The 143,314-nt window shown below is 45.6% G+C and overlaps 4 protein-coding genes, 4 long non-coding RNA genes and 1 pseudogene across 12 annotated transcripts in view; 4 read left to right on the forward strand and 5 right to left on the reverse strand.

The window, feature by feature from the left end:
- The first annotated feature begins 19,903 nt into the window (after window positions 1-19,903).
- On the forward strand, window positions 19,904-23,031 carry LOC136191121 (uncharacterized). Of its 3 annotated transcripts, XR_010670748.1 has the most exons (9): window positions 19,904-20,259; window positions 20,314-20,391; window positions 20,449-20,603; window positions 20,665-21,644; window positions 21,697-21,749; window positions 21,809-21,904; window positions 21,959-22,100; window positions 22,148-22,213; window positions 22,259-23,031. It is a non-coding gene; the product is annotated as an uncharacterized lncRNA (long non-coding RNA). The 3 variants fall into 3 exon arrangements; XR_010670747.1 differs by having other exon boundaries at window positions 21,697-21,904; XR_010670749.1 differs by having other exon boundaries at window positions 21,525-21,644; window positions 21,697-21,904.
- A 46-nt stretch (window positions 23,032-23,077) lies between these two features.
- On the forward strand, window positions 23,078-25,166 carry LOC136191122 (uncharacterized). 3 transcript variants are annotated; one of them, XR_010670751.1, is made up of 3 exons: window positions 23,078-24,172; window positions 24,226-24,624; window positions 24,683-25,166. It is a non-coding gene; the product is annotated as an uncharacterized lncRNA (long non-coding RNA). The 3 variants fall into 3 exon arrangements; XR_010670752.1 differs by having other exon boundaries at window positions 23,078-23,688; window positions 23,744-24,624; XR_010670750.1 differs by having other exon boundaries at window positions 23,078-24,624.
- A 3,404-nt stretch (window positions 25,167-28,570) lies between these two features.
- LOC136191668 (uncharacterized) lies at window positions 28,571-30,935 on the reverse strand. Its single transcript, XM_065980056.1, has 7 exons — window positions 30,850-30,935; window positions 30,712-30,792; window positions 30,577-30,657; window positions 30,427-30,495; window positions 30,279-30,371; window positions 30,117-30,218; window positions 28,571-30,067 (listed from the first exon to the last, which is right to left on the reverse strand). Exons 6-7 carry the CDS (start codon window positions 30,196-30,198, stop codon window positions 28,722-28,724), a joined length of 1,428 nt encoding a protein of 475 aa, XP_065836128.1. The 5' UTR covers window positions 30,199-30,218; window positions 30,279-30,371; window positions 30,427-30,495; window positions 30,577-30,657; window positions 30,712-30,792; window positions 30,850-30,935; the 3' UTR covers window positions 28,571-28,721.
- Window positions 30,936-43,907: 12,972 nt separating this feature from the next.
- Window positions 43,908-44,268, reverse strand: LOC136190927 (uncharacterized). The gene is made up of 3 exons (XR_010670670.1): window positions 44,155-44,268; window positions 44,046-44,100; window positions 43,908-43,988 (listed from the first exon to the last, which is right to left on the reverse strand). It is a non-coding gene; the product is annotated as an uncharacterized lncRNA (long non-coding RNA).
- A 14,185-nt stretch (window positions 44,269-58,453) lies between these two features.
- Window positions 58,454-60,605, reverse strand: LOC136191374 (uncharacterized; annotated as a pseudogene).
- A 663-nt stretch (window positions 60,606-61,268) lies between these two features.
- Window positions 61,269-61,850, forward strand: LOC136190972 (uncharacterized). The gene is made up of 3 exons (XR_010670696.1): window positions 61,269-61,567; window positions 61,619-61,670; window positions 61,719-61,850. It is a non-coding gene; the product is annotated as an uncharacterized lncRNA (long non-coding RNA).
- Window positions 61,851-81,818: 19,968 nt separating this feature from the next.
- On the forward strand, window positions 81,819-82,348 carry LOC136191386 (uncharacterized). Its single transcript, XM_065979712.1, has 2 exons — window positions 81,819-82,066; window positions 82,117-82,348. The coding sequence occupies exons 1-2, from the start codon at window positions 81,819-81,821 to the stop codon at window positions 82,346-82,348; spliced, it is 480 nt and encodes a 159-aa protein (XP_065835784.1).
- A 45,238-nt stretch (window positions 82,349-127,586) lies between these two features.
- On the reverse strand, window positions 127,587-128,370 carry LOC136191387 (ATP-dependent DNA helicase PIF1-like). Its single transcript, XM_065979713.1, has 3 exons — window positions 127,834-128,370; window positions 127,708-127,779; window positions 127,587-127,610 (listed from the first exon to the last, which is right to left on the reverse strand). The coding sequence occupies exons 1-3, from the start codon at window positions 128,368-128,370 to the stop codon at window positions 127,587-127,589; spliced, it is 633 nt and encodes a 210-aa protein (XP_065835785.1).
- Window positions 128,371-142,637: 14,267 nt separating this feature from the next.
- The window catches only part of LOC136191581 (uncharacterized), a 2,807-nt gene continuing 2,130 nt past the window's right edge, over window positions 142,638-143,314 (reverse strand). Inside the window, exon 7 of the mRNA XM_065979946.1 lies at window positions 142,638-143,314. This exon is cut by the window's right edge and continues 1,153 nt beyond it. Coding sequence (XP_065836018.1) covers window positions 143,107-143,314 — 208 coding nt within the window. The 3' untranslated portion in view covers window positions 142,638-143,106.

Here is a 143,314-nt window from a genome sequence, read left to right on the forward strand (position 1 = left end):
GTACAACATTGTTCGCAGCCACAACGAGTTGACAAAAAGCGGCTTCGAATGCAAGCCGCTCCGAATGATTGTTTGCGGTTCCGCTGGAACCGGAAAGTCGTATCTAATAAATTGCATAAAGGAAATGCTCGGAAGCGAATGCATACTGGCAGCACCTACTGGTGTTGCAGCATTTAATATTGGTGGACAAACGCTCCACTCGCTTCTACGCATTCCTTTGCAGAAGACGTCATTTTCCGACGTTCAAGGACCTTCTCTTAGAGACCTGCAGGAGAGGTTCGAAGACGTACGATATTTGATCATCGACGAAATGTCGATGGTCGGACGGCATCAGCTGTCACTCATCCACCGGCGCCTCTGCCAAGCGCTGCCGCAGGGAGCTTGCGAGTCGTTCGGTGGAATATCTCTAATTTTCTTCGGAGACATGGGACAGTTGCCACCGGTTGGTGACTCTCCTTTGTACCGAAGCGCGGCAACCGAAGGATCCGCGACTAATCAAGGTCGTCAGCTGTATATGACGTTTTAAGTTGTCGTACAGCTGACGAAAATCATTCGCCAGTCCGGTAATGACGAGCTACAGATAAAGTTTCGCGACGCCCTGCAAAGGCTTCGCGACGGTTGCCCGTCGTACGAGGACTGGCACCAACTGTATATGTCACGTAACTTTGCACGGCACGATCAGCTGGGGGACGTAAAGACGTCTTTCCGCGATGCTGTTCGGCTATTTGCGTGCAGAGAGAATGTAGCCGAGTTCAACTTCAATTGCTTGAAGAATTCCAACAAGCCGGTGGCTGTGATTAACGCCGATCACAACTGCACCGAGGCCAAAAATTCCAATGAAGAAGACGCCGGCGGACTTTACGCACGCGTTCGTCTTTGCGAAGGCGCGCGTGTTATGCTCTCATCGAATCTCTGGACCGAGATGGGCTTGGTCAACGGATCGATGGGATACGTAGTGGCAATTTTGTACCAACCCGGTGCAAAACCGCCAGCACTTCCAACAGCTGTCGTTGTTCAAATGGACAAATACGACGGCCCAACTTGGGGCGGAGAACGCTGCGTTCCCATATGCCCCATCGAGCGCTCATGGCCCAGTTCAACGGGCAATAGAAAGAGTTCATGCAAGCGGCGACAGCTACCCATTCAATTGGCATGGGCTGTCACCGTGCACAAATCGCAAGGTCTCACACTAGATCGTGCGGTTATTGACATAGGCAAGCGCGAATTTGCACCTGGAATAACCTACGTGGGATTTTCCAGAGTGCGGCATATTAATCATTGCCTAATTCAAAGCTTTGATTACGCTCGAATTGCTAATTTGAGCAAATCAAAAAGCTATAAACAGCGATTGAGCGAAGACAAGCGCCTAGACGGTCTAGCTAGGCGTACTGAAAAAACATTTCAGTCGTTGGCCTTGCGTACCAACGATGATACTGCTCCAGATGATATTAAAGAGTTTTTTAAACATGTGGAAAATGAATCAGAATCAGTGATTGACAAAGAGGAGCATAGCGATCATACATACAGCAAAAAAAGGATCGTTGACAATGACAATGCCACGGACAAAATTGATGATAATAATACCGTCAAAGCGACTAAGACAGCGGCTAAAAAGCCCCGGCTGAAAAACCTAAAGGGAAACGCGCGAGTCGTGCCCGCACAAGTGTGCCGTTACCACCGGCTGCAAAGAAACGCCGGACCACTACTCCACCGTCTCCGAATCCGTTTCTGCTTCAAATGGGGCGCAAGCGCGAATCGATAGTAGGAGACGGAAACTGCAACTTTCGAACAGTGTCAAAAGCAGCATTTGGAACCGAAGATCGCCATTTGGCACTTCGGTTACAGATTGTTAATTTCATGGCAGAATACCAGTCTGTCTTTGAAATGTTCTGCTGCAACACGGACTATGAAGCTCACATTTCAAAGCTACGACAAGAAGGAGCTTGGGCAACCCAAGCTGAAATCCACGCAACTGCAACACTTTTTCAAATTGACGTCAGTATATTTACATGGATGGGTAAAGAGTGGACGTGGAATACATACAAACCGAGGTTTGATATAACTGTTTCGGCGCTAATTAGGCTGCCCGTGAACAGAATAGAGATACAACATTATAGAAACCACTTTGATCTGATTGTACCCATCGATCAAAGTGAGTTGGCTTTGGCTTCTCCACGCAAAAGTGCAAAAGCGTGCGACAAGCCAAAGCTGTTGTGCTCTTCCTTAGCAGCTAATGAAGCTGACCTGCTGATGGCCAAAGAACAATAGCTACGTCGGCAGGTAAGAGAAGGCATTCCAATGAAATGCCTTCTTGGAGGCATTCCAATGGAATGTCTCCTATAATAACACATAGTTTTGGAACATTTCTCATACCTCAAAAAATTAAACAAATCTTTGCGGCCAATGAAATACAAAAAGAATAGTCAAAGTCAATGACTAAAACTTTTTTAAAACTGCAAATCAAGGTTAGTAAAATATATAAAATACGTAGTAATATGAGACATATTCTTTACAGTAAATAAATCAATCAAAAAATCAATCAAAAAATCAATCGATTAATCAATCAATCAGTCAAAAAATCAATCAATCAATCAGTCAAAAAATCAATCAATCAATCAATGTAACAGCTGCGTTGTCGGGCCTTCGACCTTGTGGGCAGCCACCGGCATACCCAACGCTTCGCACGTCGTCAGAGCAACGCTCTTGTTTGCGGCGCCCTCGCGCGATCTGGGCCGTCCAAAGAACAGGTAGTCGTCGAGATAGTGTAGTCCCGATGAAATTCCCCGCTGGTACATCACCCATAGTAACGCATCCGCCACCGCCGAAAAGATAATAGGTGCCGACCGCAGCCCGAACGGTAGAGCCGTGTCCGCGAACGCTTGTCCTTGCCACCGAACGCCCAAGAAGTGGCGATCCGCCGGGTGCACAGGCACTACCCGGTAGGCGCTTTGAATATCCAGCTTGACCAACTGCGCCCCTTCGCCTAGCAACGCGCAGCGTTGAGTCGCCTCGGCGACGCGCACGTACTCGGTGGAGCAGCTCTCGTTTGCAATAAAGTCGTTCACGCTCCGACCTCTGGGCGCTGAGAGGTTGACGATGAGCCTCCACTTCTGTGGCTGGCCGGGCGGTGTATTCTTTGGAATTACCTCAAAAGGGCTTATCCACAACGCCTCCACCGCGTCGTCCGGTAGCGGGCCCAACACGCGTCCTGCGGCCATTTCGGCTGACAGAAATTCGTCGACTGCCGCAGGATGTAAAGCGGCTGAGCGAAGGATGCGACGGGGTGCTCGACTCCTTTTGGTCGCAGCGCAACCGATCCGGAAGCCGCTAGATAGTCCCCTGATCAGCCACGCCGCGAAGCGGGAGTCAGGGAATCCCGCGACCGCCTGCTGCCAGGCGGAGAGGCGCAACGGGGAGGAAGACGCTCTTGCCCACGCATTGTGACGCACCACCGGTGGTCCACTAGCATCATCCAGAGCCGCGAGCGACGGCCACAGCCGGTATTTGGCACCCTTAAGGCCGCAATCCCCTACGCCAAGAACAAGAGTGTAGTTTAGTCCCTAATTTTTTTTAAATGCCCGTTTGCGGAACTCTGGACGGCCTGCCACTGCTGCTGGAGGGAAGTCCACCGCCGCTTCCCCACACAAAGGAACAGGACAAGACAAAAAACACACTGACCACGCTACATCGACAACTCAACCCTCTCCAACACGCATGCGAAGTGTGCAACACGAGCACCAGCCGTACATACTGTCTCGTCCGCTACCTTACGCTACCATGGTCTTCACTTGTTAAGCTACCGCTGAACGAGCGACCTGCAGGGTGGTCGGCGCCTGTCCCTGCGCCGGTCCCAGCTTGCATTCGCGCGCTCGGTGTCCTTTTCCGCAGCGCGCGCAGCTGTGCTTGTAGGCGCATGGCTGATAGTGGCAGCCTTTTTCGGCGTAATTGTACAAGCGGCACGTTGACGTCTTCCCATTGCTGCCCGCATTTTCGCTATCTGTCGCTCGCCACGACGCCCAACGGTCTTCTGCCGTGCGCAACGCGCACTGCGATGTGACGTGGTCGCCATCTGAGTTGACGCAGAGCATGCATCTTTTAGGATTTGCGCCGTATAAAAACGTCCAGCTATGAATCCAGGAGTTGAGAGTTGACCACACGATGTTCGGGTCTGCGGCCGCCTGCTGCCGAAATTGGGTGTCATATTGGCGCCACCCCTCAGTGCCGCAGCGCATGGTTTCGCGGACAAGAAGACGCAGGTAGGCCTTTAGCTCCACCGCTAGTTCGGGCCTAAGCTGAAGTTCCACAGCTGCGAAGGATGCGAAGGCTTGAACCCAGGCGATGATCGAACCTGTCGAAGCTGTGGGCGTGACCACGCTGACGAACCGTAGTCGCGCTCGCTCTCCCGGCGCAAGAGCTCCGCATTGTCGGCCAGTAGCTCCGCAAAATCGACGAATTGTCGGGCCTTGATTTTTGCGACAACTCGCCGCAGCACCGGTGGCAAGGAGGTGCCCATCATAAAAGCCGTGGGTGTTGGCTTGGCTCGTTTCGCGGGATTTTCTCACAAGTCCCAAACAAAGCCGTCGTCCTGCTGTGGGGCAAACGCCACGCGAGGCGGCAGCGCCAACGTCGCCAGGCCGTTCCACGCACCCGCTGGATGCAAGGCGCCCAGACCCTGCCCTCCATTTGCTGCCGACGGCGTTGCTCCTGCTTGTTGTGTTGGCGGTTGCGCGCCCTGCTGCTGCTGTAGCTGCTGCTGCTGCAGCTGCTGCTGCTGTAGCTGCTGCTGCTGCAGCTGCTGCTGCGGTGCGGGCTGCTGGAGAGTTGCCGCCAGCTGTTGCTGTTGCTGTTGCAGAGGAACCGGCCCGGTTCGCTGAACCTCTTGTAGAGGTGACCGCTGCGTACGCGCTTCAATAAATCAGACTCCGTTTAAGAGCTCTCTCGTGCGAACAGGACAGCGCCAAACCAAAACAACGCGCCGGACCGCCCACCGAAAGCGCACTGGAGTGGTGCCAGAGGCGACTCCTGTGGGAACCGCCACTGGCGCAAAGGGAGACCGCTCGCGGTTCGTGCGATAGGAGGGGAAGGGGGAGGAAGAGCGCGTCGCTTACCTTTTAGGTAGTTGGCCAGCTGTTGCGAGACAATGTTCGACACGATGTCGTGGAGTGCCACCGGACAAAGAACGGGAGTCGTCGCCGTATTTGTGCCTGTCGCCAACGCGGGCGGGGCCACGGTCGCTGCGAGCGCGTGCGTCGCCGACGCGGCGGAGCGTGACGGTGTTTGCGGAGGCCCCATCTCATTCGTCGAGGCGCGGGAGGTCGCCGCCGCGGAGGCGCTCTGTCCGGCCGATTGTATGGTGACCGCGACGGTCGGCGTTGTCGAAGCCGTAGGCTGGGTAGTAGTAGCCGAAGCGGCCGGTTGGGCCGCGGCGTTCTGCATCGTTGCGTTGGCTTGAGACATGACGAGATCGCAGAAAAGGAAAAATCGGAATCGGACAAAGGGAAGCAGCTCGCGTCGTCTGGGAGGCGAATGGGCGCGTGCCTACTCTCCGCCTCCTTTATGCTCACGCGTGCCTAGCGCGCGCTCCGCTCCTTCGGCGTCATCAAATACGTTTCGGCTCTGCGTTTAACCAATAGGGTCAAACTCCACTATATTCCCCACTGGCGGCACATGACGGCGTTTATATTAACGAGCGACTGCAGGTGACGGCGTTTAAATTAATCTGAGTCGTCACGTGACGGCGTTTACATTAACTAGTGACGGCACGTAATGGCGTTTATATTAACAAGTGACGGCACGTGACGGCGTTTACATTAACCACTGGCGGCACATGTAGGGGTTTATATTAAAAGGGGAAAGGAAAGTGACGGCGTTTATATTAATCTGATCCGTCACGTGACGGCGTTTACATAAACCACTGACGGCATTTATATATTATAATATGAGCCGTCACATGCCGGCTTTTACATTAACCTATGACAAAACGTGACGGCGTTTATATTAACCTGTGATGGCACTTGACGGCGTTTATTAATACCAGTGACAACAAGTGAGGGCGTTTATATTAACAACAGGCGGCACATGTTGGCGTGTTATTTACAAGTGACGGAACATGGCGGAGTTTACATTAATCTGAGTCGTCACGTTTATATTTAACCCTGTCGGCACATTGCGGCGTTTATATTAACAAGTGACGGCACGGGACGGCGTTTATATTAATCTGAGCCGTCACGTGACGACGTTTCATTAACAAGTGACAACACGTGAAGGCGTTTACATTAATCTAAGCCGTCAGGTGACGGCTATCTATTTACAATTGACAGAACATGACGGCGTTTATATTAATCTAAGACTTCACGTGACTGCTTTATATTACCAAGTGACGGGGCGTGACGGCGTTTATATTAACCAGTGACGGCACTTGACGGCGTATATATTAATCTGAGCCGTCACGTGACGGCGTTTACGTTGACCAGTGACGGAACGTAACGGCGTTTATATTAAAAATGAGGTCCTTTTAGGAACGGGGCCACGTTAATTTCGTTTATTAAAGGAAAAGGCCGCTAGAAAACCTTTTCTGCATCAATTTGGAGCTATTTTGACTGATTTAAAGCAAAAAACGAGCGAATAATTATATAGATCTAAATGAGGCCCCTTTAGGAACCCGGCTACGAAAAATTCGTTTATTCAAAGGCAAATGCAGGTTTTCTGCATCAGATTATAGCTACTTCAACTGATTTATAGCAAAAAAGAGTTATTAGTTTTATAGACGAAAAGGGGCCTCAATAGAAACCGGGCTGCAAAAATTTATTTTATTTAAAGGAAAAGACAGAAATTTCTGCATTTAATAAGAGCTACTTTGACTCATTTATAGCGTAAAATGTGAGATTAATTGTTTAGATAAAAATGAGGCCCCATTAGGAACCTGGCCACAAAGATTTCGTTTATTTAAAGGAAAAGGAAGCAATAAAAACGTTTATTTGCATAAATTAACGCTTTTGCGACTGATTTAGGCAAAAACGAGCGATTAGTTATATAAATGAATTTCATCAAATTATAATTGCATATTTTTAAGCTATAAATCAGACGTAGAAGCTCTTAATTAATAGAGAAATTTCTGCCTTTTCCTTGAAATGAACGAAATTTTCGTGGCCCGTTTCCTAAAGGGGCCTCACTTTTATCAAAAAGTTTATCGCATATTTTACTCTCTAAATCAGTCAAAATAGATCTAAATGGATGCAGAAATTGCTGCCTTCACCTTTAAATAAAAGAAATTTTTGCAGCCCGGCTCCTATTGAGTCCCCATTTTTCTATATAAAAGTAATTGCTGGTTTTTTCTATAAATCACTCAAAGTAGCTCCAAATTGATGCAGAAAAACGGTTTCAATACCGCCGTTGCTTTTAAATAAACGAAATTTTTGCGGTCCAGTTCCTAATGGGGCCTCACCTTTATCCAAAAAATTAATTGAATAATTTACGCAATAAATCAGTCAAAGTAGCTCTTAACTAAAGAAAATGCTGATTTTGCCTTTGAATAAAAGAAATTTTCGTGGTCCGGTTCCTAAAGGGGGCCTCAATTCATCCAAACATATTAATTGCATATTTTACGCTATAAATAAGTCAAAGTAGCTCTAATTTGATGCAGAAACGTTTTCATTGCTGCTTTTGCCTTTGAATAAACGAATTTTTCGTAGCTGCGTTCCTAAAGGGGCCTAATTTCATTTATAACTAATCGTTCGTTTTTGCCATAAATCAGTTGTGGTAGCGTTAATTTTATGCAGAAAAACGTTTTTATTGCTTAAATTTCCGTCAAATAAAGGAAATTTTTGTGGCCCGGTTTATAATGGGACCTCATTTTTATCCAAACAATTAATTAATCTCATATTTTATGCTACAAATGAGTCAAAGTAGCTCTTATTAAATGCAGAAATTCTGCCTTTGCCTTTAAATATAAGAAATTTTTGCAGCCCGGTTCCTATTGTGGCCCCTTTTTCGTCTATAAAAGTAATCGCTCTTTTTTGCTATAAATCAGTTGAAGTAGCTCTAATTTGATGCAGAAAAACGTTTTCATTGCTGCATTTGCCTTTGAATAAGCGAATGTTCGTAGCCGGGATCTTAAAGGGGGCCTCATTTAAATCTACATAATTAATCGCTCGTCTTTTGGTATAAATCAGTCAAAATAGCTACGAATTGAGGCAGAAAAATGGTTTCTATCTAACTTTGCCTTTAGTAAACGAAATTATCGTGGCCCGGTTCCTAAAGGGGCCTCAATTTATAGGCAAAGGAAGAAATGAAACTGTTTTTATGATTCAAATTGGAGCTACTTTGACTGATGTACAGCAAAAAACGAGCGATTAATTTATGGATAAAACTGAGGCCCCAATAGAAACCGGGTAGCAAAAATTTTGATTATTCAAGGCAAAGGCAGCAAAACGTTTTTCTGCATCAAATTACAAAAAATTTGACTGATTTATAGCAAAAAACGAGCGACTAGTTTCATAGATAAAAATGTGGCCCAATAGGAACCGGGCCGCCAAAATTTCTTTTATTTAAAGATAAAGGCAGCAATTTCTGCGTCAAACTAGGGCTTTATTGACTTATTTATAGCGTAAAATATGCAATTAATATGTTTGGATAAATTGAGGCCCCTTTAGGAACCGGACCACGAAAATTTCTTTTATTCAAAGGCAAAGGCAGCATTTTCTTCATTAGGTAAGAGCTACTTTGACTGATTTATTGCGTAAAATATTCGATTAACTTTTTGGATAAAGGTGAGGCCCATTAGGAACTGGACCACGAAAATTTCGTTTATTTAAAAGCAAAGGCAGCATTGAAACCGTTTTTCTGCATCAATTTGGAGCTACTTTGACTGATTTATAGCAAAAAACGAGCAATTACTTTATATAGAAAAATGGGGATCCAATAGGAACCGGGCTGAAAAAATTTCTTTTATTTAAAGGTAAAGGCATCAATTTCTGCATCAATTTAGAGCTACTTCGACTGATTTATAGCGTCAAATATGCGATTAATTTTTTGGATATTCTCCCTCGACCACGATTCCTTCCTCAGCGACGCCAACTTCGGTTCCAGCAGAGATCACGACGGTTTCGCTACCGGAATTCAGCAACAGGATCGGTACGTGCTTCTCGTCGTCCGGAGTGACCAGCGCATCCGCCATCGCCCAATTCAACGCGTCGCGCTTTTTCTCATCTGGGCCGACCATCACGGGACCGTCAAAAATACCGTCCATGTCCAACTGCCCAACGGAAACCATTTCTTTCCCCGGAGCCAAACGCACTGCAGTGAGTAGCCGGACGACGGCTTGGTCCGTCTTCTTCGCCTTGGTCTTTCCCTGCTTCTTCTGGTCAGCATTCTCTTCAGCAGACCGCACGTTGGGAGCAGCTTCCGGAGCGACAGTTTCCGTTTCCTGACGTTGATCCTGTCCTCCCGCCTGTTTCTTCGCTGGTTTCCGCTCTTTACGCTTCTGCCACGTCCGTACGTCGGAGTGATAACGGACAATTCCTAGCTGACTGCACACACCTTCGGACAGCAGCAACTGGTCATGGGCGTCTACCTTAATGTACACCGGCATGATCAGCGATTTTCCGTCGAATTCAATCTCCAAGTCCATTAGACCGTCCAATCTGAATTCCTGCTGTGCGTACGTTCGCGGCACCTTATCAGGCGCCCGACAATCCCGTCGGCGCAATTTTGCGGCGGCAGCCACGCGCTTAAACAGCTCTCCTCCAGTAATGGTCAGGTCGGAACCGGTGTCGATAATTCCATACGCAGGGACTCCTTGGATTTGTACCCGGGCGCACTGACTCGAGCTCCCTTTGTCAGCAACCCGAATAGTTCGGACTTCCGCGTCGGTTGGAAAGAGGGCATCCAGACGAGCCGTAGCCGACTCGGCCGTCACTTGTCGAGTTCCAGCTTTTTTTTCGTCAAAGCCTGCGAAGCACTCCGGCCACTGCTTTCGCTCTCGCGACCACGGTTCGGACAATCTCTGCTGATATGTCCCTCGTCACCGCAGCCATAGCACTTGATAGGCTTTCGCGGCGCTTGTGGGCGGAACGAACCCTCCGACGACTGCTCCGACTGGACGGTAGCGTCGACTTCTCGTCGGTACTGCCTCCTCTTCCTTATCTCGACGAGTCGATTTTCTTCGAATTTCGCGGCTTGACAAAGTTCCGAATACCGCTGGCACCCCGAGACTTGTGGAGCGCGAATTAATTCCTCTCGCAGGCCTTCGCGCATCTGCATAAAAAGCAACGCCTCCCTCGTCTCGGGCGGCACTTCGCCCCTGTGAGCAATCCGGTATGCGCGTTCGACGTGTCGGATGTAGTCGCTCACGCTCTCCGTCTTCGCTTGCATGAGGTGACGGAAATTCCTGCACAGCTACGAAGGGATTGACCGGGTCGATCCGTTCTCGAAGCTTTGCCGTTCCCACTCCCATGTCGCTTTGCTCTTGTTTAGACATTAGCGTCCATTCCTGTAGTGCCTTCCCCTTGAGGTGCCCTTCGAGCTGCATTAGGTGTTCTTCTTCGTTCCACCCGTTCCACTTCGCGGCACGCTCCACGGTCGGCAGCCAGTCGTCTAACAGGATTTCGGGATCCTCGGCCGAGAAATATTCAATCGGGCGGGGCTTTCCGTCTCTTCCTCGGCGCCTCCTGCCCAAGAACGGGTGATGCACACGTCGAACTCGTGCTGTCCAAGGTCGACGGTTCTTCCTTCACCGTGACACTCACGTTCTTCCTCCGCGGAGCGATCACTTTTTCCTTTCGGCGGGGCAACGCCGACATTGGCGTAGGCGTTCGCACCGACGATGTTCCACCTCCGCTTCCCGTAGGCGGGCCCTCACATTTTTGCAGACGCTTTCTTAATTAAGGCGTCCACCTCCGCTTCGTTGCGAAGGTTTTCTTCACACCTCCGCAACTGCAGCTCGTCACACCGCGCTCTCAACCGGGCGTTTTCTTTCTTTAGCCTAGCGAGTTCCTTCGCGCTCCTCGCTTCAGCGACCTTCGTAGCGTCGCGAAGCCGTGTTTCGAGCCGCTTCATCTCCTTCCTCAGAGCCCGTACCTTTTCCCAAAGCGCGTCAACTTCTCCGGGGGTCTTCGGCAATACGCGCGCCATCAACGACGGACTCGCGCCGTCCTCCTCTCTCCTTCTCGCGACGTGATACAGGAAAGGGCCTTGACCATCCTGCAGGTAGATATTCCCGCTCGGGTCGAGTCCCACTTCAACAGCTTGCGGATTCCGACCCAGCGCTCCCAAGCGCTCGCAGAGCCAATTCGTCGTAACCGCCGTCTCTGGAGGAAGACTCGGGGCCTCCAGAGACTCCTATAGCATTGCCGCTACCACTCGCCGATACTGTTCCCGCAGACGCGACAAACGAATACCAACCCACTCCGTCTTTGCGTGGGGGCTTGGGTATTACTCCCTCTTCGTCGCCGTCCGACTCGGACAACAGGGTCAGCTCGCTCGCTTCTTTAGCGGAATCGCGCCGATCGCGCTGATTCCTCTCTCCTTCATCTTCATTCAGATCGAGTCCGGAGAGGCTCGACGGACTCGATCTCGGCGGGACCTCCATTGTAATGGGTGCCGTATACCGTTGAAGGTTGAACGACACCTCTTCATCACTCTCGTCTTCCATCACTTTATTAAGCGCTTACACGTACACTCTCACAGTCACACACCAACTAACTCCAAACATTCTCCTATATAGTCCCAGGTGGACAGACCGGTAGGCGTCTGTCCAACCTACTCGCACGCCTACACTAGCCCTTACAACTCCACTTATCTACTTACTCCTTACGCGAGCTATTCTTAGCTACCCTATTGTGTGATGGCATGCGCTACGGCGCATGCCCATACTCAGTTGTGCTCTACGCGAGGAGCCAAACGGGTCTCCTCGTTACAGTATACTTTTTACGTATCCCACTTGTCATTTTAGCGAGGCAAGGAAAAGAACCGTAAAGAGGCAAGAAAGAAGCAGAGCAGATGGCCTTCCGAGCGTTTAAAACTCCCGGAGTTATCCACTCGAGAATCCCGTATAAAAGCCGCGGCTACAATTCGCGGGCGGCTTATATGCAGAAACATCTAGAAAAATTGCGGCTTTTAATCGAGGGCGGCTTCTAATGGAGGGCGGCTTTTATTTGGGACTTTACGGTATTCACGTTATCTGCTTCAAACCTGTCTATTAGTTCCTCGAGCAACAAGCATGATCGATACTATCATGTTCTAAGTGTGAAGACGCTGAGTTCGATTCTTCAAAATGACGGAAAGAATAAAGACGACAGCTGACAGAGGCATTGTCGCCGTCGCTGGATTCTGAGTATCGCTCAGGAGAAGTAATCAAATTTGAGATCAGGTGGAAAAGCTGTGGTGCTGCAGAGCGCATATAGTTGACAAATGTCAAAAGAACATCGTCGGACAGTGAGGGCCACTTCAGACGAGTCGAGGCTTCAACTTCAGAGACCAAGTGGCCGGTGACGCTCATCCAATCAACGCCTTGGTGAAAGAGTCCAATTTACTATAATCAAAATATGTACCAGTATCTAATGTACCTGCAGAACAAGAACGCTTCTGATCAGTTATGGAGGATTTGGCACACGACTGAGATGCTGGATCTTAAAGTCGGATCAGTACCAAAACTGAATTTCCACCATGCCACGCCTTCTCAACATCATTCGAAAGATCAATGTAATGGTACGATCCCCGTACTCGCTTTCCGCTTGATCGAGGAAAAGCCTTCCGAACTATGAAGCCAATCTCACTGTCCGATAGTGTCTCCCCAAACTGCTTCCGTAAGGCGTCTTGGACGACGAGAAAGGGAACAGTAGAAGACTCTGGCCACTGTGAAAGCCTGGAAATGCCTTTCGTCATCTGCGTGCACGTCTAGTCCCTGCAGAGTGGTTACCATCTCGCGCGTTCCGATCGAAAGTCGCTATCAATCGAAATCGCCGACATCTTTTGGCTGACTGCGAATGCGCACTGGGGATCAAGGACACTGATTAGTTGTAGCCAGTCAATTGATCGTTTGAGCGCAATGGCTCAATCTTCGATATTCTTTTGTGTTCGCGCACGCCGTCTTTCTCGTAGCAAATCTTACACAAGCTAAAAAATTTTCATTGAGGCTAAAGCTACTCGACATTTATAAGCCTAAAAGACAACAACTTACACCCTGAATGGTATTTTCTCCACTCGGCGACGGTCCTGAAGTTGACCTCGTCCCTAAAACTGCAGTCCCAGTCGTCGTTTGTTATAGGTTTTGTCCTAAAGCGCTTCTTCGAACGCTCAGACGTCATTTTCGGCCGGCGCAGCTGAGATGTAAGCGGTATGAATCGTACTCATGGTTTCTTTTACAGGATAGTAAAGTCCCGGGCAAAAATACCTCTCAGCTTCTCGAGCCTTATCTACTAGAATGAGCAAACGTCCCAAGAAGTACAGGCAGTGTAGAGGCATTTCGGAAGCAAAAATTCCGAAGACGACATGCAACTGGAGAAAGGCATTGAACGTTCGTAGCGCGGAACGTTTGGGTGAAGACGACCTCGAAGTTACTGTTATGGAAGGGTATTGGCCGTAGGTTGTATAGCTGTATTGCAGTAATCAGGTATAGGTGGGCGTGTAGAAGCTATATATGTAGTATCTATTCTAGATCACTTTATCAACTCATTAGCAAAATCTTATGATGGTGTATATGTTTAATGTTTAGGTGGCCAATTTCTCGAGCTCAATCCGAACACTGATGCTCTTTATATACGGCTCTGCGCAGGATGGTTGTCTGACGTCACATATTAATTAAATTTTTCTAAGTAGTGTCTGCGCTAAGAATTTCCTTCCGGAAAGGCAAGTGCGCTAAACAAACACTTACAATTGCTTTAAATTAACAAATTTTTTTTCAAAATGTTGGCCAGGTTGGGAGCATTCCAACGGTGCCACACACCGTCATACGATCAATAATAAATAAGATATAAAGGATTAACAAAAATCGCGAACGACGTTTTCACCAACTTTTTCAAAACGCCCATAAATATTTTAAAATGCAAAATTTGTAAAACAAATATAGGTCCATTGGAAAGCTTATTAAATTTCCTATCTAACGGTGCTGGTCTCAGCTCAAAATAATCAATATTTAAGAAGTTATAACGATTCCTAACTTTGGGCATACCTTCTACTAACCCTAACCCTAACCCTTACCCTCTCCACTAACAATAACCCATAACCCGTAATTTTTGTTTCTTTGGGTTCCATCTGCCTATATTAGAGACCTTATCCCGTAATGTTTGTTTCTTTGGGTTCCATCTGCCTATATTAGAGACCTTAGCCCGTAATATTTGTTTCTGGTGGTTCCACCTGCCTATATTAGAGACCCTAGCCCGTAATGTTTGTTTCTGTGGGTTCCATCTGCCTATATTAGAGACCTTAGCCCGTAATGTGGTTCCATCTTCCTAGTACCATACGGCAGATCTTTGAGGTCTCCCTAGTACCTTACGACAGATATTTGAGGTCTCCCTAGTATCATACGGCCGATATTGGAGGTCTCTGGTGGGAGGGGAATTACTGAATTGGATATTTATCCTTGCAGCGAAAACGGAAATTACAAAAAAACAGCGTTTACGTTCGAACTCCGACCAAGAAACACGCCTTCCTCGGTCAAGAGACGACATCCGATATCGTAGAAGATCCCCAACGTTTTATTTCAGTAAGATTATGCTTAATGAAAAACATATTTTAAAGTTAACCGACGTTTTGCAGTTCGACTCTAAATACACCTCTACAAGGAGTCTTTCGCTAGAGTTGGTGGCTAAAGCCGGTGAGAAGCAAAATGGAAAATTTAAAAATCTTATTTTAATTTTTTATGCAGAAATAATCGATCTTTATACGCCCGGCAAGTTTGCAACGCGTAAGAAGCAACGATCTTTTTTGCTTTCAAATAATGACTTTTTGTTAGGAGGAATCCAATCAAAGCGCTTCGACGGTAGGCGGTAATTTGTCGTTAGATTGATATTCGATCTTTTTGTAGAACTCGTTAGAGGTGGCGACCTGTGCAGCAACGTGCCTTTGTCGGCGTCGCCAAGGCGACAAGCCATGTCGTTGCTGAGAAAAAGGTAAAACGGTCACCTTTATTTTTGGCACAAGTTGATGTGTTTTTTAACAGCCCCAAAACGCCGTTGTCGAAGCTGTACGAAGATACGGCTGCAGAATTTGACGTCAAACCCAGCACAATCAAGACGAACAGCAGCCGTTTTTGGAAGGAGGCGGGTTTTCGCAACTTGGCTGGATTCTTTTTAAGGAACGTACTGGGGGTGCGTATACGATTAAAGAGTGATTTTGAAGAGTTTTTTTTCCAATATTTTCGCTAGGTTGAAGAGACGGAAGATTTTTTGAATCTGGTACCGCGCGACGAAAGATTTTATGACGTCTGGCACATTACAAGTTGGTTAAACTGCTTAGGTGAAGGAAGTCCTGGAGTACAAACTTAAAATCGCCACTTACAAGGAAAAGTTCCTGCTGATCGAAAGATCAGAAGATCTTCTGATGAAAACCATGGACTGCCTGAAAATAATCTCGGCGATTAAGCTTTCGCCTTGCTTGAAGGTTTGACCACTTCAAGTGTTTATTTAAGCATAAAATTTAAAAGAATTTCATTATTAGAAAGCATTTCATTATTAAAGTCTTACGCAATTTTTTAAAATGGTCTTTTTCGGCCCGCGTATCACTCTAAAAACAACGCGTTACAAAAATCAAATTCAGGTAATTTTTTCCTACCTTCTTTGGAGTTATTCTCTTCTATAAAAGTGAAACGAAACAAATACTAACATCAAAGCCAAACTAGGAAATATGGTTTACCTTTCGTTGGAGATGTTCCAACCCTTTCCTTTTTCTGACCAGGTTCTCCAATGCCAACTACAAAAAAGGTCAGGATTCTTTAAAAATATCTCTAATCAGTCTTCCCGACGTTCTTCGTTTCTTCTTCCATTTAAATTACTTTTTGTCTTTACCTCTCTATTTTCCTCCACCTCCTTCTCGACTTCTTCTGCTAAAAACAAAAAATAAAATCCAAAAGATACTTTATTGATTGTCGGTACTCTCGCTTGAGCCATGTTCAAATGAAGCTTTGAAAAAATTTACCGATATCTTTCTCAGTTAGATAAAAATCTTACCAATCATTCCCTCTGAAACTAAAGAGAAAATTGGAAATCAAGCAAAGATTATATCAACTGCTACAATTCAAGACGTCGACGTCATCATCCCCTTTCGTGTCTTCTAAGGGCAATAAACAGAATCATCAGAAATTCACACACAAATTATATCAACTGTTACTCTCTTTCTCTCCCATATCTAAAACAGAAATACATACTAGTTCTCAAAAACCAAACAACTAATATTGCTTACCTCTTTGGTTTAGATTCCATAATTCTCCTCCGATTTCCTTTTTAACATTGCATAGTTCTTTAGCTATCGAAGATTTGCCCAATGCCAATTTACCTTGAAGTTGCCCATCATATCTCCCCTTAAGAATAAAATCATTGGTGGAGGAACTACAGTTTAAAGTTTTTTTATGGGAAAGAATTTTAACAGATACGTATTTCGAATTTTAAGCGTTTTGTATTCTTTTGGGGCTTTTAGTTTTAATTGAAGCAAAGGAGACAGAAGATGCAGGCAACTGTAATTCTGTATTGCATGGCTAAGGGCTCAACGTTGACGGAAGGAAGACAAGAGCAAAACAGCAGAAAAAAGTGAATCATTGGAGGACGAACAATAAAGGACATGAACTACAAAGTTCATTTTATGGGAAGCAAAATTTATCAGATACGTACTTTCATTAAGTTTCTAGCTATTTACTTTCCTTGGGCTATTTAGTTTTATGAAGCAAGGGAGACGGAGGGAGCAGGACACTATTTGCTAAAGGGGAACCTTAATGCAGATTTTATTCTGAATAAATGCAGCATTTATTCTGAATAAATGCAGAATTAATCCTGAATTAATGCAGAATAAATGCGGAATTTATTCTGAATTAATGAAGAATTTATTCTGAATAAATGTAGAATCTATTAACAATTCATGAACAACGAATCTCACAGGATGACAAACGCCTTTTTCTAAGGCAGTTGATTCCTTTTTCTGCAAAAACGGGGGACTGCTTGCATTCAAAGACTCGTGCCGATTCACGAAAGAATCAAATAGCTGCGTTATGAAAGCAATGATATTTGGCTGAAGTAAGAGAGACGCTTGTTTCAGGTCGTCGGTAGTTAGCGGCATGGGAAAGCAGAAATAAGGAAACGCTGTTTGACAGGCTTTTTGAATAAGTTGCATATTGGCGTCGACGTTGCTGTCGCTTGGATCTTGACACAAGACCAAATCTAAAAGAGAATCGTCATTGATTTATGATGAGAAAGCGTCTCTCAAATTTCCGCACCTTTCCAATCGAGTAACTCGGGCCTGTAGTAGCTGATAAGGACGCCAAGACTTTGACCGTCACACAAGTCTTTGGCAAGGTCTTCCATTAGCAACATGCCGACCAGCTTATCTACAATGTGATAGTCGCAAATTTTGTTGATCCATACGAGAAGGCTGTCTTCTAAATCAGACGTCAACTTCTTTGAAGCATTAACGCCTATGTTTTGGCCTCGAATAGTTTTAGTATGGTTCGACGACTGGATTGTTAGCTTTCAAAAATCCGTTTGTGAGCTAAACTGCTATCTTTCGTATCGAGTGAAGTCGTCTGACGTTACATGACGTCACTGGCTATCGAAACCATAGAAACAAGTGTGCCAGATGTTGTTTAGGTGAAAAACTGCCGAAAACAGCGATTTTCCTCCTTTTTGCGCAAATATTCTGATTTTTTTACTGTTTGTGTTGTTTCTTTGCGTTTCTATTGCTGCATTTGCGAAATCGATCTAAAATTTCAATAAAACAATTTTTTTAGCGCGCGTTACTGCTTTTGCTTTGAGAGTTCCTTCCGTTTTCTTCTCAATGGACGATCACGCGATCGCCCGCTTTCTCGACGAGACTATGATGCATTTGCCAGATCATTCGGAGGCCGATTTGAGCACCGTTCTGCCGGAATTTATGGCCGATATACGCGATCCGATCGACGTGGCACAGGACGGTAATTGATAGGTAAACAGACCTAATTTGATTACGCAAAAGGCATTGTAGATGTGCTTGATGACATTCTGCCCTTTCCTGGTCCTCCTATTTGTTCAAGTACGCCGATTCCGGTTTGCGGTAAGCACGTGTGAATGAAATGAATTTTGCTGTATTTGTTTTTTGAATAGGAGAATCGCCAGCTAAGCGTGTCAGAAATCACGAAACCATTTCTGAAATTGATGATGGTGTTCTATTTCTAAATAACGCTCAGTAAATAAGAAATTTCAAACATTATTTTCGGCGAGCCTTTATCAAGCGCGACTAGCGAAGCATGCGCAGACAGACTAAAAATGGTGTAGCAAAGGCTTATATACTAGTTCGAGATCACGTGTCTCCGAAAAGTCCCGGCTACTTTAGGCGTGATCAAAGCACGCTAACCTGCGAAAAAAATACAATAAATACGATAAACTTACCTTGCGATGAATTGATTCCGATGTCCGATGTCCGATGTCCTGATTCCGATGTCCATTGAAGTGAAAATTGGTTATTTTAGTCCTCCGGCGAGAGATTTTCGTGAATTGAGTCCATGTGGATAGAATGTATTGAAGAATTGAATAAAATCCGTTTCTGCAGCTTTCATACGGCGTTGGTCAGCTCCAGGTAGATGTTTGATGGAAGAAACTTTTGTCCATTTGTAAAAGCCGCCTTTGTGAGAATTGTTGTGAAAATGATTGTATGGTGCATTTAACCCTTTACCTGTTTTGCTTTACCTGCCAAGGGTTATTGTTAGTGGTTAGCGGGTAGGGTAAGGGGCTAGGGTTCGGGTTTATTGACCCTAATACCTAGTTCCAAACTCCACGAATAAACATATTTATTCGTATGGTCAATTTATACCTCAGCGGGAAGAGGATTGCCAGGTGCGTTAATCCATCAACCAATAATGGGTTTTCTTTGTTTAGACAGTTTTCAGGATAATTTGTTATATTATTTTGGATATTTTTAGCGTGTTTCCGCGTGAATTCCATTGTTTGTAGTAGTATATGTTATTCTTAGCGCGCGCTAAAACAGTCGTTCATTCATTTACGTCATTGTGTTTTTCGCCAGTGATTGCTCGTTTTTGGGGCTGTTTCCCGTGTTCCTGATGTTCGAAAACGTGTTTGCGGGTGAAGATACAATGGTAAGTATCGTTTACGCTTCGTTTTGAGTGCGATTTCGTCGGTTTCATCGAAGTTTTTCTACGATCGATGATTGTTGAATGAAAAGGGTTGTGATTTTGTTTCTTTTTGTCTTAGGCTCTTGTTTTTCGTCGTTTCGCGTCGTTTCGCGTTTGATTGAGGCGTCAGATAAGTTTGAAAATCGTTTTTTCGTATTTTTTGGCTTTTCTTCACTTTTTGCTAGCGTGCGTTGCTTGGTTGTTGGTCAGATCATTTTCTTTGAGTTGTGTTGTCGATTGATTAGTAAGGGTAAGGGTTTGTGTTGGGATTAGGTAGTATTTTTATTTCTTTTTCTTTTTCCGTGTGGGAGGTGGGTAAGGGTAAGGGTTTGTGTTGGGATTAGGTAGTGTTTTTATTTCTTTTTCTTCGTCTTTCTTGTAGGTGTGTAAGGGTAAGGGTTTGTGATAGGATTAGATAGTATTTTTATTTCTTTTTCTTCTTTTTTCTTTGAGGTGTGTAAGGGTAAGGGTTTGTGTTGGGATTAGGTAGTATTTTTATTTCTTTTTCTTTTTTCTTGTTGGAGGTGTGTAAGGGTAAGGGTTTGTGTTGGGATTAGGTAGTATTATTGTTTCTTTTTCTTTTTCCTTGTAGGAGGTGGGTAAGGGTGAGGGTTTGTGTTGGGATTAGGTAGTATTTTTTTATTTCTTTTTCTTTTTTTTTCTTTGAGGTGTAAGGGTAAGGGTTTGTGTTGGGATTAGGTAATGTTTTTGTTTGCTTTCTTTCCTTTTTGGAGGTGGGTAAGGGTAAGGGTTTGTGTTTGGGTTAGGTAGCATTTTCTTGTCTTTTTGGAAGGGTGATGGCGTTCAAGATTGATCAAATTTTTTCTCAAGCTGGGGGGTTGAAGCCTTTAGGATGCAGTGTTTTTAAAGTTCTCATCCAGTATGTTTTTGTTGTTAGGAGATTTTCTTTGTTGACTTGTTGCAGTGGCGTGACAATGATGTCTTCTTCGAAGGTGAGTCCATGGGCTTTCATGTGTTGGTAGATTTTATAATTTTTCACTTTGTAGTGGTTCCGGTGTCTTGTTATTCGTTCTTGGACTGTTTTTGATGTTTGGCCGACGTATTGTTTTTGGCAGTGTTTGCAGGTGAGTACGTAAATTACGTTTTCTGATTTACTGTTCATTTTTTGTTTTATTGGGTAGATTTTTCCCGTTGTTTGACTCTTCAGTGTGTTTGAAGACGTTAATTAAGCACGGACAGCATTTGCAGTTTATGGTCCGGCAAGGAGTGATTCGTCGTCCCACGTTTGGGAGAATTGGAGGAAGTGGTGCTTCGTCTTTTTCCGCGTTCGGCTGAGGTTGGTTAGGGAGTTTTGCGCGAACGAGTTTGCTGTTTATTGATTTTTCGTTTTTGTACAGTGCACCCACGCATGAATGTCCCGCCTGACCCTCCCCGGACATAGCCGCGAAATTCAAAATGAGTAGGATTTACTATCTTTTCGCTAATGCGAAGGGATAGTAGATTCATTTATCTAAGATTTGGTCGACGGATTAGTCAATCGCATGCATAGTGGTCGCGTAATCCTTCAAGTTACGGCAAAAGTAGGTTTTGTCGTTTCCTGGCGAAGTTCTCTCAGCAACTAAGCTACTTCTTTCCTCGAAACGCACCAGTCTAATATTTTATTAGCATTGGTCGAAGCGATATTTAGTTGGTTTTTTCGTTTTTCTGCAATTAGGGTCTGAACCATCGTTGCTAAGAGCGTTTCTCAGAGCCTACGCTACAAATCGCGATTCGCCGCCCTCGCGAAACGAAATAAAACATGATTTAATTGGTATTGGTCGAAGCGATTTCGAATCTTTCGCTTCGTTTAGAAGTTATTCGTTGTCATGGGCGTGGCTAGTGCGCGCGCAAGGTCTCCCCACCCAAAAAGGCAGTAAAACGCTCATTACAATTGACTTTGGTACAGCCCGTTTTTTAGCTAATCCTATACTAAAGAAATCCGCCCGGTAATAGAAGGAAAACGAAAAATCGGTCTCGATCTAGTGGTAACGCGCTAGGGCGTGCCCAAGGAAACCTAACGGTCGCGTACGCTACTAGCCAATGAGAGTACTGCACGTGACCACTATTTACACCCTTCGTCGAAGGCCTACGTGCCCTACATCATTGGAATGCTACGGGATAGAGGATTCCAATGATGTCATTGGCGATGACGCGGGACTAACGATGCGGGAGCTAGCGCGCTCTAAAGACGGTCGCTTTATGCGTGGGTGCACTGTAGGCAAAGGTTATTGGTTCTGGGAATAGATTACCCAGAATTGGGTCTGTTTCGACGTCCTTCCAACATTCCTTTATTTCTTTTCGGAAATGTTGGAACCATGGGTCAAAGGTGGTGACAAAAGTAAAAGGAATTTTCTTCTTGTTGCTGCTTGTTTGATTCTTTGTTTTGTTAGATATTTTGCTAAGGATTTCTTGGCGTTTTGTAAAGGGCATTTGGTCTGCCTCGGTTTGGAGAAGGCGTTCAGGGTATTCTCTATTTTTAGTCTTTCTGTGTTTTTGTTTTAGGTTTTCGTATTCTTCTTCGTTTGAAGTCGTTCTAAGGAATCGGTTTAATTCCTTTTTTATAATGGCCTTTTTGCAATGGTTTGGATGGCATGAATGGTAATTGAGATACGCAAATTTGTTGGTTGGTTTAAAATAGGTTTTTATGTCAAGGATGTTGAATTTTTCATATCTTGGTCCTTTGTACACGGTTGTGTCAAGGAAGATGGATTCTGTATGGCTGATTTCATACGTGAATTTTATGCTGCTGCTGAAGTAGTTTAAAGCTAAGAGGAAGGTGGTCAGTTCCTCTTCGGTATGTGTCCATACCATGAAAATATCATCTATATATCTTTTCCATAGATGAGGCTTTTTTGATTGGGTGGCCATGAATTGTTGTTCAAAGTCCCCCATGAAGATGTTTGCAAGGCAAGGAGCTGTTTTGGTGCCCATTGCTGTTCCATGTTTTTGCAGGTGTTTGCCCGTTGAAGGTGAAGCAGTTTCCTTTGAGTATGAAGTTGAGAAATGTTTCTACAATGACTGGTGCGTCATCGTCATTTTTATAGAATTTTTCTGTCGCTTTTTTGCAGGCAAATATCGCCTCTTCTTGAGGAATGCTCGGGTAGAGAGATTTTACGTCCAACGCCACAAGTATTGCGTCGTCAGGAATGAGAGTTTCTTCGATGATTTTGCAAAAGTGTCCGCTATCCTTTACAAAGCTAGGTAAGGTAGGGACTATGGGTTGTAGTATAGTGTCTACAATTTTGGAGAGGCCTTCGGTGGGACCGGATGAGGCGCTGCAGATGGGGCGCACTCCCATGGGGTTTTCGTGAATTTTCTTCAGAAAGTACATTAAATCGTGAGAGCACTCAGAAGTGTAGACATAGGTGCTCTCCTTGGTGTCTTTTCGATTCAACGAGGCAAGTCACGCCCTCTCTCGTTTTGGGCTGAGATCAAGTACGGCGTCGCCGCGATTATGCCTAATGGCAGGCAAACAGAAGAACCTTGTACTTCTATCTCTGTCCGCACGGTTAGAACAAGCGACGACGTCACATTTGAGAGGCATTGTTTTGAAGGCAACCCGGATGGCCTGCAGCACGTGAAGGTAATTATGTGACCACGCCAAGTGCAACCTCTCTATATGGTATACTAGCAGGCCACCCGGCTTCGCCCGGGTAGTAGTTTTAGGAACGGCGTATGTGTTAGCGTTATCCATGTCACACCACGGGGAGGTCCATACGCATCGTGACCCGGGGGGGGGGGGGGGGGGGAAAGGGTGAGGGAAGAAGTGGGAGTGAAAGAGTTACATTTTGATATGGCGTAAACATAACTTTTAAAATCTAAAGGATTTCGTTGTATACGACGTTAGCAGTTTTCTGTGTTTCGGACAATATGTAGAGGTTTCGGGGAGAACTGACGCGCGAACATGCGACGTAAAATTGGCCGTGGGAGAAACATCGAGTGAGAAGGGAAAGACCGACGACTTTTATAGTTTGACCTTGGGACTTGTTTATTGTCATGGCAAAGGCGAGTTTGAGAGGAAACTGGAGACGTTTAAAAGGAACTGTGGTATCTGAGGTATTCTAGGAATATAGACGGTTTCTCCGGCGTAGTGCCCTTGCGAGATTGTTGCTTCGATAACATTGGGAAGCTGTTTGACGGTCAATTTAGTACCGTTACACAGCTTTGGTGCGTCTATATTTCTAAGGAGCATAACTGGTGATCCTAATTTTAGTTGAAGGTAATGGGGAGGTAGGCCGGGAGGATTGAGCGAGTTTAGGAGTTCCACTGGAAAGTTGACGGCATCGTCGGCATCTACGGTAGTGTCGAAAGAGGTATAAACAATTTGGCGAGTCGGAATGTGTGTTAGGAGGGTGTCGTTTATTTCGTTGACGGCTTCATTGGTAGGTGCTAATATGGCTCGTTCGCAAAGCCATTTTGTGTCTGAGTACTTTGTAGAGAGATCGGGAAAGACTGCCGACATGAGGTCGTGAAGGGAGGAAAGGTGTTGACCGCACGGGATTTCAATGAGTCCATCAGTAGGATCGGTAGCAATTGTGCCACTTCCGATGTCGAGGAGGAGATTAGAATATGCACCAGAGTCAGAGTCGCCAAATAGATGAACGCGCATGTTGGTGCGAAGACGGAGGGTGGTAACGTGTGGCCATAGTTTGGCGGATGACTTGCGGCATGCTTGGATTTCGTCCGCTTTTGTTCCCTTTGGAACGATAGGCAAAGTTTGCCGAAAATCTCCTGCGAGAATGAAAGATAGGCCGCCCATGAGACGATCGTCTCCGCGAATATCGCGCAGTGTCCGATCGACGGCTTCAAAAGCTCTCTTATTCGACATCGTGCATTCGTCCCATACGACAACTTTTGCTAAGCGAAGTAAGGCTGCTCTATCGGTGTTCTTTCCAATTTGGCAGGAGGGATTTTCGTAGCGTGTTATGTTGAGAGGAAGTTTGAATACGGAATGAGCAGTTTTTCAACCTGTCAATAGTGTCGCAGCAATTCCCGAAGAGGCAACGGCGAGTGCAACATGTCCGTGGGATCTGACTTTTGCTAGAATAAGATTAATAAGGTAGGTTTTTCCTGTGCCTCCTGGTGCGTCTAAAAAAATGACAGAGGCTTCTGGGGACTCTATCGAGTGTAGAATTGCGTCGTATGCTCTGTGTTGATCTTCGGTAAGCGTAGTCTCGTCGCGTGTGACTGTCGAACGGAGTAGGTCAACGTCGTAGGCAAATTCTGCTGCAATTTCTCTTGATGAGTGATTGGTATTCGCATTTTCTCTTTCAGGCGTAGGTAAACCGTAATCTTTAAGCGGCAAGCCTCCGGGAAAAGTAAGTAATTTATCTTCTATGTAAATGAGTGCGCGATTGAAAATTGCTTGACTGAAAGGCAAAGTGTTGTTTGATGCAAGTCGTCGCTGAGCATGAAGGTAGTCTTCGGCCATGGATTGCTTGTGAGCGTTCCACAGTGCGAGTGGATCGGAAATTTGACACATGTGTAGCATGATGGCGAACATGTCTCGGATTTTGTATGGGCGGTCTGTCGTTGCGGCTTCTTGAAGGGCACGTTGCCAATGATCGTCGTGTTCAAGCAAGCCCAATTCTTTGCAGGCTTCTCGGTAAGTGGGTAGAAGAACGCCGTTGACTGTCTTGAGGTCTGCAAAACTGGTTGGGCCGCGAACAACGTGAAGGAGAAGGCGGAGGTAGTAGCATTCGGCGTTTCGAGGGTGAACAGCGTAAACTCTTCCTAGTGCAGAACTTTGTCTGATTTCAGGTCTTTCCGGCAGCGGCGTACCTTGTATTCTACGCTTCCACTGCTTGTTTGTCCACGTGTAGTATTTTGGAATTTGGGAATATAGTAAAGTTTTAGCGAAGTCGTCAGTGGAGCACAGTTGAAAAAATTCCGTCAATGTTGGTTTTGGAGGTTGAGCGGCTAAGTCTTCTGCGTTTTCGGGCGTGAAGTATACTCTTTGACCGTTTTCTAAGTGGACTTGAAGATGTTGCACGGTCGGATCGTGATCCTGAATGGGAAACTGAAAGATGCGCCACAGTGCTTCACTTGTGCAGATATATCTGGCAACCTGAAAACGTGTTATTTCGTCGTTTCGGTACTTTCGCTGTAGAGCAACTACAGCTTTATCTTTGCCTTTGTTAATATATTCGCACACGTATTTTATGGCCTTTACAGTGGCGCAATATTCGACATTGGCGTGAGCGTCAAATGTTCGACAAAGAAATGGATTGTGCGGCACAACCCACCTATTGTCAATTTGTTTGCCATTGATTGTAACTGAGACGCCGCCTTCTTCAGGGGATCTTCTGCGGTAGAGAGGGTAGCCGTCACGTGCTGTCACCGTTGCTCTTAGGAATTCTCTGGGGTAATGTTTTGTGCAACGTCCATCCTTCATGCAGGGCGAGTTGGGGTTGATGTGTCCGCAGGGACCGTGGATCATCGTTGTAGAAACGATTCGGAAAAGCTCAGGATCAGTATTGGGATCAGGGAGTTCGGCTGTAATGATTTTGTCAATGTCTTGAGGACGTATTTTGTCGATCATCCAAAGAAGAAGATGAAGGTGCGGCAGTCCGCGCTTTTGCCATTCTATTGTGTAGAGGTGACATCGCTTTCGGCCAAAAAGATGTTTTTTTTCAATAAGGTACATGAACCTTTTCATTTTTAAGTAAAAACCCTTGCTATGATGTCGGGACGATCAACAGCGGTCTGGAGAGGTAAAAGCTCGTTGGTTATTTCGGGCCATTTGGGATTGCATGTGATGGTAATAAAAAGCTCTGGTGGTTCGAAATTTTTGACGTAGGTCATTGCATCTTGGCTTTTTTCGTGCATATAACGGGGGCCGCCCGTAAAGCTTGATGGCAAGATAACTAATTGCCCTAAATTTCGTACGTTGTCGTCCGTTTCGATTGCGTCTCTAAGATGGCAATAGTTCTCGGCCCTAAGCTTTTTTTGTTTTTTTCGGTAAAAGCTGAGGCGCTCCGTTTCAATTTTGACGTACATGTCAACGAAGAACTGGTGAGAAAGTTTACCGGCTCGAAGTAAGATATTGAAATCGTTTGGTCGGAGCATTAATCTAAAAGCGTAAAACTGTAATACTGACATTTTTTTGTCTGTGCGTTGTTTTGTGAGGGGGTCAATGAGGCGTTGCTCCAAATGGTATCCGTCTTCGCCTCGAGGAAAAAGTAGTGGGTACTGCCACGCATCGTAAGCGACATGGACTTCGTTCACTCTTTGCAGAGCGTTGTTCCTGCTTGTGAGGACAACATCGCGATATTGAGCCTCTTCGCTGTTTAGAACTAAGGCTGCTACTTCGTTGCACTGTGGGGTATTAAACGTGCGTGGGTGGTGACCAACGGGAATTCTTTCTGCGCGAATCACAATTCGGTAATGGGCGGCAATTTCTGTTTGTCGATCTAATTGAGTCTTGAACTCTGTTATGTAAGCATTTTCTGAGTGAAGCATGGCCTGCAGTGTTAAAATCAACGAACGGTCTAAATGAGTGCGCCCTTGCCAGGCAAGTCGCCGATCAGCTTCTTCTTCGGGATCTTGCATGAAATAGATCTGCAAAAACGCTGCAGTTTCGTCTGCGGGCGGCCTAAGTGGTCCTATTCTATGATAAATCTGGCCCTGTACTTTAAATGTAGGGTTCCATCCTGGCTCACGTATTATTCTTCCTTCGGTCGCCGTTCCGAAGGACGTCATTTGAAAGCTGGAATTGTATAATCGTATCATAGACCTGAAATTTTTTGATGCAGTGTCGGCCCCAGTTAATAAGGATGATAGTGGTTCTGGTGGGGGGCCAAGTAAAGGTACGTTCACTTTGCCATTAGCGCAGCACATGCCCGGTGGTTCGTCATTCCACTTCATGGCATTGCAATGGGTACACGCTTGTGACATGGAACCTATGTTTCCCAAGTCGTACGTGGCTGAGGGATTGTAGGAAAATGCTGGAAACCGCAAAGTAGGATTTTCATTTTGAGGAGCTGTATGTGCTCGCGATAGGTGTTCTTGAGAGGTAGTGTTAGAGGTAAGTGGTAAGGAACCAGAACCGACATGCAAAGAATTTTGTTGAGGAAGAGGTGAAGTGCGAAGATGTGTAACAGGAGAAAGTGGCCTATTAGTAGAAGTTCGAAGTTGAAGCGGTCGCGATGTCCAACCAAAGGGCAGTGTGGGGAAAAGAGGAAAGATAAACGTTCTGGGAGTGGTTGATGACGATGGAGAGGATGGAAATCGGAAAATGGCGTTTCTGACGGGAGGTCTGATAATGCTGAGCGTTGAACTTTGATCTGATGGGCGTAGATCGACACAGATTGTTTACGGAGAAACAGTGGGCGAACTATTCCTTTCAGTTGGGAGACTGCTATGCGTAGTAGAATACGTATGATCAATTATTTGGGTAATGGGAGACACAGACGGTGGGTCAAGCTTGATGAGTAACTGGTGCAGAGTATGAATGATCTAAGTGACTGGGCTGTGGTTGCTGGGCAGTGACATATGTTTCACCTAGTGTTTGAGAAGTAGAAGAATATGAATGATCGGATTGAGCTAGATTAGGAGGGAGTGACGTTGATGCCGAAGGTTCTGATTCGTCGTGGGACTTTCTTTTCGGAGGGGTGGAGTATCGGTCCTCAGGAAGATTTCGCTTCATCGGATAAGAAGTGAAATAAGCAAATAAGCGGTATGAAGCGTTAAGCAATGAAGCAAGATAAGCGGTAAAGCTTTGTCGAAGTAGACGTACTTCGACGAAGAATCTAATGAAAGACAGTGCATAAGGGGGCCTAATTCGAGCGATACATTAACGTGTACTTGTACGTGAGGGTCGTGAAGTGAGTTTTGACAACGAATAAATGGGCGATTTCTGACAGGCAATCTAGAGAGAAGAGAAAAAATTCGTTGTGAGACTCAACGACCGGGGCCTCTTTCAAGGGAACTGCAAACGTACTTGTGGCTGTAGCGTCGCCCGTGTACGACCCGTTTGCGATTGGTTCAAAAAAAGAGCAAGACGAACTTCGTAAACTCTTGTGGCAGCGGACTCGAGGCGATGGAAAGCTTCGAAATGATCGGACTATTTCTTTCGTTCGCAAGGCTCGAAAGGACTTGGTCACGGAAACAATTTGGAAAAGAAAGGTGACTGGTGTCGAAATAACGATGAATCGAATGGAACGCAAGAGCAAAAGAGGCGAAATAGCGGTACGGCCGAGCAGCGAAAGAAACGGCTAGCGCGCGTGGTATCACGTGTGTATGTTGAGTGATAAATGGATGCATTGCTTCAAGGTTTATTAGATGAGATGAATGACCTAAAGGTCTCCCGATCGTCAACGGGACGATCGAATCACATCATAAGGATCACGCGAAACCACCAACGGGGCGGTATATTAAGAAGTTCGACCAACGGGCCGAAATGAGAAGTATCCGATCATTTGTGTAGAAGTCTTTTCGCACGCGGAGGTTCCTTCGTCTCAGGATCGTCGCAATCCATCGGTTTCGGGGCGTCACCGGAGGCAGAAACGGAAAAACTCTTGGCCAGACGTCGACGCGCAGAAGTGGGATTCGGAATGCCGGATTCAACAGCGCGAACGGCGGCAGCGACTTCAGACGAAGCGCCGACAGTGACATCAGACGAAGCGGCGGCGGCGACTTCAGACGAAGCGGCGGCGACTTCAGACGAAGCGGCGGTAGTGATTCCAAATGTAGTGCCGGCATTGATTCCTGAGGATGTTGAGGAATGGTCGCCGACGTCGTCCTGACATGAATCATGGCGAAAAACAGCGACAATTCGACGATCGGCAGTGTATTTGAGAGTGAATTTCGGAGCACGAAGAAATGTAGATCGTTCGATCAAATCGAGCGGTTTCTGGCAGATCGCTTCCATTTGCTGGGAGTCGGCCGTCAGATGGAGTTTGATTGACTGGCTCTTGATGGTCAGGACGGTTCTCGTTTCCCGGTCGCAGGCTTCTAGCAAACTCAGATCGCCGCAAGACGAACATCGGCAATATTCGGAGTGCGGTTCGACGGGCGAAGTATTGCCTTTATTGCACGACGGGCATTTGTAGACGACGTCGAAGTTCCCAGCAGATATCACTTTGGCGTCCTTCAGCGTAGACGGCTTTTCTCCGAGGGAAAAAGGAACGGTAACGACGTTGTGCAAATTTTCGATAGCGTTAATTTGAGCACCGACGCGAGGAGTAAACAGCTGATGGCCGTCGGATTCGGACATGGCTTTGACGCAAACTCGAAAGTCGTAGCTCGAAAGCAGCCTGACTTTCTCCACCATGTCGCCGCCCCATATCGTGAGGGTGGCGAAACCCGTGCCATCGGCGATGGCGGCTTTAACGACTTCGACTTGCGTTCGGGTGACGTTGACGTCCGTGAGTTCGACGACTTTGGCTTTCACGTCTATGAGTTGTCCGGGTAGAAAGCGGCCGATTTCATTGAGCGTCGCTCGCACGGGAACTTCCGGATTATGGTCAACGTGGGTGGCAACGGCGATCTTCTGTGGCGACTTTCCCAAGCCGGAGTTGTCTTGAATTTCTACTTCCATGTCGCTTCCGATCTTGCTTCTTTTCACGATGACGTTCCGGAAGCAAATAGCTTCGCCCGCGCGGGCGTACTCCGCGAACTTGTCGCGCTTGGCGGGATAGAACGAAACGAAGCGAATTCTTCCCGTTTCGTCGGCCAAGAATCCGTGAAAATACTTCGTTGACCCTTTCGACTTCATCTCCGAAAGAAGATCGATCTTTGCGTGGAATTCAGCACGATAGGCTGCCAGAGAATATGTCGAGAAGCGTTGGAAAACTTGAAAAAATCTTACGCGTTGGCGAGTCGTGAATATCTGCTATTCGCTCGAACGTCTTTGCTGCGGCCCCGCCAAAACTCGATCGAAACACAGCCATGAGAAAACAGTCGAGTAACACTAAGAAAAAGGTGGTTTCAACGTCGCAAAGTAATGGTGTTGTTTGGTTAGCCGAATTACCGTTCTTTTTCAAATCAAAGGATGCCGCAAAAAGCGAAGATAAAGGCAATCGAAAGAGAAAATGAGAGAGGGCGAGTCTCCAATACGACGACACTATACGCAAAAGGTCTTTAGCACGGAGGTACGCGCCGCATGCAGCTGAACATACCGTCGCTTCGAGGTAAGGACGAATGCGCAAAAAGCGAAGACGAAAAGGACGACACCGAGAGCGACGGTGCTGAGCGCGAAGAGTAAACAATAAGTTTTTTGCTACGATGGCGCCCGGGCGCTACGAACAAATTAGCATTGGCCGACTTACCGTTCTTTCTCAACACAATAGCAGATTGCGACGACGAAAAACGGGAAGAGGCGAGCCGCGACGACAACGAAGGCGACGACGCTACGAAAAAATCGATCGAACAGGCGTCTGGCTGCGCAGCATTGGCCGACTTACCGTTCTTTCTCAATACGATAGCAGATTGAGACGACGAAAAATGGAAAGACGCAAGCCGCGACGACGACCAAGGCGACGACGCTACGAAAAATGAATTGAAACAGCCGTCTGGCTGCGAGGAAACGTAATAAACGTTACCGCGCGTTTCAAGACCGGAGCCAAGCGAAAAAAAGGCGAACGCGATTGATACGACGAAGACGAAGATGGAGCGCGACCTGACACCGAAAACCATGGAGGAAAAAATGCGAAGCACGCGTTTGCACGGCACCTCATTGGCTGCCCAAACAGACGGGGCGTGCACGGGGCGTGGAGCGTTTCCATCACGTGACGGTGACGTCGGGTGACGTCGAGCGACGTCGTGCGCGGGATCCCGGGGACCCCGACGAAGGCGCTTCTATAGAAATGTCACGATTTTTGTCGCACGGCGGCGGAAGCGGTTCGCGCACGGCCGCCGCGAGCGCGAACGAAGAAATTTGAAGCGAAGCTTAGAGTTACTCGCGCCGTATTTAACGCGCGGTAGGCCGTGACGTCTTTTTCATCTTAGTAGTGTAGACATCAACTCACATGGTTCCATTATTCGCGGATTATTTCCTAAACCGTTATTGATATCAACTTATTTACTTCTATTTAAAGATGGAAAAGGGCGCCCCAAGCCTAAGAGAAAAGTTTGAAATAAATCCAAACAGTCGTTTAGGAGGTAGACAAGGATATTATCGACTTGAACTTGTCAGTAATTTGGTCTACTGGAAGTCACATTGTTCCATGAACCGCCGATTATCTCCTATACGGCTATTGATATGATCTTATTCACCTCTTTAAAATGAGAGAGAGGGACGCCAAAAACTTAAGAGAAAAGTTTCAATTAATCCTACCAGTCGTTTAGGAGGTAGACAGGGATATTCTCAACTCCCAAATATCAAGAATTTTGTCTAATGGAACTCGCACGGTTTCATGAATCGACAATTAACCTCCTGTACCGCTATTAATATAAACTTATTAACTTCTTTATAATTAGGGGTAGGGGCGCCCTAACCTTAAGAGAAAATTTTCAATTAAATAGAACAGGTCGTTTAGGAGGTAAACCGGGATTTTCTCAACTCGTTAGGAATATTGTCTACTTCAACTCAAATAGTTCCATGATTCGCGGATTATTCCTATAACGTTATTGATATCAACTTATTTACTTCTATATAAAGCCGCATACATGTACCGTAAACTACCGAGTAAACGCTCACACCCGAGCAAGCCCCCTTTTAGCTCTAAAATAGTGTACAGGGTCAGTTACACTCCTCATAAACGCCCTCTCAAACACGGGACATTGCATCGGTTGCGCACCTGCATTGCATCAGTCGCGCATGTACAAATGGCTAAGCGGCATGCATCGTACGACGTTGCATTCAAATGCTCGGCGATTACCTGGCACAGACAGCACGGGAGGAACGTTTTGAAGACAGCAAGAGAGTTCGAAGTCGACCGGAAGCGAATTCGTGAGTGGAATTCAAAATACGAATCTCATGAAGTTGAACCACGGCACTTCAAAAAAGAAGCGAAAAATTCATCTCGGGGCCGCTGTAGCGTCACAGGATCTTGATAGCAGAGTTTTCTCGTACCTAGAAAATCAGCGTTCAGAAGGTTTTTCCGTTTCCAACAAAGAGCTTCGAGCATTCGCGAAAGAAGGTGTCGGAGGTTTGGGATTGTCTCATTTTGCTGCGAGTCCATAAATGGCTATCTCGTTGGAAGAAACGAGTTGGCGTAGGCCTAAGAGTTGGGATCAATTCTTCTCAGTTTGTCCCCACCGATTACGAAGAAAAACTGCACGCTTTCCGCCGGTGAAGCAGTATTTCTATATCATTGACTGCCGCTTTATTTTAACTAAATTTTGTAGGCCAGTGATCTCTCATAGAAGAACTTAACGCCTCGATCGAATTGTTAACATGGACCAAACTATGGTGAGGTTTGACATGCCGTCCAGACGAACCAATGCGTTACGAGGTCAGAAAACAATCCGAATCAAGACGACCAAAGCCGAAAAGAAAGGTTTTACAGTCGCTTTAGCAGCCACAGCAAGTGGCAAAAAATTCCCAGCCTTTTTAATTTTCAAAGAGAGAAACGGCAAGCTATGTGACAGAGTAAGGAAATCTCTTAGGATTCCGGATAATGTTCGTGTCCATGCAAGCAAGAATGGTTGGATGACAAGCGAAATGTTTCATACGTGGCTTAGGACAACGTATGGAAAGAAACCAGAATGCCGTTTACTCATTCTTGACCAATACCGTCCACTAATCGAAAGAGAGCCGGCAGATTATGATCAAAGAATGCAATTCCGATGTAATCTTTATTCCAGGAGGCTGTACTTCAATTGTCCAGCCAATGGATCGTAGCCTCAATAAGCCTTTCAAAGGACATATTCGGGTAACCCATATTCGAGACTCGTGGAGCTCCTGGATGAAAAGACTTCAAATGGCAACTTAAAACAGCCTTCAAGGCAAAACGTCATTGATTGGGTCTCGGCTTCGTGGAGACAAATATCTGATGGCATCATTGTCAAATCTTTTCTTGTTTGCGGAATTTCCAACGCGTTAGACGGCAGTGAAGATGAATACGTCAACGACGTTCTTTTCATTGAAGAAAATGATGAAGAAGATCCGGATGAAGAAGACACGGAACCAGACTCCAGTTCCAATCCTGAAAGTGACGTTGAGGAAGTAGGTTTTTTAGTGACTTAGAAGACTAGCGCCGAAACGGTAAGTTCCATTTCGCGCATAAACGGGTCCCTGAATAAAACAGTTCAACACATGGGCGTTTACTACGTGAAAGGTTTGCACAAACACATAGTAAGCGCCCACCCCCCTCTTCTGGACGAAAGTTCTACAAACGCCCATGGGCGTTTACTCGGTAGTTTACGGTAGGTGAGCGAGAAGTGATGCAACTGCCGGCTTACAGGTTTTAATAGCTTATTCTAAATCACTGAGATATACTATGTCCACTTTACAAACAAACGACTAAAAAGAACATGCAGCTACATTTAAAAATAGATTTGTTTCAATTTCGTCACGTTCAAAAATAATTTGGCATTGTTACGGTGTACGAACTATTGTCTACAGTGCAATGTTAGTGATGGGCCGATACCGAAACTTTGGTACACGATACCGCCGATACTGTGCAGTATCGGTATCGGTTTGGAAAGAAGAAAAAGGTATCGAAACTTCGATACCTCGCGCATGCGCACACGATATTTCTTTAATGTCAATACATTCTCTATTTGCACTACTTACATCCGCCTGCAGTAATGGCGGACGAGTTAACACGAATCGCTGGACCTGTCGCGACGCCTTCAACGGCGGAAAAGACGGTTCAAGAAGTGACGCTCGATGAAGGACACGCCTTTGGGAAAGAAGAAAGCCCCCGATCATCCAAAAAGCGTGGTCGAAGCGCAGCGTGGGAGTATTGCACGGTCACGACGAACGCAACAGCCAAGTGTAGCCTCTGCAATGAGGCAGTAAAACACTCAGGCAACACTAGCAATCTTTTTAAGGTAAAACAAAATCAATCGTTTACAAATAGGAGTGGATTTTCTCCTCTAGCATTTGAAAGCAAAGCATCCTAAAGAATATCAACTGGCGCAGAAAGAAAAGGCTGAAAACGAGTCTTCCAGAAAGAAGATAATTAGAGATTCTTCATCTTTATCTGTACAGCCAACCCTTCTCTCAACTCTGGAAAAAAGCCAAAAATACTTTGATCATTCTTTGAAGAAAAAGGAAATCACAGCCGCCGTAGCAAAGATGATTTGTCAGGACATGCAGCCCATGTCGATTGTCGAAGACAAAGGATTTCAGGCCCTACTGGCAGTTCTAGACCGCAAATATGTCGTACCGAGTAGAAAAAAATAACAGGGGATATTGCCGCACTGTATGAAAAGACAAAAGAACACCTGAAGCAAGAGCTAGCTGAAGTACGTTTTTATCTCTGACGACTGATTTGGACGTCAAATACCACACAGAGCTACCTATCTTTGACATGTCACTATATAACATCATCCTGGCAATTGAAGTCCGTTGTGCTCTGCACAAAATTATTAACGGAAAATCACACAGCTGAAAATATAAGCCATGCTCTCAAGAGCATTGTTGACGAATGGCAAATTGTAGAAAAAGTTGTTGCTATTGTGACTGACAATGCTTCCAATATGTCTGCAGCTATAACAAAATTGGGCTGGACAAGGCTGGGTTGTTTTGCCCATACATTAAATGTCATCGTTTCGAATGCCATCAAAATATCAATAGAAGATATTCAGAGAAAATGCAAGAAGTTGGTGGGACACTTTCACAAAAGCGTAAACGCAGCTGAAAAGCTAAAGCAAATTCAAGATTCCATGAAAGCCCCTAATCATAAATTAATTAATGACGTCGAAACGCGCTGGAACTCAACATATTATATGTTTGAGCGATTAGTAGAGCAGAATGACGCTGTTACAGTAGGCTCGAGGGTCCAGCCTGTTGTTCGGTCTAGCGCGCGCGCCATCCCTGCCAACAGGCTGGAAACATATGACAGCACGTGACTCACGTGCTCAGTGCCAGCCAATCGCTGACAAGCATTACAAGTTCCTACTGCTGGACGGTGATTGGCTCGGCTGGAAACACTTGGACCGCCTTCTTGGGACGGTGACGACGTTCATGACGTCGTTTTGAGCCGGATGACGTCGCCTGGAGCCGGAAGATCTTCAAGAAGTCGGCGAAGAGCGATTCAGATACGTTCGGCGCGTTCGCGAGCTTTAGGTTCACGATACTTTGTGGTTTTTGTCTGTTTCTATAGGCCGGCAAAGATGTGGAGGCCCATTCGTCGCCATCATGACGTCAAATGAGCTTGTACTGTTACCTACATTGGGCAAATCGAGACCATAAACGGTATTTATCGTTAATTGCATCACTCTAAAGATCCTTTTATTCGGAGAAATTGCTCTGCTGCATCTTTTTGTTCTGCAAATGGCCTCTTATTGTGATTCGCGTATTTTATCGTCTGTAAATCGAGTTCTAAGCTGCTATCCAACCTTGCCATCGCGTTTAAAGGACAAACAGCTAGAGGTGCTGCAGAGCGTTTTGGAAGGAAACGACACATTCGCTGTTCTTCCAACCGGATACGGCAAATCGCTGATTTACTATCTATTGCCACTCGTACAAAATGATCTTCACCCTACAGCGGCCGATTCTCCTGCACTTGTAGTTGTGTCTCCGCTGACACAATTGATTGAGTCCCAAATGCAGACATTGCGGAATTTAGGGCTGGGATGCCTATCTCTATCGGCCACGATGATTCCTGACGGGAAGCTTGAGAACAAAGTTTCTCATCTTTTCACAAGTCCAGAGGCGATTCTTTGCTCTGGATGGCGCGACAAAATTCAAAGTTCTGTTGTGTCAGAAGGAATTGTTGCTGCAGTAATCGATGAAGTCCATTGTGTTACCGAATGGTAGATGTGAATATACATTTATTGGAACAATTACTAGCATTTATCTGTATAGGGGCATGAACGAAAAGAAAAGAAGAGAAAACGCTTTTCGAGAATGGTATCGTCGTCTCGGAGAGCTAAGAGCCTTGTTTCCTTCTGGAGTCCCTATCCTTTGTCTTACCGCCACGGCGACATTACAAACACGAAAAAAGATATCAAAGACGTTATTCTTGGCCAATGTAAAAGTGATTGAGCTCAATCCTGATCGACCTGAGATCAGGTACGTTGTCCAGAAAGTGTCAGACGAAGCGGACGAAACTTTCTCTTGGGTTATTAAAAGTTTGAAAGCCTTGGGAGTGCAAGCTGATCGTGTCATAATTACTGCAGAAGCCTTAAAGACTGCGGCATTGTATATGATGCATTTCGTGTTGGTCTCCCTGGTTCTTCATCCTTCCTGTCCTCAAGTTGTGAACGAATACCGCAAAATCGACTTTATGCAATGTACCACAGTGCAACAGAAGACGAGAATAAGAAGTTTGTTTACTCGTCCTTGGCTAAGAGAGATGGCACATGTCGAGTAGTTATTGCCACGATTGCTCTCGGAATGGGACTAGACTTTCCCAACATCAGGTATGTCATAAATTATGGTCCTCCAAACACCATTGAACAATACGTTCAACAATGTGGAAGAGCTGGACGAGATCGTCTCCCATCTGTTGCCCTTTTGTACTACTACAACAAGCAACTGAGAACGGCAGACGAGAAAATGATGAATTACGTTAAGAATGCGTCGCTCTGCCGTCGACTTCTTCTACTACAAGAGTTTGGCTGGAGCATTGATATCGAGATTGATCCCAAGCACAACTGCTGCAATGTATGTGGGCAGTCATGTGCTTGTGACAAAAGAGAATGCTATCTTCAGGAATGGAAAAAATCAACTTCTGATTTTCAAGTCGGTGGTAGTCAGACAATGGATCATTGTGGTTGGAGCAGCAGCTGCGTACAAGAAAGGGCGATAAATAAAGAAGACGCCAAACGACTTACCACCTCATTGCTCGAAATGAAAAGAAGAATGTGTCTGACCCCACGTACGCAACTTCTTCAGTTGCTACAGGAATATCAGACGGACTGCTAAAAGAAGCAAGACAAAACTGCTCAAGAATCTTTTCTCTCTCTGATTGTCGAAGGTTTCTTCCTTCTCTCAGTGGAAGCCTGCAAGCTCGTCTAGTTATGTGCGTTTTTGAAGAGATCTTTGGAGACACAAAGGAAAAACTTAAGTTTTCAGATCGGAACCGAACGAAATCGAAAAAATGGTTCGCCACTCAGGACACGCGGTAATTTACCTGCCAAAGTTCCACTGCGAGCTCAACCCGATTGAGCGTTTCTGGTGTTCTGCTCAGCAGTACACGCGTTCGCACTGTGATTACACAATCAGGGGGCTTCGCTCGACGATTCCCCAGAGTCTCGATCGTATTGAAGCAAGCACTATTTAGGGCCTCTTTAGCGGCGTCCGTGAATACGAAAAGCTCTATCGCAAAGGTTTATCTGGAGAAGCCTTGGAGAAAGCTATACGCGTGTACAAGTCCCACCGGAGAGTTTCCTTTGGAAACTAAGTGGGCACCCCAGGTTTTTCTAAAAACCAACCCCGGCTTTTCTAAAAGACACCAAATTGGAAACAGAGAGAGTTAAACACCTTTATTGCATTCGACCGCTTTTAGGCTGCAAAATCGAGTATGATTAGTCGGAACTATAAACGCCGTCTTCAGTCGATATTGGAGACAATGGCGGAGTTGTGTTTCCTGCACTCTCCGCGGGAAAATCTTCCTCGCTCTCTTCTTCTCTATAGTCGAGGAAATCCGGATTCAGTCCGAGGTCTTCTATTTCCGTGAATAGTCGAAAGCACGTCTCCAATTTTCCATGGTCGACTCGGCCACAGAGACCGTTGTTTTGCATTCCCGAACCCGGTATCTCCAGCTCATTGAGCCTCGTACGTCACTGAAATATGGCTCTCCGATGAGCTTGTTAAAAGCGCAAAAATAATAATTTTGTCAAAATGATTTTATGCAGTTATTTACCTGTCCACAGTTATCCAGCCGTTATCAATCGGCTCAGAGAGCACTCTAGCGACATCGCGATCAACGTGGCCGACTTTGAAGCGAACCAGTCAAGCGCCGAGCGCGTTCCCATTGCGAGAATTCGTCCTTTCGCGTGCCAAAACGACGTTTTGACCGTCGGCGTCTTCGGTGTAGCCGGAGTACAATCGAATTCCTCTAATTTGGCAGTGAAACAAAAAAAGACAGTTCTGCGACGAGCGTACGCTAATAGAGCTACATTTGCTTTTCCACGTGTGTCGACAATTTGAGCTTGTTCAGGAGAAACACTCGAAAGCGAAGGGAAAGAAGCTATCTCTTTATCATGCTGCGGTAGGTCAATAGGCGGAGGTCGTTCCGTTTAGCCACATATTAGCCTAACGTAATTTAACCACTCGCCGCGCAAAAATCGCCCTACGGCCGACCACAGAATGGTTACGGTGAGCCCAAAGAGTTTTCGAAGAACTCAAAGCGATAAAGGTGATGCAATTAGCCGCTGCTAAAGAAATCACTACGCTTGTTTTAATTAAAAATAGCCTAACGTAGGTCGAAGGCAAGCTTAATCGCGTCGCTCAGCTAAAATCTGAAATGAATGATCGTCGAACGAGGCATCTCTGCGGGTAGAGGAAAGACCAAAGAACATATCGAAGTAGGTTAGCACTTTTTTTGCAAAGAAAAGCGATACAAACGGAAGTAAAACAGTAAGTCACGCCCATTTTTGATCGGACGTGGGATGCACTGTCGTTCAACACACACTAGTCTTTCTACAAGGCAGTTAAATTGTGCACAGAAAATTGGCTCTGACGACTGTAGTCCACTATTTGAATTAACACTTTGCATCATAGCATTAATTGAGTCCACGTGAGGCTGTATTTACTCAAAGCTATTTTCTGTCGAAAAAACTGGGTCGCCTGTACGCAGAATTTTATACACGATGCAGCTGAAAAATTTGCCTGAAGAAATTTTAGCCACTGCAAATGTCTGCACTTCCGCTTTCGTTTGCATACCGTCAATTGACAAAACGACGGAGTAATTTTTTATCTTTTTGCAACAGACTTAGTATGCGAACGTGAATAAATAGCTCCTTAAGCACTGTGGTTACTTCTTTTAAAAAAATTTGCAAAACAAATTCCAATCGGCTGAATTGGCGTCGGACAGCAGCAACTGCTAGATCTGGAAACATGACATCTATTTTTGCTCGGGAGCCCCAAGTCCGTACACGCCATCTGCAATGAAATGACGCTTGCAACGTCCATAGCTTAATTAGGAACTTGCATGTAAACAAGAATATGAAAAAAGGTTTAACTACCTCTGTTTTAGTGAAATATTGCTAGTGGCGCTGTGTTCGCCCAAAGAAGCATGTTTTAGAGACGTCAATGATGCCGCCACTTTCAAAGAGAATAAGGCGCTATGCAAGCTGCTGAAGCGCAGGTGACCAAACCCATCCATGCAAGCCTAGGCTCGAAGGTCCAGCCTGTTGTAAGGCCTAGCGCGCGCAGCGCTCTAGTCCTCCCAATAGGCTGGACAACACTAGTTCGCCGGAAGTTGGTCGACCAATCAGAGACCAGTCAGCAGCATTCCAACTGCTCGTCTCTGATTCGCTGACGACCTTAATGTGATTTAGGCGTGACGTTCCCGACCCTAACGAAGTAACAAAGTTACGCTGACTACGCGACGCCCCGAGTCGCTCAGGCGTGCCGAAGGGGCTCTCTTCCTCAGCGAAACAACCGATCGGACGTCAGATAAGTGATATACACACTATTTGTAATGGACGCGATACTTTGCGAGGAATTTTCGGCCTTTCGTAGGAGCCAAGTTCGTCACTTTCCCATGGGTCGACGATCGCCCGAGGGTTTACGTCGCTTAGCACCTTCTTTCGGTTGTAAGTATACGCCAGAAGCCTTTTTGGGCAGTTCTGTCAGTTACGGGACATTGCTTTTGACACCGCGGTGAAGGATCAGACGTATATCGACGCGTATCCATGAGCAGCACGATAATTTTGGATTCCGTTAGAGCTGCGTCTGCGTGCGTCCTCAAGAGATTTCCGCAGCTTCCTCAACTCGTTAAGCCTGAGCAGCTTAAAGCAATTACAAGTGTTTTGAACCGGCAAGATACGTTTGTCGTGCTACCCACGGGATATGGGAAGTCCCTCATATACCACGTCCTTGCTTGACGATGGGATTTGGCCAAAGCATCGTCCGTCTTTAGTACTGGTTATCTCGCCTCTCACACAACTTATCAAGTCTCAAGTGGAGTGGCTAAATTCGGCTGGTATCTCGGCGCTATTCATTCAGAGTCGACTAAGGAAGAGAACCTAGACAAAATTAGTTTGGCTCTTTGCGGTCCGGAGACTGTTTTGAATAGTGCCTTTAGAGAAGTTTTACGATCTAAAGGTATTCAAAGGTATTCAAGATAGGCTTCTGGCAATTGTGATCGACGAGGTTCATTGCGTAATCGAATGGTACGAAAACGATTTGGTCGTACTTTTATTTTAAGCCATATCTATTAGGGGCTTTAACTGCGGTGCGGATTTGGATCAAGCGAAAACGACGTTTAAAGCTTTAGCGGCAGAGTTGACGACGTCTCATTAGTTTGGGACGGCACAGTTTACGACGTATCATTAGTATAGAGCGGCGCATTTGACGACGTCTCATTAGTATAGAGCAGCACAGTTGACGACGTCTTATTAGTATAGAGCGGCACAGTTGACGATGTCTCATTAGTATAGAGCGGAACAGTTGACGACGTCTCATTACTAGCATATCAATGCAGCATTGATTCTGCATCAATGCAGCATTCATTCGGCATCAATGCAGCAATGATTCTGCATTGATTCTGCACCAATGCAGCATTGATTCTGCATCAATGCCGCATTGATTCTGCATCAATGCAGCATTGCAGAATCAATGCAGCATTGATTCCGCATCAATTCAGCATTAATTCCGCATCAATTCAGCATTGATTCTGCATTGGTTCTGCATCAATGCAGCATCGATTCTGCATTAATGCAGAATTTGTTCTCAATCAATGCAGCACTGATTCTGCATTGATTTTTACTAACTTTCGCGTCAGTCGCTCTGCGCTTAAGTTCTGACATTATGCCGAATTCTATACGAGACGAATTTGGCATGAAAAGATTAAACTAATCTAAACAATGAAAGATTATTCAGAATTAATTAAAGCAGCATTTATTCAGAATATTATTCAGAATAAATGTAGCATTTATTCTTCTTATTATGCCGAATTTTATACGAGACAAATTCGGCATCAAATATTTGAATTATTCTAAATAATTCAGCAGTATTGTAAATAATGCAGCATTATTCAGAATTAAGTTATACAGGAAACCTTAGAAAACAAGACGACCCATAGGAACGTGGCGTTTCGACAAAGTCATGTCGCGGTGAAGCGCGTTCCATGTCGTATCTATGATGCGGCCCACGTGACTAGGCTCAAACCTGCGCAAGAGCACCTTTTTAGCAAAAGCAGTCATTTCCGTCTTCAGTTCTTCAACCTGATTTTTCTTTATGTTCGAGAATGCATTTTTGATTGTCTTAAAATTTTCAATATCAAATTCGTAAATTTCATAGGCTTCCTTCGCTTTCTTTTCTTGGCTTTTCAGCAAGGGGCAATATAATCTAAAAATATTGTCATTAAAAATGAATGTATCAAATCAATAATTTACTTTGTACGAAAAAAACTGAGGACTCTGCACATTTCATCGTATTTGGCTCGTCCCCAATCAATTCTTTGCCACAAATCTGAAATACAGCAGACTTACTATCTAATCAATAAATGGTTCAGGAGAGATTTTACATTATGGCGAAATACTACATGTACTAGTAATACTTGTATAAAATATGTAAACACACCTTGTGCCCCGTCGGCGATGTTTTCCTTGAATTTTTTCCCCTTCTCCGAATCGGTTAGGAGATAAAGAGGCACTACACAAGAGAAAATGTGTAAAGTCAAAAATCAGTTATAGCGATTTTACCATCGCCTTCAGCTTCGTTCACTTTAATTAATATAAGCATTAAATTTAAAAGCATTTCATTATTAAAAAGCATTTCATTATTAGAGTCTTACGCAATTCTTCAAAATTGGCCTTTTCGGCCGTCCTATCGCGATGGCTCTAAAGACAACGCGTTACAAAAATCAAATTCAGGTCATTTGTTTCCTACCTTCTTTGGAGTGCTTCCCTATAAAAGTGAAACGAAACAAACGCTAACTAACATCAAAGCCAAACTAGAAAATATGGTTTACCTTTTGCCGGAAACTTATCACTCCCTTCCTTCTCAGCTACGAAAAGTGCTAAAAGTTCAATATCCGGCAGAGAATCGTGCTGGTTCTGATCTTTTCCAATTCATTAGCCTTTACCACCTACGAAAAAGGTCAGAATTCTTCAAAAATATCTCTATTCAGTCTTACCAACGTTCTTCGCTTTTTCTTTTATTTCAAAAGAAAATGTAAAAAATCTGGCATGCATGAAATCTGGTTGTTACCTTTTTCTTGTCGCTCATTGAAGTCTAGAAAAAAACGTGTGAAAAAATCAAAAATAATTTATCAATTTGTACCGTTCTTTTTCGTTTCCTGGCTGGCTTCTAAAAAATTAGACTACTAGAAAATATTTAAATTACTTTTGTCTTTACCACACTCTTTTTCTTCTCCTCCTCCTCTTCCCTATCGCTGCTGACGTCCATTTCTTCTGTTAAAACAAAAAATAAAATCCAAAAAATATTTCATTGATTGTCATTACCCTCGTCCAAGCCATGTTCAAATGAAGCTTTGAAAAAATTTATCAATATCTTTCTCAGTTAGATAAAAACCTTACCAATCATTCCCTCTGAAACTAAAGAGAAAATTAGAAATAAAACACAGATTATATCAACTGCTACAATTGAAATCGCCGACTTCATCCGCATCTTCTATATCTTCTAAGGGCAATAAACAGAATCATCAGAAATTCAAACACAAATCATATCAACTGTTACTCTCTTTCTCTCCCATAGCTAAAACAGAAAAATACATACTAGTTCTCAAAAACCAAACAACTAATATTGCTTAACTCTTCGCAAAGCCTTTTCCAGACGCCCAATTCGTCTTCCATTTTCCTTTTTAACATTGCATAGTTCTTTAGCTATCGAAGATTTGCCCAATGCCTGTTTACTTTGACACTGCCCATCATGTTTGCGATCTTCACTCTCACGCACGATTTTAATTGCTTTACTTCATTTCTCAGAAGTCGTACCTCGCCTTCAAATTATTTAAATATACAAATTCAAAACCATATGGTATCGGCGGGGAGTGGCGTCGAATGCTTTGGCGCGTCGACGACGGTGACGGGGAGTGGCGTCGACGACGGTGACGGGAAGTGGCGTCGACGACGGGTTCGACGGCGGAGGCGGCGTCGTCCGCTCTGACGCGACGGGGAGTGGCGTCGACGACGGGTTCGACGGCGGAGACGGCGTCGTCCGCTCTGACGCGACGGGGAGTGGCGTTGACGACGGGTTCGACGGCGGAGGCGGCGTCGTCCGCTCTGACGCGACGGGGAGTGGCGTCGACGACGGGTTCGACGGCGGAGACGGCGGACAGAGCGTCGAATGCTTTGGCGCGTCGACGACGGTGGCGGGCGGGTTCGACGACGGTGGCGGGCGGGTTCGACGACGGTGGCGGGCGGGTTCGACGACGGTGGCGGGCGGGTTCGACGGCGGAGGCGGCGTCTTCCGCTTTGGCTAAGTCTTTCTCTGCTGCCCCGTAATAACAGCTGCCGTACATGGTCATGAAACAGTTACTAAACGCACCTTTAGCGCTAAAGCTGCGCCTTGCGCCGTTGTCTTCTTGCGCTTCGGGACGACGCTAAATACAAAGGACAAAAAAGTGAATGAACACTCATACCTACAGAAAACGCACCTCCCTTTGCCCCCTAACTTCGGGATGTACGATTTGGGCGATTTCTTCTTCTTCGCTGGTCTTCCTGCCTTTCGCATCGAGTGAAACTATGGTGAAACGAGGTGAAACGAGGTGAAACGAAGAGAGAAATGAGAGAATCTGGAGACAGAGAGAGCGTACGTTAGCGAATGTTAGCGCACGCTTCCCTCAGGACAAGCCGCCAGCAGCACTGCCTCTATTTACCGAACTTCAACTAATGCGGAAATCTAAAGATTTTAATAAATGAAAAATTATTTTGAATAAATGCAGCATTTATTTATTATGCTGCAATTCTTCCGAATAAATGCAGAATAAATTCTGCATTTAATATAAATAAATGCTTCATTTACGCTGCATTTGTTCAAAATAAAAGCACAACAAATGCAGCAGTGAGTGGTCCAAACGTTCATAGTAAATATCAATTTTTTGGAAAATAGATAGTTCATTGTTGCTTGTTTGCTGCATGTTCTTTTTTGTTTTTCAAATTGGGTGGTGATTTGCCAAAGTAAGTATTGCCTGCTAACTTTCTAATAATTGAATATTGCCAAAAGGTTTGCATTTTTTAAGTCAAACAATTTTTAATTTTCAATACTTTGCGTAGGTATTACGTGCCGACACTTCACTTGAGCAACTTCCAATTTTAAATTCTGCGTCTACGTTTTACTTGCCACCGCTCTGCTATAATCTGCTTAGCATTTTGATATTCAAAATTGCTTTTGCACTCTTTGTCGTTGGCAGCAATCAATTTTCAATCAATGCACAAATTGAAAATTGATAATTGCACCTTCGCTGGTTGTTGGCGCCGGCTAGCGGCGTCAAAATTCCTAATCACGCCAGACACGCCTTCTAATCACATCATCTAGATATTCTCAATGTCTTTTTTGGAAGACGAGAATCTCGAAGAATTTGTCCGAGACCGCGTTGCTGTTCGATTCTGCATTAATGTAGCATTGATTCTGCATCAATGCAGCATTGATTCTGCATATATGCAGAATGCAGAATCAATGCTGCATTGATGAATAAACGATGCAGAATCAATGCAGAATCAGTGCTGCATTGATTGAGAACAAATTCTGCATTAATGCAGAATCGATGTAGAATCCATGCAAAATCAATGCTGCATTGATGCAGAATCGATGCTGCATTGATGCAGAATCAATGCATCACTGCAGCATTGATTCTGCATTAATGCAGCATGGTTATTTCTTTATTTGTTAAGTTATTGATTTTTTTGGGCTTTTAGGTTGGGCTTTATTCTCTTCACGCTGAGTGGTTGGCTCGCGTGGACGACAACGAGGCTCTACACTTTTTGGCTCTTTTCCTAATGAATGTGCCTCTTGAAGAAGTGAAATCAACGAGCCTTGTCTTGCTAAAGGATCTCATACAACTCTGGGCGGAAAAATCGATAAAAAGGCATGGTTATTTTTAAGTTTATATTTTATAATTTATTTATTTATTTGTAGGGAAAAGTATTTGTTCCTTTTCAATGTCTTTAGGAAGCGGTCAACGGAGTTAACGAAAGACCAATTTGAGGGAATCATGGTATTGGCGAATTATGAAGTTGACTGCTACAAGACACTTAATTAAGGGGGAGCGTGTAGCATCAGCTCGCTTATCGTTTCTTATATAAGGATGAGAGGGTTGCATTAGCTCGCCGATATTAGAGAGATTGGTTATATAGGTCGCCCCAAAATTAGGTACCATTTAAGAAAGATGCATCCTTGTCCAATAGGAGCCTAGAACAAAATATTTATCTTTCTTTAATATTAATTTTGGTGGTTTTGTTTTCAGTTGGAAGATGCTACTTCTTCTCTTGTCTTACTCCTTAATACGTTGTGCACGGTGAACGACCGTTTCGCGGAAGCGGAGATACTCGGCATTGTCTCTGATTTAATCGGTATCGAGAGCCATTCCAGCGTCCAATCTATTCTCGTCCGTTTTCTTTCACCGAAATTGCGTATCGACGTCGACAACATTGATCCCGTCGGCGTGTTGCGCTACGTCTTCGTTTTGATGTCGCGTTTGCCAGAATTCGACCGCGTTTGGACGTGCCCTCGCGACGAGTGCAAACAGGCGAAACGACGCACTGCGGTGACTGGGTTCGAGTCGCATTATCTTCGTAGATTTACTGAGATGATGGATAAGTGGACAGTCCTGGAAGAGCACTTAATGTCGGATCGCGTCGAGGAGACCCTCGAAAGCGCGTACCTTCTCGTCAGTTACTATCGTTTAGGCGAGTGGTGTAATCGCTTTTCGTCGCAATTTAATTAAACGTCTAACGGACGGAGAGAAAGCGAAACATCTCATGGACGTCGTCGGTGAAAGGAGCCTTCTTTTCTTTCCTTCGGCGAACGAAGAAAGTCCTCTCCTTCAGAGTTATCGCTTCGTTTACGAAATGAGGGATTTGAGGGAGTGCTCCCTGAAAAAGAATATTGTCGATGTTGAACGTGATGCCGTTTCCTTTTCTGAAGGACTTAGCCGCGTTATCTCGATTCCGGTTCAAAAGAAGCACTATGGAAACATAGTGTTTCGAGAGAGTCTGGCCCGTTTATATTCGATATTATGCGACGGTGCTTCGAAGACATTCGTCGAAGTGAAGAAGCTTGCGCGAAAAGGGCTGAGCACTTTGCATCACGAACAATGTCCAAAGAAACAAGTCATTGCCGAATGCCCCTGCCTCTTCGCGTCGCGAATATTGTCCTCTAAGTTATTCTTTTTTTTTATAAAGGCGGGAATTGTAGCAAAGATTCCGCCTAGAGGTAGGCTTTTATTTCACGTCTTTGCATATGTGTCCTATTTTTTTCAGGTATTCGACTACTTTTTTCCTTTCTTCTGCGCCGCCTTTTTGGACGTTGTCCCATTTCTTTTGGGCAAGACGTCTGTAATTTTGTAATGCGTCGAAATCAATCAATAGCAGAGGTAAAGAAATTTTCTTATGAGAAATTCTTTACAAATACAAATAATTCTGTTTTAAGAAACCGGGACGTCGAACATTGTAATCTATGCTGTCGTAAACGTCAAACATTTTTTAAGTTATTTTATTAACAGAAAAAAAAACAATATGTGAAGAACTTGAAAAGTTTTTACACGGAACTGAAAGAATTTGGCGAGAAACTTTATGGAAGAGTTAAAAGATCTTTTCTCATTTTTACTATTTCACACAGGCGTTCTAGTTACAGCGGGTGACGCCGCGAGCGGTGAGACGCAAAAGTAGAAATTCTGATTTAATTAAATGTCTTTTTATTAGAATCAATTCAATACTTAGATTTCAAGGTAAGTTTTACTTTAGTCGAATAGAGATGCATCCTTTTTGAATGGTTTTTCCAAGTGGGCTTGGTTTCATTTTTATGGGTTTTTTTTGTAGCAATGATGGCTGTAGCCATTCAATGCAGCCCGCAAGATCGATATCGAATTGAGCTGGGACTAAAGAGAAAGTAAAAATGTTCACATTTTTTTGCACAAGAACTAATTTCTTTTAAGAATTTGTTGCCCGGAGCTTCCCGCTGAAGCCGTCAACAGGGCAGTTTCGGCTGTTCTGTCGCCTATGTTCAGTCCGAGATCATACAGTGTCATAAGATGTCGTTCCGGTTTGAGGAAAGGAATAACGATCCTGTGGGGATTATTTACAAGGAACCGCCCTCCAATTAGGGTATGATACTGGATTTTGGAGAGCTGTTGCCAATATTAATTAACCTTTGTGACAATATGGAACACTTTATTGTCTGGATTTTGTTAACACTAAAGTGTTCGTAAAGAAGACTCTTTTGTAACTGTTATGGAAACGCAACTGTTTGAGGAAATAAAACTTACCTTGAGACGCTTTTTACATTGGCCAATCAACTAGAAAAGAGAAAGTAATTTATGACGTCATATATTAGAGAATTGGTTCTTTTGCGCTGATTTTTTTTTTCTGACAAACTACAACATCAAGAACACCATTTCAACTGTCAAAGTGATGTTTCCATGAGAGGATCTCTTGAACGATGAGGCATATGATCCTCGAAACTCACCGTTCCATTTTCTTCTTCCAGTTGGAGGTCTTCGGCGTCTCCCGAAACGTCCAAAATAGCAGTTGCGGCTTCTTCTGCGTTCATAGCGATGCGAATAAATGAAAAAAACGCTAGCGATGCTCTCTTTTAGCGCGCGCACCTTTTTCGAAAACGGCGATTTTTCGAGCGAATCGCAACATCAACGTCTAACGCGAGAAAACTGAGCTAAAAAATAGCCTAATACAATCAATCAGAGGGTCAAACATCTAAAACAAGCCAAGAACGACATCGAAAAAATAGCGCGCGCTAAAAAAGAACATTTGAAATATTTTAGTTTGTTTCACTCTAAAAAAATTGTAAATATGCACGAAGTACCCAAAAGCTACAATCTACTTCATCCACGAAAATACAAGTGTTTTCAATCCTTTTCTTCAGTTTTGGCGTTTTTCTGATGACGTAGTGGTGTGTTGACGTCATGTTGGGGAACATAGAAGCCTCTACGCAAAATTTTAACGTCAAACGGTGTTCGAAACGATAAAACGTTCGATTGTTTTAGTTTCGTTTGGAAAATCAGCCGATTTCTGCCGTTTTCGCCGATGTTTTGGTCACGTGACTTTAGTAGCGACGACAACAGAGACCCAGTATACCTTCATGCGTCTAATGCGGCTACACGGGACGTTCGTGACGACGTAGAAAAATGCGCAAGCGCGAAACGCGATTTAGTGTTTTTGTATGTCACATATGATACATGTATTTAGTATTGTCAGAAGGGGTTAATGAAAAAGAACGAAGGAAATTGCCTTTAGACAATGGTATGGTCACTTGTCAGAAATTAGAGCCATTGCAGCGCCTTCTGTTCCTGTGCTCTGTCTCACAGCTACCGCGACTAAAGCAACGGTGACGAAAATTATTAACACATGCAGGCTAAAAAATTGTAAAGTTATTAAAAGAAATCCTGACAGACCAGAAATTAAATACATGGCAAAAGAAGTCAACGACGATCCGTCGTCAACATTCCGTTGGCTGATTAAGGAATTGGAGAGAGGTATTGAAACGCCAAAAACAATTATTTACTGCCGTACTATAAAAGATTGTGGTCTTGTGTACGAAGCTTTCAGAACAAGTCTCACAGGCTCCAAATCCTACCAAACGTCCAGTTGCCCAAAGACTCCTGCATATCGGCTGTACGGAATGTATCACAACGCAACCGAGAAAGAGAACAAAGAAATTATAGCATCAGCATTCAGCAAGGGGTTCATCCTTGCCGAGTTGTGATATCCACCATTGCTCTCGGAATGGGGATGAACTTCCCTGATATTCATTACGTCATCAATTACGGACCGCCTAATACTATTGAACAATTTGTTCAGCAAACTGGACGGGGAGGACGAGATGGGCGACAGGCTCTTTCAGTGTTATATTGGCACAAACGGCAACTACGCACATGTGACGACGTTATGCTAAGCTATGTGCATAACGCAAAACTTTGTCGACGTCAAATTATTCTTTCAGAATTTGGCTGGAGGCCTTATTTTATTCCAACCCCTTTGCATAAATGCTGTGACGTATGTTCTAAAGACTGCTCGTGTTCTGACATTCACCTTATTTCTCTTGAAAAATCAATGATAACTGAATTATATTCTCCAACCTTGGCAGACAATCAGCAGTTGGAATCAATAGCTATAAGTGGCCGTTCGAGACATTGCTCTGAAGAAGATTTAGCACTTGTTAGAGAATTGCTTACTGACGTGAGAATGAATTACTCTCCTTCTTCAACATACACGAGTTATTCAATTACGAGTGGACTAACGGACTTTGTTCTAAGCGAGGTACTCCAAAAGTGTTCGTTTCTGTTTACCGTAGACGATCTGAGTTTGTTGATTCCATCATTGGGAAGTACTCACCTTGCAAAAATAATACTGGCTGTTTTAGAAGAGGTTTTGAAGACACGCCAAACAAATTTTGCATTAGAAATCTTGCAAGTCAGATGCCTACATCAAGTGATTTTTTGGCGACAGTTTGTGAGGCTGACGACGCCGAAGACAGCTCCGTAACCAAATCAGAAACCAGCTCAGAATCAGAGAGCGAAATGGTGGCGAGCAGAAATCCGTTAGTCGCTTCTGTCATCGGTCAACTTCTGGAAGACAGTGATTCCAATTGACTACTTTTGCTTAAATTTCAATCCTGTACTGTACACAGTTAATTAACTTAACTGATAGTCAACGAAGTTCCCGCTTCTTTTAGCAATTTTTTCTTTATGTTCCCTTACCCATTCATAAAACTTTTGAAGGTTAAGAGTTGAAAGAACGTCTTGAGAAAATTTCCCAAATGACGGATGTGCCCTGCCAGATTGCTGTTACACGAGCATTCTTTAGTTCGTCCAATATAACGAGAAAATCCTTTTCAGTTTTCAGCCTTGCATGTTTTCCATATGCTTGTTTTACCCCGGACGATTTTCTAAATTTCGTGCTATCATCTGTGTTAGTCCAGCTGCTTTGCTGCACCTCAGCGCCGCACGTGGTGTTAAATTGGCACCCAATCGTTTAATGTAAGACTTGGTTACATTGTTTAAATGCTCCATGTGAAGATCCAAAGGTATGTTCTTTCCAATCTTTCCAGACGTATTTACAAAGCGATTCCATCGTAGCTGCTCGGCTTTTTGGGGACTTAGAGAGTAAAATTCAATCGCACTATTAATATCAGTGCCTCTAGTGCGTATTTCGTGTGGCAGTATGTGTAGAAATGCAGCAAGAGAAACTTCCACAAAGCGCACACGCGCTCCCCATCGCCTTCTCTAATCGCGTCTTTAAAACTTCGGTATAAGAGCCCAAGCTTTAGAAGTGCAGCACCGTACGCGTGAATTCTATCAAGCATAATGACAGTTACGTTGCTTGCCTCGTTGTCACTTCTATCAAATGTGCAGCCATGCAGTTTAACCTCGTGGTAAATCCTCGCTTTTTCAAACACAAAGTCTCGTTCACAGTGATGATGCCTGCAGCAATATTTGTCTCCTCTTATTCCTTTAGTCTTTTTAAGTTTTTCATATTCAGTAACAACCGGGGCGTCATGAGTCAGAACAAAGTCGTTAACAATTTCCTTCGCAACAGAATGCAAAACCTCGATTCCCTTGTCTCTAATCTGCTTCTGAAGCAACTCAGGTTTGTCAGCAACGGAATTCATGTTGAGGTAAGTCATTGCAACCTGAGTTACATAGGCATCAGTGACAAGTGAGAGAAATTCCTCCGTGGCGGCAACATGCTTTGTTGCCTTTTTGCTAACATACCGTCGATTGATCAGTTTCTGAAGTCGAGACAACGTTCCCGGTTCTCTTTCACTCGACTCCCTGTACAAAATTTGAAAAATTATTTTTAGAAAGTTTATTTTGGCGTGCCAGTCCTCGGCTTTGCAGATGAGGCCATTTAGTCGCTGTTCGTCATTGCCACCATCCTGCATAGCCAATTGAGCATTTCTTGACCTCTCTGATGTCAGTTGGTCTCCTCCAAAGAATATTTGAGAAAGACGATCATTGCATTTTGGAACATATTTTGATGATTCTCTCAAAATATCAATCATTTCACTCGTGACGTTCTCGTTCTTCATTATGAGACCCAACGGAACCTTTAAAGAATTTACATAAAAATGTTAGGTACACCTTTCAATGGCGTACCTGATCAGTTTTCTCTCTTGTATCTTTAGAGTACTTGTGAGGTACGTGACGAATCACCAAAGCTTCAAATTGCTGAAAAACGTGCAGGCGCTGTGTAAGCACTCTCTCTACTAAAATGATCATATTATTATTCAGCCCGAGGTGTTCTTCTATGCTGGGGAGACATAAACTAGCTTCCATTTCCTCAATAGGATGCTGGGGTCCATCATCGTGCAAGTGAAGCGCCAAAATTCTATGCTTGACGGCCATTAAATTGAACCAATGTATTGATTGCTTCTTGTACTGTAGGGAAGCGATGTGAGGATTTATCTCAAAATCGAGATTGTTACCAACGAGCTGATACATTACAGGATGCTCAAGCAGAGATTGCTCTAGGCAAAAGTTTCTTAATTAAAACCACTGGAATTCATCACTAAAACTTACCTCGCAAATAGGTTTCGACAGAGCTTTTCCACCTCAAAACTGCTCCATCACTCTCTTGACTGATTTGTTCTAGTTTCCCAAGAAGTGCTGTTCTCGTAGTACAGAGACCCAATTTTGACATTTGGGTCATGGCTTGTTTTGAAGTTCCGCCTCGGTATAGACAAAGTGAAAGGAGATGATGCAGAGCAGACAAGTCTTTGTCTTGGGATTTAAGTACAATTGCGGCAGAGAGTATTTCTGCAACGTGTTCCTTTCTTTCACAGCTGCTGTGGCTCTGAAGATCTAGCTTTCTCTTCGTTGTTAACGCGAATTCCAAAAATTTCATTAGTGTCGGTGCATGGTGTAACAATTCCGCGTAGAGTTTGTCCAGGGTGAATGAAATAAGCTGCTCCGGTTTGGTCTGGCGCAAAAGTGAAGTAAAGTCTTTTTTCCTTGAGATTGCTTCGCATTCCTTGGCAACGAGAAGGCCGATGTTTTGAATGATACTTTCCCTAATAGAACTGTGAGAAACTGAAGCCCCGGCGATTTTGTCAACGTCTCGGGAACAAGCCAAAGCGTATATCAGCTCAAGAAGACTCTTATGAAGAGTTCGTGATAGGTGAGTGCCGTCAGAAAACTCTAATAAAATCTGTAACAATATAGCGCTGCCAAACTCATGAAAAAGGTAAACTTCTGATCAAATACCTACCGTAGCGGAAGATACGCTTATTTTAGACGACGATGCTTGATTTTCAGCCGATTCAGTCTCTCTCTCATCTGCATTCTTGAGCGCAGCAGCAGTCTCTTCAGAACAAAAAATGGGAGCGATTTCTGGTTCAACGGTGTCAACAATGTGCAAATGATAGTACCAAAGTATAGCTCTTTCACTCACCTGCAACAGGGAGAGCTGGGAATAGACGCCTGCGTTTCCTCGGCTGAATTTCTGCCGTAAAAGCCTGGCTCGAAGGTTCAGGAGAGAAAGACAAGCACCTAATAGTGGAGTCTTTCTGGCAAGATGAGTCAACTCGACTGTGCTTTCCGGACGCATGGCGCCTTGAAGATAAAATGTTCACCGGTGTTTTGGCTAATCGCTTTATCCTCCAGGTTCGTTTGACAGAACTGTATTTCTCAACTATTTCTTCTTCAAGCTTAGCGACTGTCGATATTTTTTCTAGAAGAGTCTTGCAGCGTCGGAAATAAGACCGGACTTGCAGACGATCTCGACAACGTTTTGCAGTATTTTCTGCAATTCAGGGATTCGACTTATCAAGGACCCATCCCACTTTGGAAGACTTTGAGCAGATAATACAATGCCTCAATAGAGGACTATGATCTACTCGCTGACAGCTTTCGTTGAAAAGAGTCGATACACGTCTAATTCTTTCGCAATTAGCACGAGTAGACTTGATCTTCCTGTGGCAGACGGAGCAAACAATTTCTGGGAATCCATCACCGGATGAGAACGATTCTGAAGGCAAAATTCTGCGTAGCGATTCCACGATTTCCTCGGTTTTATAAATGTTGAATTGCTGCGCTGATTTTCCTAAAGCAACACCGCAGAGACGACAGATTCGACTGTCAGCGACCCGTTTCGGTGTAGTTACTGCTGTTTGAGTCATGAGACGTTCGCAGGACGCTAAAAAGCCTATGTATATTCCGCTCCAAAGCTTTTACGCTGTACGCAATGTCCCGTAACTGACAGAACTGCCCAAAAAGGACTGCTTCTGGCGTATACTTACGACCGAAAGAAGTAGCTAAGCGACGTAAACCCTCCGGCGATCGTCGACCCATGGGAAAGTGACGAACTTGGCTCCTACGAAAGGCCGAAAATTTCTCGCAAAGTATCGAGTCCATTACAAATAGTGTGTATATCACTTATCTGACGTCCGATCGGTTGTTTCGCTGAGGAAGAGAGCCCCTTCGGCACGCCTGAGCAACTCGGGGCGTCGCGTAGTCAGCGTAACTTCGTTACTTCGTTAGGGTCGGGAACGTCACGCCTAAATCACATTAAGGACCTCGTCAGCGAATCAGAGACGAGCAGTTGGAATGCTGCTGACTGGTCTCTGATTGGTCGACCAACTTCCGGCGAACTAGTGTTGTCCAGCCTGTTGGGAGGACTAGAGCGCTGCGCGCGCTAGGCCGTACAACAGGCTGGACCTTCGAGCCTAATGAGAGCCTTGTATTTATTATTATACACAGAATAAATATAAATATTTACTAAATGTCATTTTCGTTGACGGTCGAGCTGCAGTCCACAAGTGGCCCTGTCACGGATGATTTCTGACTCCTTAGGCCAGCTGGATATGCGATGGAGAAGGCATCAAAGAAGCGACTCATCAGCCGTCTGACGGCTGCAAAGGAAATCGGTAAGCTGTACAAACCTTTTTGAGTAATTTTCGGAAACTCAAATTTTTAAATTTTTAGAGGCTTAGGATGAGGATAAGTAGCTCTAAAATAATTATAATTTCTTTTGCTTTTTTCACATTTTTACAAATAATTGTTTTAAATAAAGTTATTGGTTTCTAAGTATTTTGCATTTGCAGTGTGCGAAAACATTTTTTCAACTTATCAAACAAATGCTCTCAAAATTTTCAATTCTTTTTCTAAGGTTTTCTTAGATTTACATCGGGGACTTCATTTTTTCATATAAGATAATTCGAGAACGGATTGTCCGATTTGAAAATTGATGCCGCGGGTGAATTTTGCTGCTAATTCTTCATTACGTAACTTAAGCGATCTTCGAAATAAAGATCATTTCTTTTAACGTAACTTAAGCGATCTTTGAAATAAAGATCATTTTTTTTAAAAACAACAACGATCACCTAAACGTTTCTTCAACCTTTTAAACTTTCGCTTCAAGTTTTTATTATATGGGTTACCTAAGAGTGTAAACGTTCTTTTATCAATATTTTCTCGATCTCTTTGTTCTGCGCGAGGGTTATGGTTCGGCAACAACGCCTTTTCCAAGCGACCGCACGTCGAACAAGAAAGCAGTTTTTTAAACAGCTGATGGTGGGACTTGTTGTCTATACGAAATGATAATATGACGTTAGCACAAAAACGATGTTGCTTTTGTCGTTGAGAGGAATATGCAGGACTATATGCACCCAACCCGCCTCAGCAAAATAACTCTCAATGCTTTTGTAATTTTTTATATCTTAACGCGTGTTTACTCCTAGTGATGCATTGCCGTAGGTCATACATGTAACTTCGACGCGCTGTTTTACTGGGAGATTTAACTAGATGGTTATGAATGTCGTAGTAAGCAACTTCTTGCCACTCCGCTGGATCGGTTTTCTGCCAGGCGTCAGCAGGGAGACGGGTGAACGTTTCAACGGTTTAACGGTCCATTTCTCCAACTGGTGAACAGTCCAACTGTCCGACGGTCCAAAAGTTGAACAGCTAAACGGTTTAATGGTCCAATAATGGAGCGACTTAACGGTCCCACAGTTGAATGGTTCAACAGTCAAATCAACGGGTGAACGATTCAAATGGTTCAACGGTTAAACAGATGAACGGTTCAACCGTCCAAGAGGTGAACGTTTAGTACAGTCCAAAAGGTGGATCTTTTCGATATTTCGCGTTTTCACGCATGCAATCTAGAAGTCGACGTTAGAAATCGAATAAGGAGATATTGCGAAGCGTTCTTGCTCGCGATATGGCGCTAATTTCTGCTCGAAGGCTTCGCGTTAGTCTCCACAGGCTGGACCCAACTGACGGCACGTGCCTCACTTGAAGCCGCTGGGCCAATCACCAACGAGCATTGCACATTCCTACTTCTGCTTGTGATTTGTCAGATGCCAATCACGTGGTAGTGTTACTCTGACAACGCGTCCGGGGCGGCGACGTATTGGCTAATCGTAATGGCTAATGGCGCTCCTGATTGTTCCAATCATGTCAGTAAGCTAAAATCTAACTGTCACAGGAATCTGCGATGAGCGTCAACGTCTTCGATCTACGCAGGAAAGAAATCCTGGGTTTCGTGTCCTATGTCTGCGCGATGGACGGCAAGAATGTGAATAAGAAAGGGAACAGGAAAATCATTAATTAAAGAAGCGACCCAAGACTTCCTCGTGAAGTCCCTACACGAGCCTACATGGATTATCGTAAGTCAAAGACATCGGAAAACTAAAGAAAATTCGTCATTTTGAGGTCATAATGATGTGCAACAAAGCGGCGCGAAATGAAATGTCGCCGGAAGATATTCCATTCTTGAACCTTCCCGCGCCGAAGGTGGTCTTATCATACGAAACCGACAACGACAACGACGAAACCGACAACGACGAGTCTTCCGAAGGACCTCCCTCCGCCTCAGTTAACTCTGCTGCCGACGGGGAAAGTCGACGGAGGACCCCCTCCACCGCAGTTAACGCTGCCGCCGACAGGAAAGTCGACTGCCGCCGACGGGAAAGTCCACGAAGGAGCCCCTCCGCTGCAGTTAACACCGATGGGAAAGCCGACAGGGGACCCCCTCCGCCGCAGCTTACGCTGCCGGGAGGGCTCCCGAAAAAGAACACCAGAAAAAGAACACCCTCCCGTCCAGATTACGCTACGTTCGACGACGCTCCAGCGCGCAGAGCACGACGCCAAGCGCGTGAAGTAATTTTCGCAGGCGCCGTAGAGCCCTTTTATCCGGGCGCCGTTGCGCCCTTTTTTCTGGGCGTCGTCGCGCCTTTTTTCAGGGCGCCGTTGCGCCCTTTTTTCTGGGCGCCGTTGCGCATGAGACTTTTCCTCTGCGCATTTGCGCATGAGACTTTTTCCTGGGCGCCGTTACACTACCTCTTTCCTTGTTCGTTCTCTTATTCTGTGATAACATTATACTTTGGGTGGAAATTGTTTTACCTCGGCGATCGCAATCGAGGGCTATTAATTCGCGATTCGAAAGCCGCACGCGCATTCGAAGCAAAACGCCAGCGCCCATGGCAGTTAACTTTCGCCTAAGTTGTGTGGCGAGTTTAGGGCGATTTCGCCTCGAAACAAAGGAAGTTGACGAGCAAAAACTGCTGGATGGATTTGTAAACAAATTACGAAGCGATCGTCATCCATCCTTATCATCATAAATTAATTAGCGCTTTCATAGTCTCTATTTACGGCTCTGAGTCAGAATGTTCATACGAATCTGCGTTTATTGGTCCAGAGGGCAGGGCAGACTTTCGATACGCATGCGCGCGTTGCTACGAGCGAACTTGTTACTTTCGTTGTCGATTTCTCTGTGTTCGTAAGGAATATACACTTGTACGGAAGGTGAGAAACTTCTTATTGACCGATGGTTTATCCACCAAAGTATCAGAGTCGGGGACCCTCTACTTGTGGTACCTAAATTTCAGCCTGTTTTCTTGCCATAGTAGAGTTTGTCAATGCGTCCAATTTACTGTGCGCAAATTATTTAACATATCGCTATTGCTCGGGTGTAGGAACGAGAATCAACTGACGAAAGAGGTATCTAATATCGCATTTTTGGAAAACACGCTTTTCGATGTGAAACTCTGTTAGCGATACGTATGTTTTTTGTTAGGTATGAGGCTAAATATTTTGCACTTTGGGTTTATTATATATAGTTGTGGTCCAGGTATCGATCTCTTTGAGTGGCCGACGCAAATTTCTTTCGTGCTGCTGCGGCAGGTACGGACTCAATTTCCGTCCTTAAATGACTCAGAAACTCGCCTGTCGTGTAGTAGTCATCCGCTTCTTCTCTGTCCTCTTCTCAATCGTCATTGACTTCATGCTGTGCTTGATCATCTGGTTGTTCGATAGTTGAAGTTGCAGGTTGGGCGCTTAGAGACTTGGAAAAGGATTGTCCAAGTTCTTTTACTTTTTTCTGCAGAAATCGCTCACAGAAGACACAGGACGTCGTTGCTGCTAAGCACTCCTGGTGGAACGAGTGGCCACAGCTGAGCAGTATGGCCGTGTCACTCTGGCTGGAGCACGTTTCCAAGTCGCACAGCAAATCGTCAGAGGGTATTTTTGAAGTGGAGAATCCCAGTGGAAACGAGTGTTGATCCAATGTGCAGCCTAGGACGCCTACAGTCTGTCCACGCTCACTTTACCGATCAAAAAAGTGGAATAACTTTGGCCTACTTTGTCCGATCGACGCCGTTTTTTCGCCAATGGGATGCTGACAACGTCGGATTTTTGGTTGCGCCCCCGTTTACTCTCTAGCACGCTAACGGGGTTATTATCTCGTTACTCGGTTAGTGACGTCAGTGACGTCAGCGTAATCCAATTAATTAGCCACGTCACTTAAAGAAGCATCAGCACGAATTCCGTCTAAATCGTCCTTGTCGAGCTCTGTTTCCATGTCGTCGTCGTCGTCGTCGCTTTCGGAGTTGTCGCTCTCGCCGCTTTCCGTGTCGCTAACACCGAATTCAATGATGAAGCGATCTACGGCTTCTTCCTGTAGACCATCGGTCTCCCAGAAGCGATTCTCCTCCTCCTCTGCCTTCCTGCAGCAGTTACGCCATATCTCAGGAGTTACGTGATCGAACGCTTCCGGGACAAGACGTTTGAGGTCTGCCAGTTTGAACGTTTTGTTTCGCTTTTTTTAGGAAATCTTTGACTCTCGCCCAAACCAGCTCGATTGGGTTAAGCTCACAGTGAGCTACGGGTGACCTGAGTACAGTATGTCCTGCGCGTTTGGCGTACTCATTGATCTCAAATCTCTTCTGTGGAGCGGCCAATTTAATTTTCTCCAAAAGATCTTTCTTCAAATCCTTAGGGTCCCACGGAATTCCATGATTAGAAAGCCAATTCTGCATGATTGGCTTCGTCGACGATTTTACAGGCACCTTCTCTATAACCGTGTTATGGTAAGGTGCATTATCTAGCACGATTACGGAATGAGGAGGTAGATTCGGCAAAAGTTGCTTTTGGAACCATTCCACAAAGTGTGGCCCGTTCATCTCGTCGTGGTAGTCACTTGATTTAGTTTTAGAAATAAAGACGAGTTCTGCTCCTTGAATCCAGCCTTCTCTCCAACCTAAAAAGAACAGTAATGGTGACAGCAGCTTTTCATAAGCTGTAGGTTACCTGCATGCAAAATAATTAATCTCTGCCCTTTGCCGCTCGGCCTTTTCCACCCGCCCTTTCCCTCACTATCGAGCCACACTCTTTCAGGCGCCATATGAGCATTTGCCCATGTTTCGTCTAGGAATACTATAGGCCTTCCTTCTTTTCGATATTTCCTAATTTCTCGAAGATACTTATGTCTCGACTCAATGATATCTTGTCGTTCGTAAAAGAAGACCTTGTCGTCACGCTTGGCATACCTAAATTTCAGCTTCCGTAGAACTTTGTGAAGAGTCGATCGTCCGTAAGGAAAATTTCCGTCTGATTTCAATTTAGTCAGAATTTTGTCTAAAGTGGGGTATTCATGACTCTCGTAAAATTGAGACACGGTCCGTCTTATTAATGCCAGGTCGAAATCATCCAGATTAACAACGAGGCGACTTTTACTGTAACGCGTTCTTTTTGATGGTGAGGGATTAATTTTGTTTCCCGATTTCTTGAATTCTTTATGGATAGTGTACAGGGTTTTTCTGCTAAACCCCGTAGCAAGCGACAACCTCTCCTCCACCCGATTGAGGCTCAAACGCTGCCTTTGGGCTCGTTCCTTCTCAAAGAAGAGCCTGAGTTTCTCGACGAGGACTTTCTCGCAGGATCTGACTCGACGAGTTGAGCGAGACATGCTCGAACGATCGAAAACGACGAGAAGACCACCGCAGACAAAAGCAGCAGGGAAACGCGTACGTAGGTGCGCGCGCGAGCCCATTTTTCTCAATGGACCTCGCGGGACAAGATCGAGCACGGCCAGCGGAGTGCGGAATGCAAGCCCGAGCGAAGAACGATAATTGTTGCCATGGCAGTAATTATTCTAAGTCACGTGTCAGATAATCTATTTAGGGTGATCGGTAAAGTGAGCGTGGACAGACTGTAGTTTAAAGAATTTTCTTTTCTTTGATTCCGTCATCTCTCCACTTGTGCTGTTTTGAAAGATGTCGACGAATTTCGCTACCAGATACTCCGCAGACTTTCCCGCCAGGTGTGACACGTTTTGTTTTGCAGGCATTTTTGCTGGAGGCGCCAAAAAGTTTGCCGCGAAAGCTGTGTCGAACTTTTTGGCGCTAAGGACGTGCGCAAACTCTGCAATCTGTTGAGCACTTGCCCAAGACGGACACTGCATTCTCAAGAGGCTGTGGAAAATTTCCACTTTTTTTTCACTAAGGACGTTCAAGTATCTGGAGAAGGTCGGCGTCCATTCAGGTAAGACGGTTTCATAGTGCAGCCAGTCACTTATAGTGGAGAGCATGGCCTTGTTATAATGGTGACGCTGCTGTATGATAAATACTATTGATAGCCGGATCATCGAGTTTTGCCATAGATGGTACAGGCTGCCACGATGGATGGTTGAGTAGAAGAAGAAAACTAGTGGGACAAGCTCATCTAAGAGGTGACGCAGAAGTAGAAATTCTCGATCCTTTCCGATTTCAAATAGAGCCAAGATGTTTTCTCGAATCATCATCCACCCCCCGATCACCGCTGCGATCAAAGTCGTCATCCGTTCGTAACGAGGCTTCTTTGGCAGTACTTTGCGGGTGCCAAAGAGATGCTTAAATAGCCCTATAATATACATATAAGTATATATATATTATATTATATATTAATATGTATCAATAAAATATATAGAATATTTATTAATTTAGTATATGTTTATATAATGTACAGGTATTACCTTCAAAGATCGGATGGTAAAGGGTAAACAGATTTTCTAACGAGTTCAAGTAGATATGAAACGGGCCTAAGACAGGCAGCAGAGAGTTGAAAACTGCATGCTCAGGGTTCTAATAATTAAGTAATGATAAATGAGGGTTAACACGTATTCTATAATAAGTAATGGACTAGTTTACCTGAGCAATAATTTTTTTTGAAAATAGAACGTTGGATAATCGCCTATTGACGGCAAAGCATTTTGCTTCAGGTACCTGAAAAATAATTAAGTAATATTTATTCAAAATCTAATTAGTTTACTGTTTCAGAGACGGGTGAATATCTAAGGCATTTGTCAGCACGCACTTGTAATCTTCCATTGATTTCAGATTTTGATGAAGCTCGTCGATCAGTCGAACACTTCGGAGGAGATCAAGTTCTCTTTGATTGGGTGCCTCGTAGCACCTAGGATAGAGTCTTTACCAGTCGATATTGTTTGGTTTCCGGCACTTACCGTAAATCAACTAAAGTTTTATGAATATCTTTCAAATTGAGATTTCGGAAATTCTCCGGAAGAGAAGACAGCCAGTTTTTTGTGAAGTATTCGGGTAAATACGTGGAAACGTGATCCCAGGTGCGTCCGACGTTAACAGCTCCTTTATTGGTATCAGATGTTGGCTTGTAGTGAATGGACGTCGTTTGAGGAAGAGGGAGAGGAATTCCCCCAATTGTATCTTGTACGTCAACTATGCACGTAGCCATGTGTATGGCAGTTGATGTTACAGATGATGTCGGGCGTTGAATGGTGTGAATGGCGTGGAAGTCGTCGATAATGAGCAAGGTAAGCTGATTCTTATCAACCGCACTTCTAATAAATGTTTCTACCTATTATTTATACATGAATTATAATAAATATATATCTGGGGCATATTCACCTGTTTTTCATTGTCTTTCGCGAGATCCTTTCTGAATCTCAGTATCGTTCGAGGATGGCCACATATTCCGATCGATCTTCCACACTCAAGAGCTGCTTCGGAGCAGCCTGCGAGAGACAAATGCAACCCAACGTCGTTGACAAATGTGGTTAGTTGCTGAAAATCATGATTTCAAAATTTTTAGTTTGAATAATTTACAATTTTTTACCTGGTTGCCAAGGTATGCAAGACGATACAGTTCAGCTACCACTCTCTGGCGCTTTAGGTCGCCTCTTCTGTCCACGTCTAAACTGCTCGAGTATTCGCTGGTGATAACCTTCTTCAGGATGTCGAACAGCCCAGGAGCGTGCACGCTGCAGAATTCTTCCATTTCATCTGCACTGTATAATTTGTTTCCTTCCCTGCCGATATGATGGTCGAAGAGAGCCTTCTGGAAGGATTTCATCAGCCCAGAGAAGTCTATTAGTAGGACATTAATTAAATGCTAAAATGCAGATGGAGACCTGTCTGCTCAATTACCGGGATTCGACCGAGACTCCTCAAGTCTCCTGTTCTCGTCTTCTAAGTCTGATATCCGACGGCGACACCTCGACAACTCACTCTGCATGCGTCCCAGTTCGGCTTTTGTTCTGGCAAGCTCGGTAGTACCCCGAGTTCTTTCCAAATCGGACACTTCCGTGCAGGTAGGCTGCAAAATCAAATTAGCATAATGCTAATACAGGTTACGTAGTACAAACCTGTACGGCAGCAACTCTCTTGGCCGGTGGTTCGTAGCGAGGATGTTCGATGAGCTGCTCGCACGAATCCATCTCCTTGAAGTGGTACCAGCACACGTACGCAGCAGGCTCTCCGGTTATTTCGTCGAGAGGAGCGCAAAGACGAGACGGACACGCGCGCAGGGAGCCTGAACAGCGATCCGCATCGAAGCGAAAAGCGCAACGACGAAATTCGTCGTAGCGAATACGCGAATGGTCAAGGCAAAGGCAAACGTCGTCGTAGAATCCGCGTTCTCTTGCTTCTCTACCGTTGTAGGTTTCGAGGGTGCCGAAGCAAGGCGTTTCAGACGCGCGTCGCGCTCGCGTGATGTGGCCGAGAGTGTAAAAACACTGCGCGAGGCTGTTCATAACTGAAGCAATCCACGAAATCGTCGAAACCGAAGGCGCGCGAACGATCTGTCGATCTGGCAGGATCGGGCTGTAAGTTCGCGCGATTTTTGCACGATTTAGCTACAGAATGGAACATTTCTTCGCTACGTAAGTTTGCTAGTAGCTGTTCTAGAGCGAAACGTCACGACGTTGCGAAGATAAGATCAGCTGAGGATTGGCCCGCCGACTTCAGCGCCGTTTTTCTCGAAACACGTACCCTATTTTTTTATTTACGTATGAGTCAGATGAAAGTGTGATAAATGCTCTTTCGATCGGTGCGTCGTTCGAGCTTATCGTGGGTGACCCCGCCTTATCGTGGCTGATCGAATTCGATTAAGTAATTATCCTATACGTAATTCGCCTAGCAACGCGCGCATGCGTATCGAAAGTCTGCCCTGCCGGTCCAGAATGGTCTCGTGATCCGTTAATTAAAGCCTAGCGTGCGCTCATATCATGGCGAAGGTAAAAATCGTTTCCCCTTCGGTTTGAGCCCTCCGTTCACTCCTAAAGGAGAAAAAACTTAGCATGTTATTGGCATTACATTCCAGTAAGCAATAGAATGCATGCCGTGCACCGACGAATGGTACGCAGATCCTAATGTAAATGAGCTCGAAGAGATCGCTGTCCCGCTGTCCCTGCTACACGACCTTCCCATATATGACATGCGTTCGTCAACAGCTTTGCAAACAAAGCAACATTTATCAGAAGAGCCTGAGCTTGATTCAGATCGCCAAGCTGGGGGCTTTGAAGTGTGATATTCTTGCCTGCAATTTCGCAAACATCATCGGCGGTCGAATCTTTAACGGCAACATCCGCATTGATTTGTGTGAGGGAATTGCCAGAGTCTTGGAGTTTTTCCACATGCTTTCTATTTCTTTCGTCCAATACTCGCTCGCGCTCTCGTATTTTGGTATGTTGCACCGTAGATAGAAGAGAAAGGGGATAGGCAACTCCCGTAGTCACGTGATACTTTCATATAGAGTTCGTATGACCATGGTATGGCGGTAAGCGTGTCCCACTCACGTCCCGTATGCGACCACTCTTCGGTCGAATTGCTACGAGAAGACGTACTTTCATTTGCATCAGACCGCGTGAATCTATTACCTTATCGGCGTTAGTGGTTCTGAGAGTTTCAAATCGGTGCTTTGTGTTATTTCCATGGTCACGCTAAGGCTAGTATCCTTTCGTACCCTCTGCACTCTCGCGGAGTTATCTTTCCTACTGCTTTTTCGCTTATACGATGCACAGAGCCAACTTGTACAGCTCAATGCTGCCAAAAGAAGCCAAAACCACAAGAGACGGCTCGCAGCAGTACATTTCCTATGTTGCGCAGCGCGTCTGATCGTACCGACTGCTCGCAGTAGACTTCGGAAAGGAGAACGATTTGCAGCATAGCATGCACCTTAGTCTTTAGCCTAACGCTTGCGCTACTGGGCGAATGTAAAGACGGTGTAGCAGCTGCTGTACTGTTTACCGCGCGTTCCCATTCATTTCATTGTAAAACAGTGGCAAGTTTATATACGTAAATAGTGTATTTTGGTATCTTTTGCAGAAGTATGCCTAGACAACTTGCATTATATGAAGAAAAGGCGAATATAGTCAGAAATCGAGAAGCAATACAAAGCAAAATGTTCACGACGACGAGGAAATGCCGCTTAATGTCGGAACACAAACCGACTCCCCGTAAGAGCACATTTACAAAATTTTGCGGCGAGAACATCGTTGAGACCCTTGCGGACAGCATCCATTTTCTTGTCCCACGCCTAGCGCATAAAGGTATTACGTGACTACGGGAGTTGCCTATCCCCTTTCTCTTCTATCTATGGTTGCACTCTTAGCAGCTTCAAGAACAGATATGCTAGGAGACCATTTGTAGCAGCAAAATTGTTTTTGAAAAGGTAGGTTTTAGAAATGAGAATCCCTAAGGGAACATCTAAATCACAGACAATTCAAATGGCGTCGATTTTCTGACGTCCTAACACCAAAAAATTATTCATCGTCGTCGTCCAGCTCTTCACTGTAGGTTGCAACGTGCGCCTCAATTGAGGAGGGAGAAGAGTGGAAGGACAAACTGCGGTCCGCAGCGATTGAAGGCATGAAAAGCTCAAAGAACTTTTGTCCTCAGTCTGACGTTGAAACCGACAGCGAAGAAGAAGAGCAGGAGGAAGATCGTCAGCAACAGATAGAGTCCTACTATCATGCTATCTTTGTCGCGCAGGCCCTTCTTCATTTCGCCGACGACAAGGGAAACGAGAAAGTAGATGCTGCATTTTGCCTGTCAACAAGGTTGAATAAAGCTAAACTACAGAGCATGAAGAAGATGAAGCAGGCGACTATACATGATTACTTAAGGAAAAAGTAGCGCCTAACAAACTTGAACAACCTTGTTTCATTTCATTTCAAAGTCATTTATCAAAATAACATGCGTTTTGTTTAAACGGCCACCTGTTTATAGCGGCTCCTTAACTTGAGCAAGTAGGTGACCGCAATAATTACGTTTCACTGTATTTATATCAAATGAAAATTTGTCATTTCTCTCTATTTCATCATCATGTGTCATCATCCATCGTCAGCCGTCATCATCATCTTCAATCATTTTCTGTTATCTGTAATCAACGTCAGCCATTATGTGACGAATCTGTCTTCATCATCACCCGTCACTCAGCCATTATGTGAAATATCCTTCGTCGTTATCACCTTTCACTCAGCCATCATTGGAAACAATATAAATTAACAATTAATTTATGTTTCAGTTATTAACTCTTTATTATTTTGGCAGGCGCCACTGCCAGGAAAGATAGTTGCCTCCACGGAAGACGACAAACAAGCAAAGTTTTCTGTATAGATTTCACTCCTTTTCGCGTAATTTTTTTTCAGGGGGCTAGTTGTGGAAGGCAATGTGCTACTTCTATCGAAGACGTCTAACGAGGTATCTGTATCATTTCCGCGTATTTGTTTTGCTTTCTTCTTTTGAGATTTGAGTCGGATGCAAGGCTAAAGACGACTGGACGACGTGGTAAGTGGAGGGAAGAAGACAGGAGGTATATGAATTTAGTGCCCGCAATTGTACTAGCTGGCTCTTTTAGTACTAGATTTCGACGTGGGATGAAGTAGATGAAAAAGAAGGGGATATTGGATAAGAAGAAGAGTGGAAGGAGAAGGACTGGACGATGACAGGGCAGAGGTATCACTGTGGACTGCTCCTTTATTCTTTTCCTTTTTTTGTTTGAGCTATAGGTAGTAGGTACCGCGAGAAGAAAAAGACCAAGGGACAGTGGATATAGCGTGCTGGTGCTTCGCAAAAACTTCTAAAATGTTTCGTCCATTGGCGACGCCCAAACTTTGGCTGCACGCAAAATCTCTTTGTGAATCTCCTTCTATCTAACTTTCTCCTCCTTTACCGCAGCTAAAACTTGCGACAGCAAAGACACGACGGAGAAGGGATTGTCCTGCTCTTGCGGCGGCCGCATCAAGGGATTGAATTGAGAATGAGTAGCACTGATCTAACTAACTACATACAGTTCACGCCATATTCGGTCGGGAAACCGTTGGAGACGCGAACAACGATCCGAACAAGCAAGCTTGGATGCGAGAGACGACAACGGGCAGGAGCAAGAAGAGCGGCAAAGAGAAAGCAATTTTTTATCTTGAGAAGTAGCTGTCTTGTGGAAGGTCGTCAACGCTCTGTCTGATGAAAAACTAACGCAAGGTCCGGACGTGCGCTGCATCACCAGACGTCTTGAAGCGCGTCAAAAACTACCTCGCTCCTTCAAATCAACAAAAAGCTGACTCGTCTCCTTCAAGACTCTCTAGGAGGAAACAGACTAAGCGTTTAAAAATAAAAGAACGATAGGAAGACAAAGGTTGCTGTACAAAGTCCTACACCAAACTACTCACTCTAGTACCATCGAAGCGTAGATTACCCGGATATATCCGGGAGTGTTCGCGAAGTAAGCTGCCGCAGCGAAACCACCGTGAGGACGCGGACTAGCCACTCCATTGTCAGGTTAACTTTGAACCCTGCAAAACTGCTACTTCCTTTTCTACCAATAGGGCTTCACGGCTGTTTCACTGCGGCAGCGTAATACAGTAGAGAGCCCGGAGAGAACCCGTATTAATTGGGGGTGCGGTTTCCTACGCGACGACGAAACGGGCTCCGATCGTCGCTGCGAAGTGATTCTACCCAGTTTTCTGGGCTTCAGGTAACGTATTTGAGTAAAATGCAATTGCTTGTCCTGCTTTGGGCTTTTTTCAGCGTCTCGGAAAGAAGATTTGGCCACCCCCGGTTGATCTCTGGTTAGCGCTTCCCTACACCTGATGCAGTATTCCTCGTACGATCATCTGCTTTCTTGTAGATCGCCGAAAAGGGCTCGACTGACAGATTTCTTGCACACCTTTTTTTCAGCCAAGAATGGCCACCAAACTCAACCGGAAGTCGAAAGGACGCGTTTAAGCTAAGAGGCGTTTTAGGTGTATAACGCTAGTAAAATTTATTTGTACAAGAGGGGTTAATTGCAGGCAAGGTTAGCGGCCCACCGCAAAGCTGAGGTCGAGGTCAAAGCGTTTATTCTAGCTCGAGGTCAAAGCGTTTATTCTAGCGCACTATGCGAAGGTCTTTTTCTCTAGCATGGATACCCACCGTTCCTGCTTGAAATCTCTCTGTCGCATCTGCGCACGAAGCTCTTCCTCTCGCAAACAACGGTTTTCTGCGTGCAAGAATCACAGAAAAAAGCTTCTCGCCTTCGGAATTGACATTGAAAAAGACTCAGTTGATGTGCATCCGGAAATCATCTGCCAGGCCTGCCAGCAACTCATCATTCGATGCGAGGCCTCTAAAAGAAAGCAACTGCCCTACCGGCCGCTGCAGAAATAATTTCAATGGGCGGAGCACAGTAATGACGAATGCGTCACGTGCTCCATTTTTGCTGAAAATGCGAAGGGCGGGCGAACGGCGACTCAAAGGAAGCGCCAGAAATTGTCGGGCCACGGTCGCCCCAGTCTTCGAGGCCATCTCTGCCTGGAGAGGTATCTCGAACGAATTGCTCTCCCGTCATTTCGTCCACAAGGGGATTTTCGGCTGTACCCTGTCTATGCCAGTGACGACATCAACGCAGCAGACGTGCTTCAAAAGGCGCTGTGCCCTATCTGCAACGACGTCCTAGATAGGCCTGTTGAAGCAATCTGTCGACACCTTGCCTGCATGAAGTGTCTTCTTGAACAGTTGAAAAGTCACCCTCCTGAAGTAGAATGGCAGTGCTCGTCACCTGGCTGCAACGCCCCGTTGCTGCTGTCGTCGGCGGAATTAAAGTCCTTTGGAAAAAGCGAAGAATTTTCTCGCATTCACAAGCTGACCGAGACCGCTCTTCGCAAGATCAAGGCAAAAAATTTTGATATAAAATTTATAAATTATTTAATCTCATATCAATTAATTAAGTATAATTAATTAATTGATTAAATAATTTTGAATTTATTAAATTTATATTTAACAGGAAAATCAAGGAATATATTACCTGATATTTAGATTCACTGCATAAAGGGGTGCCAAGAAAAAATCTCACTGGAAAATCTGAGTGATCACATAGGCAGCTGTCCAGGAGAGTTGCTGGTGCCGAATCCTCATGAAACCCATAAGGCGCTAAAAGAATACTTCCTACCTAGTATACAGTATGTGTATGTATGCATGTATACCCGCTAGCTCGCCGAGTTTCTTCGATGAACTTGAGGGACGTCCTTAGCAAGAGGGCAGGCACACCTTGCACAGTCGAGAAGCGCACTGCAGGAAGAATCATGAAGAGGATGATGAAGTCAAGGAAGGAGGGAAGTGCTAATGAAGTCGTTTTGCCCACTGGCTCTCGGGGAAAGGTAATCTTGGATAAAAGTAATTAGACTACAGTAGTAGACTTGCAACCCTACTATGATCAGCCCACGACGTTTATGAGGATTATGAGACCAACCATTCCGTCCGACGAAGCATCAGGGAGATCTCTGAGGCAGAGAACGACCTTGATGGAAAGTGTTCGTGACGCCGTTAGTGGCGGATCTTCCGGGTCACGTGTGCAGCTCAGGCATGAACTGGCCCACAGGTCCAAAGACGACCGGCTGGCGCTCTTGAGGAAAGCCGGCTTCGCCGTGAAAGAAACGCCTCCTCCTGGAGCGGGTCTCGCTCTGAAGGCCGACCTGACGCTACCCTGGTACAGACTACAAATTCTCCGGAGGTAGAGTGTTTCCATTTCAATTCCCCTACGTACATAAATCATATACATGCAGATGGCTGAAAAAGTGGGGCCTCAGACTACCGGGAGAACGCACGGATCGACGAATAATGAGTGAAATCCTGCCGGACGACATAATCTCAGAAATGGCTATTTTCAATTTCAAATCTGGAAATTCGCGCATTCTGAAGCCATCCCCGTGCGTTCAACTGCTGGACATGTGGAAAAGAATAACGTTCTTGTTAGACCGCCTAAACAGGTAATTTTGTCATTTTATTATTTTAAAATATTCCATTTTATTATCTGCAGTGTTGGAAAATTGACCTGGCACGACGAATGCATTCCTCAGGAAGAAGTCTGGGTCAAGATTGGCGGCGACCACGGAGGTGGCTCATTTAAGTTGTCATTTCAGCTGGCGAACATGGAACATGTCAACTCTATTCGAAATACCCACCCCATCAGCTGCTTTGAAGCTGCTGATTCCATTACAAATCTTCACGTGGGGCTGAAAATTTTTCAGAGTCAAATAATAGAAATGAAAAGATCATCGTCGAGGTCATAAGACGATTTTTTAGAAATTACCTTAGATAATAACATTTGTCTGTAGCAACAAGTCAGTGCGCCTCTTCATGTTCGGGGACTACGAGTTTCTGTGCAAAATGTACGGATTATCTGGAGCAGCAGGTTTCTTACTTACTTTTATAGTTATTTAATTAACTACTTTGTCTGTACTAGCTCGCCATCCTTGCCTGAGGTGCCACTGCACAAAAGAGCAGTTGCAGATACCCCTTCATCTTAGAGGGTTATCCTCACAGCGAACCCTCACTTCCTTGGCCACGAATTACAAGGATTTTCAACTGGCCGGAAATATAAAAAAGCTAAAGAACACAACAACGTGATATCTTCTCACATTTTCGACATCGAAACTGATCACGTTAGTTGCAAAAAACGAACTAATACTATTTTAATTAAAAATACTTTAGGTGGCCGTACCTGCCCTGCATTTGAGCCTTGGAATTTTCTGTCGCCTATTCTTTCTCTTCGAGCAAGAGTGCCAACGTCTTGATGGGGCGTGGGGTCAGAAAAACATCGCTGATCGAGCTGCCCGAATGGCAGCAGCAACGGAAGCAGAAGCCAGCAGAGATTTACTGCTTCAACATGTGACGTGCTCACCTGAATTCTGATCCGAAGAACCAAGATGTCGTTTTACTACGGGGAGCAGTTGTCTATTTTCAAGAGAAGGCAAAATCATTGGTGGGTCAAGCTAAAATATTACATAATAATTAATCGACGATGTGTTAGGGAGAAGCTGTTGGCCCGCCCGCCGAGAGCCGCAACGATTTTATGTTGGCTGTCGACAAAGCTCTTTCGACGTGTGGTGTTGATCGAGAGGCGTATTTTGGAAGCACATTCATTGGAAATCATGTCCACAAAGCTTTAAAGGTAACTTTAATTCCCGTCTTCTAAATAAGTAATTACAAAGGCTATATAACTAGGAACAAAGTATTAAACTTATCGTTGGAGCTGTGAGGAAGGTGCCTTGCGGAGAGGAAATGAAGGGGCTTGCCAATGACGTGGCCGACAAATTTGAATCTGCCTTCACTCTCTTCCGCAAGTGCCATGATATCTACTCCCTCTGCAGAAAGGTCTCTGATGAAGAAATAAAAAAGCTCGGTATGTAGTATGATAATATTAATTTTTGGTTATTGACTTTACGTAGAAAAATCCATTAACAATTTTATGAAATTTTATCGGTCAAACTTTTCATCGTCGTCAATCTCACCGAAACTTCATTTCCTTGAAGACCACGTCGTCAGCTGGATTCAGCACTGGAAGTTGGGCCTCTCTTTCCACGAAGAACAGGCAGCAGAGTCCATTCATGCTGCATTCAATGAACTCCAGCAAAAACATGCTAGCATCCGGAATCCAGTTGATCGACTGATGACGTCGTTCAAGTATCACCATCTCAATAACTGCTCCGCCATTCTGTAACTTGTTTGTATCCCTGTCTCCCTCTACATCTTGTGTCTGTGTACGTGTGTGTCTGTGTACATCTAGATATGTGCCTTTTGTCTGTCCGTCTGTCCAGTCTGTCTGTCTGTGTAACTGTTGGTGCCTTGAGTAGTGCCTCCGCGTGGCAGGGACTGGAAACGTCTGTTATGGACGGCTAAACTACTTACAGAAGGCAGGAATTACGAGGGCGTGCAGACGGTCAAATAAAGGTGTGCAAAACTAAGCTAATGCATACCTTTAGATTATTCTTCCCTCTTTCATGTAGCTTTGACCGTTTTTGCCCAGCACGTGTACGAATCCAGGAATCGACCTCAGAAGACCACTCTCTAGATCGACGCGATACGACGCCTACCGGCAGGTACACAGTTTTTACCCCTTCGAACCCGTAAATTGATCCACTCTCACCTGTTCCGAGCATAAACCTATGTTGAGACAATGAGAAAAAGAGCGGAAACCGCTGGCTTCATCGCACTAATAGCCATTACCGGCTAAGAAATAGGACGCATGCGTACAATTTAATATGCCACAACGTGACCTATTGATACAGCCGTGCCCTTGGGTTATGGCAGTCCAGGCGTGAACGCCCTTTAAAAGCCAAGGTTGAGAAGGTCTTAGAATCGTTTTAGCAGTTGCACCTCCATGTTTTAGACACAATCTAATGTCATACTGAAACGCAGACGTTTGCTCAGACTTCTGTTCTACTGATGCAGATTTCAGAAGAGTCAGTAGGAAAGTTAGGTGCGTTGTTTCTTAGTTTTTTTAGCAGTTGAGAGCTTGAAAATGCTCAGACTTTTAGGATCTGATAATTTAAGAACACTAGAAGCAGGCAGGTTCTTCCAAAAACATTTTATCGCACTTTTATCGCATTCGCCACTCTACGAATATAAACAGGGTTGACAGCATTGCTGTGACACAATCATTTGACATTGCCGCTTTTGGAACCAAAAATCACCACTTGACACTTTGTTTTTAGTTTGTAATTTCTTAGCAGAATACAAATCTGTTTTTGAAATTTTTTGTTTCGACCAGAACTATGAAGCCCACATTAGAAAAGAAAGACAAAAGAAGCTTGGGCAACCGAAACGAAATTCACGTTATGGCAACACTTTCAAATTGACGTTAGTGTATTTACATGGATTAGTAAAAAGTGGTCGTGGAATACACAAAAAGGTTTATCATAAAATGTCCGGATGTGATTAATTATTGGAACCTCTGTAACTGGCCTCCTAAGTTTGCCCATCAACAGCACGAGAAACCAGAATTTTTAGACAAAGTCAAAAACAAAGGTTTTACATTGTAGTAAACTCACAAAAAAATAAAACTTCGCTTAGCAACTCGTATATGCTAAAATGGGTTGTTTGCGTACAAACTTGTTCTCGAAGTTAGATTGTTTCTCGAAACCTGACTTTTACATTCGCGTCCTAAACTTGGCAAAATAGGCTAAAATAAGCGAAAACCTAATAGTAATTTGCATCACGGGAGCAGTGGCGGCCGAGGGGTGAGATAGTACCCGGGGTAGTATTTAAGATAGGGCTCTATTTTTTGAACGCTAACCGACCGGGCTTTTATTTGAGACGAGGGCTCTATTCGCGCAGGCATACTATTCGCGCAGGCATACTATTCGCGCGAGTACGGTATATGATATCTCTTTGCTGTCTGACGGTAAAAACTGCTCAGGTTAAAGGTTTCTGCGAGAGCGCTGTGGCCTGTTTCCTTTTGCAGATATTTCTGAGGTAGGCTCTTTGACTATTTTTATTGCTAACCGGCTAGTCATGATGTTGTCGATCAATTCGTTTATGACGAACTCTTTGCTAAAAGTTAACGTTGTCGTAAACCAGCATGAATCTGCCTTGCTTCAAAAAAAGATTTGTTTATTTTGTGCAGAAATTCGCTTGAGAAACTCAAGGTTTTGCTCTCAGCTTAAACAAATCCCATGGTGATTAAAAGACGTTGTTACTTTTCTGTTTACTGCTCGCGCAAAAAGCCTAAGGCTGAAGAGAAACTGAAAGCCTTGATGCCAATAACGTCGCGCTGAGACAAAATGGATAAAACAGTCATTCCGTGAACGTAACGTGATAGTAGAGATTTCGAAAACAAAGAGTCCAAAGACGCAATTAATGCTAACAGACGCGGTGCGTACCAATGAGCAATTGCAGGCAGTTCGCGAAGTTGTGTCTTGCTCCTAGGGAAGAGCCAAAGTTTTCCCATTTTATATTTACAACTGTGTGCTGTTGAAACTGAAAAAATTTATCTTGGAATATTTCTTGTGTAGCTCGCCAAACATTTCCTCTGCTCACTTCGAGGTTTGTCCGAAAATTAATAACGTCTGCTTGAAGTCTGCATTTGACTTCTGAGAATATGATGAAGCCTGTTTCAGACTGTCGAGTTCTTTTTTGAGGCTTTTGTTTTCGTCTAACTATGAACTCAATGTTTTTAGAACTATCAGAAAGTCAGTCTTTTCTGCGTTAAGTGACTCAGTTCATCCATTGGGCGAGAAACCATGGTAGACATAAACTAAGACGCTCTCTTTGCCTTGCTTGAATTTCTGCCATAGTCGCTCTTTTTTAATGTTGTGACCAAACGTTTTGGTAACAAGAATGCCCAGTTCAATACTTGAAATTGGACGCTCTCTTCTTAAAGGAAGGAACATGTTCAAACAGCACAGCAGTGCTGCGGCCGTAACGTAAGAATCTGCGCAGACTTTCTATCTCGTACGAAGCCTGAGCAGCACGAGCTAAAAGACATAAAGCGGTTTCTGATGAAAAGAAACTTTCACTCACTGCAAGACGCATTAAAAGAATACTTTCTCATAATTCGTGACGTAGGCGAACTAATTGCAGAATGAATAAAATCTAAGTATTAGATTAGCAACAGGAATCGGAAAGAAGGCCTCAATCTCTACCAAACGTAAGAAACGGCAGGACTATTGCGGCAAATGTCAATGCCAACTTTGAGGAAGAATGGCAACGCTACGAGAAGGGCAAAAGGGGCTTGGTCAGATGGCTTGGTCAGATGGCTGTGTCACTACGTCACTACCAATGAATTATCTCATTAAAGTAGGCGCTGCCACACCAGACTCTCTCAGCGAACCCCATGCAGATTCGGGACCGCGACAGAGTCTTTGCACAAGGCTACGAAGTGCCGGTAATTGGCACAATTTCTCTAAAGGGTACGTCGTTGATGGCTCTCGCACTCTACGTCGACCTGACGACAAAAAATAGAATATTGCGGGAATGAAGAATATGCTAAAATCGTCATCTGTGCGCTTCAATACAAAAAGAAAAAGTGACTACACCCTTTCATCAAATGATGACTTCGAAGAGATGGACAAAAAGAGGCGCCGTAACGAATGTAACGACCAACGACTGCAAGACCCACGACTGCAGATGCCGGATCAAATCGCAATGCCCGTAACCAAACCTTACAATTGGATACCGGTAATGGTCCTAAATAAAACCCGGGAAGGGCGATTATGCTAGGGCGTGGAAGACAAAAGAGTACCCTGGTAGCCCGTTCAAGAGTCTCAGGTTTGCTCACTACTACTGAAAATAATAAAATAATAATGGTAGTTTTTTCTCCGATCTGAACTGATTAACGCCAAAAATAAGAACGGGGAACCCGAAAGTTTGTAAGCACCCCCCGATCGATAGCCAAGGTGTATAAAAAATGGCTATCGCGTTAGCAGTTTTGAAGGCGTTTATACAACCTGAGCTTAATTGTATTCTTTAGAGCAAGATGCGCATCTGCCATTCGATGACTTCGAGTCGTCATGAGAAGGCGACGTCGTGGGATGTCGAGGACCGCCGAAAGTTTGAAGAGTTCACGATGACTACAGCGACAGCAACGACGACGGCAACGACGACGGCAACGACGACAGTAGCTAAGACGCAACAGTGACCGCGGCAACGATGGTGACGACCGCGACGGCGGCGACGAAGGTAACGACAGCGACGACAGTAGCAGCAAGGACGACGGCGAGAACGACGGCAGCGATGACTGCAGCACTTTGTTTTTGTCACCCGTTTGTCGCGAACCTCTTCCGACATAGTCTTGCTTCTTAATTAAAGCACGAGGTTTTTGTAATTGTGAGCACGTCGAGCGAAGTGAAGGAGAGGGATCTTCGTGTAATATCTAAAGGGGAAAAGCGTGCTCGCAAACAAAGGCACGACGACGACGACTTGAAAAAGAAGAAAAGGGCACGTCGTTCGAATTTGGGTGACGACGACAACTTCAACGCCTATGATGACAGAGGACGACGACGAACCGTTACACAGAGTGCGTCGTGTCTCGAAGCCGTTCATTTCAGATCGTCTTCCCCGTCGGAAGAAGAAAGTTTGTCGGACCAATCAGCAAACGTGTCGCACGACGAGGACGGCGAGACGAGGATGAGCATTCGTCATCACGTTAATTAAGGCGCACTACGGAGCTGTAAAAATTGAGCATCATCTACTGAAAAAGTTTGTTCATTGGCAAGTGGAAGCTGCGGGCAATATAAAAATCGCAACGGATGCAAATAACTCGGCAACGCACGTCGGCCGCTTTGTCAAATTCTTAACAGAAAAGCCAAAGGTACGAAAACGAAAGGGAAGATGGTCAAAGCGCTTAAGAACAAGAAATCAATCGTAAAATGCCTTGCCGATTACTCAAGGATCGAAGAATTTTTGTACAGGTTAAAGCTAGCTCGACAGCGCTAAGCCACCTCTTTAGTATCAAAAGGTGCTCTTTTTGACTGTTTTGCGCGCATTTTTTGATTCTGTGCTTTTAGATTTATTTGCTTTCTTCAACGAGATTTGCTGAAACTTTTCAACAAATTGGACGATCTTTTTTCTTCATGGCTCGAGCGAGCCAAGGCCGCTCTCAGTGAAGTACTGAAAGATTTCAGCAAATCGAAGAAAAAGGAAGGCTTGATGAAAACGACAGCGGAATCGATGTATAGCGCTGGAAAATTTGGTGATCCGGCCACAGCCATAGAAAGCACCAAGCAGGCCACTGCAAGCTTAATTGAGCGATTAGAAAGAAATGATCGAAAAGGCAAAAAAGGGATACATCGTGGACAATTTTCGTTCACATACACCTGGTTTCTCTTTAATTGCCCGGTAACCCCTCCCAGGCAGCAATCGATCCTGCATATGACAATGAACGAGTCGGAGGACGTCAAGAAAAACAAAATGCTCGTCTCAAAGAATTTTAAGACATCGGCGACGTACGGCACAGAAGCGTTGCCTTTCGAAGAAGACGTCATTGCCGTTTTCGAGCGACCGCTAACGATACCCAAAGTCAACACCGTCTTCTTGTCCGTCAACGGAAAGCCCCTCGAAGGCGGACTATCAAAGCTCCTGCAACATTTTATGAAAGAGAACGTTCCCGAACTGGGTAACTTGAATGTTACCAACATTCGGCAAATGCTCAGTACGCTCAGCCATGGGACGTTGGGCGACAACGATAGAAGAAATCTTGCTGAATGCAACAGCCATTCTCTAGAGACAGAGCAAAAATATTACGTGCGGTTTGCTCTGGCAAGAAAAGCTGAAATGGCGGCTAAAGCCAAAAAAATTTGACGGGATCGCCGATGAAATACGACACCGGCGACAAGGGCAGTGCGAGTACGAAGAAGACCCACGAAGTAGATGCTACACCCGATGTTTAGAGCCCCAAAAGCGACCGGGGCGATCATCACGACGCGGTTCCCCTGGGTATACCAGAAGAAATTTATATCCGAATTCGTGACAAATGTTTGGCGAAATTGCGAGAAGAGCAAGAGCCAGCAGAAATAGGCGCTACCGCGACTATAAGCAACAAATCGTGAATCGAGAAAGAGAGCGGCACAATGGAAAGAGCAAAGAAAAAAGCGAGCAAATTGCAAGTCACAGAAGGGAAACAGAGTGCCACAACCACCGCCAGAGAGCGAGTGGAGAATAAAGACTAGCCACAAGCCAGAAAGGTCATGATCAAGAAACCTCTCGGCCATCGCATTACCTGGACGCAACCTGAAATCGAAGAAGTCTACACCTTCAGAAAGAACAACCCCAGTGCCGGGTTCAGCAATCTCTTTTCCAAAATAATGGTGAACCCGCAATTGAGAGCAACGTTCTATCGTCGCCACGTAAACACAGCTGCTGCAAGATTGCTACCGCTCCATCCTAAAAGGATCATACGTGAAAAAGTTTGGGATCGGTCCGCCCGAGTTCTTCGTGGAAGAACGAGGCGAAGGCGAAAGTCTTGAGGAAGATTAAACGAAAGGCAAGGTGAAACAGTTACGTAAAAACATGTGTAAGGTAGTCTAATATTAGATGCGGTAGTCATTGGCGGAAGGGTTAATAACGCCAAATGCGTGCATGGACTGCAGGAGTTGCGCTTGCATGGCGTTAGTTGTGCCTGACGTTAAAGAGGTTACAACAAATATACACGTAAAGAGTATTAAAGTTAATTAAGAATGTCTATAATGGTTTTAGGGTTTTTTATAAGGGGTAAACAAAAGCATATTTAGAAAATCTTTAGTAACCATGGCAACTGTTGGGTCCAGGAATTCCTTGGTAATAGTTTACAGGAAAGGGAGATTGGGGGCTCGGCGTATGCTTTTAGTTCAAAGTTATGGTCGGTTAAAGGAGTAGTGGTTAGGAAAATTCTTTTAGGATTTTTAGTTGCTAGGGAGACACAGGGATTGCTTAGGGGAGTTTCAGAGCGCATTTCTACCCTTCCTGAAAAAAATCCCGGGTGCTCTAGCAGGATTCCAATTTCTCAAAAACCTCTCCTAAATGAATAAGTTACGGGATTAACGTTCCGTTTGGTCCGTTGTAGGCGTGCTATATATCATTCGAGAGCGCTTTCTGAGCTCTATCTATTTTGGTGCGTATGACGTCATCGGATGTAATCTCTATTTATTGTTAGCAAATTCGTGTTTTTGGAATTTGTCAACTTATAGCCATAATCTTGTATATTAGATTAAGGAGATTGACAAATATTTTACTGGGGTTTGGTACAGAATTTTATTCATTTCAATTTCGGTATAGGGTCTCGCGGGCATATTTGAGGTTTGACGTCATAATTGTGTTCGTCGGCATATCGGGGTTTTTGTTTCTAAGAGCATTTTATCTGCTCCAAACGCCATGTATTGTGAGGAGTTGTGTTGTAGGCATTAGGCAGTGTGGAAAATATTTTTTGTACATTTTGCGTAGATTCGCGCGGTGACGATTCGGGGTTACGTGTATACGGGAGCAGTGTTTTCAGTCATCGCTTTGGAACGGCTTAAAATGGGACGAAGGGGAGGAGAAAGGACGGAGTCGACTGTCGCGCAGGGTAGGTTGTGTGTTCGCGTCTCATTTGACCCCGTGCGTTCTGTGGTTTCGGGACCCCGTACGCGTTCGAAGGATTATACTACTCCTTTCCTTTGTTCCCTGCGCGGTTTTTAGGGTTTGAACGTTTCGCGGCGAGGTTTGGAGCGTATTTGAGGGGCCTTTTCGGCTGCGCGTTGGGAATTGGACCCGAAAGGGGAAAGGGTGTTTTCTCGCGATCCTCGTTTTTTCGAGCGGTGCATACTGCGCTGTTTGATTTTAGAGAGCGGTGCTACGCATGGCTTTCCTATTGTTTTTCCATAGATTGTCGTTTTGAAGGAGTTATTTCTTTTTTCATTTTTCAGAGGAAGGTTGTTTGGCAAGGAGTTTGGGACAGTCTTGAAGTAGGGGGATCATCTCGTTCACCAATCTCGTGACCACGGGTCGCAGCGCAAACGGATCTCGACGAGCTTTTTGATAGATCGGTAAGTGTCCTTGTGTGTCAATCACGTGTGTTCCGCGTAGGCCGTTCGCCCCAAATCGGTGTCGTCCACCACGAATATATCATGAAATCGCCCGACGAACTGTCGGAAAGCATCCTTCTCCGCCTCAGATAGTCGTCGCTGATGGCTTCTTTGGGTTTCCGTTTCGGCTACGCTCGCTGACTCCGGGTTTTCTGTGGGGTCGATCACCTCTAATGGGCCGGCGTCGCCGATCACAGCATCCTCCACCAGGTTCACTGGCTTTGACGACCCATTTCGGATTAGGATCTGTGCTTCCTCTCCGCCCGGCAGCAGGCTATCCTCTATTTCGATCCCCAGCTCGTTTCCATGCTTTTCGTTGTGCTCGAACAGTATTGGCTTCCGTTCCGAGTTCGCTTCAGTCATTCGAAGTGGAACCCATTCGGCGTGCTCCGGAAGAATTCGGGCTGCCCGAACCAGCTTCATCTCGACCGTCGACGTCGAATTTCCTTCATTTCGAATTTTGACGTGTGGGTCCATTTTTAGTATTCCGTTTAGACCCAACATGCACGGCATCCGCATATTCCTCTGCACGTATATGACTGGCGGTACCGTTTTGCCCTCTACGCTCCACGGTTTCCGACGCAATTATGGGAATTTCTTTCTGGCCGAAATCCACCAATTGACATTCGGGAGGTTGAAGCAGTACTCGATCGTTATCCATTTCCTTGAACGCTGTCTCCGATACCAGGCTGACAGGCTGTGCTTCCTTCGCCTCGACCAGCTTGTTCGACGGCGTCCATGAACGATTCGATAGGGTAGCGCAGTTCTCGTTTGAAAAGGAATCTTAACCATTGCTGAATTGTCCGACAAGCATCTGATCCCGAAGCTTTGGATCGACGTTGTGGCTTCGAAATCCCTCCGCGTTCAGTCCCTGCAGAGCCTCGGCGAAATCGTTCACTGCCTCGCCTTCGCCTTGCTTCCTGCTGTAAAACTGAGCCTGCGTGAACGACTCCAGTTTTACCGGGCGGATTCGCTTGATCAGCGCATCCCGAGCATTGGCATACGAATTTCGCTCCGTTTCGCTCAGAGCCTCAAACTTGCGCAGCGCGCGTCTGGTAAGGTTTCCTTCGAACTGCAGCAGCCGGTCCTATTCAGGCCAGTGAGCCAGCTTGGCTCGATTCTCAAAGTGGCGCATGAATGTTCACAGGCCTTGATCATCGTTCCCCTTTTCGTCGGAAAACGTCGGTAGTCGCAGCAGGTTCCAGGCTTGAAGGTCTTCGATAAGCCTTGATTCGACACCTGCGGTTTCCGCCCGCGGCGTCTGTCCTTCCGCGCTCCTTGTTGCCAACAGCAAAGGATCCTCCCCCGCTCCTGAGTCTGCCCGTCCGCTTTCGCCGCTCGTCGTCGAACCCTCGCTCCCTCCGTTCGCCGCCTGATGCGTTCCTCCGACACGGGGGCGTCCGCTGTCGACTCGATCGCGACGGGAGATTTCGGCGGCCAATCCAAGACGGTCACATCATGTGCCCGCAGCCATTCTCGAGTTGACCGAGACGAGTTGATTGGGGCGTTGTTCTGTTGGAACAACAAGTCGTCTCCAATCATGTGGTCGGCGTCTTGAAGCATGTGGTCTTCAAGAATGCGCTGGTAGGCAGCCGAATCCACTCGTCCGTCCAGACGAATCAGAGAACCAACTCCGTTCCACGACATCGATCCCCATACCATGACACTGATTGGGTGCTGCACGGCGCGATCGCAGCATTCAGGGAGAAACTCTTCACCCTTGCGACGCCATACGTACAGCCCGTCACTTCCAATACTGACTTTTGACTCGTCGCTAAAGAGCACCGACTTCCACTCTTCCCCAATCACGGTGCGAGACAGCCCAGTTGAGTCGCAGTCGCCGATGTCGTTGGGTCAACTCGGGCTTTTTGCGAGGGCGCCTGGCATCAATGCCTTGTTCGTGCAAACGACGACGAACAGTTCTTCCGGATATTTGTTTTCCCAACTGTTCGTTCACTTCCGTAGCGATGCGGCTGGCCGATATTCGACGATGTGAGAGTGCCATACGTCTAACGATATGGTCCTCTCTTGCGGTCGTGTCTTTTCCGCGTCCAGGCCTCGTTTCGTAATCGCTACTGCCGCTTGCTAGTCTCTTTAGGCATAGCTCTACGGCCGTTTTTGATCGCCCGACGCGATCAGCGATTTTGCGTAAAGATTGGCCCTAGATTGGCCCTCTTCGTGAAGTGCCTCAATAATCCCTCGCGTACGCGGACTTTACAATAGGCGCTGCCCAAAATATGCTTTGCGTGAATGCTAGACAAACGTTTGACGCAAAGAAAAAGCTGCTAACGTAAAGGAGCATTTGTAAATTTGAAAAAATGACTCAATGTGACGTCGGATATGTCTCGTGATTGTGACGTAACAGCTACACGTTTTCTTTAAAATAGCAATCTAAATTTTAGGAAACGCTTGTTATTAGTGACGTACAATGGTGCTGGAGTAAAATAATGGTTTTTTGAAGTTTAAAATAGGGGTTTTTGCTCTGGCTTAATATGCAACAATGCCTAATACGCCCACGCACATATGGGATTTTTGAAAAAACCGCCATGTTAATGTTTTTAATAAGAGAATTAGGGAACGGTTTACTGTGTCTTTTTATCCTGAGGAGTAACCCCCCTTTTTTACGCCGTAGATCTGTAGTTTGGTGTTCAGTCTTTTCGTTCTTGGCAATCTTTAATCCTCTAATAAAGAATTCGCGGAGAAATCGCACTGCGAAAATGTCACGCGACTGCTCTCATACGGGCGACGGTTACGTCACAAGAGGCCTACCCTGAAACAACAATTCATGGACGACGACAGCGACGAGCAACACTCGGAATACTCCCTATTGTATAGACACGGTGACCTAGCGCCTACAGAAGAGAATGAAGAAGATTCGTCCGCCGATAGCGATTCCAGTGACGACGACGGTGTTCGACCATACCTTTTTGAGCCTTTGGCGAGCCCGCACGCCGTCCAAGGTTCTCAAAGTCTGGACGACGTTTCTGCGGAACAATCCAGCGACACGGACAGACGTCTAGAGAATCTTGACTGGTGAAACCCCCATTAAACAGGAATTTCTTTAATTATTACAGCGTCAATAGGTGTGAATGCGGAAATTGTCAGTTTATGCCTACAGAAGCCGAGTCGATCTGCTGTCAAGAAATTGCTGAAATGGGAAATAAGATGGACGAGGAGGACCCGAGTGTATCGTGCATCACTTTACACCCAGGGTTTGCATCTGTCTGCTTAGACAGGTGGGTTCTGCAGACAGCGTATTACCAAATGAGACAACACTATGGGGATCCTGAAAACTCTCAGCCTGTCAATCAGTAAATCAATAGTTCTGTTCTGTGTGATGTGTACCAGTAATATTTTTCCTATCTAGAAAATACAGATACACCGCTTATCGACAGCTTACTAGATGGTGCTGGGGATGGCTAGGGAAAAGTATACGTGTGGAACTTCCAGCATGTGCAATAAAAATCATTAGGCAGACTTTTCCCTCAGCTGTGTACTGCGGATTTAAATATCCAAATCTAAGTTGAATTTTGAACTACTATTCATTAACTACTCTTTTGAGAATCTTGTCAGGTGCTGCTCAATAGCTTCTCTTTATCTACTCTCACAAAGTCACTAGTGAGAGATGGTGCCACATCTGATTGAACTGGACATTTCTCCCCCTCCATCACCAAAGCATCTACAAGAGCCATTATTTCAGCTGCGTAATCTAAAAATGCCATTATTGAGTAATGTTTTTTAGCTTTTATATTGTACCGTAGGTGCTTTTGGTGAGAATTTTTCTCACAACATAGTCGCCCTTCTTGTACTTTGGATAGGTCACTCTATATCTCAGCGTCCCTTGGGCTGTTTGAGCATGTTCGCGAGAGGCGTTCTCATTGTAATGCATCGCCGCCAACAACTGTCTAAGGGGAAAAGCAATCAATTGCATTTTTAGAAATAAAAGAGTAACTGTTGAATTCTCACCTAGCCATCATGGATTGCATTGAGAATATTGAAGAAGTGGGAGTGAAGTGATTGATTAGGCTGTGGAAAGCCTCAAGGGATGACGTCTGGAATGAGGGTGACAGCCTCTTCATGTCGTTGCAGAACATTGTGTTGGTAAGCAATTTCTGAATTTTTATGCTAGCTTTCGTCTCTGCAAAGTTCGTTAATACATAGCAAACTTATTACTATTAACCCTTACGCGGTCTAAACCATTTCTTTTCTCTTTCAGTCTCCAAATTTTGATGAGAGCAATTAGGGAATAGGGAATCACGGCCAGTATGGACGTTGTGAATGTGGTTCGAGAGAGACAACCACTTGCTTCTTATAAGATCTCCGCTGCCTTCGCTAGTTGATGCGGCGCACCAATAGACATTGTTGACCATACTTCTAAGCCAGCTGCCGATGATTTCGCAATCTTTTTCTTTGGCCAGAGCTTCGGCTTTCTTTCTGAAAGCTATGAAAACCAACAACAGAAAAATGTAAAGGTTATGTACGCGATGAATTCGTTTTTCTAACATTTTGCTAAGTGCCATTCGTCGTAGTAATGTTGTGTCCCCTTCATGTTTTCCCTGATCCATTTAGCGATGCCACGGTGCCGGTCTGTTATAAGACGGGAAATCGTTATTCCCTGCCCTTCCAAAAATTCGACACATCTGGTCAGGCCGTTTTTATGAACCACCAACCTCGTTGCACTGCAAAGAAAGATGACAGTCACCGACTAATTAAAACCGGCATAAATCACTGACTTGAACTATTTTTATGTCCAATACGGCATTCTGTTGGACGTCGATGCACGTGTACGTACCGAATTTGGCCGAGTGGCCTGGACTGTCTGCCCTACCGTCACCAGCCAATGTAATGCAACCTCCCCTTGCCTTTGCTGTGGCCAACAGCTGCTCCTGATACGACTTCCAAGTTCTTTCTATCGCTGGCAGTAAGAAGTGCTTCTGGTGCCTGTAGAAGGTTTGTGCAGTAACGCTTGCAACATTTAGATAATCCATCATCCTCAGAACTTTTGTTGGCAGAGACCCCGAGCACAGAATGGACGCTGTTAGATGGATATTTCCCGCAGGCACTCTGGCAAGAAACGGCTGGCTCTCCCAAATGTTGACAGCGTCGCAGTCTATGCATTGTCTTTTCAATCTGAGGAAAGTGCCTATAACGATCTGATCTAATCGGACATTCTGTGACCCAAAAGGGACGCATATATGGGCCAATTGCAATAAACGGGACTCAAAGACAAGGTACTTCCTATTATTCCCCGTCCTATTGAATGTATAAAACATACGGAAAAATGCGAAAGGTACAAAAAACTTACATGCAGTCAGCAGAGAACGGCTCAGGAACGTAGTCATCGTCTTCTTCTTGAGTTACAGTAAAGCTCTCTTCTAGGTCTTCCACTTCATCAGGCTCTTCTTGAAGGCCTTCTCCTGCTGGAGGATGTTCTTGACGGCCTTCCACTGCAGGTGGTTCTTGACGGCCTTCCACCGCAGGAGGATCTTCTTGAAGAAGATCGTCAAAATTACACTGAACTCCTACGGACACAGTGGTGACTTGTTCAATGGCATACGTTTGTGTTTCTGCATTTCAAAAATGGGTTTATCAGTTAACGCGAATTTGAGCAGTGACGTTGTAACCTTTTTCTGTCATAACGTGGAGCCCCTCTGCGTTTCCATCAACTCTGTATCTTGCGTCGTCGTCTTTGTACACATGTAAGCATTTGGTTACAGAACTACAGAAACAGACAATATATTCCCTAAATTATTGCATTGCGTCTATTAAACAAGTTTTCTTTGTCTCTGTTCATAAGCAAATAATAAAACTGTAACTGCTTGTCACGTGTACATTTTGCCATATTTCGGAATTAATTTTGTCACCTTCGAGAACACGTATCGCTTTCAAAGTCACAAATCACTTGTCACCAATCACTTGTTCAAAGTCACAAATCACTTGTCACAAATCACTTGTTACCAATCACTTGTTCAAAGTCACTTGTCACCAATCTCTTGTTCAAAGTCACAAATCACTTGTGACCCTGCCGGGCCACCATACGATACAGTACTGCAGAGAGACGACGACTCGCGCATCAACAGTACGTCAGCCGGAGACGGAAGAGCGGCCAGTAGATGGAAGAGTGTGTGCGTTCCCTAGAGCGTCTGCTGGACAAGGTGATGCGGGGAATCACCGAAGCGAACAGGCACCGCGAGTTGATTACGAAGTTCTCCGAGTTGATGGCACCGGAAGTGGCGTACCAGCTGTCTCTTCAAGCGTTCGCGACGTTCGAAGAATGTCTAATGCGAGCGCAAGAACTTGATTTATTGCAGTCGCGTTTGCGACACAGCCGCGTCGGAACACCTGCGACGGGGCGTACATTGCCACAAGCGAACGGAAGACGATGTTTTGGCTGCGGCAAAATCGGACACGTGCGGCACGAGTGCCCCAAAGTAAAAGGCCGTGAGAAGAGGGCGGGGCGTTGTTTTGAGTGCGAAGAAATGGGTCATCTGGCCCGAGATTGCGAAGAAGGTGAGCGTCGCGAGTTAGTGCGGCAGACAGAGGTCGTGGAGGCGCGGAGTCCCGATTTAACGCGAAAAGTCGATGAGCGGAGGGAGTTCGCGGAAGTAGGGAAGTGCAAACCGGGAAGGCAGAAGTAGCTTCCGATTCGGTTGGGCAGACAAAAATTACGATGAAATTTATAACAAAGATTACTACGACAGGTACGACGACTTTCCCGACGACAGTCGTTTGGGCGACTTGCAGCGCCATTGAGTTCCTTCCTGCATGTTGTTCTGTAGTCAGTAGTGTTAGAGTTAGGAAAAACTTCCAGATCGCTATTGCGATTTACCTTTTTTTGTGTTGTTGCCGTCGTTAGTCGGTTCGACAACACTTAACCGGGGAGGTATGTGGTAGGCGTAGTAATAGGTCACGTGACTCGAACATGAGACGGTAGCTCCCAAGCAAATTTTTATTGATTGTATTATCAATTCTTTTAGAGTTGGGCATGACATTCAGGATCATTACGATTCTATGCTCCCACTCGTCCAGGAAGCTCGACAACAGGGATTAGCTAAATATGCTCATCCAGTAGGTTTCAACAGCAAAGTATCATATGTAGATGAATCACTTTTTCAGGGCTTTTGGAATGACTTGGACATGATGGAAATAGGTACGTACCACTTTTGCATGTGGCACTGAACTGATCAATAATGTACTTCTCTTTGAAAAGGAAAATATACTGGGAGAAGTGAGGACTTCTATTGCGCAGTTTTGCGGTGGCGGCATCGCCCCAGTTCTTGAATCTACCCTCAAGGTCGCTTGTGCCTTTACTAAAGGGTAAGGAAATCCACTGAGTCAGTTCGTTTGCTGTTCTTTTTAAATTGGAAGCCTGTGTTCTTCTATTTAAACTCTTTCTTTAGATGCGTTATTGACTGTAAGTGTCATTCCCGAATACACTAAGGGCTTCAACAGGCAGTGAATCTTGTCAGGTATTGAAAAAACTCAGCGACAGTTGCTGTGCAAGTGAGTGTAATTTGCATCTAAATCTAGTACTGCCAAAGTGGAGTTCATGTCTGGAGAAATCGGCCTGATAGGACCGGTTGTGACGACGGGAACTCGTGCACAAGAAAGGCTTTTGCCTCAACGGCAGATGCTTAGGCACTCCTTTCTTCTGCTTGTCGTGCCAAAAATGCGATGGCAGCGGCGGTTGCGTCACCGGTTCACGTTCCTGCGCTATCAGCAACACATGCTATTCTAGCGGTGATCGAAAAAATCAGGCTAGAATTGGCGATGACGGTTGCAAGGCAAATAAAAGTTGAACTCTTGGCCTCTACTTTTAACACTTGGTTTCTACTCTAAAGGAATGTCAACCTTTGGCGAATCAGTTTGATTGGACCAGTGTGTCAGGAGGAAGTTGCAATGACAACAATGCTTGCACTAAGGATGACCAGTGCAAAGATGGAAGATGCACAGGAACAGCATTTTTGTGTCAGAGTTGCGAGTCATGCAATGGAAATGGATGCACGCTAAACTCTGGCAATTGTCTTCTTGACAATACGTGTTACACAAACAATCAAGTGAACCCTAATGAACAGTGTCAGGTAAACACAAAAACTCTTTACTATTTATTAATGTGGTAAATTCTATTTTGTAGGCGTGCAAATCTATGACTAATACCATTCAGTGGTTACCGTTGACCGGTACCAGTTGTGACGACGGGGATATCTGTACGCATTCGGATGCGTGTACCAATCGTGGACTGTGCGTCGGAACTCTGATAACGTGCGTTTCTCCATGCCAGCAATGCGACGGAACATCTCAATGTCGAACTCAAGGATGCTTGACACCTCAGAGAAACTGCGGGTGCGGCGTTTGCTACAACAACAACGCAGTGAATCCGAGCAAACAGTGTCATTACTGTAACATCGCTTCATCTCCTAACTCATGGACAAACTATCCGACTCAGCCTTGCGACGACGGAAATTCGTGCACTAGACACGTGCAACGCAGGAACGTGCAGTGGAACGGACTTCACCAGCGAATGCGATGTGCACACGGTGGCAACGAATCCGTGTGTCAGTGGAACTTACTGTGACGGTTCAAATTGTCTACTGACATATTATTCGTCGAGTCGTCAGTGTTATACAAATCAGGACGCTTGCGACTATCCGAATTTGTTTTGCAGCGGAAGCCACGCCGAGTGCCGAGTCTACGTCATCGTCACAGTTATTGTCTCTTGTACAAGGCACAGATGGAAAGTCGTATCTGATGCTGACGAATATTCGAGAAATGAAGATGAGGTTCGAAGGCTTCAAAGTTCCGTGTGGCAACGTCAGAATCGACTGGCAATTAGTGGACACAGCCAACAGCGATGCGGTAGTGTATTCGTCAACGGGCCAAATAGAAATCGCCAGCCTCCGTCTTGTGAAGGAATAGAAAGGACTAAACGCTTGTTTGCGTTTTACCCCTCGAGGTCAATTATTCTTGCCACGAAATTACACTCAAAGCATGTATTAATTGTCCTTTTCTGTAATTCTTCGTTTTTTCAATCTTCTTCGAAGTCGGTGGTTTGACCTCAAAGAACAGCCAAGCCAGCGTCCAAGCGATAGGCATAAAGTGAAAGAAATCTCTTTTCATCGCATTTGCTACTTATTCGAATAAGAATACTGTATACAAATTTACGATATTGGGCGCGATGTTGTTTGATCGCAGATGGTCTGAGATTTTTTTCAAATTGTAATTCAATGCGCGTATAGATAATGATCGACCATTTTATAGGGTCTTTCTCAGGGATCGAGCATATTATAGGGTGTTGCACAGAGGGCGTACTTCATCAACATCTTTCTGCATGCATGGCAACGCCTGCTAAAAAGCGTACCCAAACTTTAGCCCAGCACGAAGATTTTGCTTGCGAGCCACGTTTAAAAGCCGTTGCGTATAACAAACGCTTGTGGTTTTCACAGTAGTACGTGCATGATACGTGGGCGTTCCTTGCATTGTTTCTGTGACGCGGGTGAGGCGAGCGATGCGAGAGATGCGAGCGAAAGATAAAAGAGATGCGGATACGTGGTGCTGCTGTGTCCTCGTCGAGTGGTGAGCAAAGACTTTTATTTTTCATAACTAGCTAATCGTATACTCTGCTTTTACACGGGGCCCCTTTTGGGAAAATCGTCTTCTGCAGCGACGGATAATCATCTCGGCTACATGGAACGCGATCCGATTCGCGGCAACGACTCGTTCGACGAAATTCTCCGGCTGGCAAACGAGCACGAGGCAAGTTCTCGATAAGAAACCGCACACGAAACGCGTAGCGCTAAAGTAGAACATCTTAGAACATAAAAAACCACTTGTAAATGTGTAAAGAGCAGCGTACACTTCATAGAGAGTATCGATTCCACTTTCCGGATCCTCAATGGTATTTTGGGTCCCAATGAATTGAAATTGCATCGATTCCACTTTGATAATCGATATTTGCTACTTGATTTGGACCAGGACGACTTCCATTGTAGATGACCCCGATTACTGGAGCGGTGACATCAACGAATATCTCGTCGGAATTCTTCGCAGTTTCTGTTTCTCTCACATTTTTGGCTGTCGCGTCGATTCTGTACGTGCCTCCGTTTGTTAGTGTGAATTGGTTTGTAGCCGTTACGTCGTGTATTATTTCAGGCCGTTCGCATGCTGAAAGATGGATGCAGTTTGACCGTCGTAGCAAGCAAGTTTGGAGTTGGCAAAAGCACTGTGAGCGATTTGAAAAAATGCGTTCTGGTGAAAGTGAAGTACCAGAAAAAGATTTTGCGCAATCTGCTGCTCCAAGACGAACAGAACGATGGGAATTGTTGTACTTTCGCGTTGATATCTACAAGTCCTAGTGTTGTGAAACTTTTCCGCATATCAAAGGAGAAGGGGCTGTTGCCACTTCTATTTATGCAATTAGGTACTTAACTTAGCGTAGGTACTTAACTTAGAAACGGCGGTTTTTGAGAAAACAAGAAAATTTCGGAAACATTTTATTCAATAAAAAGTTTTGAAATTTTCTCCAGTACATCAGCAGTCTGAAGCGATTTTTACCGGACACGCGAATAGTCAGCAAAGCGCGGGTTTGGGCGTGGCATCGCGAAAGTAATTTTTTCTCTAAACCGGCGGCTTCAGTAGACCCGAATGAACAAACGCTGTTAGGAGAAACAATCTTCTAAACTCATAGTAGCGCGAAAAGTGCCGCCGATTGCGAGACCTTCATTTTGCGAGGAAAAACGTGCGCTAGTTGCTAAGTGGAAATTCATGGTGGCGTGCACTCTACGTCTGGAAGACTTAGTTATGCATCTTTTAACAGTTCTCCACGTTCTGCCAGCTATTGCCGACGACTGTTTGGCTAGCTTACGGCAAGCCTGCATGTCACATTGTCCGACGTCTGCTTGACCGAATAGACAGTGATGAACAATTTTCCCCAATGTACCCCAACTACCATGTGGAAGGCTGTCGTGGTTGTCCGAAGTTTGACATAAAAGGGAGCAGTTACAATACTGTGTTGAACTTGGTTTCACAGTTGTCACAATGCTCGGAGTATCGAAAAGAACGATAGGGAGACGTCTTCGCTATTTTGAATTATCAATTAGGAGTACATACTGCGACATTTCATACGACGACTTAGACATTGAAATTCGTTCTATTCAAGACAATTTTCCCGATTCTGGGTACAGAATGGTGACTGAAACGTTGAGAAATGGGTTGCGTGTCCAGCAACATCGAATCAGGCAGTCAATTCTGAGGTGTGACCCTGAAGGGGCATGTCTTCGCTGGCTAACGGCAGCCCATAGAAGAAGACCTTCGGTTTCCGGGCCGCAAGCTCTTTGGCATATTGACGGCAACCAGGTACAGCAAGTCTAATGGATGCTTATAATTTCCTAAGCTTTTCTGTGTTTCTCTAAAATGGAGATTTGTGATACACGGAGGAATTGACGGCTTCTCTAGGCTGGCTGTCTATCTCCATTGCTCCACGAACAACAGAGCTTCTACAGTCTTGAGGTTGTTTCAGAGCGCTGTACAGGAATATGGTCTACGTATTCGAGTTCGAAGTGATCAGGGTGGCGAGAACGTCGATGTTGCGCGAATGATGCTAAACCATCCTAGCAGAGGTCTTGGCAGTATGATAGTCGAAAGAAGCTTACATAATCAGCGACTTGAGCGCCTCTGGCGTGATGTTCATGACGGTGTTGATAACTTCTACCGGTGCCTGTTTCATCACAAAGAAAGCTGCGGGGTTCTTGATCCCTTTAACGACGTTGAACTGTACGCTCTTTAGTACGTCTACGAACCCAGAATAAATAATAGGCATTACAATGCCTTAAGAAATGCACGAATACGTCACAATCGACTGACGTTCGTATTAGCAAAAGTTATAAGGTATTATACAAATATATGACGCTCGAACTTGCGATATTTCGACTCCACAACGTTGTACTCAGCGGCACGAGACTCAACTACATCTGCGACTAAGGCCTAAAAAGTAAGTGTGCGCATGCGCATGACGTAACTGTGTTTCCTGCCCCAAAAGCCGTCATTCAAAGGCGCACTTTCCCTTACAACCGATAAACCATTTCAACGTTGTACCCTTTACGTGACAGGTAATGCTTTTTGAGGCGCAACAGCCTCTCTTTCGTACACAATAGTATCGACTAACGTGATGAGTCTATCAAACGTGCTACGCTACTTATGAAAGAAGGGTGACAAACAGTAGCTTGATCGTGCTCCCAATCCAAGTTGGACTTGCCCAGTGACGAGGTCAGGAGGACGCCCAAAGGCCCTCATTTCGTTCACAACCTCCTTTTTAACGGAAGTATTGCCTTTCTTCGTCTCCTGAAGAGATGATCTGGCATTTGACAATTTTCCTCGTTCTATTCTTTGTTCTCTCAATTTCAATCATTTTTATCTAAAAAAAGAGGCGTTTATACAACTGCATATATATACAATATACAACCAGAGTTAATAAATAGGAGAGGGATATGCAACTTGGACGTCACGTGACTATTTCTCTGACCACAGCATTGTTATGGCTCGATGTTTGGTGTTCGCGATGCGCTCGAAGGCATTCTACTTGAGAATCTCACCTCCTGTCCTTCATCCCGATTGTCCGAGATGAGGAGAACAGCCGATCTTTTGGTGCGGGCTCCTTTTGAGGAAACACCGGGCTCGCTTGCTGAATCCATCCTATCAATCATCAGCAATTGCTTCCCGTCAGCGCTATGCCTTGGTTCCCAACGTTCTTGGTGCGGCGCCGCACAATCAGCGTTTCACTCCGACGAAGGACCTTCCGCCTGTATGGGCGCGTTTCTTTAAAACCATCGATACCGTTGGGACAGTCAGCGACCCGCTACTAGAGCAAACGGTAAACCAAAAAATTTTTGACCATATTTGCCTGCATAAACTGAGCGAACTTCGAGTGAAATCCTCCGCTGTTGCTCCACTAACGAAGAAAAAAATAGGCAGTCCGCAGTTTACGCCAGAAGAAGAGAATGCTCTTCGTTTTGCCGTTGGTTACCTGCCGTTTAAACTCCTCAAACGCCACAAGACCGGTTTATCAGAAAAAAGCATTGCCTATTGCCAGTTTTTGCGTGAAATTCAAGCAGTAAGTGCATCTTGAGATCATGAAGCTTTCACCTTCCACAATTACACGAGTGAGTGGCTAGAAAAAATTGACCGAGGTGCGCTGTTTAGAGTTTCTGACTCATTTTACCGTCTCTTCGGGTTGGTTGAGGCTAATTTACGTAGCTTTCTTCCTGAACAGCTTAGCACCTCGCCCAATTGTAGTAAAGAGGAAATATTCGCCGCTATCGTTAGTGATGAAGATATCCTAAAACAATGCAATGAGCTGTCCTCTACAAGGCAGAGCAGGGACATAGCTGTGTCGTTATTACATGAGTTAGTCGTTCTTTGGCTTACTATGAGAGGTTTCTCCATGTGCTCCTTATGGATGGAGCGATATAAGAGAGCGAAAAAAGCAAAAACGAAAAAAAGTCGCAGCCTCAGAACAGCCCTAAAAAATAATGACGGTGAGAGATAGAAGAGCAAGCCTCGTAATTGACAATATATTAGTTAGTTATTTCGTTGGTCAATCGATACGTTATTTATTATGTTTGCGACGTTTAGGCAGAGGAGTTATGTCTGTTTTCTGTGCTGGAATTTCATCCGGAAACAGACACCTTTTTCGCGGATTGGCGTTACCTCCCTTTGGCAAACGGGCAAACGATCCCTGGCATCGAACGGATGCTGCAAGGTCTATCATTTGTTTGCCTGAAGGGTTCGAGTTTCTTCCTCCTTTTGTTCGCACCGTTCCGAAGTAGTTCTCTAGCACGTCTTGGCTAAGCCTTTCGCTAAGTAGGAAGGAATCTTTGCACTCCGGTAGGCTTAGCAGGTATTTCGTCAAGGCGACAAAAGACGTCACTATATTATTTACGAATTTCAGATTTTTTGATCAGTTTTCTGATTGAGCGTCTTACCGGTTATCTGCCAACCAGTTACAGTCTCCTGACTTAACGTCATTGCCTGCTGTTCCTTTGCCGTCAAATGCTTTGCAGAGGCTTCTGACTTTGCCCAATCTTCCCACTCTTTTAGGTACCTCAGGAAGTCGGTTTCCAGCCACTTAAATAAAACGTTTGTTCTAAAAGACTTTTGGAAAACCGTTTTGTTTCGCCAACCTTTAGGCGTTAGTCGTCTCCTCCCTTGTAGCCAACACGACAAGGTTTGTCAGCGTCAAGGCTTCGTGCGTTGAGGCAATCGAATGCTTTGTCAAATATTCGTATAAATCTAGCAGATTCTTCGGAATTGGCGACTTTGTAATATTCCATGGCAGTAGCTACTGACTCGCTCAAAACCTATAGAGCATGTCATTGGAAGAGTGAGCTGCATGACGCCCTATATACCTGAGCAGCGAGGTCAACTCTCATTCGAGAGTATGAATCCTGTAAAACAGGATTAAATTAATTGTCAGTTGATGGGCCAGAATCGTATTAGGTAGAAGGCGGGACAAAAGCCAGCCTTGCCGAAGATGCGTAGCTGAAAGGCCACACTCTCACTGAAACAAGGGGGAGACTCAAAAAGAGGCAGCAGTAGAGAATATTGTGCAATATACGAAAGTATGACACAGATGTCGCATATAAAGACCGTCAAATATACGTGCCAGCAGACGCGGTTATACGTAAGGTCTAAGTCTTTGTCGGGAAACAGGCGTAAAGGGTGTGTAGACGCTAATTGAGTTAATTCAGGTAAATAGAACTTTTATGTAGCGGTAGAATGCTTTTATATAAAATGGAATACCACAGGCGACGGCGATTTACTAAAAAAACTAACGCTGAAACACGAAAGTGTAGGGAGCAAACAGGATTAGATACCCTGGTAGTCTACACTGTAAACTATGAGTGTGAGATGTAGCTTATGTCATAGAAAACTCGAGGTAGACATGTTCTCGCTTAAGCTTTTTTAGAATGTACAAGCCGCTTGATTATCTAGCCTCTTCATGACTTATCGTAGACGTCGATAACATGCTGCCAAGTAATAGGCTTTCCATTCATCTATATGTGTACAATCGCAACTAATCTCCTGGCCTACCAACAAATGTTTACACTGCTTACCCACATGGCTCTCGTTTTATTTCCAGGATTAGAGTGACTGAAACAATTTCTTGTGGTTTTGATTAGATGCGGGGCGTCGCAATCGAAGAAAATGGGTCGCTGATCGACACTGTAAATATTTTCGGTTTGATAAACAAACGGCCCTTCGCCCTGATGCATTTTATAAATTTTCTTGTTTGACGCGGCACCATCGCTTGTTATCGTCATCACTTTCAGACCAATGCTTTCAATGTTCCGAAAGATTTTCGGCAACAACGTCGGCAGCTAGAAAGTGCGCATAGGGAAATTTGAACGACGTGAATATCCCGTGAATCATAAAGACAAGCATGCTTGTCGCAATGGATTTCCGAACTTTCAAATTCGACGACGTCGACGTCAATTGCTTCAATTCGTTACTTACAGAATCAAGGTTGGCAAAGCCAACAATCTTGCAAGAATGCTTATCAAACACTAAGTCTTCGCGAATTTCATTTCGTCGAAGGATAAGGCGACAAATTTCTTGCCTTCCTGCAATTCAGATATTTGTGCACTGTAAGCCAATTGCTCGTTTAGTTCAGCTGTCAGTCCTTTGCCTGGCCGCCAGAAGCCAACAGAGTCGGAAAGAGTTCTTTCTGACGGCATTAGTAGGAATCCGGATCTCCTTATCTGATCGTACGCCGAAGACGACTGCATTTTAAGGCTTAAGGCCCAACGGATGTATAAAGGATCCCAGCGTCGTCCCGTTGTCTACTTGCTGTTCCCAGAAAAGCCTTTGGAAGCTTCCTTTTGGGAACATAGCGCAGATCTCTTTATTGCTGTTGCCTGCTATTTCTTCAATATCGGATGATAAATCCGGCTGCACTTCAATACTTCTTTTCTCTGTCCACGCTTTTATTCTGTTCTTAAGACGCATAATTTTTCGTTGTTGAAATTTTGTTTTACGGGCTAATTGTGCAAATTTTCCTGATCTTTGCGGCGTTGACAGCGAAGAATTTCTAGCAAATTTAGACGCGGTTAGACGCGGTTAGTGGCGAGGACGGCGTTTCACTGCGCTTGTAGTAAACTCGGAGCTGGGCACGTGTCTGCTGGCAAGGCTGGCATCTTCGCCCTGACATCGTAGTCAGAATTTCGAATTTTCTTGAGCGCACAGTCGTCGAACAGAAGGATCCGCCGACAAGATTAGGCCACGCGACAACCTTCAACGACGGAGCTCCTCCTCGAGAAACAAAGCACTTCTTTTTCTTTTGGACTACGTCAACAAACATGCTTTCGGGATTGCCGGGACAAATCGCTAATGACTCAAGCAAATGGATGAAAGAAGGAAAATTAGAGTAGTTGACGCTGTCGGAAGAGATTTCGGAGAGTGCCAAAGCTGGACAGGCCTTCAAATCGACTGGAAGTCCAGCAACGTGTAGCTTCGCTATTCCTCTTTTGTCAATGAGGAGACTATGAGATATGAAAGTCGGAGGTGCGGCTGAGTTACTTTCAGGGCTATATTGTAGTCTTGAAAGGCACAGGGTATTTCCCGAAACGGTTTTGTGCCAATCATTCGAATCCCTATATATATATATACATTGGGTTTGTCAAACGATATGGCCAATTCAACGGCGAAAAGATCACTCACAAATCTGCCGTTTTTAGGATTGGAAAGGCTTTTTCCTTTCTCTTACGATCTGCTCGCAATCGCGAATGCTTGACCTTGCAGAGCTTCGACTGCTTTCGAGTCATAATTTCTGCAAAAACGAAACGGCTGTTTATGAACCCTTGCGTGAAAAACAGGGCGTGTTCACAAAGTAGAGCCAACTAATAAAATGCGAGAGTGACTGTTTGATGCAGAAAGAGTTCTTCTTTCGTTCTAAAGAGTACCGATAACAATCGAACGAAAAACTACGCGTCGGCCGAGTGCAAAAGGTGACGTATGAAACACGCTAAAAATAGCATGTTTTGGCTTATAGCTTCGACGCTGCAGACGCTTTTCTCTTCAAACATGGCCTATTCGCTTACCCTGCCTGCTATGGTCAATCACAACGCAGCACCAACGAAATCTACTCAGCACAGAGTCAGATAACTAGTGCAAAAGTCTTTGGAGTGCAAAATCACCGTCATCCCGGACGTTACGAGCAATTGGATTCCAGCAGCAAAATAGCCCTTAGGTCTAAGGATTTCTTACCTATCTAGGTGCCGGTTTGGTGAGAATCCCACGAAGCGATTTTATCCCGCACGCTTATACGAATCGGGTACGGGACCTAGCCGTAACAATGCTGGGGTCAGAGAAATAGTCACGTGACGCCCAAGTTGCATATCCCTCTCTTGATTAATCTCTGATACAACTGCATTGGAGTTTTCTTTACCTTCAGCTTTCCGGGATATCCTTCGAAAGTTTTCTTTTGCTCTCTGCCCTTTGCTTATCACTTTCTATCTCCTTCAACATCGTATCAGCCCCAGCATTCGTCTCTTCAAGCTCGCCTCTCTTCATTACAAGACTGTTTTCATCTCCTCGACTTTGCCGACAGTCTCTGTAATTTTTTGCATTCCGTTTTATATGCAACTTTCTTTTAAACTAGTTGTTTTCTTGGTAGACAGTTTGGACTGAAAATGCAAGCACGTGCACCCAATAAAGCATCTCTTCTTACGTAGTAGCGTTTGACCTGCATGTGCCGCTGAAATTTTTAGGCGCTTGTTGATCTTTTGCGCAACCGGGACGGTTTGCGGAGTTAACTCGCCAAAACAGCTTACTCCACATCTATTAAAAAGTGCTGGTGCCACCTTTGCCCTTCTCGAAGTCCTTCCGAAAAAGGGTTGGTTAATCGCAATAATAAAGTGAAGATTTCTCTTCACCTATATAAATATTTGTGTGTGTACCTTGTCTCGCAGGAGTTTCTCACCTGCCCTTTGAGCCATTCATAGAGCTCTACGTCGGATGCATCAGTGTGCTCGGCTCTGCACGGAGTCATCAACACATTTATAGAGCAATTCAGGCACCTAGTAAATTATCAAATTACTCTATTCAATAACAGATTTACAGATTTCCACACTACCTGTCCGTCTGTCATTAGAAATTCTCTGTCTCCCCCGGAAATTATTTCTCGAAGTGCCTGACTGTTCTGCTTGACGCTTATTGACAATTTTTGTTGGCTAAAGACATGTCGCAATTTAAAAAAGAAAAGCAGTCTATTTTATTACATTCCCGCAACTTCCGGTAAGCAAGACAACGTGATAATTGTTTTCTTCACTCCACGAAAATGTCATCATTTGTCGCACAATGTTTTCTGAGAGCTGTTTTTCTCTTGTTGAGGGGTATTTATCCTCCTGAGAAGGCTACATATTTGTGTTTGTTTTTAGAGGTGGAGCCAAAGATGGAAGATTAGAGGTAAGAGTACTTGTCATTTTTTCACAAACGTGAATATTTAGTCTATTACATGGATTAAGCCTCCTACATTACTACTATTTAGTACAAACCAACCGGAAATAGGAGCTTGGGAGCTAATTTACGCAGAGGCACAGGTAGGTGGTCTTATCTAAAAATGCGAACGTGTTCACTGGGTGGAAAATACCAGTACTTATTGAGCATAAAAACCTGCGTTTGTGTACTAATGGGCTGAGAGGACTGCTTGACGAATCCATTCGTTTTGGAGTTGGCTGATTTGAGCTTGGGGAAAACAGAATTCGCCTTTTCGAAGGAGCCCCAGAAGCAGACCCGACGGGAACGGACAGAGATTCGGATGTGCGTCTGTGGCTTTCCCCAAGCCACGACTTGAGTTCCTCAAGCTGTTTTTCCGAGCGAGAAACGCTCACTAGTTTTTTCCAACACGATTTGCACACTGTGGGCGACAATCCGTCTGCTTCTACGGGACGCTTAATAATGCGACTAAGTGTGCTCGTTATGGCATCATTAAAGGACGAAAAAAGAGGACGTCGACATTTGGTGCTTCGATACGAAACCCCGCACACTCTACAGTAGTCGAGCTTCGCCGCCATGTGAGGGAACACGTGGTGAGAGGCGGGCGCAACGTAATCAAATTTGAGATCAAAGGAACAGGCCTACATGAGAGGCGTGCCCAGACCTTCTCTGGCGCCCGGCACGCCAACCCTAAAGCACGCGAGAGAAGGTCTGGGACTCCGAGGCTAGGTCTGGATCCACTCTGTACAAAGCCGTGCGGGACACGTGACCCAAAAGGACCCGTGCCGTACAATGACGAAGCTCGACTGCTAGTAGGCTTCTAGCTCGTAACTCGCGTTCTATTAAGTGGGTTCGAACTCCTTAGACGAAATCGGGTAGCTTATATAGAGACTGGCAGGCGTCGAAACCACTTTCGAGTTTTAGTTCAGCCGTTATGGCGTTACAAATGTGAACGGTGCTTTCTAGAAGGTTGTATAGTCTTCGTTTTGCCGCCGACATTTTTGGCAGTCGGCCACAAGTCGGCTATTACGCTTCAAGCCAAATAGCTGTCGAGCTTCGTGATTGGACCGCACGGGTCCTTTTGGGTCACGTGTCCCGCACGGCTTTGTACAGAGTGGATCCAGACCCTCTTTCCGCTGCGTCCCCCTCCCACGCATCTTAGCGCGCGGGAAGAGGGTCTGGATCCTCGAGGCTACCCCTGCCACTGCCTTTTGTCTAATAGCCATTTTTAGCGCGCGTTAAAGACTCTTCTCTACGAATAAGCTAGCCTCGGAAACTCAGACTCTCCCCACGAGCGCTACGCGGCTGGGAGAGAGTCTGGGCAAATTGTATACTAGAGCGCGGTTCCTTTGATGATAATTCGATTTTGTTCTTGGGTAGTGGCCCTCGCGGCCGTGCAGTACTTCCGACTTATGACTGCCAAGCAGATTTAAGCAACTCTTCGCTTTCCAAAACATCTGCCGAAAACATCTCCGCGAATAACCGCTTTGATGCCGGAACGCTGCTCTCTTCGAAGAGCAGCGATGCCGACTCTTCGACAAATCGAGCGAAACGCTTTGTCAAGGAGGGAGGCCTCTACCAGAAATGACATCTACAGCTCCGTAACACGGCAGTACAGTAGAACGGCTGACGTAGAGAGCGTAACGGGGCACTATGGGCGCTGATTACATTAGCAAAGCTCGACGCTGATTGTCTGACCGTTCTTGGAAAGTAGCGCTCTCATTGGATAATTAGCGGACAAAGGAACCGCACTCTAGTATACAAGTTGCCCAGACTCTCTCCCAGCCGCGTAGCGCGCGTGGGAAGACTCTGGGATTCCGAGGCTACCCAAGGCTGGGTACCCGGCTACGAATAAGCTCGCTCGACCTTTCTCGGTGTCCCGTATAAGGGCGTCCCGAGAAAAGTCTGGGTACGAGGCTACCGTGTACCTCTGTTCCCCGTGTACCACGTGTACCTGCGTACCTGCGTACCTCCGTGCCCGTGTACCACCTTTGTACCTCCGTGCCCCGTGTACCACTGTACCCCGTGTAGCTGCGTACCTGTGTACCTTTTAACCTCCGTGCCCCGTACCCCTCTGTACCTGCGTACCTTATTTCCTCCTTACCCCGTGTACCTGTATTCCTGTGCACCTTTGTAAAGTTTGTACCTCCGTACCCCGGGTACACGGATAACGACGTTGCATCTCTGCAAATGTATGTCTGGCGGTACCAAACTGTGTTTGTATATATATGTTACAAACCAACGGCGAGTTCGCCTCGGACCACGACCCCGCCCTCGTGCTCTAAATAGCGTATCCCACGAGCATTAAAAGTATTTGTGTAAGTGAAGTCTAACGCACACCATTAGACGCGATTGATATTCGTAACGGGTGGGAAATGTGACGCGCGCGCGGGGGTATAAGTGCGCGATCCGGGTAGAGGGCATTGGGGCACTAGCATCCGCGCGAGATAGGTGCTTTTTTCTTCTCTTCAATTTATGCTTTCGTCGATGAGAACTCGCAGTCAGTCGCGCGACGACCCCTCGGAATTTCGTCGTCCATGGGATTTTTCGCCAGCCGGCGCAAGGAGCTCCGAGCCTCCCATCACGATCGGTGGTGCCGCGGACTACACCTTCTGCCTCCGGATCGTCTGCCGCTCCCTCCATTCCTTCAGCGGCGCCGATCGCCCCAACGGCCCCGACTAACCCGTCGTCTCAGGCGTCAGGGTCGGCGCTTCCACGGACATCGGATGTTTGGATTCAGACGGCGGACGGACAGCGATTCGCGCTGCGATCATTCCTCCAGTCGGTGGTATCTGAAGGCGTCCCGGATCGGGCAGGTAGGCTTTCCTCTATCCCTTTCCGGGTAAAGGCGCTCCCAATTGCTGGGGAGGGCGTTTCGTGGCGATCGGTCTTTGGCGTTGGCGTTCGGCCAAGGCGGGCACATTTGGCGCGCAACACCTATCGCGGATATTGGCGGGAGGCGGGCTTAGCCTGTTTTGTCTTTGCAGCGAGTGGCGGCAGAGGCGCGCTGGGCAGTCTGCCGTCATCCAGCGTTCGCTCTGGCAGGGAGCGGCGAGCGTGCGTTTGCCTTCCTTCATGTCGTTCTCCCTCGGAGGCTCAGTGGAGTCCACACAAACGGATGGCCAGCGCTACTGCCAATCCGGCGACAGCGGGTCAACCTGATCCCCGGGAGTGTTGTTGCCTGGCGCGAGAGTGGCGGCGCCTGTAGCGATGCCGGCGTTGGTTGCGTGAGCGCCAGCGGCACTTCCGCAGTGGTTTCCGTCGTTTTAGTCGGACGGGCCGCCTCCAGCAAAAAGGTTCATGCCGCCCCATTCTCATTGAGCGATGCTTTAACGCCAGTGCCGGGGAGGCTGGCTGATAAAATTCCTGATGGATAGTTCGTCGACTTTTCCGAAGCTGCCGGACAATGTCAATCTACGACGATGCGAGGCCGAGCGGGTATCGCAGCGGGCGGTTCACTCCCGCACGCCGATGCGGCGGTTGACGTCGTTGCTTTCCTGGGTTCAGGCCTTCGCCGCTTTCGCGGCGGTGACTTTGTCTTCCCAGCCGCAGCGCTCGACGGAGCTTATGGCGTACCTGCGCAGGCCTGCTTGTTGGCGAGGCTCAACGTCGCGGGGGTTCGGGCTGGCTGGACTACGACCGGCAGTTCCGTGCACAAGCGGCAGCATACCCGGCGAAGGCGTGGTCGTCGTTGGACCTGGCCCTATTCCCCGGATCATTCTTGGCTGAGAAGAACAGACCGGCGAGGGCTCCGCCTTCGTGCGAATTTTACTTCGAGGCAGACTACGCCTCGGAAGACTGTGCGCTTGCGCCGAAAACTGAAGGGGTCTACCGCAAGTCCAAGGAAAAAGGTGAAAAGCAACTTTCGCAAGCAACAGACTTGCAAGCTGTTCAATTTTGGGAAAGACGGCTTTTCCTACGGAGGCGGTTGCGTCTTTATGCACGTTTGCAGCAAGTGCGGCATGGAGGGGCACAAGGCAAGCGCGTGCAAGCCGTCGTCGCCAGCACGAGCGCCGTAGGCGGGCCCGACCAAGTTGTGTTTTCTTTCGTTGCGTTCTTGTCCTCTTTGGAGTGTGGTGTGAACAAGCCGTTTGTGGGAGTTTTGTTTTCGTTTGGGTTGCGTGGGCGCGTGGCGATTGCTTTGTTTTGCGTTCGTTTGAGGGTTGCACACGCGCAGGGCATGGTTGTTAATTAAAGGCTAATTACTGGATGTTTTGGCTTAGATGCTTGCGGCCTAGCCGGCGGTTTTCGCGTTCTCCTGCCTCGCTTGCGGGAGCTGGAAGCGGCTGGTGCAGCGCGGATGACGCTCCCAACAGAGTGGGCATCTAGATCCAGCGTCATCTCCGATCAGAGTGGAGGCGTGGCAGGAGGCGTTGGCGGTCTATCCGGATAGAGACTTTGCCAATCTGCTGGTGGAGGGCCTAGCAAACGGCTTCCGCATTGGCTATGACGACGGCTGCACCCCCGCGTTCGAGGTCGATGCGTAACATGCGCTCGGCAGCTGAGCACCCGGATGTCGTTCGACGCTATATCGCGGACGAGGTGGCGGCGGGTACTCTGAGAGGGCCCGTTCATAATCAGGCGGGGGTTGTGGGGTCAGTATAGTAGATCGTCAGTATAGTAGATCAATACGTCAGCACTACGTAGGCATTCGTCACAGTGACGTCACTCTGCACAACACACGCGGTCTAATATATTGACATTCTCTTCAAAAATTGACAGCGTCATTACGTTCGCGTGTTACATTTACTCATTTTCGAAAGGTTCTTTACTGATCTAAAATACTGACGATCTTTTATATTGACGTCAGTATATTAGATCGTCAGCAAATTAGATCAGCGTTATTGTACTCCACAAAGGTACATATACGACAACGACAACAACAACAATACCAGCAATAGCATGCGTTTCTCCCTTTTTCTGGCTTTTTCTGTGCTCTAGAGCATGCGGATAGGCTGCCTTGGCAGCAGACGTGAACGTAACAAGAAGGCTCACCCTATTCCGTTGGATTCTTCGTCGGATATAATATTCTTCGTCAGCGCCGACTTTTTAGCTCCATGGACGAGGCGGTAAGCGAGAGCACGCAACAAATTGTTATAGGTCACATTGGTCAAGTTCACTACCTAGCTGCATGATGATAATATAATTGAAAACAATACGGCGACCGAGAATCACCTAGAAGAAGAAACAATTTATATACCTGATAACTCGGTCAAGCTGCTGCACCGTCACTTGGTAACGTCAAATTTTGGCAAACAGCTACTTGGGGAGAAACATCGTCTGATAAGCTACTTTTCTTGTTTTGAATCTTTATGGGTGGGTGTAGTAATATGTGCTCAACCCTACCATCACAGGAGTGACGTTACCGTTTATCTTGTAGGGTGGGAATGTCTATAACACAGCAATAATTGTGAAACAACTTTGATGTTACCTCCCAGCGATCCAAATAGCACTCTAAGGACGAACGCGTTCAAAAATGTAAAGAATGTTAGCGGACCGTCTATTGGACAGGACTATAGTTGCAATAGGGTTTCCATCAGACGATGTTTCTCCCCAAGTAGCTGTTTGCCAAAATTTGACGTCACCAATTGACGGTGCAGCAGCTTGACCGAGTTATTAGATATATAAATTGTTTTTTTTTGTAGGTGCTTCTTGGTCGCCGTATTGTTTTCCATTATATTATCATCAGCTAGGAAGTGCACTTGACCAATGTGACATATAACAATTTGTTGCGTGCTCTCGCTTACCGCCTCGTCCATGGAGCTAAGGGTAGGCGCTGACAAAGAATCCAAGAAGAATCCGACTGAATAGGGTGAGCCTTCTTGTTACGTGCACGTCTGCTGCCAAGGCAGCCTATCCGCACCTTTGTGGAGTACAATAACGCTGATCTAATTTGCTGACGATCTAATATACTGACGTCAGTATAATAGATCGTCAGTATTTTAGTAAAAACCTTTCGAAAATGAGTAAATGTAACACGCGAACGTAATTTTTGAAGAGAATGTCAATATATTAGACAGCGTGTGTTGTGCAGAGTGACGTCACTGTGACGAATGCCTAAGTAGTGCTGACGACACAGTGACGTATTGATGTACTATACTGACGATCTACTATACTGACCCCACAGGGTCCATGTCAGTCCGTTCGGCGTCATTCCGACGTCGGGCCCGCCGGGACGGTGGTGGCTTATTGTGGAATTATCGTCTCGGCGAGGTGGTAGCGTCAACGACGGGATCTCTTCCAAGGCGTGCTCCGTATCTTACCTGAGCGTGGATGAAGCGGTGCGCATTTGTTGGCGGATGGGCAAGGAGATGTCCCTTGTAAAGCTATCGGATATTCAAAGCGCGTATCGGATCGTTCCGGTACACCCGGCCGACCGGCACCCTCTGGGCGTGGCTTGGCAGGGGAACGTGTTTGGCTCCGCTCGGCACGGATCATTTTCTCAGCGGTCGCCGACGCACTGCTGTGGCTTTGTACTCATGTATCTTTGCACGTCCGTGCCTATGTAGCACTGTATTTGTGTTCCCTGCTGTACTTGTACTCTGTACTTCAGTACCTCTACTCTGTACTTTAGCACCTCTATACCTCTGTACAGTACCTTGACCGCTGTACCTGTGTACTCATGTACCTTTGCACGACCGTACCTGTGTAGCACCGTACCTGCGTTCCCCTGCTGTAACTGTACTCATGTTACCTGCTGTACATGTACCTTAGTACCTCTATACCTCTGTACCTTGTACCGCTGTATCGGTGTACTCAATGACCTTGTATCTCTGGACGTGTGTATCTATGTTCTTCTGTACTTGTTTACATGTGTGCCTATGTACCGCTGTACGTGTGTACCTCTCTGTACGTGTGTACTGAGGTGTGTCTGCAGATCTGAGCAGCGGCAGTGGACTTTTAATAATAATTAAGTTAATGTCAAGATGCCAAAGCCTATCTCGTTCATGGTCAAGATGCCAAAGGCTATCTCGTTCAATGTCAAGATGCCAATACCTATCTCGTTCAATGTCAAGATGCCAATACCTATCTCCTTCAATTTCAAGATGCCAAAGTCCATCTCGTTCAAAGTCAATGGCCTCTATCTTGTTCAGCGTAGAGATGCAAAACCCCATGTCGCTCTATGGAAAGATGCCAAAACCCTAATGTTTGCGCAATGTAAAGATGTCTAATCAAACATTAACTAGCCTACAGCCCGTCACGTTCAATATCAACTGTCCATCTCGTTTATTGCCAAGATGCCAAAGCCTTTCTTGTTTACAGTTTAACATTACCTTTTTCTAAAAAAGATAGTGACACTCCAGGCCCACCGGACTATGAATCCACATCAATTTCTTCCCATATCCGGCAACGACATGAGGATAAAACCCCATGCCCATCGTTTCTTGCAGAATTCTGACTCGAAGACCCACGCTCCTCTACTTCCTGAAATCCCGCCTTTGTCAGTTCCTCCACGTCAATGTCACATTCTCACTCCTCTTGCGCCATCGCTTCCTTCCCACGTTGACAGTCCAATGTCTACTTATAGTTTTGTCATCAAGCCCCAACTCATCTTCTGTTACTAACAATGCTTCACCTCTTCTCTCTGAACTCTTATGCATAATTCGGTCACCACGCATGATCAATCGCCTCCTCGAGCCCAAAATTTCTCCTTTTCCCACTGATACCACAGCTCACTTTGTAGACCGTTCAGCGCAACGCGATCCTCCTTCATCACCTCCTTCCTCTTCGCAGTTATGACAAATGCAAAACCCGAACCTACCTATGTCTCATCGAACGCGAACGTCCCCAGCATTTAATTACACTACAAATAGCAGCGAGGACGTCGACTTCATTCCCAGTCGTTTCCGTCACACCTAAACAGACCGACGCTCTTCAGTCTCCAAGAGATGTTTCACGAATACAATCGGAACGTGTCACTCTTCAAAACCGCTCTAGAGCAAGACGTACCCCAAGATCAAAATAGTCATTTGTGTGCAGAAAAAACTCCCGCCGAAGAACATCCCTGGCGCTTCAATACCCCTTCGGCTCCTGAAGTTACAATACTATTGGTGATTTGCCTTCTCTCGCTTTCTGCGGGTGTGGCGGTCGGGCCAGAGCCGTATATAGAGAGAGCTGCGCCAACTTACCGCACTTGAAGCCTTCACGTGACTTTACGGACGCCATTTTGTGTCCAAGTTTGTGCCTGCGGTAGGCCCGTACATGAGGCGATTCAGCCTCAGGATTATCAAAACAAGTAAAAAAGAGCTTAGATAATAGCTCTGCATCTTGTTAAAGCGTAGAGAGCACCTCCTGCGTTCTTAGAAGGTTCGCGTTGTATAGGCCAGTTAGGCGATCCTAGGCGAATGCTAACTGCTAAGCTCGAAATGCTCCACACTGCCTGTATCTAAGCTCAGACCATGTTTTTTACCAAGTCTTTCGGAGAAAAAGACCCTGTTACGCTGGGGATCTTATTACGCCCTGCGTTTCCAAAATTTCGCGATCCGTATCTGCCTAGAATCAACGGTTCGGTGGACCCACGGGACATCCTAAACAACTTAGGGATCTATTGCTTTACCCTCGTGCACACCAAGAAAGAATTCGGTCGTGTTTTCGTGACTTTCTGTGCACTGGGCCAGGTCTAGCGGGACACAAGATGGCGTCCACAAAGTCACGTGACCAATTAAGTTGGCGCATCTCTCTATAAGAATCCTGTTATATCAAGGAATGGAATGGCAATAACCTTATTAGAAAGCATGCGCATGAACGTAAGAGGCGTGGCAATGTGCGTCAAACGTGCGAGTCGTACCGCGAAGACGTGCGTAGACTTCATTTGACGACGAATTCGTCAGAGGGCCCTTCCTGGCCAAATCGTAAATCGGGCTGGGGCAGTTTTTCGCCGTTTTTGCTCATAACAGCGTCATAATGGCATCCGGTGTGAGCCACTTCAATGTGGTCGACGGTATGGTGAAGGTGGGTGATGCCGGCGACCAACTCCTTCGTGGTGCTCTCGAAACTGCTGCTTTGCGGAGTGAACACCATCCAGCGAAAAGCTTTCGCTACTGCTTTACTTCATGGCACTGGTTTGTTGTTTTCTCAGTTTCCTAGTGACATTCCTGACTCGGCAATCATATAATTTTTCGTGACACTGGCAAGCAGGAAGATATATTGATGACTATACTAGCAGCACGAGTTCTTCTAGCAATATAAGTTTATATCAGTCCCACTTCTCTAAAACCGTTTTTGAATATGGTAGGATTACTTTTGAAGTACTCAAAGGCTCCAATAAGCCATTTTGCACTTAGATGCTTAACGACGCTGAGCCTCAGATCTATGGACGTGATTTGTTCACTCTCATTCTGCTGCAGCTGCCTAAGAATTTGGTCAGAGTACCATTCCAGAAATTGCCTTCGAAGACAATCTTTTACAGCTTTGTTAACGCTAATATCGAGAGGTTGAAGTCTGTCAGTGCACCTTGCCGGTACAATAGCCAGAAGAATATTTTTTGCTTCAAGCATAGAAAAAATGTTTGATGTGCACTGGCCCCTGAAATAATCAAAAATGACAAGAGCTGGAAAGTCAAGGTCAAGTTCAAGATTCTGCCTTTTCTTTTCAACAAAGGGAAACAGCACGTTTAGTAAGTACTGTTCCACATTTTTTTCATTTGACCAGTGATTTTCAGTGTAAGTTATATCCCAGTCGGAAGGAAAAGAGACTGGTGGAACACATTTGGTTGTCTTGCCTTGATAGATAATTTGAGGTCGCAAAAAATCTCCTGTCATTGACGCCACCAATACAGCTGTAACCTGCCTTTTATCGCCTACCCAGTAATTTCAACTCGCCGAGAATCGATTTCTGCTAGTGTCCAATTCGACACGGTAACGACACGGGAACGTATTGCAAACCAGTTTGATCCCGATTAATATGCAAGATCATTTGGAATATCTGCCAACTCGACCAATGAACGAAGGTCAAAAAGAAACTGCTCCTTGCATTTTTCAAAATCTGTTATAGAAACTTTTTGCTGAAGTGGTAGCTCGCCTTTTCACATAGCCCATACGACGAAGCAAGCTTTTTGCCCAACTTTTAGAGAGTGACAGGTAACCACCATTTGACTGAAGAAGATTTCTATCGTGGCTCTTAACAACGCCAATAGCGCATGCTATGGCAATTGCTGAGTTTACCACACTGCCATTCTCTCGCAATTGCTCGAGATACCTCTGAACCTGCCTATCTAGCTCCTTTCCGAGCAGCAACGGTCTGCCGCGACTAGACGACAACAGCTTGACAACAGATTCATTAGAAGTATTCCTCTCAGCTAACAAATACTTTTTCCTCCAGTCCTTTACGCTGCTCTGCTTCAACTTAGAGAACCGCTGGTGTTTCAGTGCGTAGAAGCGCATCGTTGAAGCAATTCCATATTTCGCGCTTCGTTTACCAATTTTGGCCTTCTCTTCGTCGGTAAAGACTGAATACTTACCGCGTGACCTTGTCTGCTTCTCCGCTCTTTTAAATTCAAGCTTAACCTCTTCGTTGGCTAGAGCAATTGCCTTTGATAGCATTTCTTCAGCGAGTGCTCCATGGCAATCAGGAAGGGGTCTCTTCTCATGCTCGAAATAGCTGAACAGCGTCATGTGTCCGGGAATTGCGTTGCACGTGCAACAAACTAGCGCGCTTTATTTATCTTTACTTCTGTCGTTAATTATAGAGGGTTTTATTTCCGCGGTTGCAAAAAATCCGCGAAATTCGCGAAATTTAATTCCCGTGAGAATTTCCGACTATACTTTACGTTTGAGTCTGCTGTTCGAGGATTTCACGTCTATAAAAGCGTTTGGAATCCCGTCATTGATGAACGCTTGTCAACTGAGCGAGAGTTTGGGAACAGCGAAGACCTCAATGCCGTCTGCGTTTGAAAAGGCGAAAAGATCGTTGGCCATGTTCCACGAGAGTTTTCTCGTATATTTTGGCACTTTATTTCCCACAGCGGCACCATCGAATGTCAGGTAATTGGAAACAGAAGACGGTCGCCTCTGCCACAAGGTGGGCTGGAAATTCCTTGCACGTACAAAATGAAAGGCAAAAGGACGGTTGTTGATAAAGCTAGAAGAATCATCGGAGACCTCCTGAGTGAGACAAATTCAAATGAATACAGTGCTGTACTGAAAATCATTACACAGAAGACGTTCCAGAAAGGGTTCACGCTTAGGACTTGGCCTTGGAATCCAACTCATATGATCTTTACGAAATCGACCTTCAAGCGCGCTAGGAGTCGTTCTAAGGTGAATCTACTGTTGCGTCGTCGATTACAGCACATTCTTCAACGCTATCCATGCCGACGCCCTCTTCAGTGTCATCGATAATAACGCATTCGCTAATTTCTTCCTCTTCGTCTTCGGAGAAAGGATTGTCGTTGTCCTGTTCTATCTCTGCAGCTGACGATAGAGCTTTTTTCTGCTCAGCGATTGCTTCTCTTGCCTCAGGTGCTATACCATCAGATTTAAGGCATTTCACTGCCATCAACATTTCCAGAAATACCGCAAACGACGAACGATTTCACTATTGTTTCACGCGTAACGGACTGCCACGCTAGCTTCACCCACTCAATGCACTGAGCTTTACTCGGGGCTCGGACATTACCTTGTGCAGTGTAAGATTTCTCGCCAGATATCATCCAATGGGTGTACCTCTACTTGTATGCCTCTTTAAAAGGCTTATTCCAGCTGACGTCGGCTGGCTGCAGCTGACTAGTAAGACCGCCAGAAATTACGCTCACCGATATCGGTGTTTGCTGTAGTACTGACGTGGCTGGCGACGCTTGGAATCAAATGACAGCGAAATGCGTTCCATACGAGCAGTCTTCGACAGAAATTGATTTTACCCCAAGCACGGTCAACCCAATCTTTTGTTAACGATTCGTTCATTCATCCGTTAGCGTTGTATGTTACAATGACGCCCGCAATTTTCGCTTGGCACTTTTCATGCATGTATCGTGGTCCTACGGTGAATGCAGAAGGCAAAACGACCAATTGACCAACGTTGCTCGCGTCGCCATCAGTTTCGACTGCATCTCTTAGCGCCGTGTATGAGGCAGCACGACATTGTTCTTGCTTAGTGCGAAGGAGGTTCAGTCTGTCAGTTTCGATTTTTGCGAAAACGTCGACAATGAATTGGTTAGACAATTCGCCTGCACGAAGAAGAATGTTAAAGTCGCCGTCGCGCTGCATGATTCGAAATGCGTAAAATTGCAGCATAGACATTTTTCCTCGGTTATTTGATTTGTTCGCGGATGCTTCTGTCTGCACAATATTGTGTAACCATCTTCTCCTCTTGGAAAAAGAAGCGGATACTGTAACGAATCATAAGATCTGTGAATTTCGGTAATGCGTTTTATTCGATTATCTCTATTGGAGAGGACGATGTCACGATATCCTTCTTGACCTTCGGGTAAGAGAGCGGCGACGTCGTTGCCAGATGGCGCATTGAACGTTCGTTCATGTTGGCCTCGCGGAACTCTGTCTGCACGTATAACGACACGATAGTCGGGCATGTCTTGTGTACGCTGTTCGAGTGCGGTTTTGAAAATGCGCACGTGCTCGTTGTGCTCATGAAGCATGTCTTGTAGGCAAAGGGTTGTGTGCCTATTTAGCTGCGATTCTCGGTCTATTTGCCACGATAATCTGGCGTCAGCTTGTTGTCCGCGATCGTCTATGAAGTATATTTGGACAAATTGGGGTTGCTCTTCAGCTGCAGGAGTAAGAGGTCCGATGTTATGATAAATTTGCCCTTGAACTTTAAAGGTTGGCACAAATCCGGGCTCTACTAATGTGTGCGCTTGAAATGACGTCATAACAAAGCAGGAATTGTACGTGCGTATTTTTCTTCTGAATTCTTTGGCTGTCGGTGTGTTATTCGTCAGAAGAGTGAGTAACGGTTCGGGAGGAGGACCTAGTAAGGGAACGTCGACCTTGCCGTTTGCGCAACAGATTCTGGGAGTTTCGGCTGGCCACTTCTTAGCATGGCAGTGAGGACAGGTAGCAGACATTGAACCTATGCGTGCTCCGTGGTACTGAGTTTGTGGGTTGTAACGAAATGCGGGATAGTTTGGGAGTGGTACGGGCACTTCGCGTACTTGTACGGGCTCGACTTCTCGCATTTCTACGGGCTCGTCGCCGTGTTGGGCGTTAATGGCAGAAGGGAAAGACTCGTCTACGGGTGGCGTATGGGATGGTGATAAATGACTACGGGGACTAATACTAACGTCTTGTGTAGACGACAGTGGCTGCTCAGTGGGCGAAGGGATGGATTGAGAAAAAGGCAAATCAAACTCTGCCGAAGGAACGGAGGAGTCTTTATTGGAGCTAATCTCACCAGCGGAAACACTGAGAGGAGATGACCGCTCACTCGATGGGCTCGCCGCTCTTACGGTTGTCATTCGTTTGGCAGCGCTTGATTTCCTCGCAAGAGTGGAACCGCTTTTCCGCTTTCTAGGCATATTTAAACCTGTGAAATTTTATGATTTTTTTGTTTTTTGGCTTTTTTGGATTATTCGGATTTTTTGGCTTTTTAAGCTTTTCAAGAATATTAAGAGCCCGCCCCGGCACGCGGACTGAGAGGCCGAGTAAAAAAAATCTAGAAAGAAGAGGTATGAAATGGCGCACAAAAATTTAACGTAGGAAAACTCGCCACAGAAACGGCCGGGCGCAAAGGATCGAACCCTTCTTCGACGCAAAGACGCAAACGACGCGCTGATATGGTCGAAGGTTCGCGCAACGACGGAAGCGCGATTCGATGCGAACGTTGAGATGATGTGTCCCCGGGCTCGAATGCGGCGATCCGAGTCTAAAAAAAAACGGCGATTGTGCCGAAAAGTATTCGAAGGAGACGACTTGTCCCCGGACTGGAATTCGCCACGAATGCGTCGATTCGAGTCCAAAGAGACGGCGATTGTGCCGAAAAAACGACGAATATCTCGAATCGTCGTCGAAAATGGCACTGGAACGCCGGGAGAAGAGCGTCCAGAGCGATCGAAAGTGAGGACTGTCGAAAAGAACGTAAGAAGCGATTAGGAGCGGTTAGAACTCACGAACGTCGCTTCCATTGAAGCGAACAGACGGGTTCGAATTTCGAAAACGCAGGAAAGAACGCCGGGAAGGCAGGCCGAGCACTATGGAACGGTAGATCAGATGACCTACGGAATTCAAGATGGCGCGAGCTGTTCGCGATGACGTTAGTGGCGAAAACGGAGTGGCAAAGCGATTTCGAGACTTCGCGAACGCAGAAAAGGATTCGCGGCATCGAAAAATCGCCTTCGGAAGTGGAAACGACTCGCGAAAGTGGGAAATTTCAAAGAAAAAAGACGATTTCCCGAAAAAGGGCCTCGATCGGCTATCGAAAGAGGAAGGGCGTGCAGGAAGACGCGATATAGCGACTCTTTCGTCGAGAACGTCGTCCGCGCGCGTTTCGAAATCGATCGATGCCGAGAATCGGGGGGAAAACGGGGCTTCGCGGGCGTTTTCGGCTCTATTCGACGATCGAGAACGCTTCGTAACGTCGAATAACGGCCCTCGGAACTTCGAACGAAGCGAAACGACGCCGGAAGCGCTCGAAAAACGAGGGAAAAACGACGATTTCCGAAAGGGGCCCCGACGCGCGGAAAGCGGCGACAGACACCCGGACGACTTCGAAGAAGGCGCCGACGAACGGGCAAGGCGAGGCGATTCGAAACGAAGGAGGAGTTCGCGAACAACCGTTTCGTCCAAGATGGCGCGTATGCTAATAGTGGTGGGGAAGTGCTGCATGAAGGCTACCAAAAAATAAAACGCTATGCTCCAATTGAACGCCACCGTCTCGCTCCTACGAAAAAAGAGAACGCCATGGCGGTGTAATCGAGGAAATACGGTATCATAAATTATTTTCTTAGTCAGGCGAACCGGAAGTCAACTCAAATCAACATTTAGACACCAAAAACGCAAAGAATTATTCGCAAACGCAACTATTCGCAAACGCAACCAAATAAACTGCACGTTCGTCGTCGTTCACAACTTACTCGACGTGTGATATTCGTGGAAACAATTTCGATCTGACGTGATGCAAAGATGCACGTCGCAAGCTGTGCACCGAGTGTACACTTCGTGACGGAAATTGGGGAGGGGTGTCACTTTTCGAGCTTTGTCGCTGCAGCAGACGCATTGAAGACGCTTCCCCTCGGAAATTGGAACATGAGAAAGTGAAGTGTCAAGCCTTATGTCCGGACGATGCCTTTTTCTGCCTCTTCGTTTCTTCTCCGAAAACGTTCCTACGAGTGCAACGCCAAGTTCCAAACGAAAAGAACGAAAATCTCCTTTAGCTCCTTCTCTTTCTGGATCGAGCCGTTTCTCCACAATGAAAGCATTCAATACCGCTGCTTTGAGCAAATAAAATGCAATCCGTCGCCAGGGTTTTCTGCTTTTCCTTCCAATGTTGTAAAGAGCCGTTATTTGGTCGCCCCTGTCAACGCCCCTCATGTTGGCAATATAAGGCTCCAGAAGAGGAGGACACTCAACGTTGACAGAATTCCGACCATCTTGCCGTTTCGTTGTAGGAATAGTTCCGTCCTGGAGCCTAGGCACATGGGCAGTCGACAAAAAAATATAAAACGCCTGTCGAACCAAACGCATGCCATCATGTGTCGTCCGCAAAGATACCGGTAGTAAAAGCCTCCGCACATCTTTCTTTTTCGGCAACGCTCGAAGTTGCTTTGGAAATTCTTTCCGGTGAGGTCGAACAGTGCCACAGCAGTAGATTTTTTTGTCCCACAGAAGATCGAACAGCGTCGGCGACAAATAGCAGTTATCCGTAAATATCCTGTGGAACAGTTTTCGCGAAGCTTCGCCTTTGGTAAACACGCAAAAGTGACGAATTATTTTCTCTGCACTTGACAGGGGAAGAGCAATTTGCCGTAGACCTCGCGCATTGGTAAAAATCAGACAAATTATTTTGTTCCCGTAAACGGGCGAATATGCTTGACGGAAGGTATAAATTCGCCTTTGTAGATAGTTTTATACAGTTTTGTCTCTTTTATACGTTGGAGACAAGCGAGGCAGAAAAGGTTTAGTATTCCTCGCTCACTTCTCTATCTGCAACTTGAAGTATGTTGTCCATTGGGTGCGAGCGTATTCGCTTCATTCTTCGAGAGTAGAAATGAAGGTCTTTCTGATCATTTCCTCCGGTGTCATGCGGATCGATACTAGATCCGTATTATGAGTGAGGCAGTGCCATATGCTGTCGTAAATATCGTTTTATATGAACCCCAAGCCTCTTTTGCACACAGGACACATTTGAACGGTAGCTGCTTCGTCGGAAATGTCAGAGTCGGACAAAATCGACGGTTTACGAGTTTTCCTGACGTCTCGTCGAGAAGCACCCGGATACGACTCCGTAGACTCGGAGGTCGACGTCGTAGACGACGCCGGCGAAGGCAAGCACCTCTTAGCGCAGAACAGACTCCTGTTTTGATTGGGATAATTCATGCAGCTACGGAGCGATTATGGCTCTTCTAAGCTATTTTAACTGATTTTGGGCGTTGCAGAGTAGACGTCTTGCGGCGACTCTTTCGGCTCTACACAAGCTCGCTCCTTTTGGGCTCTCACCAGAGATGATGGTCGAGTTCTTGCCCTGTCGACCTACGCAGTCGAAAATAGCTCTTCCATTCCTATTTTCGTTTTAATTTTTGCGTCATTTATAGATTGCTCCTATGGCATTTGGAAGAAGGAAATCGCGTTTGCATCGAAACAAATATCACGTTAAAAGGCCAAGCTCAGAGCAAAGCTGAGAAAAGTCAACGAAGCATCTATGCAGCCTCCTAGTCCAGAAGCGGTGATCGTCCCTGAAAGCCCACAAAATGTGCCTAATAGCCCAGATGGCGCACCTCCTAATAATCATGCGGATGGCACAAATAAGAATGTATGCCCTTGTTAATTAGAGTTCGAAGCGCTTGACTGTAGTGTTTCAGTGGTAGAATCGCTTTTCCGCTAGGGCTTGTCATTGGGCGCTAACTTGCTAAATTTATTTATCAGACGGAAGGGCACAAAGCCTGCCGCGTAGCGGACAGCGTTTTCCTCATCGACTGACATGCCGACAGAAGGCACTGCAGGAGAGTCAATCGAAACGCTCTGACGCTTAATCAGAAAATCATCAAAGACTCTACGGTTGATCATTTGAGATAGTAAAGGATCCTCAAACGGAAGACCAATGGCAACATAAAAGCGGACCACAGACCAGGAAGGACGTTGACCCGCGTTGAAGCGAATGCCATGAGAGCCTTTCACGGTCCATTCCAGCTGAAGGACCACCTCGTCGCTGGAAGAAGCACTTCGACACTTCTTCGACGACTTTGGCGCTGAATTCCGAGAAGACTTCGCTTCCTGCCATTTCCAAGATTTTCCTGATGTCTTTTTTTGGCATTGGCGTAACGTCCGGTGGATTGAGAGACGATTTTTTCGGATTCAATCGCTTCATGAACATGGAAAAGTGAGTTTTCTGACATCGTTGCGAGCCTAGTGTACGCTAGCAGTCACGTGACTATAAGAGTTGCCAATCCCTCTCTCTCTTTTATCTCTGGTCTAACTGGTACTACTGCCACGGATATATTCACATTTTTGACCGAAGCAACGTGTATCCCAGCTCTTGGTTTAGATCACAATTGGGTCATCAAATCTGTTTTTCCCATTGCACAAGGCTGCAATTTCCAGCTAACGCTTCCAACGCGCATTGCCGAAATAAAGAAAAACGTTTAAGTAATTCCTACTTTGGGCAAGCTTGATGGAAGGTTAGCATCGATTCAGCATTCTCCTAACCTGCAAAACTTTATTTTACGTAGGAGAAATTCCCCTTTTGGCAAATTGAACTAAGTGTTTGGCATGCTAAAAGAGCTGTGTTGTTGCTAATAGTGACAGCGGTGTTCAACTGTTTCATAATAAGTTGATTGATATCAATACTTTCCGAAGTGTGGCCAGAGAGTAAATAGAAGAGGGATGCAATCGGGCGTCACGTGACTCTTTCTCTGACCCCAGCATTGTTACGGCTAGGTCCCGCGTCCGATTCGTATAAGCACGCTAAAGAACATTGAAAAGACTTCGCGCAGCCTTCCGAATCAAATATTAAAGCGAAGCGTTGAAATTTGACGGATCTCAATCAAATGTGAGCGACAAAAAGCCGCACGCTATCGCGAAATCCCCGTTCTCTGGCGTATCGACTCGTAGAAAGCGATGCATCTCAAAAGAAGTTAGATTCTGCGGCTTGGCGAATTTCCTTGTCGTGCGTGAAACTCAATTAGCGCTAGGTGTAATTCCATACCAAAGATTTTGCAAATGCGCAGTGTTTGTCCGTTCGGCTTCTGAGGGACGCTCTAAAACGTAAAACACGGGTTCGTCGCTATCGTGAGAGCCAGTTCGAAGCAATAGCAGCAGCTTCTGGTGGCAAAACCCGTACAGGAATAGTCATGAGAGCTCATGAAAATTCTCACGAGATACAGGCCTGTCACGTGAGAATTATTCGCGTGGAAATTCGGACAGTTCTCACGAGGTGAGTTCACGAGGTATACTCGTGAGTCTTTTCATGAGCCTGATAAGAGCTTGCTTGCCTGCATGTCGCTCATGAGCTTATAATGTATATTTCTACAGCCCGCACATACATACATACATACATATATACGTACAGTACATACTTTGGCACAGACAAACAGTTCAGGAGTTCAGAGAGGAGTGTTCTCTTTCGCTTGAGCAGTGGCCTTCCTCTTTCTTGAAGCCGAATCCAAGAAGACCCTGTTGAGTCTTACTTTCATCTCAACGGAGTTCCACGGTTTTCCTGGGTAAGCTTCTTCGACCAACACTAAATCAAGCTAGCATTATACCAGATCCAATTTCGTTGGTGTTATTACGTATTTACTCATTATTGAGTTGTACTTTCGTTCATCAGCTAGCGGCTTTTGCTGCCGCCCGTTCTTTGCTGGCATAAGTACGCACGTCTCAAGCTCTTCCTTTGTGTACACTTCGTGAAGAAGTCTTCGTGCCATTCTTTGCGGCGTTTCTGACTCTCTCGCTAGGTGATAGCGACTCCTTAGAACTTTTGTCTCCGACCATTACGTACTAAAATTAAACTTCAGCAAATAAATAAAGACATGGATTTACTAAAAAGCACCTGCTCTTTAACGTCTCTTTCTTGCTTGACAAGAAATGCGTTTCCGTCATCTCTCTCTCTTTTGACATGCTTTGCCTTCTCTTTATCGTTTATATGCAGAGTATCTTATAAAAATATTTATTGCGTTGTTTGGAAATAGTGTTGCTAAGCTTGCCTCCAATGCAACTTGCTTAATAGTGTCCACTTCAAAACTTTCAGAAACTCCATCAGGCTAAAAAATATTAACATATATGTTAAATAAGAATTCAGATTGCTTACAATTCTCTCTGTTTTGAAAGTCCTTGCGTCATTCTGACTCATCAGCTTAAAATTCAAACATAGCTTGCTTTATATACACATCAATAATTTTGATACTTTACCATTTTCATAGCTTTCCAAATTTTTCCTGAAACCTTTTCTATTGTCTGCAGCTTCGGAATTACGAACACTGGTGTTTGGGACTCTCTTTGTGGCTCATAGAAGCGATTTCAAGAAGCCTCTTCTGTTCCATTGCTGACGAAAATTCCGTCTAATGTCAGCCCATAGAATTATAATAGGACGTGTGGAATTGTGATAAAGTATACATCTTCTTGATCTAATTCCTTCATCTTTTTTTCAAGCAGCGTCACGTTCTCCACCGTCGCATCATACCAACCTAGAGTTTGGTACATTTCTCTCACCGCTGATCCGATTTGGAGCTCTTCGAAGCTCTTTTGTTCGCTGGGTTCTAATTTTCCTCTTGTCTTTCTCTCTCTCACGCCGTCTTTGTCGTATTTAATCATAAAAGACCCTGCACAGCGGTTGCATAAAGACAATAGTCATGGAAACGTATCAGTTGCAGTGTACATCCTAAGTCGTGCCTTCGCCAAGCTTTCAAGTTTCGAAATTCCTCGACAGCGTCGTTGTCCGAGTCGTACGAATAGTCCTCGTCGACGAAACGACGCTTTTGCGCCTCTCGAGCTCGACGCAACGCAGCCATGAATGAATATCGGGCTCCTATGTAGTTCGCCCCCCACCCGACAGTGCGCTACCAGTCACTAATTAGGTGTTAATTAAATACGTCACTATTTAGTTAATTAGTTAATTAGTTAATTAGTTAGGCCCGCCTTGGAACACGTGACAAACCAAACAATGGAGACGTTGGAAGGGTTGGGGACGGGGGGAAGGTAAGAAAGTTTGTTTGCATGAGTGTGTGCATGTTTGTGTGCATGTTTGTGTTACCTAAACCTAAAAATTCAAAAAAATTCTAGTGCATGATTGTTTGCATGTTTGTGTTCATGTTTGTCTGCTTGTGCCTTAAAAATGTCATGTAGCTAAACAAAATTTTAAAAAAATCGCGTTTATTATTGTACCGGTTTTGATGTGTCTGTCTGACTGTTCGTCTGTCTGTGATTCGCCTTATTTATGTTGGTCCTATGAGTAGTGCCTCCGCGGGGCAGGACCGGGAAACGTCTAGCCGTAAGAGGGAAACAGGCTAGGCGGCGAAACTACTCTCACGTTATGTGCGCGACTTAGTCGCGATTGGCGTGTCTCACGTGTTCCAAGGCGGGCGTAACTAATTAACTAATTAGTGACGTATTTAATTAACACCTAATTAGTGACTGGTAGCGCACTGTCGGGTGGGGGTGAACTACATAGGAGCCGAATATCGCTATCGATGACGTATTGGGCGTCTGCCAATGAGAGTCAAACCGAAGGGGTCCCGTATCGGCACGACAAAACGGTAACAACTGATCGTGATTGCTTTTCTGTCAAAACTATAGTTTGGATCTGTCGTCAGAAGCCGAGAAATCGTGCTGAATCTTTGGTATGTATCTATACGTGGGATCGAGGAGGAATTTGTTCGAGGCTTTTATTTTCTACGCTACCAGGATCGTAAATGAGCGAGAAAAGGCCAAAGAAATACCGTGAATGGCGCGATAATCCCTCCGTAAAGGTACCAAGGCAGACGCTTAGCGACTGGAGGAGAAGAATTTTTCCCCTGAAAGAATTCGAGTCGTTTCATAATGTTGATGGTGAGCTAATTAGGGACCTTATATCTTGATAGGCAGATCTATATATTTCATGTCTTTATTGTAGGTTCTTCTGGTTGTATCGATGAAACTGACAGTGAGGACGAAACTGCATCTTTTATTGATGAAGTAATTAACTAATACTAAACAGGAATTACTTACGAACGATACACTTTACTAACAACGTTCTCAATTTTTCAGTGTGATGAAGAGTTAAGTCTTTTGATCAGCACGAGTGAATCCGGTTAGTAAAATGCTAAAAGCAGATACGTTTAATTCCCACCAATTTTTTCTACATGATCAATGCAGAGACGGAGAGCTCTTCTAAATCAAACTCTTCTTATTCAAGCAGTGACGAAGAATTTGACCACGCAGACGTTTCACAGCAGGTTGCGTGCTGCTTCTGTATATTGCTTCTTGTTGACATAAAACTCACAGTCAATAAATGGTCTTCCAGAAAATCAGTCGTCTTTGGTTCACTCGTCTGCGTCTATTACCTCGAATGAAAGTAGTGCTATGCTTCTGAAGTTGGCTGGAAGACACAACTTAACAAATTCTGCTCTTTCTGAAGTTTTGAAAATAGTAAGACGTCATCTTCCCAAGAATGAAGATGTTCCTGGGCATCTCCGGTCAGTCTATATGCTGAACAAGGCCATTGCAAATCAGACTGAGATAATCACGCATACCTACTGCAACTCGTGCCAGAAAATCGTTAAAGGAGACGAGTTTACGAACGGTCTCTGTGCTCCATCAGACAAGAAGTCAGTCAAATTCTATCAAATCAGCATAGAGGATCAAATAATAAAACTATTTGAAGGTGTATTTTTACTATTGATATATGCTTGAATTTAGTAACTTCTTTAGATGATTCGCAATTTTTGGAAAAAATGTCGTTGGTTGGTAGGGGTCACCTGGATGACAGTTTGAACGACGTATTTGATGGAAGAGCGTACTGTGAAAAAATGAGGCTTTTTGCTCAAGAAACGGCTGACTTGCATTTATCGCTTTCTCTGTCCACGGATGGCGTACAAATTTTCAAGTCTTCGACTGTCTGTAACTATGTGGCCAGTCTGGATTAGAATTAATGAGTTGCCACCTTCAATTAGGTTTAATTATAATGGTTTTTCTAAAGTTTCATTTATAATGCTCTAATAGATTCTACAAGAAGTACAAAATTTTGGCTGGGCTTTGGATTGCCAATTATCGACAGCCAATGCTTTGGTTTTTAAAACCAATTGTAGAAAATCTCAACCGCATAGCAACGTCCGGTACTCTCTAGGCAAAAATCTTAACAGACGCAAATGACTAACGTCTATCTGCCTAGGCATCTCCGTGCCTGTAGGAATTACACACATGCACTGCAAAGCGTTTGTCCAAGCTGTTGTAGCAGATCTTCCTGCAAAAGCGGCAGTCCTTAGCCACACTTTATTTAAGGGAAAACATGGCTGCACTTACTGCTTTGCTGAGGGCCAAGTGGTAGAAAGAGGACGCGGTCACGCTCGGATCTACAAACCGAATAGAGCTGCGGTTATGAGAACCCACGAGTCAGTGCTGGAAAATGCAAAGACTTCGCTAACAGTATCAGTAAGGATAATAGTGTTGAATTTTATCTTTTTGACTGCATTATGTAGGCTTCTGTAAATGGAGTGAAGGGTGTGTCACCTTTGACGGGGCTGAAGCATTTTGACCTCGTCACTAGCGTGGGAATTGACTACACGCATTGCGTACTTCAAGGCGTCGTTAAGAGGCTGCTGAACCTATGGTTTGAGTTTTTGCTTGAAATCTACTGCATCACTAGATTTGCAGGCGTGGTTGACAAACGACTGTCGACTATAAGGCCCCCTGAAAACGTAACTCGTCTCCCTAACAGTATTTTAAAAAGAAAGCGTTGGAAAGGTTGTAAGGTTTAGTCGGCGATCAATAATGTTATTGTAGAGTTTTATCTTAGCTGCTGAATACCGAGCATGGCTACTCTATTACTCATTGCCGGTTCTTGAGTCCTTGCTTCCCGATCACCTGTGGTGGCACTACGCCTTATTAGTTACCAGCGTTTTCATCTTTCTGAAAGACAAGATAAGCCGAAGTGATTTAGAAGAAGCAAAAGCAATGATTACCAAGTTCGCCCAACTTTTTCAGCACTTTTACGGCAAGTCGTTGAAATGAATTGGTGATCCACTAGTGATCTGCGTTTATAGACGACGAGCATTGCACCATTAATCTTCATCTTCTTGGTCATTTACCACAAGATGTAGAAAATCACGGTCCTTTGTGGACGCACTCTGCGTTTGAGTACGAGTCCATGAACGGATATCTGACCAAAACCGTCCACAGTACACACAACGTTCAAACTCAGGTTGTCAATGCTGCAATAGAAACGTCACCACTGGTACTTACTAAATGTCGTATGTTTTTCCAGGTAGTCGCTGCTTGGAAAATGGCGTTTTGCAGCAGTGATAACGGCACGTCTGAAAGTTATGGCATAGACCGTTTCAGGTTTGGTGGTAATTAGGAACAATAAGTTTTACCAAAATTATTAGAAGTTTGACAGCTCAAAAAGATCCAAGAAAACTGAACTTGAAGAGAACGTTTTTGGATTAGGTCTCCGCCAGAAATCAGACATTAGCGGCGAAGAAAAGGAAGCGATACATTCCATAACAGGTCATAGTGTTAAAAGCACAATTCTATTTCAGAGAATTTTTATTACTCAAATGGGATGCATTCATTCTGTACGGTATTCAAGAGCATCTAAAAGGAACAATTTCACTGTTCTGATTAAAAAGAATGACTAAACAGAATATGCTCAAATTCAAGATTTTGCATCTGCAACATTGGAGAACGGAAGAACAATTAACTGCGTCGTCTATTTGCCTCTACTTGAAGAAGAAGCCTTTTTCACAGCCGCGAGTTGCCCCGAGGAAACTATGTGCCATCTATGTGCAATGGCGAGGACCGTCAAAACTGTCAAGCATGGCGCAACACTGAAAGCTTGCAAGATGACCGAAATTCAAAACAGAGTTGTTGCTGTTGAGAGTAATCGCAAAACCAGAGTCATTATTGTTCCAAACTGCTACGAACGGGATTAGACTAAATATTATAAAGTACCTAGAATCCAAAAGAAAAAATCAAAACTTAGAATAAATAATATATCATTTGACGAAATTATGAAGTAGCGATCTTGAATTTCACGTAAGAGTCGATATATGATTTTGCCATGCACACGTTGCGAGCCTCTTGAGAAGAAATTAAGCCTCACGAGGAAAAGCGAAATCTCATGGGGATTAACGCGGACGCACGAGTTCTCACGGAATCTTGCGAGTCCTCACGAGAACTCACGAATATTTTTGTACGGGAACGGAGTGGTTGGAAGGACGACTAGCAGAAACTTAGCAATGCGAAAACCGAATTCGCCTTTAGACGGCTACAGCGGCTGTAGCTAGATCGTTTTCGGTAGAATCAGCCACGTGAAAGAAATTAAACCCAAAGACACGGCATGGTCACGAAGAGAATCCGTTTAGAAACTCCTATGAAGGAAAACGCCGTTATGCCAAAAACGCAAATAACAAGGGGTCACATTTCCAATTTGCAGACTAGACCCTATAATAGTCGGATTGAACTGCGTCAAATTCTCTACAAAACTACAAATAAATAATTGTGAATTCCCTAATTCACGCGGCGGGGTTGGTGTTATAAACTGAAGATTTCTGAAAATAAATAATTAATCGAGATAACATCCCATCAAACCACCCGAGCATTCAGAAGATAAAGAATTGAGAGCTCTTTCAAACGCCGTATGGAGGAATAACTATATCAAACCAGATGGGACGTTAATCCACGCAACTTATAGATTTTGAGCGGCTTGTTCTAATCTTTATTTCTAAATATTTTTGTGTGCATAGACGAATGCAACTGCAGTGACTTACGTGCCAGGTAAGTCAATTAATTGCTAATCGCAAAGTTAATTAAGGCTTTTCGCTGTGTAAGTGTGCTTTTGGTTTTACAGGCGGCCGTGCAGCCAATCGATGTCTCAATAAACAAGCCGTTTAAAGCTGCAGTAGATCGTGAAGCGACGGCGCATATGCAAGCCAACCTGACGGACTACGTTTAGGGTAGGATGTCTGTAAGCGTCAGGCGTGTACTTCTCACAAAGTGGATTGCAAACGCCTGGGAAGAAACTGCAGCTAAAAAGGAGACCGTTATTCGAAGTTTTAGAAAGGTTGGCATATCGGTCGCTGTCGATGTCACTGAAGACGAGCAAATTAATATTGAGGGAATCGTGAAATACAGGGTTGATTCAAGTGTCGACGAATACACAAGCGACGAAGATCCGCTAGCAAGCTCAGATGGCGAAGACTGCCAGCCTGAATCTAGTGATATCGATGACGAGTGAGAACTCATATTCCAAACACTGGCGGTTATTTATTAATCGAACGGTAATAGTGGTCTGCCTATACACGGTACCAGGGGAGTTTTGCACTAACGCGCGTTAAAATTTAGAATGAACTCTAAATCTCGTCTTCTAAAGCGTTTAGCGCAATTTCGCTATAGGTGTGAGCGCCATCGAGGATTCTAAGTCAGTAGACAAATTATCTCTTCAATGCAAGACGTAGATTCGCTGATTGATTCGGCCCGAATCTCGCCTTTGTTCATCCGTAAGCGGCGTTGCTGTTCTGCTTCGTTATAAAACACCCCCCATAATCCTTCTTTTTAGTACCTAATCAGGCTAATGTACGTTGTTTTCTGGTGCAGCATGCTTCAGTGAGTGTTGAAAACTGTTTCCGACGTCCTCGCGATATCGAACTTCGCCCTGTGTATCATAACTTGTGCCTGAACGCGACATTTTCTAAAACGAAGGATTTTCGCGCACTTAGAAACTAGCAAGCGTTTGGTTCGAACTGCATAACGATTGTACATTCATTTAGCAACGCATTTAACCCTTTCGCTGCCAAATTAATTCATTTCCGGTCACAGGAAATGCGCATGTCACGCGCGACATTCAAAATTGCGAGCCCGCGAGACCTAATAGCACCTAGAAACCTTTGTCGATCTAATTCGTAAGAGTCTAAAGAAGAATGCTATCGAAGATTTTGTTGTCATAGCAACGAAATAAAAGACTTACGCTTCCTTATAAGTAAGAAATTCTAAGTAGGGCTCACCTTATATTCGCAGGTCTTCGAAACTGTCTTTCTACTGTCGGACGCATGAGCGAGGAACCCGGAATTTCTCTGCCGATCTCTTCTTCAAGGACTTCTTCGCCTCCTCTATCGCTGAAACCTTCGGCTGGAGAGCGTAATTTCGCCGTTTTGCACGCCCACGTGTGGTGGTCTCCGTGTCGGTCTCCTCCATAGGAACCGGGATGTACGCGCACGCGCAGAAGGGTGGCCTTTTATTCGAGCATGGCGTTTTATTTTTTTAATCGTCCGCTTACATGGCATTCTAATGGAGCATGGTGCTGTAATTGAGCATGGCGGTGTAATCGAGGAAATACGGTACGCGAGAAAGTTACCGGAATGCAGTGGTGCGCACAGGAAGCTGCCATTCGTGAAGAGCTGGCAAGCAGCTTGCGAGCAGCGAAACGTAGTCGCTTGAGTGGAGGGGGGCCTCACGTCGCAATGGCGGACTTGGAACATCATCTTTACGAGTGGTACGAGGTTGAATACGTACAAAAGAAGGTACCAGTGTCCCGATCCCGAATTATCTTAAAAGCGAAGGAGATCTACGCCAATATGGCCGCATCTGATGAGGATACGGCGGAAGATTTCAAATTTTCCAAAGGCTGGTTGGACAAATTCCTTCGACGTCACGGAATAGTTCAACGACGGACGACGTCAGTCTGTCAGCGTCCTCCAGCAGATTATCACGAAGAATTAGTGTCATTTGTTCTGTATGTTAGCCGAAAAATAGCTTCTGGAAAGTATGGCAGTAATATGATCTATGGCTGCGACGAAACAGCAGTTTGGATAGATCCGCCGCGGCGCACCACACTAGCTCCACGCGAATCAAGTGATGTTCCAGTTAAAAGCTTGGGATACACACGACTGAAAGTCACTGTCATGCTCACGGCTAAGGCAAATGGCAGCAAATGCTTACCGTACGTTCTTCTCAATCGTAAACGACCGATTGCAGAAGTTGTTCGGAAGTACGAAGGGAGAGCGGTAATCAACTGGGCTGGAAAAAGCTGGATGAACGATGCTACGACAAAAGATTACCTTCTGAAATAATCGGCCTTGAAATGTTCCAAAAACGCCTACTTGTTTGGGACTGATTTCGTTCTCACCTCAGCAAAGACACGAAACGAGTTCTCAGGAATCTAAAGATCGACACGACCGTCATTCCAGGAGGCTGCACAAAATTTGTGCAGCCAGCTGATGTGAGCTGGAACAAGCCTTTCAAAGACAGAATCCAGAGCCTGCATGATGAATGGCTATCGCCCGGTGACCTACCAGTCACACGAAACGGAAATCCAGCTCCACCACCCCCTATGGTTTATCTTGATTGGGTGGTGGACGCTTGGAAAGGCATATCATCAGAGGTGATTAAAAATTCATTCAAATCCTGTGGCATTGGAGTAAGTGTCGATGGGTCGGAAGACGGTATGATACATGCTTTCAAAGAGGGTGGCCCGTGCCCAGAAGGAATTCATCTGCTGAAAGAAGAGAGATTAAACGAGGAGTTCAATGAGATGATGAAGGAAATCGACGAAGAAATAGAAGAGACTTACGACTCTGATCAAGACGAAGCTCAAGAGGAAGATCAAGAAGAAGTCGATAACGACGACGATAAATAGGACTCGCATATAGAACTAAGACTAGCTGGGTACCCGGCTTCGCCCGGGTCTGTTCTCCAAGTTTTAATTTTAAATGAATTACTTACCTACTGGCGTACGTGTCGGCGTTACCCAGGCCACACCACGGGGACTCAATCTCCCGTCAGGCTTTTTTGGAAGGTGTTGCTGAACATTTCCCGTCACTCTACCACTTCGTCGCAAGCTGCTATTTGAATTCACCTTCTCTCTGTCTTTTAACCCCAGATGGTGTGGATTGTATTCAATCCTCAGAAGGAGTCCAACAAGGCGATCCACTGGGACCTTTCCTCTTTTCCCTCGCCCTTCATCCCTGTTTGAAAATGGCAGCGGAAAAATGTGAGCAAGGATTCGTCGTCAGTTGTCTAGATGATGCGATAGTTGCTGGCCCTAAAACGGATGTTTTAGCGGCATATGATTGCTTACAGCAAGAAATGAAAGCCATCGGACTTCACATTCGCCCGGACAAATGTGAGGCTCTCAGCATGATTCCCGTTCCGGATTGGTCACTTCCTATTCCGTTCACTACGGACGGAATGCAAGTACTGGGCTGTCCCGTCGGCTCGGACTCGTTTGTGCAGCGACAATGTGTCAAGTATACTCAAAATCGGCTTCCTTTCTTGAAAAAGCTTCGATGCATGCGCAATTTACAATCAGCCATGCTTTTGCTACGTTATTGTGGCGTTCCGACTATTACACATCTTTTACGGTCGGCAGCGCCTCATAACGTGGCGGAAGCAGCAGCACAACATGACCTTGACATTTTGGATACATTTCAGTCAATTATTGGCATCAGCGCAACAGTTCAGCAGAAAAGCCAAATTAGCCTTCCCATCTCGCTAGGAGGCTTTGGCTTGTTATCAGCTGCATCGGCTTCCCCTTGTGCCTTTTTGGGGTCTTGGGCGTCGACGTTAGCATTTCTGCCGGAACGCCTGCCACAATTCCCTTCTGCTCCTCTGGACATTAACGTCACCCCACCAGATCTCGTCCATCACTGTCTGGAGTTGCTGAAGAAGTCTTTCAGTGCAATTTCTGAGGTTCTTCCTTCGATTGAGGCTCTGCCTGAGAAGGCCTTAAAATTGCAATCTCGTCTAACAAGATGCTTAGCTGATCGTGAATTTGACAACCTCATCACGGTCAGTGATCAACGGTCTAAAGCTCGCCTCCGGAGTGCTGCATGCTCCGAAGCTGGCGCGTCGCTTGATGCTCTCCCCTCTTCGAGAGAGTTGTCGTTTACATCAGCAGAGTTCCAAACGGCGACTCTCCTTCGACTTGGGGGGAGCATTCCCATGCTTCGGCAAATTCGGCGCTGCAACTGCGGTGCTGAAGTTGATGATTTGGGTTACCATGTTATCACTTGCGCTGTAGGCTCCGGTGCAACACGCCGCAACAACGCTATCCAATTTGGCTGGTTAAAAATGCTTCAATCGGTTAATTATGTATGCGACTTGGAGAGAGAACACCAATTGGACAACAGTAATAAGCGGCCGGACATTGGTGTCTTCAATTTTAACGACGGCAAGAAGCTGCTTCTTGACGTAAGCATCGCGCACCCTCAAGCGTCGACCGTCTTGCCGCAGAGTGCGAAGAATGCCGGCCACGCAGCATCCGAGCGAGATAACTTTAAGATCAAGAAGTTTCGGGAAGAGGCAAACAAGTTAGGCTACCTCTTTGAGCCGCTCGTGATGGAAGTCTTCGGTCGCTGGAGTCCGATTGCGCTACGCATCCTCCGGCAAGTAGCAGAACGCCCATCGATCGACTTTTTTAATGACAAAAATAGCTTTCTCGCGTACTGGCGACGTCATATGGCGGTTTGTCTCCAGCGCGAGAATGCTCGTATTATTCTTCGTAAAGTTAAGTGTATTGTTCCCCATTCCCCTGTTTGTGTATCTGTTAGCTCTGTTGACACCTCAGTCAGGTGCTTCAACAGGGATTGATCTGTTTGTCTGTTTGTGTGTGTATTTCTTTTTGTTTCCTTTTCCCTTGTGTTTAGTGTTTCTTGGATATTAAAACGGGGAGGTCCGTACGCCACGTGGCCCAAAAATGTTGGCCTCTTTCGAGGCGTAGGATAAGGTTGCGGTTAGGGAAGGGGGAAGGTGGGGCTAAAGCACTTCGTGATAGACTACGTTAGCTGTTTTTGGAGATTCTGTCAGGACGTACAAATTCGTAGGAGAACTTACACGCGAGCAGGCGACGTAAAATTGGCCGTGGGCAAAGCATTTGGTCTGAAGACTGAGACCTACCGTCTTCAATGTCTGTCCCTGCGATTTGTTTATCGTCATTGCAAAGGACAGTCTTACGGGAAACTGCAGTCTCTTAAACGGAATAGTGGAATCAGAAGGAATTAAGGGGATGCGCGGAATAAATACACTCTCGCCTGCGTACTGTCCTGTGCATATTGTCGCCTCTATGACGTTGGGGCAGAGTCGGGTAACGGTCAATTTCGTTCCGTTGCACAGTTTCGGGGCGTCGATGTTGCGCAGAAGCATAATCGGAGCACCCACCTTTAGAGCCAAGGTATACGCAGGAAGACCGGGGGGATTCAGCGAATTAAGAACTTCTGTAGGATAGTTGACAGCGTCGTCTGGTTCCATTGTCGTATCGACGGCCAGATATACTTTTTTGTTTTCTGGTATAAGCTGAAGCATAGTGTCGTTTATTTGACTAACAGCGTCATTTCGAGGAGCGAGAATGGCGCGTTCGGCAAGCCAGGCTGTGTTTTTGTATTGCTCGTGAAGTTGAGGGAAAACGGCTTGTATGAGCTCGTTGGAAGATTGCACTACTGTGCCGCAAGGGACGTTGATGAGACCGTCTTCAGGGTCCGTGGGGATCGTTCCATTGCCGATTAGCAAGAGCAACTGCGCGTAAGATCCCGACTCGCGGTCTCCGTAGAGGTGGACTCTCATATTTGTGGTTAATTCTCGTATTATTCTTCGAAAAGTCAGTCTCTAGAAAGTAATTGCTAAAGTGCGCTTGCGAGATTTTTACAGTGATCTATACAGAAGTAGCAGTACGGACTTTCACTGCGCATGTCCGAGTCGCTAAGGTGTTGTCAGGGTCCTGCTTTCGTCGCGCTCACCGCGTTCGATGCCGTTTCATGCACAGATTATGCCTACTGATAAGCCCATACTTAGCGAAGTGCAAATGTTTTTAGATTTGGCATCAGAAGCTGTTCAGCAAAATTGTGCCAAATCTAGAGCAGATAATAATCAAAAACGGCACGAGGGAATACGCACTAGAATTAGTAGAAACTTTCGAAGAGATATTTTTGTTAGGAGCGATCGCATTAGGCTCTTTAGAAATGGGCGTTGCTATGATGTCACTCGCGAAAATAGTCGTAGTTCACTGTGAATTGTAGCGTTTCTTTAGTCATGAAAACGATTTCCAATGCAAAAAAGACTGAAAAATACATTGGAAGGAGGCTTTCATTGTATACTAGCAGAAATCGCGATCACGAAGCGAAAAGCCCTGATTGGCGGTTACCACAACATCGCGACTCGAAACAACCGCGCTAGAGAATACAGCTGCATCTAAAAGAGTGCCGTTATAAGAAAAGGTTCACGGGATTTGTGTAAAGCGTAATGTCAGCTAAGAATGAAAAACGCGCCAAAAAATGCAGCTGTTTATATCGATCGCCGCATTTTTTCTAAACGAATTATAAGACATATCCGTATGATCTTTCCTAATAAACGCATTTACTGTTCGTACGGTGAGAGAGGCGAAATTTTAAGTTCCTGTGCTACGTTTGCATTTTATTAAAGTATTTGAAAACAAAATGTTGGATCGATTTTGCCACTTCAAAAAAAGGGCACATTTTCATCAGAGCTCTTGACGCTGGACTGTCTAACTGCAAACAAGTATATTTTGGTTAACCGTTTATAGGAAATTATGTCCAGAAGGCTTTAACGGTATCGTTCCTGTTTGCCGCGTCAATATAACATCACTAGCACCAGTTTTTATCAGAACATTGACATCATATGCAACTACTTCAGTCAGCTCTGCTTTGAGGACAAGGCGAATTGAGAAGAGACAGGAGGGCTTGATGATCGGTACGGACAGTAGACGGCCGACCACAGAGGTAAATATCCCAATTCTCGCAAGCAAACACGCAGGTTAACGCTTCCCGTTCGCTCACGGAATAACGACATTCGTGCTTTGAAAGCGCTTTCAATGCAAACGCAACAGGACGTTTTCCGCTGGCGGCAACTTGCGACAGGACGGAGCCAACCGCTGTTCCTGACGCATCGCACGTCACGAAGGTGTCGGCTCCTACCGCAAAGTGGGCTAGCACAGAAGGCGTTGTGATCAAGTCCTTCAGCGCCTGAAACGCCAGCTCTTCGCCGTTGGTCCACATCCACGGAGTGTCTTATTTGAGCAGCCGACGCAGAGGTGCCGAAACCGTCGAATAATTGGGCAGAAAACGAGCGTAAAAGTTCGTCATTCCCAGAAAGGAAGCGACATCCTTCGGCGACTTCAGTTCAGGAATACTCAAAACCACGGCGACGTTGGACTGCAGCGGGGTAAAACCCGAAGCGGAAACGTGATGACCGCAAACCTCCACCGAGTCAACTTCGAATTTGCATTTTCGAACGTTGAGCGTTAACCCCGCAGGACAAAACCGCTCAAAACGGCGGCCAAGCGTCGTCGATGAATGTCAAGCGAGGGCGCATGGACAACAATGTTGTCCCTGTAGACTGCTACACCCGGCAAACCTGCGAGCACGGTATCCATAACCTTTTGGAAAACACTCGGAGCTGAAGCAAGACCGAAGGGCATACGAGTGTATTGGAAAACCCCTTCGTGCGAAACAAACGCCGTAAGGTAACGAGACTCGGGGGCCAAAGGAATCTGGAGATAACCTTGCTTCAAATCTAGATCAACGAGCCGTTGAACTCCGCCGTCAGCTCATCCAAGGTTGGCAGGGGGTGTTTCCCTGGAATCACCGCCTTGTTTACTGCGACCAATCCGACACTCATACGAATCTCGTTCGATTTCTTTGTAGCGATAACCAGATTCGAAATCCACACCGACGAATCGATTCGCTCAATAATCCCTGCCTCCTCCAGACGATGAATCTCTTCCGTCACTGCTGGGCGAGTTGCTAGCGGCAGCCTACGGAGTGGCTGCATTGAGGGCTGCACCGAAAGGTCAATGAGCGGCTGGTGCGTGAACTTTATGGCAGAACCCAAACCCGAGAAGATAGACGGATATCTCAGTCTCCAAAATTCCAGAGATGAGTGAGTGTCGCCTCCTTTCTCAATTTTCGAAATCTCCATCGATGCTGGGCGAGACTCCGGAGTCGAAACGGCAAACTCCAAAGCGTCAAACAAGTCAATACCTAGCAGATTCGCGCCTTCTGCGGTGATGGTGATATGAAACGCAAACTTGTGCACCAACTGTCCTTCGTAACGTACGTCCAACCTGATCACTCCAAACTCCCGAATCCGATACCCGCCATACCCGCGGAGGTTCAGCGGTGACTGTCCGAGTGCAATCTTGGAAGAATATCGGTCATATTTAGCCTTGTTCAGCACCGAGACGCCCGCGCCAATGTCCAAAATGAAGGAAATTTGGACCCCCCTGGACGTCACAAACGCAATTCTTCAACACACCTTTCCCTCCTGAGACAGCGTTCAGATGTATATACAGACAAGTCGTCGCCATCGTCATCTGCAACCTCGAGGGGGAATATATATACGGGAAGAGAAATCGTCTCGATACGTCATAGTTCCTTGCTTGTGCGCGGAGACGAAGGAGAAAACGTTCGCTATATTCTACGCGGAGGAGCTGGAAGAAGCACCGCTTCGTAGGAAGATATCAATCGGTAAGACAAAACGATAAGGCGACAATCGAAAAACCGTTACAATGCCCCTTTAAAACCTTCCCGCAAAGTATACTGAAGATGCCGGATTAGTAAAGACTACAGCATGCCATGAAAAGCCTCGTTCTAGAGTAGGAGAATAGGTGTGAATACGAGATTCACAATTTGGTTGTGCTTTACCGCGTTTTGCGTAAATCCTTTCTCACATCGGCTAAGTGCATGGAAAAAGACGCGTGGTAATCTGCAGCTAGCTTTGGCGTTGTTGATCGGTTCGTAGTTAGTTAGTTAGTTAGTTAGGATCGTTCTGTCTGGAAATATTGAAGTACGTGGGCCAGGCCGCGAAACACAGTGCCGGCACTGTGTTTCGTTTCTTCGTCGGTCATGTTGTTTTCTTATAGTAATTGCATTAGTATCCTGGCCCCGTATAATTCGGTCTGGCGTCCTTATATAGAAGTGTGGACCGCTTTATACGGTGCCAAGCGTAGAAACGAGCGGATGCAGGCGTTAACTAACCGGGCCGTCAAACGCGGTGCCACCAGTTGAGGTATGGGGGGCATCATGGGACGAACGCGGTGCCATTTGTGGAGTTTTGCGGGCCAGGCATTTACATTTGCGGGTCCATTAGAAATAAGGCGTTCTTCGGTCGCGAATCCGAAAAACTTAGCGCCAAAAAGGAGACTTCTTTCGCGCGGCGCCGCCTCCCACTTTTTCTCTTCCCACGGAAACGACCCCTACACGTTTTGATTTCCAGCGCAGCACCTGTCTCTGCTCCTTCGCTCGCGCAACTCTAAAACAGCCTTACTTATCGGTCCTATTGGGTCTTCAAAGGGGATATTGTTTCGACATAGCCTTCAAAACGTTGCGAAGAGCTACGTTCTCGTCGAATTCTCGCATTTCGTTTCGCCCGTATCGCTCTCGCCACATGAATTAGTCTAGATACGAAGGCAGCAACGTTTAGCGAGTTCATCTCATGTGCTTCAATTTAGCTTTTGCCCTGGCCCAGTAGCTTTCAATGGCTTGCGTGTGTACCTCCGTTTGCGGATCGACAAAGTGTCGGCTGTGATTCACAGTGCCATGCTGCGCTACTGTGGCCAGTTCTGCGACTCTCCTGTAAGCCGCCCAACAGTCCGAGTGGATTATCGTTCCGGGAAGAGTGTGCTCCTCAATTATTGGAAGCAGCGTCTCTCTGTCACGCTTTCCACTTATTAACTCCATGTACCCAATTTTTTTCTCCGTGTCGTATAGACCAAACCCACCGGGGTTTCGCCGGCCTCCCTTTCCCGTACTACCAACATTGAAGAACTCAGTCAAAAAAGAACAACACCATGCAAGTACGCTGTACCTTATTTCCTGGGAGAAAGATGATTCGTCTATCTGCACTATCACACCAGGGCCTCCAAAATGAACTTCGGTTTCCAAGAGGTGGGTAGTGCAAATCTCTTGTAGTAGTCGACCGCGCACTTAAAAACGCCGGTTGTGTTAATGTGTTTGATACGAACCATATGTCATCGCCAGCTCGTCGTGAGGCCGTTAGTAAAGTTAGCAAAATGAACCGCCAAGTTATCAGTCACATCGCAAAGGACTTCTTTGGTCCGACAAAGAATGTACGGTGCGATGATCTGCTGGAGTTGGTCCGCTCCCTCCTGACTATAAGCTCTTTTCGTCCCTTGAAGAAGAATAGCCCGTACATTCACGTGGTTACATAACCAGTGGTAGTCGCATCGACGGGCGTTTCAAACCCCGTCACCGCTAGCCCAAATTCTTTCCCTCCCTAGACTTGTCCACCCTTTTCAGTCCTTCTTGTTTGTGTCCAATAGCCTTGAGGAAAATTCCCTTTTTGCAAGATCCCTTCGCGTTGCTCTTCTTTGTGTATCTGTCCCTTTTGTCCCTTTCCCTTCGTCCTCCCCCCCCCCCCCCCCCCCCCCCCTAAAATGAAAGAGTCAATACGTAATTTTCACTCTCTGTGCGTAAGCACAATAATAAACACCAATGGAAGTGTCTTCCTTGGTTTTACCATTCACAACCATAAATACTTTAGATATATCATTCGACACGCCCTGAAGGCCTTCTTCGTTGGTGGTGGATACAGCGGTTGAACCAGATTTGCTTCTGTGCATTTTCTCTTTAACTTAATTAATTAATTAATTAATTATTATTAATATAAGTTTAAATAATTAGTTATGTATGACCTTCTTTCTTGGCCCGATGACGATGAGGCGGCTGCGTCGTCTTCGCGTCTGCCAAGAGATTAGAACAAATTATTAAATTTTGCTACGTGCAAATGCGATCTTAGGCTCCCGACGGCTTGCGGCGAGGCTTACCTAAACGCAAAGAAAGGTAGTAAAAGGAAAAAATATGCACTCTATACAGGGGGCCTCACACATTGATCTTCATCCTCCCCGACGGCAAATTCGTCCCTCTCCTGCATCTTGCATTCAACCTAAATCTCAAAAAAGCCAGCAATGATAAAAAATACGGTCCATACAGATATCTCTAGTATTGCCGGCTTTGCCTCATCCGTCGTCGTCATTCCCCTACGTCAGCATCTAAAACTCAACAAGAGCAAGCATGGTGAAAATGTGGGCGTTATATACATATACGCATTTATTTACGTATATGTATATATATATAGATACAAGGGAAACTGAGAACTGTGGCGGCGGTTAGGAATTCCTTACAGCGTTTTGACCGCGTCTTCGACTTAGTAATAGCCTTCTCTTCCTCCTTCTCCTCCTCTCTAGCTCAATCGTTTGAATATCAAAAAAGTGATTTCACCCCGCGTCTTTTGCATTTTTCACCGCCTTCAGAAAGAGACCGCACCTCGTACTTTTTTCTGTCTAAAAAATTAAGCCCGCTTAATGTTTAAGCGTAAAATTCGTTTAGAAATTTGTTGCAGATTTTTGACTTCTTCTTCCTCGCCACAGTCTCAACCTGCTGCCAATCTTCTTCGTCTAAAACACAAAATCAACAAAGCATGCAAAGTTGCTACGGTTCTATCTAACCAGTCGAAATGTCACTTGTTCCAACAGATGAGCTCTCGTTTTCCGACTCAGCAGGCAACTCGCTATCGTGGAGAGTCCCTTCTGCCTCCCAACCACTTTTCAGCACTGCAAATCAAGTTGCAATGCAAATGAACTTTGCAACGAAGACGGCTTAGTTTCTAGTGAGTATCTCGGCGAAGCTTCGTATGAATGGCGTGAGGAAACGCTTCCAAAAAATGTGAGGACATCTTGTTTGTTTGACAAGTTTGCTTTCACGTTGAAAGCGTGCTTGCAAAAATTGGCCGATTGGCTTTTTGCAGCATCCCTCTCCTTGAAGACGTTCCTTAGAGATGCTCCAGAAATTCGCAATTCTGTTTTCATGATCTTTTTAACGGCGGCGCTAAACTCCATCGTGTCGAGAGAAAAGGATTGCTTTCCTTCTCGAATTCGCGTTTAAATAATGCGCGCAAAAAGAGAAATCTACAATTCTAAGGCGGTTTCTTGACGTTTGCCTTGCATTTAATTAAATACCTAAACCGTACCTGATCAGGGTTGAGTTTTAAAAGAATTGCCCGTAGTGAAAAGCTGTTTGCATAACCGAAGAGCAATCTGTTGACGTCGGCGGGGCATGAGAAAGATTCTCCGAGTGCAGTATCGACAAACTCGGCAATTCCTCAAAGAACTTTCTTGAATTTCTTGACACCCCGTGTGCCAGCTGTATCCTTGGCAATCTGGCGTACAGTGCACCCACGCATAAACGTCTCACGTGCCCTCGCGCGCGTTCCGCCGCGAAATTTGAATTTGGTTGTACGTGCGGGCTGTCGACGACATTGCAGCGTTAGCGATAGGCGTCGCGCATATTACTTTACAGGATGTAGTTAAAAAAACGCTTTTCTTATGGCGGCGACAATTTCTGTGGGCTGGTCCCCATTTGGTGATATTCCTGTCGGCGTGTGAAGGACCAGGTCTTCTCTGGGAGCGATGGGCATTGCTTCCGACTTTCGCGACGTTTTGCTAGAGGCTTTTGTTGTTCTTTGCTTTCGATAACCTGCAATTAGGGGCAAAAGAGGTTGCTAAGGGAGTGATTGTGGTGCCTGTGAGCCGTTTCGCGGATTCGCTCATTCGCAAACGGATACCTTGGGCTTCGCGAAATAGATTGGTAGAAGCGATTTGCGATCCTACGTCCAGTGTACGAATGGTTGCTCTTTTAGTGTGACGTCTTTGTCGTGAGGCCATTGAATAGCGTGCGCACCATTAGGGAAATGGAGAAATTCACGTTTTCGTCGACAGTGAAGGCCGTGAAGCTGTACATCGTCGCGGATAAACTCCGCAACAGAATGCCGATTTTTTTGAAGTGGGATACTGGCAACAGGCACGACCGCAACGCTATTTCGGCGTTCGTTTGGTCGCACACGGGGCGGAAAATGACTGGCCACCTTACAAAAGAGGATGCAGCAAAGCTCGGCCCTTATCTCTGCTCGGGGAGGCTCCGTGCATCAGGGTAGGTACTGTTAATATCATGGATTCCCCCAAATTACATGTACCGTCGACTTACCCTGTTCGTCTGCCTACAGTGAGTTCTTGTCAGACCCCTACGAGACCCGCAGCCGCAGCTACAGGCATCGTGTCGCCGACGTTAAAGTCACTGTTGAAGGCGAGAAAGACATAGTCGACGATTTCAGAGCCAAAATGCAGGCATGACTTTCTGTGGAAACAAAAGTATTGAATTTTTTGGGGGACCGGGGTTGGGTCTCCAGACACCATTCTGGGGCTCAGGAATCGAACCTGACCATTCCCCGTCCACATACGTGGAACTGTCACCGCGACAGTGTCCTCGACCTATGCAACAAAAAACAGATAAGTGGTCCCCTCCCCTAATCTAACCTCAACACTCTTCGATGGGATTTGTATTTTTTCAGCGCCTTCTTCACCTCCATGACCTCTGTTATGCCGCTCCTGTAGATGTCGATGTACTCCCGCGCCTTTCTGAAAACTTCCGGATTCGATCGATGTCGACCACGTCGAAAGCCGGTCCAACGTTGGCGAGCAAACCCCTACGGACACCTGAGTTACACGTTGCATTTTTCACCTACTCCGTACATGATGGAGTAATTGCATTTCTTCCAATAGTCCGCTTCGCTTCTGCCTACAGTTGTTCGATTGGGTTGCAATCGCAGTGGAGTTTGGGAAGAAATTTGCAGAAGTGTCCTGCGTCCCGTGCCATTTTGTCGACGACTGACAGCTCCCCAGCGAAGTCCGGGTGCGTTGACAGCTCCTTCTCCATGTCCTTCTGTTTCATCCCCTCTAGTGAGAAAAAATTAATATTGCAGATGTACACTGTTGCTTTCAGTCTAACCAGTGTAGCGTCCGCGTTGCTGAATGCAGGCTTTGAGTCCGATATTCTCTCTCCTAAAATTTGTTATGGAAAAAAAGTACCCTCCCACTCAGTGTCCCTCATTATTGGTGTGTGCAGGCCCCCTGGATTAACGTTTATGCGATGTGTTTAGTGCGTCGCGCCCCTTAACTGTATGGTTTGACTTCTGATCAAACACCCACAGCACGTCGTACTCACTATTAGGATACTTAAAACTAGCTAACTTAGGTGCATGATCAAAGTGCGGAATAAATTTGTCACTAGTCCATAACTCATCTCTATTAGCCCCATATCTAAGAACTACCCAAGCCTGCTCATGGGAGGCAAAACATAGCCTATTGCGCTCACACATGCAAGGACAGTCAATTGCGTTTTATCGCCCGACGTAGCGACGTAAGGGTGCGAACAGCCTCGTTCCACAATTACTCGGCCGGTGCGCGGATTCAACGGTACTCCTGTCTCGTCACAGTTAAAAATCTGTCCGGGCTTTTCAAACAGATTCTCTTCCTCCAGAATATGATGCAGGTTCAAATAGTATGCGTCGACGACTTCTCTCTTCGTGGCGTTCAGACAAACTTGGGCAAGTGGTTCGGCTTGACGAAAAGCAATTTGCGGATGGCGCTCTCGAAATCTTTGCCACCATCCGAGACCAACTGTAATTTCTGCGGCGCTTTTACGACTAACGATCTCGGACGCAAGGGTGATAACCTGCTTAAACTTTAGTTAAGGCTGCACTAAAAATGAACATGAAGAGCATGCAGATGGTAACCTGTTTCCTTGTTCTGGGATAGCCAAGAGAAGCGCAATCGAGAAGAAACTGAACAAACTCATTTTCTTCCTCGTTGGAGAGGTACTTCCTTTGATCCGGTACGTGGGAATTTTTTTCCTTGCGTCTCATTGCGTCAAATACTGTTGATCTGGGAACACCCCATCTTTGCTCAACGACTCTTAGCGATGCTCCTTCGGAAATGTCATGCAAAGCAGATTATTCTAGCTTTTTTGCTCCATGCGGACCTTTTGCCCATTTTTTAAAAACAGTTGGTCGCTCACCTGCAGCGAAAGACACTTTACAGTATACTACTACGCCTAATGCAGCTGTCTGCGACAGACAAGACCTACCTGGGCTAGGAAACACTGGCCCAACGTTCTGCGCAAGCATTCCCCGTCGAGACATGAAGAAGCAGCGAGGAAAAGGAAATGCGAGTACGGAGAAAAGCAGGAAAGAAATCGATATTAACAGCGCAAACAAGGTACGGTAAACTCACAAATATCATCAAAGATTACTTTCATGAGCTCAGTTGCAAACGCAACCAAAAAAGTGCCTCTCAGCACCATAGGTTTAGTTAATTAAAAATTTCACTTTCCTGCTTTTGCCTTGTAAGCCAAAAGAGCTTAGAGAACGGTTGAGTTGCAGGCCAAAGTGAAGATTTGGTAAGAAACTCGAATGACATTATATACAAAAATTGTACAAAAGTAGCAATCAGGTTACATACGTAAAAGTTTAATATTAATTACTATGTATCGCTCAGCAGACGAGCTACTCAAGCAGAGGATCTGCACGTTCTAAAAACGCAAGAAAAAGAAAAATAAAGGCTGTAGCACCTACTCCCTCACCCATGTGTTCTCAAGGTGACCAAATGCCTCATCTGATATTTTTTCTTGCTTGCTAAAACGTTGCTCAGCTCTACTTTATCTCAATCCTCCAGGTAAGATTATATTTAGCGAATATTGAGGTGTCCGACTTTTGATACCTTAGGTGGCCTCACTCAAAGTCGATTTTCTCCAAAACAGTCCGTCGGATCAATGCAAACTAAACGGCATCAGATAAAGCGAAGTCAGAGCTTTCGGGCGATATGCGGCTTTCCTACTCAGACCCTATGCTCGACGAGAGGGAAGGCGTTGTCCGGGTATGATGTCATCCGTTTGAGAATAGCTGTTGCTAAAAATAACGAATAAAGCCCTCTCCTTCCTTCGTGCGAATAGATCGCTAGGCAAATGCTGTGCCCCATTAATGCTTACTACCTAAACTTTGTGGATAGCAATGGCTCGGCCGCCCCCGGTCGGCTGGTAAGGCTAGAAGCTGTCCGGGATTTGATGTTGTCCGACATTTGACACGGGACTCTACAGGATCTCTTGTATCATTTTATCCGAAGTGTACAAGGCGTTTCGAGCGATGCTAATTTGCCGCCGGATGTCGACACCTAATAAACCAGCCAAGTCCAGTAGAGGAACAAAATTTGTGGTGTGAGGAATGACATGCTTTGACCAAAAAGTAAAGACAACGAAAAGCCTGTTCAATGCTCTTTGCCGGTACTGGGGGGTTTGCAGATTGAGCAACGTTGGTCGTCACTGCCGTGGCCTCTAATTCGAAGCTCTCTTTGTGTGCGGCACATCGTTCGTGTGACCGTATGCTGCTCGGTCTCAGACGACAGCAAGGAGTACTTTTCCATGTGTCCAGGTTAAAGATCTTTTGTCGTGTTTTCTGCACAAAGAACAGAACATTCCTTTCTTGGCATTGTCATAACGAAGCCATGATCTTCCATTAAGCCACTGTCGATTGAATGCTTTCGATTGCTTCACTCTATTTTTAGTCTCGCTCGAACTGCTGCTTGACTCCCTTGCAGAACATGAAGTGCTCACGGACCTTTCGACGTCGTCGACAGACCTACCAAGTCTCACCCCTGGGCGTGAGTCTCACGCCTCAGACCTGCTTCTCACGCACTCACGCCCGCTTAGCCTCTTCTCACGTCTGGTGTTTAGTTCTGAAATCCTCCTTAGCGCACGTTCCCTTGATACAAACATTGGGGCGGGCCCTGCATTGGGGGATGGGCCGGCAGTCTTGTCTTTCTGTCCGACAGCGAAGAAGTTTTCTTCGCGCCAGGGCAGACGCCACTTGTTGTTGATTGTAGATAAAGCAACTGCCAAACATGACATGGTCGTTTTAGCGAGCAGGCGCACACCACTCGCTCGACGACGCGACTGTAGTTCAATGGATCGGACTCCGCAAGCTCTAGTTCCTGCTTCGGTCGACGATGATGCGGACGATGGATTAGGCCAAGACGTCGAGCTGGTCGAGGTTCCGCATCCCAAGAGAGCGAAACTTTCGAAAAAGGGAGCTGCAGTCTACAAATCGAAGTTCAACGACGCCTGGACAAAGGAATTTCCTTTCATAAGGAAGGTCCAAAGCAACCGTCGTTCGTTTTTTTGCACGGTGTGCAACCGGGAAGTCAGTTGCTCCCACATGTGTAAATCTGACGTGGAGCGACACGTGCAGAAACAATTTCATAAGGATAATGCAAAAGCTCTAAGAACGCAGCAAAAAATACCGTTTTCAGGAATTCTCACCTCTGAATGAGAAGGCGAGGCTCACTTTTTACAGAAATTAAATTCAATTCTTAAACAGAACCATAATAGGTTATACGGGCAGAAGTGATGGTCGCAAACATGCTTGTGAAGCATAACTAGCTGGGTACCCGGCTTCGCCCGGGTGTGGTTTTAAATTTATTACTTACTTACTGGCGTACGTGTCGGCGTTACCCAGGCCACACCACGGGGAGGTCCGTACGCCACGTGGCCCAAAAATGTTGGCCTCTTTCGAGGCGTAGGATAAGGTTCGGGTTAGGGAAGGGGGAACGTCGGGCTAAAGCACTTCGTGATAGACTACGTTTGCTGTTTTGGGAGATTCTGTCAGGACGTACAAATTCGTAGGAGAACTTACACGCGAGCAGGCGACGTAGAATTGGCCGTGAGCAAAGCATTTGGTCTGAAGACTGAGACCTACCGTTTTCAATGTCTGTCCCTGCGATTTGTTTATGGTCATTGCAAAGGACAGCCTGATGGGAAACTGCAGTCTCTTAAACGGAACAGTAGAATCAGAAGGAATTAAGGGGATGCGCGGAATAAATACACTCTCGCCTGCGTACTGTCCTGTGCAAATTGTCGCCTCTATAACGTTGGGGCAGAGTCGGGTGACGGTCAACTTCGTTCCGTTGCACAGTTTCGGGGCGTCGATGTTGCGCAGAAGCATAATCGGAGCACCCACCTTTAGAGCCAAGGTATACGCAGGAAGTCCAGAGGGATTGAGAGAATTAAGAACTTCGGTGGGATAGTTGAGGGCGTCGTCTGGTTCTATGGTCGTGTCGATAGCGAGATATACTTTTTTGTTTTCTGGTATCAGCCTAAGCATAGTGTCGTTTATTTGACTAACAGCGTCATTTCGAGGAGCAAGAATGGCACGTTCGGCAAGCCAGGCTGTGTTTTTGTATTGCTCGTGAAGTTGAGGAAAGACGGCTTGTACGAGTTCGGTCGAAGTTTGAATAACAGTGCCGCAAGGAACGATAATGAGACCGTCGTTGGGATCAGTGGCAATCGTGCCATTGCCGATTTGCAAGAGTGACTGCGAGTAAGATCCTGAAATGACGTCATTACAAAGCAGGAGTTGTATTTGCGTAGTTTTCCTCTGAATTCTTTGGCCGCTGGTGTGTCATGTGACATAAGAGTGCGTAAAGGTTCAGGAGGAGGACCGAGCAAGGGAACGTCAACTTTGCCATTGGCGCAACACATTCCTGGAGGTTCGGATGGCCACTTTTTGGCATGACAGTGTGGGCAGGTCTCGGAAATTGAACCTATGTGTGCTCCGTCGTGTAAATTTCTGGAGTTGTAGCAAAATGCGGAGTAATTTGGTAGCACGACTGGTGCTTCGTGTACTGCTGCGGATTCGTTAAGGGTGTTTTCGCCCCCGTCGGCTTCTAGTTCTTCGACAGGCGACATGTCTTTGTCACCGTAAGCAGTTAAAGTGGGTCTGGTTGAAGTCATTGTGCGATCAGACGCAGAAAGCTCAGTCGAAAGGTGTTCTTGAGAGGAGGAGTTGGTAGGAGTTTGAAGAGATCGAGGCAATGGAGTCGTAACAGTGGAAGAACGAATCTGGGCAGAAGATGATTCTATAGGAAGCGGGGAAAGAGAAAGCTGTGGTCTGTTAGTTATAGTTACAATATTGGAGGGTAAAAGCCGCGGTAAATGCAAAAAAGAAAAACGAATAATAGGAGCATTTCGAACATTCGCAGTAATGCCGGTTGACAATAGCGGAACTGACAAAGAAATGGTTCTAATGGTAGATAAGCGGACATTGGGCGTAGTGGTGGCACGAGTGGACATAGTTCCATGAGAAGTACTGGGGTAGTAATGAGGTACAGAAATACGGTGGTTGTCATGAGGAGTGGAATATGTGTGATCCGTAACTCCTCCATTTGTAGGCAACGACTCTTTCTCATTTTCGTCAGTGGTCGACGGGCAATAAGAATGGTCAAATAAAGTCTTTTTGGACGGTGAAACAAATCGATCGTTTGGAAGATTTCGTTTCATAGTTCGGGAAAGTGTATGAGCTCAAATAAGCGCTCTCGAGAGTCAGCAAACTAAGAATTAAGCAATAAGCGTGAGTGCCGAAGCGAGGGAACTTCAAAAAAATCTGCTAATTGATATGTTATATTGTAACCCGCGACAATGTTCCGATTGATAGATAAACGTACCTGTTTCGAGTTAGAGTGAGCGTCGTTCAGCGAAAACTGGGTTCGTTGGACAATACTGAGAGTGAAGGAACGTCCCAGGGAGGCGGGGCCTTATTTGGGAGAACCGGTGGATTTCTTATTACGAAATCGCCGGTCAACGACGGTGATTGCAGTCCAGGAACAGGAAAACGTAGGCAATCGCTTCTCGAGAACGACGGAGAGGTCGCGAAAAGAGATTCAGCAGTGAGTTCTGCTTCGGCACTCGAGAGGACTCGACAAAAGAGCGATTTGTCGATGTGAAATGGAAAATAGAACGGTACGTTGTCGAAAAGACGACGAATAGAGTAGATCGTGATGAGAAAAGGGCAAAAACGCGCATGGAATGCGAACTGTTAGCGCACGCTTGAGTCACAGGTCATGTAGCCCGAATGAGGTGAAGATCTACTGTACGCAGAAGCAAATAATGTAAAAAATGATAAATGTGCGGAAACGATGTAATGCTGGATGGTTTATTTGAGACCAAAGGGTCTACTAACCAAATCGGATAATTTTGACCAACGGGTCAGATGCTGAAAGAAAGAATGTCGACCAACGGGTCTACTGAGGAAAAAATGTTTGACCAACGGGTCAGGTAGCTTAGAGGAGAGTGAGACGAATTATTTTTTGCGCGAGCGCTTTGCGTATTTACGAACGCGCTTTGCATGAGGAGGCGATTGACCTCGATTCTGCGATTGCTCTTCAGCGCCGCTGTCGTCGCAGTCGGTGCGGGCATGGCGAAGGACGTCTTCATCTAATTTCGCTTCGTCTTTCGGATCAGTAGGGGTTTCTGGAACGTCGGATTGAGTGTCGGAATATTGTTCCGCTTCGTTATCCAGCGGTTCCAATAGAAACTCGTCAAAATTTTCATCGCGGCTTCCACGAAACAATGAATTCGGACTGGAAAACGCAGGCGTCGCGCCCGATTACGTATGCGGGATTTTTGATAGAGCAGAGACAATCGCATTATTGCCCTCGTTGGACAGACGGCGTTTCGGATTTTTCGCAGAACCGTCGGAGGTGTCGAGCGTACCGCTTGAGCGGTAATTCAAAAGGCTTTCATTAGAGTGATCGTCAAGGTGATCGTGAGATTGCAAATCGGAAAAGCTTTTGCTTAGACTTCGGCGGGCACTC

This window comes from Oscarella lobularis, chromosome 9 (genome assembly GCF_947507565.1).
Source record: "Oscarella lobularis chromosome 9, ooOscLobu1.1, whole genome shotgun sequence".
NCBI classification, from domain to species: Eukaryota; Metazoa; Porifera; class Homoscleromorpha; order Homosclerophorida; family Oscarellidae; genus Oscarella; species Oscarella lobularis.

Coding starts and splice junctions, on each gene's coding strand:
- LOC136191387 (XM_065979713.1), bottom strand. CDS start 128,370: ATGAGAGTCCACCTCTACGGAGACCGCGAGTCGGGATCTTACGCGCAG. Junction 127,780..127,833: donor GACAGTACGCAGGCGAGAGT/GTATTTATTCCG, acceptor ATTCCGTTTAAG/AGACTGCAGTTTCCCGTAAG. Junction 127,611..127,707: donor AGGGACAGACATTGAAGACG/GTAGGTCTCAGT, acceptor ACGTCCTGACAG/AATCTCCAAAAACAGCTAAC.
- LOC136191668 (XM_065980056.1), bottom strand. CDS start 30,198: ATGGCTGTGTTTCGATCGAGTTTTGGCGGGGCCGCAGCAAAGACGTTC. Junction 30,068..30,116: donor TATTCACGACTCGCCAACGC/GTAAGATTTTTT, acceptor ATTCTCTGGCAG/CCTATCGTGCTGAATTCCAC.
- LOC136191386 (XM_065979712.1), top strand. CDS start 81,819: ATGGACGACGACAGCGACGAGCAACACTCGGAATACTCCCTATTGTAT. Junction 82,067..82,116: donor CGTCTAGAGAATCTTGACTG/GTGAAACCCCCA, acceptor CAGCGTCAATAG/GTGTGAATGCGGAAATTGTC.